The 144179-nt window shown below is 33.6% G+C and overlaps 10 protein-coding genes and 1 pseudogene across 12 annotated transcripts in view; 9 read left to right on the forward strand and 2 right to left on the reverse strand.

Annotated features, from left to right (window-relative positions):
- The window catches only part of LOC140054789 (uncharacterized), a 9715-nt gene extending 1909 nt beyond the window's left edge, over positions 1–7806 (forward strand). Inside the window, exons 4-13 of the mRNA XM_072099881.1 lie at positions 1–81; positions 518–624; positions 879–1074; positions 1815–1916; positions 2253–2360; positions 2784–3027; positions 3444–4003; positions 4271–4415; positions 5266–5915; positions 6702–7806. The exon at positions 1–81 is cut by the window's left edge and continues 13 nt beyond it. Coding sequence (XP_071955982.1) covers positions 1–81; positions 518–624; positions 879–1074; positions 1815–1916; positions 2253–2360; positions 2784–3027; positions 3444–4003; positions 4271–4415; positions 5266–5915; positions 6702–6767 — 2259 coding nt within the window. The 3' untranslated portion in view covers positions 6768–7806. The remainder of the gene's footprint in view (positions 82–517; positions 625–878; positions 1075–1814; positions 1917–2252; positions 2361–2783; positions 3028–3443; positions 4004–4270; positions 4416–5265; positions 5916–6701) is intronic.
- Positions 7807–12537: 4731 nt separating this feature from the next.
- On the reverse strand, positions 12538–14109 carry LOC140054212 (ras-related protein Rab-39B-like). Its single transcript, XM_072099122.1, has 2 exons — positions 13764–14109; positions 12538–13310 (listed from the first exon to the last, which is right to left on the reverse strand). The coding sequence occupies exons 1-2, from the start codon at positions 14015–14017 to the stop codon at positions 12881–12883; spliced, it is 684 nt and encodes a 227-aa protein (XP_071955223.1). The 5' UTR covers positions 14018–14109; the 3' UTR covers positions 12538–12880.
- An 833-nt stretch (positions 14110–14942) lies between these two features.
- Positions 14943–21120, forward strand: LOC140055007 (solute carrier family 35 member F1-like). Its single transcript, XM_072100156.1, has 6 exons — positions 14943–15007; positions 16292–16595; positions 17261–17420; positions 17891–18047; positions 20001–20208; positions 20790–21120. The coding sequence occupies exons 1-6, from the start codon at positions 14943–14945 to the stop codon at positions 21009–21011; spliced, it is 1116 nt and encodes a 371-aa protein (XP_071956257.1). The 3' UTR covers positions 21012–21120.
- Positions 21121–23248: 2128 nt separating this feature from the next.
- On the forward strand, positions 23249–25381 carry LOC140054421 (dynein light chain Tctex-type 1). The gene is made up of 3 exons (XM_072099400.1): positions 23249–23372; positions 23837–24002; positions 24366–25381. Exons 1-3 carry the CDS (start codon positions 23346–23348, stop codon positions 24512–24514), a joined length of 342 nt encoding a protein of 113 aa, XP_071955501.1. The 5' UTR covers positions 23249–23345; the 3' UTR covers positions 24515–25381.
- A 2805-nt stretch (positions 25382–28186) lies between these two features.
- On the forward strand, positions 28187–59883 carry LOC140055300 (uncharacterized). The gene is made up of 8 exons (XM_072100603.1): positions 28187–28482; positions 39720–39909; positions 46132–46308; positions 49377–49589; positions 49874–50347; positions 51227–51271; positions 53678–53751; positions 57732–59883. The coding sequence occupies exons 3-8, from the start codon at positions 46157–46159 to the stop codon at positions 58706–58708; spliced, it is 1935 nt and encodes a 644-aa protein (XP_071956704.1). The 5' UTR covers positions 28187–28482; positions 39720–39909; positions 46132–46156; the 3' UTR covers positions 58709–59883.
- Positions 59884–60126: 243 nt separating this feature from the next.
- Positions 60127–71421, forward strand: LOC140055299 (uncharacterized). Of its 2 annotated transcripts, XM_072100601.1 has the most exons (9): positions 60129–61814; positions 62365–62417; positions 63242–63316; positions 63582–63965; positions 65438–65619; positions 66054–66318; positions 67228–67409; positions 67698–67906; positions 68269–71421. In XM_072100601.1, the coding sequence occupies exons 1-9, from the start codon at positions 60284–60286 to the stop codon at positions 68394–68396; spliced, it is 3009 nt and encodes a 1002-aa protein (XP_071956702.1). In that variant the 5' UTR covers positions 60129–60283; the 3' UTR covers positions 68397–71421. The 2 variants fall into 2 exon arrangements, with proteins under 2 accessions (XP_071956703.1, XP_071956702.1); XM_072100602.1 differs by lacking the exon at positions 63582–63965 and having other exon boundaries at positions 60127–61814.
- Positions 71422–72462: 1041 nt separating this feature from the next.
- Positions 72463–84805, reverse strand: LOC140054772 (dehydrodolichyl diphosphate synthase complex subunit DHDDS-like). Its single transcript, XM_072099857.1, has 8 exons — positions 84605–84805; positions 82809–83020; positions 82231–82373; positions 81677–81793; positions 81230–81331; positions 75458–75572; positions 74870–74977; positions 72463–73997 (listed from the first exon to the last, which is right to left on the reverse strand). The coding sequence occupies exons 2-8, from the start codon at positions 83001–83003 to the stop codon at positions 73746–73748; spliced, it is 1032 nt and encodes a 343-aa protein (XP_071955958.1). The 5' UTR covers positions 83004–83020; positions 84605–84805; the 3' UTR covers positions 72463–73745.
- LOC140054799 (uncharacterized) lies at positions 76225–77325 on the forward strand. The gene has a single exon (XM_072099891.1). It carries the CDS (start codon positions 76225–76227, stop codon positions 77323–77325), a length of 1101 nt encoding a protein of 366 aa, XP_071955992.1.
- Positions 77875–80391, forward strand: LOC140054800 (uncharacterized; annotated as a pseudogene).
- A 310-nt stretch (positions 84806–85115) lies between the features above and the next one.
- LOC140053881 (PH-interacting protein-like) lies at positions 85116–107502 on the forward strand. The gene is made up of 35 exons (XM_072098617.1): positions 85116–85267; positions 85359–85417; positions 85496–85525; positions 85711–85770; positions 86800–86950; positions 87247–87345; positions 87558–87718; positions 88308–88529; positions 89359–89459; positions 89595–89665; positions 89986–90086; positions 90630–90769; positions 90994–91153; positions 91532–91666; positions 92013–92141; positions 92770–92995; positions 93258–93443; positions 93913–94090; positions 94486–94576; positions 95122–95259; positions 95473–95546; positions 96105–96270; positions 96692–96928; positions 97151–97275; positions 97579–97773; positions 98007–98068; positions 98191–98464; positions 98948–99073; positions 99739–99874; positions 100229–100384; positions 100898–101050; positions 101228–101343; positions 102168–102457; positions 103310–103519; positions 104635–107502. The coding sequence occupies exons 1-35, from the start codon at positions 85219–85221 to the stop codon at positions 105132–105134; spliced, it is 5307 nt and encodes a 1768-aa protein (XP_071954718.1). The 5' UTR covers positions 85116–85218; the 3' UTR covers positions 105135–107502.
- Positions 107503–117933: 10431 nt separating this feature from the next.
- LOC140054583 (frizzled-4-like) lies at positions 117934–128146 on the forward strand. Of its 2 annotated transcripts, none has more exons than XM_072099628.1 (2): positions 117934–118211; positions 124521–128146. In XM_072099628.1, exon 2 carries the CDS (start codon positions 124648–124650, stop codon positions 126289–126291), a length of 1644 nt encoding a protein of 547 aa, XP_071955729.1. In that variant the 5' UTR covers positions 117934–118211; positions 124521–124647; the 3' UTR covers positions 126292–128146. The 2 variants fall into 2 exon arrangements, with proteins under 2 accessions (XP_071955729.1, XP_071955728.1); XM_072099627.1 differs by lacking the exon at positions 117934–118211 and adding an exon at positions 124297–124410.
- The last annotated feature ends 16033 nt before the right edge of the window (positions 128147–144179 follow it).

Here is a 144179-nt window from a genome sequence, read left to right on the forward strand (position 1 = left end):
ATTTCAGGATGTACATTCGCAGACCTTGCCAAATCACGTATTACTCTTACTAAGTATGAAATTGGAACTAATTACCATGAGGTATGTACAGTATAACTTTGCACTGTGATGAGGCTTAATCAGCACTACCAATCCTAAATGCAGCAGTGGCTATGAGCATTCATTTGCTAAACCCAGGGGCCTCAGAGGTTAAGGGAACCCAGATAGACAGCCCAAATGCAACTACCCAGCGTTGGAGGGCTCCTAGGAGTGCTAAGCCATACCCTTCTGTATTATGCCACTGGAATGCAGGTCAACCCTCTGTCTTCCAAAAGATGCACTGGGTTCTTTAAAATGCACACAATCTAGATTTGACAACAGCTCGAGTTTTAAGTACTTGTCCAAGAAAATGTGTTCTACCACCAGAACGAGGAGAGCTAATTTTATAAATATAGTGTGCCACTGCCAAACCAGTTGGCCATTTGAATCCACTGTACAGTTTTACACTTACAGTATATTTAGTTTTTTATTTTCTTAGGAAAAAAAGACAGAATTCTATCTCAAAGTGATGGAATTTAGCTTACTTAGCACTGAACAATTCTCTCAAATGAATGTCGATGATGAGAATTACATATTAGACAAAAGGTAAGAGAACTGTCATTCTTCAGTGGAAACAAAACATTTTCTGTGAATCCCTATAAATGTGATGTGCCCAAATATGGTAGTGATATGGCCAAATATGGAATTGGTATGACATCATCATGTCAATATATGTGCACATCACATTTTTTTGATAGTGTAGACAGAGCTTTATGATTTGTTGGGTCCAACGTTAGTTTCATCTTTAATAGCTAAATTGTCTTGCGTCATTTGTAATAAGAAATCTCATTTGTATTTAGACGTGTGAAGTTTGTAGGAAATAATTCTGAAGACAGTATTTACAACTTATCCAACTTATGCAATTTTGCGAATGATTCTCGTATGGAAATGAACTCCGAGTATGAAACGCAGGAATCTAACAATAACATGGAAAACATTGGTACTATAAACGCAGAAGAAACAGGTGGGCTGATTATTTACAAAGACGATTTAGAGGTAAATCATTTTATTCTCTATGTTTGTGTCTCACCACCTCTTCCCAACTTTTTGGGATAGGTTAGCTAGTGGCATCCATAGCATAGTACTTAAATAGTTAAGCTCTGTCAGCACTATCAAACTAGTTTGACAAAAAAGTGTGATGTGCCCAAATATGGTAGTGATATGACGTCATTGTTTCCATATATGGGCACATCATATTTTTTTCACATAAAGTTTGGTAGTATAGATGGAGCTTAATGATGTCACAGTATGTGTTTTGTCTTTTGTGGGGCAGACATAATCTAAACCTTCTACTTGGATTTTCTTCGTATTTTTTTTTTTGCTTTGCAGTGTGTAAAAAGCACATTAATACTGTACTATTTTTTACATTTAATGTTAAACAATGTGTAAAGCTCTGTCTTATCAGATTATGTGACAAAAATGTGATGTGCCCAATATGGTCAGTGGTATGGCCAAATATGGTAGTGGTATGGCCAAATATGGTATTGTTATGACATCTTCATGTCCATATATGGGCACATCACATTTGTTTTGTCACATCAAGTTTGATAGTGTAGACAGAGCTTAAGTTTTTCATTTAAACTCTGAGTTCCCTTCAATGTGATTGTTAATGAACAGTCTAGTACAGTAGTATTAAGGTCTAATGTTAAAATAACGTAAAAACTATGTATTAAATATTTGATGCTTGCAAAGCAAAGCAAACAACTTTCTGACCTTTTCTTTATGTTTTTATCAAGCTTGAGCTTTTGTCTTCCTCGGAGGAAGAATTACTGGAAGAAGAAATTGAAGAATTGGGAATTAGAAAACTAGAAAACCCAGAAATTGTACTACTAAAAAACGTAAATGTTACTATTTTTTGTGCAATCTTCTAAGCATGCTTCATACAAAAGTAAAAATATGTTACATACAGTAACCTATTAAAGGACAACTTGACCGAGGACCATATTTTTACAACGTGTTAGGGATGTACATACTACGATGCACCTGTGACGTCACAGCAATTTACCACGATGGCTGTACAGAGAGCGCGTGCTTAATTTCGCATAGGGGTTGGCCGTAGTGTTAACACATATATTGCTCATCATTTGAGCGAGAGTGAGAGACTTCAGACTAGCCAATCAGAATGGTGTATTCATTATAACACTTTCTTTTATTTATTTTATGTTTTTATCAAGCTTGAACTTCTATCATCTGAGGGAGAACTGGTTGAAGAAGAAATTCAAGAGGAATTAGGAAGTGGAAAACTAGAAAACCCAGAAGTTGTATTACTAAGAAACGTACAGGTAAATTTTAATTTTGTTTACAATTTTATAATGTTTTTATTGTTAAACCTAATAGTAGAATACTATCCAATAGCAAACATGTATTTGATGCATGATGATCTTTGATCCAGAAACCCAAGTGAGGGAGAGTAAATCTAATTTTGGTTCTTTCTGGTCCTAATATTGATATTTTGAGCATGGAGGTCTATTAGTCCATGCTAATGAACAATAGTTTACCCAACTGACCCTTGACCCTTGAAAGCAAAACAATGTAATTACTAAGAAGTTCATTAAAGCACATCTGATTGGCTCTGTCGTAGAACAATGATTACATAATTCAATGAGGCCAATAGCATTGTTTCAAAGGCAAGTTCAGACTTGCCAGTCAGGTTGGTGTATTTGACCTTACCATGACCTTTTATTTATTGTGTTGTTTTTATCAAGCTTGAACTTCTGTCCTCTGAGGGAGAAGTGGTTGAAGAAGAAATTGAAGAAGAATTGGGAAGTAAAGGAATAGACAATAATAATGTTGTACAGAGAAACTTAAATGAAGAAAATACCACAAACAATAGTAAAACAAGAAAAGAACTAAATTCATTTGAAGTAGAAGAACTAAATGGACTGGAGGCTTCCAGTTTGGGAGAACTGGTAGAAAATCGAAATGAAAATGGAACCAAAGAATGGAAAGGTAAAGAAAAAGAAAGAAATAGAGGACATACAAGATTTGTTAGAAAGAAGTTGAATTATTAGATTATTAAGTTGATTAAAATACAGTATATTAATATACAGTATTACAAAGAAAAATTAAAACAAATAGATATGGCAATTCATTCGTCCCTGCTGCAATACGATTTTATAATGAATGACATGCGCTAGTTTTATTTATTAGTATTTTAATCGACATTTTAGGATTTTATATTTATATTTTGTATGGCTTTTTTATTGTAATTTATATATTTTATATACTGTATCCATTTTATATTTGTATGTACTGTATTTTTGAAAAGGCCAACAGAGTTTCCTCATGGGGATAATAAAGTTGTAATTGAATTGAATTACATTAATTTTAATATTTTTTTCCTATTACTTTAATTTTTATTGAAGGTTTAGAAGAAGACTGTGATACAAGTAACCAATCATCGAGTATGGCCTCACAAGCGAGTAAAATATATTTTTCTACAAGAAAATATAGAAACAAACGCAGACTTCTTGAGATAAATGATAAAAAAGCATACAATATTCAACGTTGTTCGGCAGATAACAGACATAAAACATCAGACGATACACAACATGAATTGTCAGATGGTATACAGCATGAATTGGCAGACAATACACCAGAATTGGCAGATGATATTCAGCATGAATTGGCAGATGATATTCAGCATGAATTGGCAGACGATATTCAGCATGAATTGGCAGACGATATACAGCATGAATTGGCAGATGATATACAGCATGGATTGGCAGATGATATACAGCATGAATTGGCAGATGATATACAGCATGAATTGGCAGATGATATTCAGCATGAATTGGCAGACGATACAGCATATGAATTGCCAGACGATACAGCACCTGAATTGGCAGACGATACAGCACATGAATTGGCAGATGATAGTTTAAAACTGGAAAATATTGTAATAATTTACAAGGAAGACTTGCAGGTAATAGTTTGTTAAAAATTTAGCTTTTGGGTAACAAGGATAGAGAGCAGACTGACATTCTCTGAAATAAAATACTGTATATGCAGCTCTCTGATCAATGAATTGTTGCAAGTAATAATAAACTACAATCATTGTATACTGTATGTAGGTGTATTGCATCGTATGCCGAGTATATGATACAATACTGTAGTTTTAGTCCTAGTAGAATAAATATTTTATTTCTGAGACAGATTATTAAAAATCTACATTTTTATATTTTATTCAAAGCTTGAGTTGATTGAGGATGACGAAGAATATGCTGATGAATCTTCTGAATTGATTCGCTCGAACTCCATCATCGAGTGCGACTCTGAGACCGGCGACTCATTCGTTATAAGTGCCAGTGATTCCTCACTTTACCCAAGTCAAAAAGGTATAAAGTTAATCTTTTTCAATTTTCAAGGACTCTTAAGCGAGATGTTTTATATGATGAATTAAAGCTTGGTTTAAAAAAAAAATTGAAATAATTTTCATAAAAAAATGTGGTTGTAATGTTACCTACTACATTTACTTCAGTAAAGCCTGTCTAATCCAGACAATAGGGAGGTTTCGCAACCTTATGAATACGATAACCAAAACAGATACGTCACATATTTGTAAAACTTTTGAACTGATCCCCATTTCATATTCGTAAAGCGTATTCGTGCTGACGAATATCACCATCATATTTGTTACTACAAAACGAGCATAGTTTTTGATATATTTTGCACATTTAGCATTTGAGTCAGGAATTATTCATGATTATAATATAATTATAGATTTATTGAAAGTAATTTACTAAAAGTAATTTACTAAAATGCCAGGTCAATTTTGATAAATAGCAGTTTTGAAAGTCCTCACTTGCTTTGATGTTACGCTAGGCCTAGGCAGCCAAGCAACACGTACCTGGGCTTCGTTCAAATTACAGTAAAAACTACAGGCTTATGGCCAATTAGCCGTTTAAAACACTTAACTAAAATGGCCTAACCAAAATGATTAAGATTCAAATAGTCAAGAACAGTAACACTACTTTAAAAGTGTTATAACAACGTATGTAGTACTCCCTGTCAGGAATAAGTAAACTCTCTACTATTAGATAATAAGCGTGATTAATTCTTGCAGACAATTTTTTAACCAAAAAACAAAACATTCACGCCTCCAATGTCAATGTTCAAAATCCGAAACACCGTCTTCGAAACAAACCAAATTTCAGTGTCAACAAATGGAATTTCTTCTCATTTCAGAATCTAACATCTTTGGTTCAGCATCTTTCACGCTTGACAGCCATTTACCAGATTGTGTGAGAACTTGTTCGACCGTTTCACAGCAAGATGTTTCAAGTACCAACAAAAACCACGAAGAATGTTTAAAGAGCAACCAAGCGAAACATACTTTGTTGGAAGATTGGACGCAGGATAGCATGATATTGATACAAGATACGCCCACAATGAACAAATCAAATTGTAACCAATCTACAAATCTTGAAATGGCTGTGGTAATCACGGAAAAATGTTCAGAGGATCAAAATCAGAAAACTGAAACCCAAAGCGGGTCTCGGAAAACAAATTGTGAACAAAGTTTGGATAGAATAAGTAATGTTACAAATTGCGCTCGATTACAAGATTCACAATCTACCGCAAAAAGAAAAAAAGTTGAACATTTAGAAAAAGCTTCATGCTCACAACCAGCTAAGAAACGGAAGACTAATTTATCCCTTTCAAGCACCAGTAAAGTGAATGATGGAAATGATATACCACATTCGTCCAATCAAATCGCTGCAACTTCAAGTAAAATGTCAGATGTATGTAGAAAACAAACTGAACAGTGTAATCCTAAAAAGCCCAAAACCAATCATGTTGCCAAGGAGCCTAAAACTAACCATGCTTCACAAAAGGTAGGAAAATAATATTTTATCATATTCATAACTACTGTATATAATGTTAATTGTATATACTGTATAAAGCGCATTCCACAAATAATGCCGTCTTAATGTGCTGTGAACTTAAATGTTACGTACTTCAAGTACATGGTTCTTTCCTAAAGCGTGGTTCCCACTAGCGACGCAACGCAAGGACGTAACGCAACGCAAATGAATTGACCAATCACAAGCGATGGCTTATTCGCTTATGATTGCTAACTGTCTATAACTTCGCTTGTCATTGATTAAAACGCTTGCGTTGCGTTTACGTCCTTGCGTTACGTTCTAGTGGGAACCAAGCTTTAGGGCTACCGCATCGGTTCTGCGCTGTTTGGTCTGTCCCCTACAGTGGTTGTGTACGGAGGTATGCTTTGGTAACCCATACTTGTCTCGAAAGATGTACAACAGTAGGTTCTTTAAAGTGCACATCAGCATTATGTGTACACTGGACATATGGTTTATAATCCTTATCTGAGAAGACTCATTCTACCATTAGAATTATGAATCAATTGAGCCTCTTGTCATAATGCTATGGATTATGGTTCCACTGTCTTAACCGCTCGCCCCCCCCCCCCCCCCACTCATAAAGTTGATTACCTTATACCTACAGTACACGAATCAGTTTGGATGACAATGTGCGTTGGAGGCCATTGGGCATTTTTTAAGTATAGTAATTATTATACTGTTTTATCAACAATTATTTACTGTTATTCCTACTATTGTTTACTGTTAATCAAATCAACTGTTTTCTTTATTACTTAGCACAAGCAGCACAACGAATCCTCGGAAGACTTGTTTCTCTGGTGTATTGAGTATCTCAAGATCTGATTAATAACATTTAGAGCGATCTACCATCACTACTATTAGGGAGATTTTGATTTGCAAGACCAAGGATCAACAACCTGGTGGAACAGCATAGGCCTAGCCCTCCTAGCTAGGAGCCTCGCATTCAAACGCCATGCAGAATGTGTTGCTTTTAATACAGCGTTGAACAATTAAATAAGAAGTTCAAATATTATTTAGAGTTTTGAAATTTTCATGTTTAAGTGTAAGTTGAACTGTATATTTAAGGTTATTTCTAGTCGTTCTCCATAAACAGGAAAATGGCAACTTTATCGATAAGCTCCGCCCACATTGTTAAAGCTCTTGCATAAATTATTCATGAGCACTGTCTTGTGGCTTTCCGTCGTGTTTCGTAAAGTCCCTAATATCATCAGTCAACAGCGTATAGCTAAAAGATATTGACAAAATAAAGGCATTTATCATTTCAGAAGACATTTATTCACAAATTCATCGATTCTCATTAAACAATAATAAAATAGAGAGGAGTTATTTATCGTTCCTTTCTAAAATGCTACAAAGACAGTGGTTTATAGTAATATCAAATATAGGACTGGGTACCAGTAAAATATTTGAAACATGAATATTGTATAGTATAGTTTTAACTACTGTATCATAAAATAAACATTTTTTTAACTTAGTGGTATTGAGACAGGCTCATAGACATTGCCAACGTTTTTGTATAAATTCTTGATTTATCATGAAAATGTAGATCATTAAAAAGAACAACCAAAATAATACAACTACTGGTTATGAATTTCAATCAGAGGTTGTTCTATGTTAACTCATTTATGATGCATTTGTTAAAGCTCTGTCTACTCTATCAAACTAGTTTGACAAAAAAGGTGTGATGTGCCCAAATATGGTAGTGATATGCTCAAATATGGAAGTGATATGACATCATCATGTCCATATATGGGCACATTTTTTTTTCACATAAAGATTGATTGTGTAGACAAGGTTTTGAGCATGGATATATTAGTATCACAGACAAGGATTATTCAAATAAAGAATATGAATTATTTAAATGAGGATCGTACATAGACAACACATTTCTGTCTATGGACTAATTGTTACACCTAAAAGCAGTATAGAGGGAATTAACACATACACACTTCACAATACTTGTACTACAACTGGACATAGTCGGTATACCACTACTGTACAAATATTATATACCCAGAGGTAGAGTATTATACAACTAAAGAGTTAAATACTATAGATAGTGAAGTGATGCCAACAGGACAAGGAATTTTCAAAATGACCACCTTATCGGTTCAAAAATATTATGAAAACCACATAAATCAGTAATCATGTTTCTGTTTTAAATACATTACCGTTTTTATAAATTACTAATATCGTTAAAGATGGAAAAAAAAAACACGGGAAAAAAAACATTAATAGAATAAGACTTTGAATAGGCCATTTTGCAGTTTTAATAAAGTTATTCACTTCTGTAGACAAAAAAAGTTATTTCACTTAAAAAAAGACAAAATAAACGGTTCACGGTTAAATTACAGTTACATTTTTTTCAGGAAAATAAGTTTTTTTCGATCCCGTTTTTGGTCAATCAAAGTGAATAACTATTATGTAAACATTAAAATAGCATATTCAACAAAAACTATTTTTTTAGGGCGGACAATAAATCTTTAATGACATTGAAAAGAACAGTTGTTCGGTAAATGTTTAACAATTTCATATACGACTATCATTTATAGGATACACTCAACATGCTGCAATGCAGGTGTAGTGCAGTAGTAACTGCATAGTTGGTGCAGCTTCAAACTGATTGGCGATCAATATTTGGAGTATGTTTTGAGTTAAATCTCTAATTGTATAATACCTCTATGATTATACTGTACCACAAACATGAGTACCATTCAATATTTTATATTGCAATTCTCTATTATTTGTACCCTGAAAAAAGACCAAAACACATAAGTACATAAACAGCCTATGAACAAACATCGATTTATAAGTTGGCAGTGTACAGTTTGTTATCAAAACTAGAACATCGGAAATTATGTCAATGGAAACTAATAAACTGCCAATTCTACTATAAAACGTTATTTTTATGATTTTAAAGATTTAGCTATTTTCAGAGCACAAAAAACATGACATAATTTTTACAGTACATGAAGATAATGAATACAGATTATATAATAAATCCATTGCATAAATTATTTATATTTCACACAGTACAACTCATTCATACAAATAATATGATACAGTAAAACAGAATCAAGTCAGTTTCAATGTAATTGTCATAACAGAGGTGCCAAGTTGTTTTTGTTTGTGAAAGACCAATCATACTGTACCAATGATACATATATAACAGTAAAGCCTCTGTCTACAATATCAGACTTTGTGACAAAAAATATGTGACCATATATGGACAAGATGTTGTCATATCACTACCATATTTGGGCACATCACACTTTCTTTTGTCAACTTGATACTATAGCAGAGCTTAAGACTTCCAGAGAGACTGATAATTTATCATTATTTCTGGAACAGATAGTTAGAATAATAGGAATATATAAAAGTTTTGTTTTTCCTCAGCGAAATTTCTGTCTGTGTGTATGTTATGTTTAACATATGTACACTTCAGGCATACAGTATGCTGCTGTTTTTTTATGTAAATAAATACAGTATACAGTATGTTAGTGGTCATTATTGCAGCTGTTTCTACCCAACTAAAAAGACCTTGGCATCTTTGTTATTATATATTGAATATAATAAATTACAGAGAGACTTACAGAAAACATTTAAAAATACCACACCTTTTATAATTTTACAAAATATGATTTTTTATTTAATATTTGGCAACTTTTAAGGGAAGAAGCTGTAATATAATTAAAATGTACCAACATGGTACTGTTCATAAATGCTACTAATTGTTAATAAATACCCACTATACTATAGTACAACCATTCAATAGTGCGTACTATTGCACGCCATGTGACCCACAATTGTCCAATCAAAATGACAGGAATTTATTTAGGTGTTATATAATACATATATTTCTTAGGTCTGGGCATGGAAATAAAAAGGATAACGGTACATTATAAGAGAAGCACATGGGAAGTGTAGGTATATTTTTTTCATAATATATACAATTTTTTTTTCTATCAGGCCTTCCTTCACAAGAGTTATTTTCACATTTTGCTTTAGATACAGTATCACTATCTACAGCCTCAAAATATTTTTCATATTTGATTGGAACTTTACCATTGAGTAAAATTGTTCTGTTCATTATACTTATTTAACAGAGTATTCTGAGCGTTGAGATTGCACTCAAAGAAAAAGGCTTGCATTGTTTAACATTTTTGTTTTAATGATTTTCTGTTGAGCACAATCTGTTTACAACTTGCCATTCATGTACAAAAAGTACTCAACTACTATTTATGCTGACATCATTTTCAATTTTCACCACCCACCCAAATTCCCCAGCAAAGATCATCATATTTTATATAAATAATAAAGCATCTTTGCTTCGTCTGTTTTTAACCTCTCGCAACAGCCTTGGTTGACTACGAAAGTTCCCAATCGAATACAACAATTGAAGTTTTAAAGACTATTTGCTAATTTTGGGGTGATAGTTGTGTTCGCCTATAAATTCCATATTACAAGCAAATGAATACAAACAAAACAATAAATACTATTTAGTAGTATTAAGCATCTCATATATATTTGATGAACACAGACCAAATCTCCGTCTACACTATTAAACTTTATGTGACAAAAAGATGTGATGTGCTCATATATGGACACGATGATGTTATATCAATACCATATTTGGGCATATCACTACCATACCATATTTGGGAACTGTTCACACTTTTTTCAGTGTGGACAGAGCTTTAAGTAGTTAACCTGGCTATTGGTGGGTGTGGTTTCCTGTTATATATCACAATGTTATCGGCAAACCATTGCACACACTTCAATCTATTATGTAAATTGTTAACATAAATAATAAATATGTATTATGAGTTTGTGCTTCAACAAAATGATTTATTTTTCATGATCATTTAAATTTAAAATGATTTAAAATGTGTTATTTTTTTCCTAATAAAAAAAAAAATAAAACAAATACGCATAAAATTATAATTTCAAATTAACTTTATAATATCATTGTGTAACAAGTTTAGGACTGAAAAATAGTACTTGATAGTATTTTTAAAACAATATTTTATTAAATGTTTTATATTGTTTAGGATAATTTTATGGTCATTTTTATCTATATAAGTAAAAAAAAAATTAAAAATAATATTTCTATCAAACATGCATTTACAAATTATATTTAAAACTAATATATAACTAATTATGTATATCACACAACCAAGCAAACCCATATAATTCATATAAAATAATAGAAATTTTAATCTAAAAATACATGCAAACAACTAAGATAATCAATAGATTTTAATATAGTTAAACAAAATATTGTATATGTATTGAAGTATAATTGTTTTATAAGTTGGCTAAATAAATACAGTGTAAGTCAGTTGAGTTTTAGATATAATATAAAAATTAAAAATACTGTAAATACAAAATATTGCCATAATGTTTTGAAAGGTTTCAATTTTCTAAAATTGATTTTAAATTTTTTTAATTTTAAGGTTCTAATAATTATCAAAATAATTTGAACATTTTTTTTTTATTTCTTATAGCTAGGTAATTCACCAACTACAAGATAAGTAGACTATCCCATTCATTCTTATAGCTAGGTAATTCACCAACTACAAGATGAGTAGACTATCCCATTCATTCTTATAGCTAGGTAATTCACCCTACAAGATGAGTAGACTATCCCATTCATTCTTATAGCTAGGTAATTCACCCTACAAGATGAGTAGACTATCCCATTCATTCTTATAGCTAGGTAATTCACCCTACAAGATGAGTAGACTATCCCATTCATTCTTATAGCTAGGTAATTCACCCTACAAGATGAGTAGACTATCCCATTTATTCTTATAGCTAGGTAATTCACCCTACAAGATGAGTAGACTATCCCATTTATTCTTATAGCTAGGTAATTCACCCTACAAGATGAGTAGACTATCCCATTCATTCTTATAGCTAGGTAATTCACCCTACAAGATGAGTAGACTATCCCATTTATTCTTATAGCTAGGTAATTCACCAACTACAAGATGAGTAGACTATCCCATTCATTCTTATAGCTAGGTAATTCACCCTACAAGATGAGTAGACTATCCCATTCATTCTTTAAAATTAAGATTCATTATGGAACATATTGGACAATCATGTCATATTAGTTAAAATTTAATTAAATTTGATTTATAAAAACATACATGATTTTAATTTCAATAAATATATTTGTGTTTAGGTGGGAGAAATAATACTAAGTATCTACGGATATTAAGTATCATTAGTATTTATAAAATAAAATGTCAAAAACAATGTATCATATTAAAAAAAAATGAGCGATTGACACTTAAAGTGAACAGGGTGCTCTTAGCTAGGCCATGTCAACTACTGTACTACTGTCTAGGGAGATATTTTTTAATACAAAAAAAGCTTTGGTAGGCTTTGATAAAATGTAATCATAGGCCAGCTAAGCGTGTTCCTTTTCTAAAAAGGCCGGTGCTTATCTAGCAATACAGTAAGATAGTACACATGGGACAAATTCTCTACTGAAAATCGGCATGGTTTATTATAATTTGGTTTGTCTGTGGGAAAATTTAATACATTACGATTCAGTGCACAAATTCTTGAGTAATAATATAAAGCAATCTTTTAAAAACATAATTATTATTAATAAATTTACATGATTTTTATATAATTTCGGGAGTTGTCATCATCAGAATAGGTTTTTAAAACATTGAATATTTACAACCTGACCAAATATGGTCTGTTTTTTTAGTTTAAATATAATTTACGCTCACTCATGTGAAGCAATTCAATTTGATTTAGTACTTTATGGGAAATGTCACGAACACAGATTTATCTGTTAACATTAAATAATGTTCTGAAACATCCTTCACAGTGTATACCGTAAATACACTGACAACTTACATGCAAACCAATTAAAAATAATACTTCAAATGTTCTTTAGTATGTTTATATACTCATCAACAACATATCCGTTGTCTTTGTGGTGGCTCTTCTAGTCGCAAAGTTTCTCTCGGAGTTGAGAAACCACCTTTAATGCCATCCCATCCTTCGTGCATCTCCACTTCTCCTTCTTGAAGTTTCACGTAAATTTCTTTAGCCATCACCGAAAACGCAGCCTCTACGTTAATACATGCTTTCGCGGATGTTTCTATATACTTCATTCCGTAAGCTTTCGCAAACTTCTCGCCTTCTTCCGCAGCTACTTGTCGTAATTCTTTTAAATCACTTTTGTGACCGATTATCATGTACACAACGCTTCTTGGGTAAATTACATTTTCTTGAGCCTCTAGGAACCATTCCTGTAGATGCTCGAAACTTTTACGATTTGAAATGTCAAAAACGAGCAATACTCCTACAGAATTGCGATAGTAGGACGTTGTTATAGATCTGAAGTTTAAACAAATTTAACATAGGCCTAGTATTATTTTAATAATTTTCATCACTGACTTCTTTTTATAATATTGTATTACTAATAGTGTTTTTAAATATTGTTTGGTAAAAACACATACTATTATTTACTATTATAATAAAATATTGATCAAATAATTTATATTAAATACACATACGACCAACTACAGTAAACTAATATAAATAATAATATTAATAACATTCTGCCCTGAAAATATTAATTGAATCAAAATTAATCGTGGAAAGTGTAGTGTAGGTCCTACTAGCCTACTATTTTCTTACTGACTCACTCATATAGGTCTATGTATGTAGATATTGTTTATAAAATACTGTACCGTACAATAATATTATTATTAACAAAGAATCAGTAATTTTTAGGCCTAAATAAAAGTGACAGTATTAAAAAATAGAAATATTCTGAAGTTATTTTACCTAAAACGTTCTTGACCTGCTGTATCCCATAGCTGCAGTTTAACTCGTCTACCTGGTGCAACTTCTATAAGTCTTGCATAAAAATCTACACCTACAGTAGGGTCTGAAGTTTCTACAAATTTACCATCACAAAATCGTCGCAACAAACACGATTTTCCTACCGTTGAATCCCCAACCAAAATCATTCGAAATTGGTACTCCCATATAACTTCTGGTGGCAACCCTGCCAATTGATCCCCACTCATATCGTTCATTTTTATATTATTCTTTTAAACGTATAAGTACAAACCGTAATTAGCACACTAATTATTAGTTAATCAGTTATTTGTTTTGGACATTCAATAAAAAGGTGTTTTCCTTCATTTTCTTTCGTTATAAACATGAACTTTGACCCACCACAAGAAGACTTTTAAATTGTAAAATACGTTTTTGACCTGTGCACTGAAACGCTCAATTAACTAGAGATGTTTGTGTATTTGAACTTGTTATTTTTATCACCATAAAGTAACTATAAAATTATCATATAGATAAGTTTAATTGCTATAAATATAACCAAAATTATTCTAAATATGACAAAGTAAAACATAGAAAACCGGCTTATGATAACCATTTTGTGAACCGCATTGACATGACTTTTCCATAAAGTAGCACCCACAGTAACTTATCATTTACGAGTTCGTTGATTGGATGAAATGTGTAACATTCTGGCTGGCTGCCCAATTAAAGGTATTGTTTTATCTTTTTTCTGTTTACACGAGGTCGCCTTATTTAAAGTACTTTTTTAGAATCAGATAGGTAAACATGTGCGTTGTGCGTGGTATATGGATTTTGGAAGGAAAATCGGACACGAAAATTCATGTATATCCTGAAGTTTAAAGTGCAGATAATTTATACATATAATGAACATTTTAACTTATACGTTTTAGACATTGAAAAATAATAAATTGTTTGTTGTAGGCCTAGTTGAAAAATAGAAAACGGTTCTCCTGCTGGGCCAGGCACTCATCATTATTAAAAGGCAAAACACAGGCACGCCGTGATCATTACGTTCGGCTTGCTTAGCACATGCCACACCACCAGCTGTTGTTGTATCTACAGTATAAGGCACAAATCGATTTTAGATGAGAACAATAGAGCCTACAATTTTATTAAGGTGGTGTAGATCATAATTCATTTAAAATGAGTTGCCAACCTGGTCCTGGTTGTGAACAATTTTGTTCAAAATTACGGAAAGTTTTTAACAGGTAGGGCCTAATTTCTTTATAATATTTTTTAATTGAATCCAAATAAGTATTAATTACAAATACAATTTTGAATTTAGATATTAATTATTATTAAGATGTATTATCCCCCTGAAAAAATAATTGTTAAATATGTTTTTATTGTTGAATAATATTAATATGCCATCTTAATGTCACAATTATTTATCCACTTTGTCTTTGACCAAACATTTGATCAATAAAAAATACCTGAAAAAGCAAAATATAGTCAAACTGGCTGCCAGCCAATGGATTTATTTTGTTTGTTTTTTTCCATACAAAGGTGATTAACTTAATTAAGACTGCAAAATACCCATGTATTCAAAGTCTGATTTTATTATTCTTTATGTTTTTGAGGACAATATACATCGTTAATTATTTTAATATTAATAAATACGCTGTGGCTAAAGATACGGTACCGTATTCTAACTTCTGTTTACTAAAGGTACGGTAAAATTGCATTACGTCATAATCAGCCAATGGGATTCTGGTACGTGTGTGACGTCATCATATAAGGATTTTTTTTTCATATCGCGTCTGTTGTATGTAGAGAATTCCTGTCGGCGGCGCCAGGCTGCATGGATGTGTGTGCGCTGATGAGGGTTTTATTTTTATTCCAAATGGCCTTTAGGCCTATATTTTTTATTAAACTTTGTTTACAATGGTGACCATAAACAACAAGCAAATGCGGACAATAAAGGGGCCCTCAAATACTATGATTTTTAGACAGTAGCCCCAGTGCTGAGTCAATCATCAGCGCACACATGCAGCTGACCCCAGCCTGGCATCGCTTTCCCTACACACAAACAAACTGAGGTTATAGTACGTAGTAAGTAGGCCTAGGCCTCTTTTGAAACGGTTTTCTCTGTATTCTAGAATTAAAATCAACATGTTTTCGCTTTTCAATAATAATAACAGACGTAGGCTACATTTAGTTTTTGTCACACACGACGGCGATAATAGCGATACATGAAGCATAAAGAAAATGCGGTTGATACTGTTTTCGCGATATGAAAAAAAATTCCAAAGTCCTTATACGATGACGTCACACACGTACCAGCACCCCATTGGCTGGTTATGACGTAATGCAATTTTACCGTACCTTTAGTAAACAGAAGTTAGAATACGGTACCGTATCTTTAGCCACGGCGTAATAAATATTAATTTATTGAATTCAATTGTTTTAAAATGTCAATGAATAATCACTAACACCTGAAATTGTGTATACAATAAACACAGTAATAATTTAGACTTTCTTTTTAACCACAGAGATTTTATAAAGTTGTTGATAGGAGGTCAAATTTTATCTTTACTGATTTGCGGAACGGGTGTAACGAGCCAACTGTTGAATTCTGAACATGGAATAAATGCTCCAACAACTCAAAGTTTTCTCAACTATTTGCTACTCACTATTGTGTATTGCACCCAGCTTTGTTTTAGATCAGACAATAATAATTTTTATCATATATGTCGTAATCGCGGTTGGAAATATTTGCTTGTGGCGTTAATCGATGTTGAAGCTAATTACATGGTTGTAAAAGCATATCAATACACAACACTGACCAGTGTACAGGTAATTGGTGTTGGCTAGTATTAGTAATAATGTATATAAAAGGTTTGATGATGGGTACTAGTTCATGTTGGTGCAGTATCTACTCCTGAAACATTGGGCTTTAATCAAATGCTACAGTACATAGCCATCAACTTACGAGTTAAGAGATTGTTTACTATTTATAGGCATCAATGAATGTTCACCCCTTATTAAATGAGGTTACTAGGTTCTCCCCCCACCCTATACCCCCAATATCTTAGATGATTTTGTGCTATGGAAAGCCATTTTGCAGTATAAAATTTATTTAAAAATCGTAACTCCTGAAGGGATAAACAAATTAACTGTAAAATGTTCAACAAAAGATTGGCCTGCATCACTGTATGATTAATTTTTTCACCCCCTAAAATCCATCGAAAAAAAAGCACTACAGTGTATAATCATAATCACCATGACAAATGTGGGCCTATATACTGTGGTGATCAAAAGACTTTCAATCATACACTACAGGGAATTAGGCCAATCTTTTATGAACATTTTATGATCTTTAAATTAACATGGTGCCCTGAAATCCACTGAAAACGCTATGTTATTTTTGTTTTTTTTACATTCGGCTGGTGTGCAAGATGGCTTTCATAGCACGAAAATCGTCTATTCTCATGGTTTAACAATATTTATTCTTCATTTAGCTTTTAGATTGCATCTCAATACCTGCTGTTTTATTGCTGTCGTATGTTATTTTAAAGACCAAGTTTTTTGCCAACCACATCATAGGCATAATTGTATGCTTGATTGGAGTTCCGCTTATGGTCTGGGCTGACCTCAAAACTGGACGTTCACATACTAATGGTCAGTTACTTTTTTATCTTGATCAAAATATTTTAAAAATTATTATTTAAAAAGGTTGACAAAAGAGATAACCATTGTAATGAGTCACAAGTATATGTTTTATTATATACATACGGGTAATTACATGACAGTTTTGTTACCTCTGCCTAGGAGAGGTAATATTTTTGTCTGAAATATTTAGCTGTGTGCACGAATACAGTAAGTATGTTCTGTTAAGTTTGCTGGATAATGTAAAAAAATACAGATCTTTAGCATATAACATTAAATTAATTAAATTGATATTGAAACGATTTTTTTTTACTCCTGGCTGAGGTTGCAACTCTCCTGACTTACTCTTGTTTAGATTATAATTTTATTTCCCACTTTCGTGTTTGGCTCTTGGGTCGTACAGTAGTTCCCCCAGTCTATGAGATAAAATAACTCCTGGCATGGGATTATGACATTTACACGTTTCTTAAATTGTTATGTAGGGTCTGATAAGTTACTTGGTGATATGCTATGCATTGTGGGTGCATCGTTGTATGGTGTATCAAACGTGGCCGAAGAGTATGCTGTGCGGTTTTACTCACGGACAGAATTTCTTGGGCTTATTGGTTTATTTGGAAGTTTCATCTGTGGCATTCAACTGTAAGTTAAAAATAGAAATTAAGAAAGGACTCTCTTTCTGAGAGTGTACCTTTTTTTTATATTTTTTATTTAAACCTTATTAAATAGACGGGAACCCTAAACAGCGTATGCTGACCATCAAGGGGCCCTCAAGATGAGTCTGTGCCTATGTATATTTTAGTGCACCAGGGTAACCCCCTATTCGTCTCGCAAGATGTACTAGGTTCTTTAAAGTGCACATAGGCTGGATGTGTACACTGGTCATACGGTTTATAGTCCTTATCCGTGAAGACTTCTTCTACCACCAGAGCCGTAGAGCGAGTGAGGCTCGAACCTTTGCCGATGTTATGGCTATGTAATTACAGTTTCACTGTCTTACCCACTTGCTCTCCCACAGCTCAGAAAATTAACACAAAACAATTAAACCTGTTAATTTTGTTTTTCTGACAAGCCCTCTCTAAGTATTAATAATTAATATGTAATAATGCTGAATCTGAAACAATGATTGGTACTGTAATTGGAGGGACATGTTGAGATAGCTAAACAAAACCTCCTTTCAGGTTACTAAAGCACTGTTATGTTTTATATTCTGTTTTATCACCTGCCTGTAATTTTTTTATAGGTTACTGTAAGCGAGTAAGGCTCCAACCCTTGCCAATGTTATGGCTAGGTATTAGGGTTCCACTATCTTAACCGCTTGGCCACTCACTCGCTCACCAACAGCTCGGAAAACCATTACACCTTAATTGTCTTTTTGTGACAAGCCTTATCTAGTATTAATAATTAATATGTAATAATGCTGAATCTGAAACAATGATTGGTACTCTAATTGGAGGGACATGTTGAGATAGCTAAACATAACCTCCTTTCATGTTACTAAAGCATTGTTATGTTTTATATTCTGTTTATCACCTGACTGTAATTTATTATAGCTTCTAAATATTTACAATCCCATACAGTAGCATGTGATTGTCAATTGACATTAATGTTGCAATAAAGTTAACTGATGATCACATGATGATAAATAAACAACTTTTAATCATTTTTTCACTTCAAAATTGTAATCGCATTTTACAACCATTAAGTTTTATGCAATAATGTTTATTCTATATGTTATATATATTTTTTGTTCATACAGTACTAATAATATTTAAGAAGAATTTCTATTGTTATTTACCTCCGCCAAGGAGGTATGTAATCGATCGCGTGTGTTTGTTTGTCTGTCTGTTTGTTTGTTAGCAGGATTCTTCAAAAAGTAATTAACCTGTACAATATTTCGACTAAAATGAATATACAGATAGATATGTGGTCAAGGACCATTCCATTAAATTTTGGGACCATGGTCCCAATTCTGGACCACTTTTTAATACACTTTTCAGACCTGCTAGTGTTAAAAGATAGGACAGAATTTTTCAAAAGCCGGCGAGCAGTCTTAATTTAAAGTAACAAGTAAACTGAAATTGCATTTTTTCAAGAACTACTTGTCCAAAAAACTTCATTTTTGTACAGGAGGCAAGAGTTATAATTTGTGATTTGTAATTTTAAAACATAAGTTGATTTAATATACAGGTTTTTGGATGCGAATAGTTTAAAAAACCTGATTCTTTTCAAATTCACTCGTTTGATTTTCGCGTTGCTGTTCTATTGTTAGTCAACTAAAGCTATTGTTAATTGAAAGGCTTGTTACATAACCATTACACCAAACTCGCATACACATGCTTGTAGTGAAAATAGCCTAAATCACAAACAGCATTAAGAAACGCACAAATATATATATATATATATATATATTTTCCTGGAGAAATCTTATGTAGGAGAATTTTACAGTAGGCGGAGGTATCCACTCTCGGAGTGGCTTTCTAGTTGTATGATGATAATAGACAAATATAACATTTCAGAGTATTTAGTAAATAAGATATTCTACTGTACTTGCAAAAAATAGCATTAATTGAATTTAACTTTTTATCTTTCCAGAATTATTTTAGAACGTGAAGAGTTAATGACATTTGCATGGAATTGGCAAGCTATTTTACTACTGCTTGGTTTTGCAATATGCCTTTTCAGTTTATATTCCTTGATGCCAACCGTAATCAGACTTAGCAGCGCCATGGCCGTTAACTTGTCATTACTAACGGCAGATATTTATGGTCTTCTGATTGGTCTATTTGTTTTTCATTATCATGTAAGTTGTTGTTTACGATGAGAGGTAAATTTAGGTGAACGAACTCTGTTTGAAAATCTTGTATGTAAAGCCTTATCTACAGTATCAAACTTTATGTGACAACAAAATGTAATGTGACCATATATGGACATAATGATGTCATATCACTACCATGTTTGGGCATATCACTATCACATTTGGGCAAATCACACACAAACTAATTTGATAGTGTAGACAGAGCTTTAGGCAAAAAGTTAACTGATGATTATCAGATAAAAGTTCTTGAAATATGTCCTCCTGACGTCGCATGGCCACCACAAATTATGTGACGCATGTACAATTTCACTGTCTGTGTCGGCAATTGTGAGCAGCAATGGCTAAACACTTAGCTCAGAAATCAAAAGGATAATTAAATTGAAGTTAATTAGAAAAAAAATGAGAAGTTGTTTAGGCAATTGCAGACATTGGTGCCCAAATGGAAACCTAATTTTTGGAAATTTTGCGAGGTCTGCAAGTACATAATAATAAAGTACATAAATAAGTAAGTAAATAAAAATACATAATGAAATACATAATACTAATAACTTTTCTTTCTTCTCCAGTTTTCGTTTTTGTATTTCTTCTCGTTTGTGACAATCGTCTGCGGAATCATCGTGTACAGTATGAGGAAAACTGAAGTTGCTGTGCCGCCAACTAATTATCGCGAGTTCAGTAATGAAGACGACAACGATGCGGATGTTACCGGTGATACTGACGATGTAGACGCTATCCACCAGTCAGCAAGGAAGTGCTTAAACGGCGATCAAACTGTTGAAAATCCATAATTTGGAAAAAAAAAAGTTTAAAATGTGAAGCAGTAGTTTAAATTACAGCTGAAGCCATATTTGAGATACCCCAATTCAGTCGACACCCCTGTGGAACATATAAGGGGCAATGCTTTTTGAGGACACACTCTGTTTGGTCCAGAAGGTGTCCCCTTAATAGAGATTCTACTATACAATGTAATCCACACTCATAGAGGACTTGTCTGGAATAGACGATATGATAATTACTCATTAGTTGGTTTGGATGCTACCTCCGTTTCTTGTTTTTAATGAGAACACCTTCTTTCAAGGAGAAACTTTGCTGGGTCTTCTTAAGGTGTCCTCTTAGTGGAAGTTCTACTATACAATGTAATCTAAAATCATAGAATACTTGTCTAAAACAGACGAAAGGATAATAACTCATTACCTGTGGGTTGGATCCTATCTCCTGTTTCTTGTTTTTAATGAGAACACCTTCTTTTAAGGAGAAACTTTGCTGGGTCTCGAAGGTGTCCCCTTAATAGAGTCTCTAATATAGAATGTAATCTAAAAGCATAGAGGACTTGTCTCGAATAGATATGATAATAACTTATTACCTGTGGGTTGGATCCTATCTCCTGTTTCTTGAGTTAATGAGAACACCCTCTTTTAATGAGAACTTTGCTGGGTCTTAAAGGTGTCCCCTTAATAGAGGTTCTACTGTGCCATGGTTTAGTTTGCATAGAGATTCGCCATAAAATGAACAAAGTTTAGATTAAATTACTGTATATATATTTTATTTTCTGTTAAAGATGTATTGTCCCACAAAAACATGAAAAATGAAGAATCATAAAAAAGACAAAACAAACAGTAAATTCATCCAAAAACCCATTGACTTTTGAATAAATGAATTTGACTATTTGTTGATTTAAATTACAGTTTTTTAAATAATTGAATAGTTAAATAATTTTTTTTGGATCCAGTTTTTGGTCAAAATGAACTATTATGTGACTTTAAAATGACATTATTTAACAAAAGCATTAAAAAAAGTTGTTTTTGTCAGGGAGACAATAATATCTTTAATAAAAAATAATACAGGAATGTATTTGTTACATAAAGTATGCATACATACATTTTCTCATTTAGTCTAGGTTTTTAGATACCAAATCATTGTGGTTATCATGATCTGAATTTAGTCCTAGAAAAGGATATTCTCAAAGAATTTTTTTTTTAATCAAAATTTAATTTTACAATACACACTCACAGAAACAAATTAAAGCTATTTTTGTATTGTTAAATTGACAATTAAATGTATACAGCTAGCTAAGTACTTAATACAGTGAGATGTCTTTACCAAGAAGGACGTTTTGTGAGCTTTTTCTACATTTTGCATTGCAAACATGTTGGCAAAGGTGCAAGTCATGTTCACCCGATTTTGTCATTGTGTGTTTTTAGGATAAAAAAGAAAAAACAAATGTGTAAAAAAAAAGATATTGCCTTTTACGACGCATTCAGTTTATTTTAAAATTAGCACCAACTTGAAAAGTATTTATTTTCACATTGTTTAATGTATAAAATAGATGTTATAAATTTTGAATAGTTAGTAGTCTTATTAGATAAGAAAAACTGCAATACAGTTGCCTTGCTCGGGAAAAGTAATGTTGCTAAAAGTAACTTTACATTTCTATTTAAGACAAATTATTTTAATGGTTGTTGATCTTAAATTATTATGGGTAGTTTTGGAGGAAGAAATCAAAATTTTAAAACTAAAATTGAGCAGTGGAATTATCAGAACAATCTATCAACTATTTCTGGGGAAGCTGTACCGTACTCAACTATGTCCATCTCTTGCTCCCCACCCACCTTTTTTTTTGTTGGAGAAAAGAACAAATTTGTTTATTTATTTATGATGAGTGTGGTCATCCAGCTAAACTGATCATTTATGGACCCTCAGAACAATACTGTTATTTATGATTAAGCCTGTCAAAAGAAGACAATGGGTTTTATATATGAACTTTTTTTTCTTGACTGCTACAAATAATGTATCTTTAAAATTGATTTTTTGAAATTGGAAATAAAGAGAAGATTATTGGTGTAAAATAAATGTGTTGGAAATATATTAAACATAATTATGTTGATCGGTCACTTATGTTTGATTCATCCAGCACAAGTTAAGTACAGTATTGACTTCGAGTCGCGTCTGTTGGCATGGCAAAATGAGTTAACCAATCGGATCTCTTATATCCGAGTAACTATACCCACAATTCATTGCTGTAGGTGGAAACGTCGAAAAAAACATTCGTCTTCGCCCCGAAAACTAAATCGAAAAGATTTTAGTATTTATTATCCATAAAAAACTATTCATTCAATTTAGTAATGGATGATTTTCAGTCCCCAGAAGAGGTAGGTTTGTTTGGTTCGTTTGCCGATTCTGAACAAACGTAGTTAAGCAAGATAGGCTGACCTAAAAGGCTAGGCCAACCAGCAGCAGGCAGGCAATTTTCTGAATGTTGATGCACTGGCGCTTGTTGGTGATATCGGTAACCAAGTACGGTCGCCATAGCCTAGGCCTAGTTATTTATGTCAAATGCTGCTCGGCATTTGGATGTTCATTTAATGGCAATTGTACTTTAAATACATAAGGCACAATTAAGCTAGGGTGTAGCCTAGTTAAGTTAGGCCTAATATAATTGTAATAATGGTAATTTTAAAATTAATACAGTATCTACTAGCCTCTATCTATAGGCCCCTAGGCCTATTATATATAAATTTACGTAAGGGCATTAAATACAATTTGTTTTTCAATAAATTGCCAGCATTTTATTTTTATTATTTTTAAATTGTAACATTTTGTTGTTGTTTAAAAGACTGCTTTTGTGGTGGATGAAGTGAGCAACATCATCAAAGAAGCTGTTGAAGGTACAATTGGAGGAAATGCCTATCAACATAACAAAATTAACCAATGGACGTCGAACGTAGTGGAACAATGTCTCAACCAATTGACTAAATTAGGGAAACCCTTTAAATATATAGGTAATTCAAATGTATCAAACATTTATTTCATCAAATGTCATACAAATAATACAGAGCATAAAATGAGGACCAACCTAAAAGTAAACTTGTCTCAGTTGACCCTTTAACATGGTTACAGAAAAAGTTGAATTGGTCAATATGGCGCTGTAGATGATGACTATTTAAAAATATGTAAATATTAATGAACTTTAACTTAACTGAAAACAATAATTATTATGTAATGTATTGCAGCTTAAACATTGTAAATTGATGTTTTTAAATTTGATGTGCTTTCTTTTACATTGTAATTTTTGAATTGGATAAATAAACCTAGGCCCATGCTTTTTTTTAATTAATACTGTATAAACATTGGTTTTTTTTCAGTGTCTGCTGTCATAATGCAAAAGAATGGAGCTGGTCTACACACAGCAAGTTCATGTTTTTGGGATAACACAACAGATGGTAGTTGTACTGTGAGATGGGAAAATAAAACAATGTACTGTATTGTTAGTATCTTTGGATTAGCGATATAAAAAAATAATGCGATTTGATGTACATAATATGAGTTCAGTTTATAAAATGGATGTATCAATAAAACGAATTCATTGTTTATAATGTATATTGTATTATCCTTCCAATTTAAATGTGCATATACACTGGAATATTTTATTAATTTAAGCTCAACCTTGTTTAATATATACTTTACATTTAAACAATAGATATCTTATAATCCGTTAATAATATAATATTAATGCCCATATGCCAATCTTCCCTATGGTTGAACTGTATTGATGATGTCAATTATTTTTTCAATATATTATTTGAACGGTTACTAAACTTATCCAAAGTTAGTTACAGTAGAGAACGTCTTTGGGAGGGAACAACCCCTTTATAGGCGTGGCTCCTGAACAGTGATTAGCCATTGGTGTTAAAACAATATATAGATTCTTGTTCATTTCACGCCCTTCAGGGTGTATTATATGATAAGAGTACTACTGTATTAAAATCTCTCTAAATGCAACAAAAATGATTTCAGATAATAAATAATATAATAGAAAGGGTGATTAGTTTTAAGTATTTTTTATTTATGATTTAAATATAAATTTCAATCATTCAATCAATTTATAAACATTTATGAGAAATGCCAATGTGATGTTATTAAAAAAAAAAAGATTTTTTATAATTAATTTAATCCGTTTTTGATGTACAATTTGCCAGATACTTTTATCTACATTTAGTCAGTTCCCCACCAACATGAATAACTATGTAAAATTCATGGCTTAAATTAAATGAAAGTTAGGGACAAGCGCATGCCTTCAGAATCAAAATGAAGTGTGTATTTAGCATGTTGTGTGAATTGTGTACATTAAAAATTACTATTTAGTAAGTATAATTAATAATACTCAAGTGTGTTTTATTGTAGTTCTACAGTACAGCCATGGAGCTATAAAATTAGATAGCTCCATCGGGTACAACCCCTATAACACTCTGTCCACACTATCACACTTAATGTGACAACAAATGTGATGTGCCCATATATATGGACATAATGTCATACCAATACCATTTGGGCATATCACTATCATATTTAAGCACATCACATTTAGTTTGGTAGTGCAGACAGAGCTTAAGTTAAGAGAACACCTTTGGTACCTGACACAATGTCCTCTTAAAGGCAAATTTACACATCACAGACGTCCGAGTGGTAATGGTATAGAAATATAGAATCTATGTTATTTCTTATGACGGGCGGTTTTTTTTTCCACTCAGGATTAATACAGATTGTACGTGGGACAAGTTTTCCGTTACCGGCATTACCGCTCGTGTCTGTGTAAATTGGCCTTTAACAGGTGTTGGCCATGTGTTTAAACATATTGCTCCATCATGTTGGTTTCTGGGGAAACTTTATAAATACGTACGTCCGGTCCCCTGAATAGGCATATCCCGGTCCAAAGGAGGGATTCTGTCTAAACATTATTAGTGAATTTGACATCTAGGTGGTCGTGCCCACAGATGGTTCTCGAATACACAGTAATTTCAGTCTAAAAAATAGCTATTTCAAATGTACTTACTGCAGGACTATAATACATTTGTCGTTTACAGAAACAAATAAATAGACAATGATTTATGTAGGCCTACTCAACTTAAATTAGCACCCTGGGAATTACTTCCGAAAAAGAAACTTGTCACAAAATAAGTCACAATTTTGTTTAAACCCAATTTGTGTTTTTTATGTAACATTAGGGGTGAGGGATGGGGAAGAGGATAGGTACAAAGAAAATATATTTGTATCCACTCAGTAACCAAATATATGTTTTTTCCTAAATAATACACCAACCACTAAAAATACAGTAAAACATTTTCGATTTAAAACTGTCACTGTCACGATACACCACTCTACGAGTTTATATTTTTTATAATTATTAATTAATACAAACGTTGAGAAGCAAATGTCAGTAATAAAGTTATTTTGTATTTGTTTTTATAATCCAACAGTAGGGCCTACCCACACTCACAGTATTAAAGTTTATTTGTATGTGTTTATATATCCCACACTCACAGTAAGAAATTTGCGATTCAAATGGCGACCAAAAGTGGTTAATACAATCTAAATGTTTTAAGTTTATCTTTCAAGGGCCTATAAATGGACCTACTTGTGTAGGTATAGGGAGACTGAGAGGTTGAAATGTTCCATTCATCGCAAATCAATACATTTGTATAAACGTATATTAAACCTATCAAAATAGTATTTTTTCTAAGAAAATCAGCCTGTCTTCAATATTATGATGCTGTACTTTAGCTGTTCAACCGGTTTTCAGCTATTAAAACAATTATCGTAGACGGAGATATATAAATGCGAAGCATCCTCGTATTATTGTGTGCGGGTATTTTTCAAGATGGACATCCATTAGACAGTGTATACCACGACCCCTTATTTGGGGCAAATCGTTGAACCTAAATTCGTTTTAAGTATCAAAACTAATTATCTAACTCAATTTAATTAGTAAACCAGGTTACATCAGGTGGTTAAAATCAGTACTGAAGGTACGAACCAACTTTATATACCATATGAGTAAACATTATAGAATCAACGCGCGAATTTTGCCGGCCCTTTCGTGAGTTTATATGTAGATAATATTGTTGCTGTTCATAAAACCCCCTCCTTTGGAAAATCCCTATTCAATGTGAACACTCCTACATTATTTATTAGGTGATGTATACCAAAGTCAAAGGCCAACCCTATTCAGTGGATATTTTTTTAGGAGAGGGGTACGGGATGTGTTGAAGGTGTCTGTTAAATTAAATATGGGTTCTATTATAATTTATTATCACAGCCAATAAATACACTTCTGTCACGTCCCGTTTCTATTCCTTCCGCCGCTAACAACCTCTTGACTTGAAACTCCATCCTATCCTTCTAACATCAATATCCTTCCTATATCTCGATTCAATCCATCTCAGTCTGACCCTCTCCTCACATTGTACCCCATCCCCGGCCCGCCAACTGTTTTTGTATGCAAAATTTCACTAAAATTGACGCCAACCCCGTCGCGAACGTTCTGTATTTGTCGCACCATCTGCTACTCTCACAACTGAAACGATTTCGTGGAAAGAAGTACATTTTGTAAAAAAAGAAATTGTCTGGCAAATGGACGGTGGTTTCAATTTTAAACATAAACTCTAGAAAGTTTTTGAAACCAGAATTAAATAAAAACCACCTTTTAGTATAGATTCTCAACAACTCCTTCGATCAGCTAAAGAAGTAGAAAAACTTGTTGAAAATGCAATGGTGTACGTATTGTGGGATTTTTTCCCCAATTTTCAATTGTTTTAAAGTCATCCACCAGTGGATAAATTCGTTGAACCAAAAAATTGCTCGATGTAAAATAATATGCCGACGCCATAAACAATAAGGTGATAATTCATCACAAAAGAGATCGTAAATGGACACGTTTTTTTTCAACATTTTTAATTTAAATATGTGGAAAGTAGGCATACTAATGTGAAGTTGTACTGCACCTAGCAATTATGTCTGTCTCCATTAAATTGATTATTTTTTAATAATTTCGTATTGTTTAATTGATATAATTAATTTATTTTAATATCACTTTATCGTATGAATCACAAAAATATTTCAGAAATTTTGATTTTGCCGCCCTCTATAGCTGATATCTAAGAACAAACATTACGCAGGTGTTTCAAAAGTCACGTCTGCCGAAATGAAAGGAAGAGTTTTCAAAACATAAAGTGAAGAAAACAGGAAAGTAAGCTTTGTTTTTTTATATCTGAATAAACTACAAAAGAACATTAGTTTAATCTACATACTCAACGAGTCTGACCTAGTACTTCAAATAGCGTGGTAACGACACACCTTTTAAGTACCGCGCTTGAAGGATTGTCAAGTTGTCTCGGCATTCATTCAACAGGCCAGAGGAGAGAGCGGCATGCCTACTTAATTTAAAGTACAGTGTAGCCTACAAATACTTCACTGCTGGCCAAGGTAAGGTTGAACTTTGTATCCGGGTAGGGTTTTGAGCTATCTATTTTGTGTCTATTCAGTTTTATAAATTATGTATTTTATTATAGTGCATTAAAAAAGTGTAACTTTCAGGTAATAATAACAATAATGTTTTTTTTTTCTTCGCTGTACCATGCACTGCACAAGATTTCATTTTCAGCAGTACTGAAAACCGAGATACCTGTATGTAGTGTTCCGATTATCAACCCTGCCCTCAGTCTAAATAATCTACCATGCAAACCCCTATCCATCTAACCCTATGATAATTTTTTCCTTCTAAAACTGAACCCACCTTATCCTCGAAATAATCTGTTCACTCGAACCGAAACAAACTTTTTACCTCCTTGTTTTAAAGTTTCGATCCAGAAAGGTTGGTTTCCATTTGGATGGAACGCAATAATGAAAGCACAATGCAAGTTGACAATCATAAGCAATAGTTTAGTTCATCCATCATGTTTTGATTGTTCAAATTACTGCCATTTTTGCAACATAAAACTTAAGCGAATTTTAAAAATAAAGTACAAGTAAATATAGTATTAACAAGATCGCGTATGCGTGACCTTGTGTTATAAAGATTCTAATACATGCTATTTTATACTAATGTAGAGTACATTCTGAAAATTATTTGTGGAATGAAACTTTCACAAAGTTCAATCACTCCCGAAAGTTTAATGCACATGAAAGTTTCTGGTTTTACAGTACTTGCAGCTCTAGCTTTTTCGCCCTCGCATCCAAGTGGAATCCAATCTTTAGAATCTGGTACTGGATCTCTTGGCTAAAATGTTTTTTTTTACAAGTACTGTACAAAAAAAAAGAGAAAAATTTGCAAATACGACTTTATAATTTACTTTTATTAAACATAATGTAAGGTTAATGACATTAAGTTTATTTTTAAAATAGGTATTTCTAATAAACACGTCGCATATTCACTATCTGAATAACCCAATACAAATAAAAATATTGAGAGACCACGTAAAATTGCACAACGTATTATTAAAGCTGATCTAACGCCTTGTTCATTTATCTATGAAAAGAGTATTTAAAAAACCCCACTCATCCATTACATTACTGTTATAACTTAAATAGATCAGGTATTAGGCTACGACCTCCAAGAGCAAATCTTTGTAGAACTAGAAAATCCTTCGTTGTAAATAGCATCCATATTTTTAATTCTAATGTAAGACGTTAATGCAATTTTTAAATAGTTTTACATTTTTAACAGTATTTTTAACTTTTTATCATGTATTTTTAATCTGTTATAATTCTGCACGTTTTAAATTGTTGCTATATGGTTGTTTTAATCTACCAAGCAAAGTGAATTTCCATTTTTATGGACAAATTAAATTTCTTGAATCTTGAATCTGATACTGATAGTCTGGTTTCAAGAGAATTAAATAATGTCAATCTTTACTGAATGATTGTATCAATCTATATCCTGTTTTATTCAGGACCTTTATTGTGTGTACTGGTTAGTGACAAGATATCACAATGTCTTTTAAATTTAGGCACATGATAGAGATATCAATTATCATACTCTATGCTCGGTATCATAATTATCCTAAAACAAATTGACTTAGTCTTTGAAAGGAATTTATCTTTATCTAATCAAATAATGACACATCCCACGATTATTTATTGTAATATTATATTGTCTGTACAAAATACTATATTTTGACCATTTGTAAAATATTGTTGAAATAAAAATAAAAACAGATATTCTTAAATTACAGTAATTTTAGTAAATTTATTCTTTTTTAAAGTATTGGTTATGATTATCTTGGCTATGGGTGGGGTGGGGGAGGGGGTGAGGTTGAATTAGGGGAGGGGATCCAGGGGTAGCTTACTGTTCATTCGCTTACTTACAGTCTCGTAAAACTGTATTTTGTAATAAAAGTTAAAATTGGTATCTTCGGACTATTGTTTGTACAGTACTTTATTTTTATGTTGTATTAATTTTATACTCTTGCACTAGTTATTGCCATAATAACACATTTCTACAGTAGTTACAGTACCTTTTCAAAAATACTTAATAAAGCTACGAAATGTTATATTTTGTGCTGGTATTATTAAGTGATGGTTGAACATAGTCATATGATATGGTCCTCAATACCTTTTCTTAATACTGCCAGTCTTGTATTTAGACTCATTGGCTAGCTGTAAGTGAGCTGATTATAATGTTTGTTGTAAGAATATCATTTTTATTTAATTACTTGTTTTTGTATTTAGCCTTCGAACATTTTTTTTTTTAGGGTACAATAGTCCATTGTAAAAAAAATGACTCGTAGATTGTAGATTTACATTCTGTGAAATATCAAATTTCTAAAGCGCTGTTTTGATGTTCCTTGATGCTTTCTGCATGAATTCAAAATATTAAAATCTTAAAATTATAGTAAACATAAGTAAAAATTATAACAACTAATTAAAAATGCTTTTCTATTTCATATTTATTTTCTTATTGGGTGTCATTTAAGGTATGAAATGATATTTTTTCAACTTACAACATATACAGTAAATGTCAACTTTGTATTTTAAGTGACACTGACTTGTACTTGCAACAAGATTAAACACCTAATACTATTGATTTAAATTGAAAACATTTCCATCAATTGATGCCGTAATTGTACCGGAACAAAATAATGACACTATAATTCTCTTTTAAGTAAATATTAGTTATTACCTGTCTAATAATAAACTCTTAATATTCCATGGTTTGTTATCCTTTCTGTTATTTTCTATTGTGAATTTTATAACCCAAGCCATTATATCTACTGTAGGACAAAGAATTGCAGAATTGTTACAGCTAGAGTGTACAAATTTACCAAGGTCACTGAAATAGTTTACTATTGTTCATTTTTATGAAATATAAAGTGTAATACTCAAATTAAGAATTGAACTTTTCCTGAGTACAGTACTGTATAACAATTAATGTATACAGTAAATACAGTATGTACTGTATAGAGTTGAACTACTTTGGTGGGTGACCATGTCTTTTCATTTCTCTAAAAAAAGAGAATTCTAGAAATAGCACTACAGTACTGTAAGTTTGTTTTTAACTTGGTAAGGTAGGGGTATGGTATACAGTGCTATTGTAGGTTGAATATATCCATACATGACAAGTCACATGCATCAGGCATACGTGCTGAGGCCCAACCTCAAACTCTCGCACTGTATGTACATCTCACACTTTCTCACCAATCTCAATGATACATGTCACATAAAGTTTGATAGTGTAGACAAGGCTTTAGGCCAAAACAGCATAAAAATGAAATTTTTTTTGGGAGTACAGTATACAAGTAGTAATGAATATTGATGATTCAGGCCGGGAACATTGCGGCCATGGACGTTTCGCCCCAAACCGGTGGGGAAGTTCCGTCCCTATTTTGGCTAAAAAAAATGGTTGGAGAATTGGGAATCTCAACCCAACAGCAACCTAAAACTTGACATGCATGTTGTGTATCCTCTGTTTATACTGGTTGATATACAGTATCTATAACTAACTAAATAACTATCTAACTATAGCTTAGACCTAATAAATTCAACTATGAAATGAATACAATGGATTATGAATTGATACAGTACATGGCTCTCTAATTCTAATGATGTGATTACGTACTATGTTTTCCTTTAATCTCTTGCGAATTATCGTCTTTTATGACTGCTGAAGTGCTAGTTGTTTGTACTAGTTTAATAGGAGAGGTTAAGGTGTGAAATGTTCACAGACCCCTAAATTGGAACTTTAAAAACCTACTAATCTACTACTACTAATAATAATACTATATTTTCTGCATCTGAAGCTAAATTTCAGACCAGTGGTCATTGTCCAGCCATAAAGGATAAGACACAAGAGGATTTTACAATCTTCACCAAAGTATATTTTTTATGTACCAAAAGTATAATACCTGCTCCATGCCCTGATTCAATATTTTTACATTAATTATGTCAATAGGAATGATATAGAAAATGACAGGCAGCTTGTTAAAATGTGTCATGGGAATTTAAATTAAGTTATCCCAATTATAGTCCATTTTTATCCATTGTAATAAAGGTGGTCAGAAAACTGAATATATCGGTATAGACAATAATAGAGTTAAAACCACTCTATGCTATTATACTGTAGGATTCAATATTTTGACATTAATTTAAATGTCAATAGGAATGATATTGAAAATGACAGCTTGTTAAAATGTATCATGGGAATAATTTAAGTTATTCCAATAGTCCATTTTATCAATTGTAATAAAGTCTTAGGTGTTCAGCCAACAGAGTACTGTATATAAAGACAATGTGCTATTTTAATCTAAAAACAAGTGTTATTGTATGTTTGTTTTCTTGATCAGCAGTTGCTTTGATATTAAGTAATATATACACAATTGTGTAAGCGTATACAATAGTGTCTGTGTCAGGTAGTCGCTTCGGGTAAAGATCAATAATACGCGAATATCATAACTTATTATGAGCTGTATGAAGGTTCAATCCATATTTGGCTCCTGGTTGAGTTATGGTACGTTGAATCTTGGATCGTTTCTTAGGCTGTAAGCCATTCCACACTATTGATCTTTTTTTTGTTCTCTGTAATCTTGACTATTCATATTCAAATTGAGGGATGAATGTAGTCTTGTCATCGTGCTAAGACCTTTAATTCTGGATACTTTCACTGCTTTTAAATTACTTTCTAACTAACAGTGCTTCTTCTTTAAATTGTAGAAAAGGTAAGGTTTACTTATTTTTAGCGTTAATAAATGCTCTGTATGATATTTTTCTAGCCAAACAAAACAGTAAAAAACTTGTATAAAAATAGTATTGTAAAGGTAGTAAAACGTTGTGTAACAGTGTCGTTTTCTGTCAGCTTAATTGGCAGAAGATTGTTTTGTAGAGTAACACTTTTATTCCAAGATTCTAATTCTGTCATTAGGTATCCCAATGAAAGCGCACAGAGGGGTATCACTTTTGAAATATTGACGAAATTCGAAAAAGTAGTATGACTTTGATGTTAAATAAATCGTATTCAATCTTAATTAATACTTACAAAATTTATATTGTTTGAAAGTACTTGTTTTAATCTATGTATAAGTGTGTTTATAATTAAAATTAATGAATTAGTTGCCGAGAAAATGCGATTTTAAAACGGTTCTAAAATCCCGTCGAGCCGATTTCCGCGCGTTGAAAACCTCATCGGAAAATCCCCATCAGTTTTCAAAACACGATCGCACGATTACCATTGGAGCTAGCGGATTAATTTTTGTTGTATGTTATCAGGCTTTAAATAAGCTTTAATTTGATACGAAAATCGTCTTCTATAAATAGGTTTTTCGTAACGAAAAGTCAATTTTTGTGACAAAAATCCAATTTTGATTCACCGTTTATGGAAAAATATTATGGATTTTGGTATTAAATTATAGCTAAATCTACATTGAAATCGATAAAACATAGTTTACAAACGTATTGTGCATGGTAATTGTGCGAACTACATTTTAAAATGGTGCATGAGGCGTAAATCCCATTCAAAATTTTAAAGATCCAACCATTATAATCCGGTGAATATTGTAGTGAGTAAAATATTGTACTCTAAAATACGCGCGTGTTTGTTGTGGCGTTTTCCGTTAAATACATTAATGCACCCTATCAGCGAATGGTACGTTCCATATTTTGAACACGTTGTTTAGTTTTCCTCGCTCGAGTTCGACCGGCTCGACGCGAGATGTGTGACAGCAGCGATGTCGGAGATTGACATGTCCTTTTCCGTCGTAGAATATCTGGTTTTACACATTAATTTAACAACTTAAAATTGATGTAATGTGCGGAAGATTTATTATGCAAGTATACAATGCAAATGCGTTAGGTTAAAATGTACCGAGGAAATTTATTAAGCTAATTTACCAACGTTACATTTGACTCTGTATACGGCGGCCGAAAGTCATTAACTGCGACCGAAATACTTTAACGGGAGCGACTACTGATCGCGAGTAAGCCGTGACTTGGCCTAAACTTTAGCTCCGTATTTCAATTTAATAACGTAATAATACGAAAAGAAAACAATTTTTATAATGCTATATATACTATTCAGGTAAACAATTAATTGTTTTAATTAACATTGATTATTTTAAATGAGTTTATTTTGACCCATATTGTGCGTTTGCCAAGAGCATATCTTACTTAGCAGCCCGGCTTAGATTTGGTGTCATAATCATATGGGCCTAAAATCTTGTTTTACGTATTCAAAAGTTATATATAATAGTATTTATGATTGAAATTATAAATATAAAGTATATTAAAATATTCTAATAATTATACTTACCGAAAATTAGTGTAAAAGAAAGGAAACAGTACACACCGTTTTTAACATACTTTTTCATTTTTTTTTTAATGATTTTAAATTTCACCATTAAAAAAATTTTTTTTTTTCATATACACATCTAAAATATATTTATTAATGAAATATACACTACATTCTAACAAGTACAAAACAAATTAAATGAATTAGTACAGTAGTTCAAAAGTTACAGATCATTGAAAAATTGCAGTTTTTTCATTTTTTAGGGAATTCCAGCAAAAATGGGCGTTAAATGCTTTCCTACCACTTTGCGGACCAATAATTTAAAAAATAGGTTTCGTTGAGGCTCCAAAAAAAATAGAGTTGTACAACTCTGTGATATCTATAGGTTTAACAAAATTCAAAACTTTTAACTAATTATTGTAAAAGTTATAACCTTTTAAAAATGCTTCCAATTTCAACTGCAAAAAAACACCATTTTTAGGCAAAAAATCGTATATTTTTTTACCACTTTAAATAACCATAACTTTAGAACGGGTAATCGGATTTCAATCATTTAAATTGCAAAATGCTAATTACATTAAGTTCTTTATGGTTAACTGAAAGAAAATGTAAAAAAATTAATCTGAATTTTTTCATTGGGATACCTACTGTCATAGGATGTTTCTCACAGCCGTACAGTCAAACTACTAAACAGTACAGTAAAGCCCGAGTTTAATATCCTTTTCACACCTGAAAAAAGTAACAACTTGTATTAAACAAGTTGTAACCAGGTTTGCATAGTGTGTAGACAATTTTTCTCAAGATTTCACAAGGAAACCTGAGAAAAACACACTGATAAGAGGCATGTTTTTTTGTTACTGCGAGTGCCTGTGTGTATTACCCATTAAACTGACCAATCGTAGTAATCAAACAGCGCGCAACTATGTTTTCTCCCAATATTTCCTACGTATCGCGTCGTTATGCAGCTGTGGAAAGGGTATTATTATACTAACTGTAGTTTGGAAAGCAAGGGTTGGTGGTAGTTTTCACCGCTGTTGGTTGTCAACTGAATAAAATAAATTCTAATTGGTGAGTTGTGTTACCTGTTGGGTATGGTGTGAAAATAAATAGAAAATACAAAAAATATTATAACCTAGAAAGTTTGTTATTTTTTGCTAATTACGATATACTAAATATTTATTATTGATGCTGCTAACGGATGACCTCACTCATAAACAATTATCATCATCAATCGACGTTTACTGTCGTGATGATACAGTTACCATCATTATTATTTTAAACATAATATAATAAATTCAAACTTGGCAAGTACAGATGAAAAAAGGATAAAAAATATGACACAACATAATTTGTTTGTGTGTTCTTGCATTTGTTTATTTTTTTTTTTTCTGGCTGTTTCAAATGTCTCTTCGGTGTTTACCAAGAACATAGTAATATACCAATTGCTCTAAAATAGACCAGTTTGAGCAAAAATTTCATTGTCCAGACTTCTAGGATGATTAAAGCATTTAACACGTAATATAAACAAAACGTTTATTTCATAAGCTAATTAGCCTTGACTTGTAATTCACAATAATTAGTAATTATTGTAAATTGTGCTATTAAGAGTAGATTGTTTTACATAATTAACTTGATAAACTGGCCGTAGTACATGATTAAAATAATTCAGTAAATCAAATAATGTTGTGAGTTTGTTTATAGAGCAGTATAGATGTCTCATAGCATAAGTTGGTTTTCCATCGTCCATGCGGTTACTGTGTCACACTCATTTCTCAAAAACTGAGAATGCAATAGTAACCTATCATTAAAATATGAGAAATATTGCATGGCATGTCATGAAATCAACCAATCAAAATGGCGAGGACTATTTCAGTGTGTTCTATTATAAAATATTTATATTTATTATACAATATTTATAGAAATTTACTTTTTATACCTTGTAAAAAATTGTTAGCAATGCAATTTTTGACAATTCTTATATTGACAATAATGAAAAAAAAGTTTTGATAAAGCCTACGTCATTAAATATGAAATCAACCAATCAAAATGGTGAGGACTATTTCAGGGTTTTCTATAATAAATTCTGTGTAGAATATTTATAGAAATTTACTTTTTATACCTTGTAAAAAATTGTTAGCAATGCAATTTTGACGATGCTATATTAACAATAATGAAAAAATGTTGATAAAGCCTATGTCATATAATATGAAATCAACCAAATAAAATGGTGAGTTCTATTTCAGGGTGTTCTATAATAAATTCTATATATTATAGAATATTTATAGAAATTTACTTTTTATACTGTAAACAATTGTTAGCTATAATGAAAAAAGTTTTGATAAAGCCTATGCCATATACCAATCAAAATTGCGAGGACTATTTACAGTGTGTTCTATAATATATTCTATACACAATTATATAGAAATTTACTTTTTATACTGTAAACAATTGTTAGCTATAATGAAAACAGTTTTGATAAAGCCTATGCCATACCAATCAAAATTGCGAGGACTATTTCAGTGTGTTCTATAATATATTCTATGCAGAATTATATAAAAATTTACTTTTTATACTGTAAAAATTGTTAGCAATGCAATTTTGACAATGCTATTGACAATGACAAAAGTTTTGATAAAGCCTCTTTGATCACAGTAATAACACCAGTGCTAAATGCTTTCAAGCCATGTTTTTATTATTCTGTTAAACTATTGAGATGTTATGTGGAACTTAGTAACTAAACACAATGCTTGAAAAATATTATAATCTTTTCATGGTTTGCAGCGTCCTTGCTTTTGGTTACATTGCACAAAATCTATTAGTTTTTATTTGTAATAATTATGTTGCAACCTGACCTGGGTTTAGTCTATTGAACTTTCTAGAAAGAAAGAAAGAAAGAAATGCAATCTTTTACGGACGGATGAATTCCTTATGTAACAAACAGACATGGTCAACTCTCTTAAAATTAAAAACAAGTTATTGGCGGTTTTATATATCCCTACAAATATTGTTTTAAAGCAAAAACATGATATAAATTGTATGGTGCGATATAAAAGTGGATGGAACAGCAGTTTTTACTTGTAAGCGAGTAAACAGAATAGAAAATTACAATCTGTTTTAATAGTACTAAAGTATATTCCACATACTGTAGAACTTAATTGATTGGTTCTTTCATTAAATACCTTTTTCTATAATGTTTTTTTAAAGCAAAAATATGGTAAACAGTACTAGTTTCATGTACTGTAGTATTTCTGTAGTAGTTTTTACAGTTCATTAGACATTTAACAATTAGGCTACAACACTGCCAAGATCCTCTGGGATGCTGTAGTCAAAACATACTAATTCACTTATCTTAACACACATCACACTCTTCAGTAAATCACAAAGTAGTGACATATATTTCTAGCCTGACTAAATAAAATACAAAATCTAAAAAGGAAACAAAATGTTGAGATTGTCTCATTGTATTTCCTGAAATTTTAAGAGCAAATACAGTTTAGTCTATTTGTGCCTAGCTTAACCTGGATAAACCGACAATAGCCTATGCTCTCTAGATGGAGCACTTAGATATGAAAAGTCAACAGTTCTTAGAACACCCCCGGTACCATAATGGACTAGTCCACTTACCTGGATAAATACTACCACTGTCCCTGCAGTCAAGTAAGCGTGTAGTTGTGGACTAAAGTATGTTCTATTGTAGGAACTTTTAACTTTTCATATCTAAACCCTCCCTTTGCACAGCACAGGCTATTGTCAGTTTATCCATGTAAAGTGGCACTTATAGACTACTAACACCACTATTGGTTTGTGTACTGCCTCATTGATGGTCTCTTCAAGTATTTTGTATTCCTTGGATGTCAATTTGGAGCCTCTTTTTTAAATACCAGTATATTTTATGTCAATGTTGAACGAAAGTTAACATTGCATTAAATAATATTGAACTCTTTTACGATCCAATTTGATATTTTATTTATGTACAGTATGCATGCATGCATCTAATTTATTAGATAAAGTACAATCCCTCCTATTCCTATTCAGTGAAAACTATTCTGTGAAAAAAGTATCAAATGTAATATAATGTAAAGCCAACCCCTATTGGACAACCGTAAAGGGGCTCTTTATGTCGACATGGAACTCAATCCAACTCAATTCAACTGAACTGCAAGGAACTAGTTGCGCGATATTACTTGGTCGACATTTTGAGCTGAACGGAACTGAAAGGAACCAGTGTGCGAGCACTTATGTCAACACTGGAACTGATTGTAACTATAGTCGTGGTTACCTTATGGTGCGCATGATGTAGTTGTATAGGAACCAGTATGCACAATTAGCGCTTTTACGGTATTAATCGAACAGATACCTACTGGTCGCGGTTATGCATACTGCACGCGGAACTCAATTCAAAGTTTTCTGTTCCGAAAAAAAAATAGAACATGGGGAACTGAATGGAAATAAGCTTACTGTATGTCAACATTTTGTTTGTGCCGGTCAGTTGCGTTCAGTTGCTTAGAGTGCTTATGTCCCCCTATGTATGTCAGTCGAATTTTTTTGTTTTGTGCTTGCCAGTTGCGTTCAGTTTGGAGGTCGACACATTTAAGTTTAGGTCGACATAAGGGCACTTTTAGCGGACACATTGTGGGGTCCTGAAGGTGTTACCCTAATAGAAGCTTACTGTATGTCAGTCAACATTTGTTTGCGCCTTTCAGTTGCTTGGAGGTCGACACATTTAAGTTTAGGTCGATATACTGTACAGTAAGGGCACCTTAATGGGACACTTTTTCGGAATGTTTCCCCTTAATGGGAGTCTACTGTATTTAAAAATAATTCCAGTCACCATTGAATTAAAACTGGAGCCATCTATTGCTTCATGCATGAATGACTGCATTTAGTGTAAAGTTTATTCTTATCACTGTACTTAAATGCATTCCTTTCTTTCATTGTATTTCAGCATCCAGCCGCGGTCACAGAGACTAAACTGTCATCAGTGTTCATCTTCGTCATGCTCATGTGAAAGGTATAAAACTTGATGAGTTTATCACCATGTAAACTAGGCTGTTCTTTTTCGCCAAGTTTTTATGATAGTTTATTGTGTTGCTGGTTGGCTTAGCAGGCAGCAGGCGCTGTCTTCTCTTTTAACAGTAAGTATCTTTATAAAAATTATATATTGTTAGGCTTTTTGGGTTATTTCTTCATGGAAGAACTAACTCTTTTGTACATTTTAATAAGTACAGTATCTTTAAAAGAAATGTAGTCTGTTTTTTAATTGTTAAACCCAGATCCATTTTTCTTGAAAAAGTATGAAAATATGAATTTTGTTTTTTTTATATCATTTTAAAATCGTTAGGCAGGCCTACAATTGAAGAATTATGACTCCTCCATGGGCCTACAGTACAGCATTAGCAAATTTAACTAAATTTGTAAATTTTAAAAAGTAGCTTGCTAAAGCTAAATGTAGTACCTCTATTATACAAAATCAGAGAGCTTTTTAGTACTGTCCAGTGGTAGAAATGAATTGCTAGGTGCAGATTTAAGCCCCTTAAAATTTAACAGCCATGTCTTTTGAAAATAAAATAATTGACATTTTTTTCTGCGACCCGACGCATCGTTTTCATCATTATGAGATTGTTAAGTACAGGGTATAATGCTGGATCCGCCCAAGTGCTATTTGTAGAATATTTTTTGATATATTTTCCATACTGTACCACCATTGAATAAACTATCTGGAACAATTTCATTCACAACACACCTTTTAAATGTAACTTAATATCATTGAAAGTAGCTATTATTTCTTAATATGGTTGGTAAAGTTCACTGCCGGCATAATGCGAACACTCCCCGATTTTGAGGCAGGATCATTATATCCAATCAACTGTTCTGAAGATCTATAGAAAGAACTGTTATTTGTAACAAGTGTTTGGTATTCAAACAATATATGGTTCAATAGATATTCTGTGAAGGTAGTCATAGAACTTATCTATCTGACATTAAGTTTACAATGAGCCTTTATTAAACTGATCTATTGCTAACAAAAAACCTAAAAATCTATTAGAAAATTATGGCTTTAATTTGGTAAGTGCTTTATTATACAATAAAGTTCCACTTCTATTTCTGTCATAAACCCTGATTTATAGAATGCAATATTTCTTTTTAAAATTTTGTTTAGAGCTATCCTGAAACCTCATAATTATAAAAGTTAAAAACCATACTTCATTTAAATGTCATTTATTAAAGACACCTTCCCTACGTTTTTTAGATCTATTTTAAGATCACAAACTATATTTAATGTAAAAATAATACTATATGGTCCTATTGCGATAACTTTTTTCGTCTTTAAATGGTTAAAAATGTGAAAAATAAGTCGATTCTAATAATTATAGCGGCCCGCTATAAATCCCAAAATGCATTGCGCGCGGATTGATATTTCTGCTTTTCTTCTGTAATTAAACCCACTTTTCGATTGATCACAAGGCCAAAACAAATGGAAGACTCCTAACTTTTCAGCGAAAATACCAGGTTTTCCCCAATTTGTATCAACAGAGTCTGGCAAAAATAGAAAGACAATTAATGCAGCAACTATACAACGTACTCAGGCTAGGTATATAGCTAGCGTACGATGTTCGTACATTACCGATGTTTACCAGCTAGGCCTACAAAACTAAGCCTAGCTAGCTAGGCCTAAAGACCGTCCACGAGAGGTCAGTTGCCGTGAGCTAAGGTAGTGCATTGTTTCTCACTTTTTATCATAATTTACCATAAAACGTACATTTAAGACCAGGAATGACCTGGTTTAATGTTTTTAAAGTAATATGTATTATTTCTACAAAACGTCACAAATTGTAGGAAAGGTGTCTTTAAACTGCGTATTATATTCTGTACATATTACATAGAACATACGATCATCATCATAATCAATAAAAATATAAATCTATAAAATGACCAATAGTTTAAACTTTTATATTTGTTTTGATTCAGGTGATACTTAATAGGAGTGTGGAATTTAGGAGGTACCGGTAGAAATAGATTGAGTTTTTGTAATGTCAGGACCACACCCATAAATGCCTTATATCAGCCATCGAGTGGGACCAATGCCAAAAATACTTGACACAATAATATACAAATAAATGTAATAGATGGGTGTGTCACTATACTGTTATTATAGAGGTTGGCACTAGTATAAAAACAGCCTATTTCCCTTTGTTTATCAACTAAATTAGGGTGTCTCTTAAATAGGGTGTCCCCCAAATAGAGGTGTTCCTCCTAAATAGAGGTGTCAGGATTGTACTATATGATTTATAGAACACACTATTTCTTAAATTTACAGTAGTTTGGAGTTGTCATGAAGTCTCATAAATATATATAGATAATCTATAAGTTAAATAACATATGTACTGTACTCTATCTAAATGTCATTTATTAGACAGGGTTATTAAGTATTTAAAATACATTATAACTCTAAGATTTAAGAACATACAGTAGATCTATAGAATGACTTGTTTCTCTACTTGATCAGTTAATAAAAATGCTTAGATAGATTATTCTAACTACTTTCATAAATACTGTATCTACGGAACTATATTGTTTGGTTACCAATCCCACAATTAACTTCCAACACATCTCCACAAACCTCCCTTTTCCCCATCATAACTCCTCTCCATAAACACCCCCAACCCACCTCGTCTCCCCTCCTTTTGTGATAACTTTATGATTAGACCATTTTAGACACAAGTCCATTTGCCATTTCTCCTTGGTTAATACTATATTCTAGCAGTTTTTCAATTCTAAATCAAATACAATGGGTATTGCATACTTAGAGTATTTGACTGGATTTAACCTTTCAATATCTCAGTTCAATTGTAGGTTTATCCCACTTTGTAAAGAAAGAATTGTTGTTTGCGTTTTTTTCTATTGTGTCTAGGTCTAGTTTTTGCCATGGACTTTAAAGTACTCAGTAGTTATTCATTCTAAAGATTTATCCAAAGATGTAAAGCCGCGCACCCTTCGTTTTTTTATTCAGCCAAACTATTAACTATTGTCGTAAAGTACAAATTAAAATCTATCATTGGTTTTTTAAGGCTTTTAAAGGTTTTTTTTCTCATTGCGCCTCCCTGATAACATGGTATTATGTCATAATTCTGTATATAGCATCACATGTGACGCATATCATGGGAGGTTAAGTTAGGAGTTACAGGTAGATAGAGCCTGATACAGCTATCACATGTAACACCTGTATCATGGAAGGTTAAGTTAAGGGTTTAGGTTAGTGCCTGATACAGGCATTACATGTGAAAGAGTTAACTGGCGTACTTGTTTTCATAAAAGAAGGTTATTGTGAGGCTCCTAATAGGACGACTTCTATTCTCAATCTTGATTCATTGTCAATGAAAATTGCCATTAAAATTATATTTCTTATGTTTGCTGCACGCACTGAACAAAACTGTCAGGTTTAATGCCAGCCAACCAGTGCATTGGCTAAACCTACCAGCAGAATATCCATTCAACCTTTTAAACAAACTACACTCTGGTAATGCAATAGCATGGATCTTTTATATTTTCTGTTTGATTTCATGTGGTTTGCCCACTCACAAGGGACTACTGTACTTTATACAAACAATGCATACTACAGGGTAGGGTTACTCATGTACTGTACTCTGCCCACTGTATAAATATACAACTAAAGCCTACTCTATTTGTGGCATGGCCTCAGCCTTTACAAAAATGTAATTGTAACGTTATTGATGCATTAATAAGGTTATGTTTAATGTTATTTTAAGCTACTTGAGATTATATTTCAGTAAATAAGACAGTTGGGTGTCATACTGTACTACACCACTCGCATCATCCATAAGAGACATAACGCTGTACGCACCAAAAGCCTAGTATTCCGCTTCTAATGAGAGCTTTTCTCCTTCCTACAGTAAATAAATGCAATCTGAACATACAGTAACCCACTATAGAAAATTTGCGGCCTAATCTAGGGGTGTTGTGGTGAAATGTATGTTGTTTAGTATTAAACATCATACCATAAATTAGATCTGCATTGTCACAGTATGTGATGTGGCCATATTGGAAAGTGATGAACACTGCCATATTTGGCCATATCACTACCATATTTGGCCATATCACTACCACTACCATATTTGGCCATATCACTACCATATTTTGCCATATCACTACCATATTTGGCCATATCATCACTACCATATTTGGCCATATCATCACTACCATATTTGGCCATATCATCACTACCATATTTGGCCATATCACTACCATATTTGGGCACATCACACTTTTTTTGTCAAACTAGTTTGATAGTATAGACAGAGCTTTATACATTGGTTGAATTTAGATTTTTAAATTATTTTGTCACTATTTTTTATTTAATAAAGTACAGTACAGTATAATCTATTCAATAGTCAAAATTGCCAAAATATGATTATAAAAAGTAATAATTGATTTCTAAAGAAAATCTGGGGCACATGCTAGTAATCTAAAGTGCTTAAATTAAATTATATTAAAACTAAACCACACATTGACATTTTAAGTACACAGTATACTACCCTAATAAGGAAAAGATTGAATAGATATTAAATTTGTATACCATTAAAGTATTAGTGTGCTGATTGATAGCCATTGACATGGATTTACACTTTAAAGTATTTGCCACTCCTGTTTACTATTGTCTGTTAATCATACTATTGTATCATTTTAATACTTACAATTTACATAAGGTGAAATTTCCATATTTAATATGCTTTATTTCTATTGCACTGATATAAAATATTTCACATCAATTAATTTTTTACAATAGTAATTTAGTTAACTTATAAAGAAAATAATAAGAAGTGTTATCATACTTTTGCATCACATCATTGGAAGAAAAGGACTACAGATACATATTTAACAATTTTGTTATGCAATACTTTACTACAGTAATTGATATACGGTAATGGACAAAAATGCACCATTAGTAATTGTAACGTATAGCTTCAAAAATTTTTTTTTTAATTAAAAAAAAGTTTGTTTTTTTTTTCATTTTTTTTTTCAGTTACACTACAGTTGGACAGTAATTTGTTTTTTATTGATGAATGACTATTTTTATTTAGGAATATTAGGTCTACTCTTCACTGATGCAAAAGTTCTGTTTTTTCTCTCAGTGCTTTGGGACAATCTTTTAATTGTACTGTATACATAGCGCTATCATATAAACATTACATTAGCGCCATAATATTACTATCTAGTCTATCATTGAAATTGTATCTTCGATAGTGAGATGATGTCATATTATTAGGTCACGTTTAATTTTGATGATAAGTACTGTAGGTATTTATTACTGATGTAATGTAAATATTAATTGGTATTAATTACAATGATAATTGGAAATTGAAGGCCGTGTATTGTATGATAACTATGTATTATTAACTAACCCTATATATAGGTATTTGTGTGTGTTAATAGGCATTTGTGTGTGTTATATAGGCCAAAATTGCCGGAAAAAAATTTCCCCAAGATAGGGATTTTTTTTCTGACATTCTATATGGTATACTCTATCAGAAAAAAAAAGAAAATAATTTTCCTATACTTTTTTCCCGCAAAATTTGTACTGCACCCAGGCTATTATTATAGTATGAACTTTAATATCAAATTGTATTTTTTTTTTTAATTCCTTCTCGTTATCGTAATCATTGGTATCACATTCTTAGAAAATATTAATATTTAATTATTGTTTTATTATATTTGTACTGTACAGTTTGTTATTTACTATTTAATTCATAAGTATAACGTGATAATTTTGTTCTGTGTCTACAATACCAGTATTAGTTTCAAAATTCTAAGTATTGGTGAAACGCACTTTAGCATTAGACTTTCAAATTGAATAAATAATTGGAATAATATTGATAAAGGAAAAACTAGCGAGTCAAATGGCCAAGTGGTTAAGGCAGAAGCGCTGTTTACCATACATAAAGAGCCAACAATATCAGCAAGGGTTCAATGCCGACTCGCTCCTAGTTGTGGTGGTGGAACGAGTCTTCTTCTTGTCCAGTGTATACAGTTATAACGTGTGTTCACTTTAAAGAACGCAGTTTATCATTCGAGATAAATAGGAGGTTACCCTGGTGAACTGATTCACAAAATAGCCCCTATGTCAGGGGTATACAGTACAGTGATTATAACTGGTAATCCTTGGCCATATGTGCCTAAAGACATAAAAAATAAATGAAATAAGTGATATTTCTGTACTGGTTTGATTCAGCTCAGAATTGAACCAGGCTTAATAGCTTTTGATCTAGTAGTAGGAACATTTTTAATTTAAATAGACAAAGCAATAAAGTTATCTAAAATGAAAACTTTTCTTTTTAAAGGAGTACTAAATACTAAACAAAAATAATGCCGGGTGAGAACGACATAACGAAGGTCGAGCCAAAACGACAATTGAAGATGATAGAGTTAGATCACCTGACGGAACAGGAGCAACAAGTGATTATTGACGTACTGCAACGAGATGAGATTCTACGAAAGAACGAAGAATCTAGAATCAGGTTAGAATTTAGTCCATCTTTAGTTTTTGAGTCAGAGAAAGTATTATTTTTAAAAGTAAGTAAGAAGTTCAATGGTTTAAAAGTTATTTTTACTTTATTTTATTATAGAAAATTTTAATTTCAATTGTAAAAGCCTGATTATTTTAAATGTTATTCGCCTGACCTTTACATAAAAAATGTGTGTATTTAATTTGTCTATGCTACACAAAAACTGCTGCGTGTGGCTAGTGTCTTAGACGCTGGATTACCGATCGTGAGTTCGGGGTTCAATTCCAATTCTCGCCACATTGCTTGTATCCTTTAGGCAAGGCACTTTACTTACATTTGCCTCTCCACACCCAGGTGTATTAAATGGGTACCGGTTAGATCAAGTCACAAGTTTACGCTGATTACAGTACTAGCTGCATTATGGGAGTTGCCATACGTGTTTGATCTAAAAATGACTGGAGTGAATGCTTATAAAGTGCCTTTGAGCTTGATTAATCATGAAAATGGCGCTATATAAAAATATGGTATTCAATATTATTATGACCTTAATAATCAACGCATTAAACATTTATAAAATGAAAAAAAAAAATATTTTCTATTTCAAAAATAAAAATCAGATTGATCAGCTGTTATTGCTGATATTGATAATCAACATTTTTATTAATGAAAATATCACCTGCCTTAATAATTAATATTGTTTAAATTAGTGTTTATTTTTATTAGATAATGTGTGAATCTTTTCAGCTGCTTTACTGATAATGATAGTTTCATCCGATTTCTGCAAGTTTTCATGGGTAATAATAGCAGCATCCTAGATTAGAAATGCATGCTACCCAAAAAATATTTACAGTAACTGCATTGAGAACTTAATCCCTATAATCCCGTTTACATCCTACAATCAAGCTATCCTGCTAAAACAGAAAGCAGAAACTGTTTTTACATGATGATAGAAGACATTGTAAAGGAAATATAAAACATGATATTCATTTTCCCAAACTTCAATATCCTCGTCCTTTGCATGTGCAGATAGTTTTTTTAAATTTTTGACTTGAATAAACTAAGCATTGCCTTCTCCTGTACATTCTGCATCTCCTCCACCCACTGCAACCTCCCTTCCCCAACCTCCTCTTTCCATTCCTATCTCACACCCTTTAAATATACCACTGTGCTTTTGATAAAAAAAAAAAGGAAATTTAAAATGCAAGCTGTTTGCATACATAATTTTCAATTGTTTGATTTATTGAACTCTTATGAAAATAGAAGCAGGAATACAGCTTACATTATGTGTGATTTTAAATTATATTGACAATAGCAGAAATGTATAAATAATAATAAATAATAATAAAATAAAACATAAATATTAATATCATAATCATCAAGTGTTGAGTTATTATTGTGCTCTATTCAATAATCTATTTTTAGAATCAGCAAGATGTAATTTCTTGAAAATTTGAATACATTTTCAGAACACAAAGTATCTATGACTGAATGAAATGGTACTCATACAAGACTATTGAAAAAAATGTATAAAAATGTATATGCAAGTTCAGCTATTGAAACATCCATTAAATTGTTAATTGTGTGATTGTCTAAACTTTTCAATTTGTTTCCAAAACTGTTAGTACAGTTATTGAATGCTCTCCTTTATAGTTGCATGTATAAACCATTTTAGAAAGCATTCTATAAATGACTTTCATTGTTTTTAATATTCATTTTTCATTTCGTTTTAAAACCAGATAAACTATGGAGAAAATATGTATATATTTCCTCCATGAATAAACCAACATTGGCCTATTTGTCACGTTTCGAATGGGACATAAAGCCGTTGGTCCCATGTATATATTGCATGTCAAAGAACTATTTGAAAAGAGTACAGTTGGGATAAGCTCTCGGTGTGCTAATCTGGTAGGCGCTACACTGCTGGCTGCTATGGTGATCATAGAGGGGCCTAATGCAAATTTCCTCAGTTTCCAGTTAAGTTTGAAGACCAGTATAAAATACCTAAAGCTCTGTCTACACTATCAAACTACAGTAGTTTGACAAGAAAAAGTGTGATGTGCCCAAATATGGTAGTGATATGACATTATCATGTCCATACATGTTTTTGTCACATAAAGTTTGATATTTGTATCTTTAGGCTTTATACCTTTCTCTCAGGGAAGAGCATTACAGTACAATACAACCTGAATATCTGAAGTATTTACTACTTAGACTTTTTGAACAAGAGTGTAGTGAAAAAAACATCTTATTAGCAACTTGTACAATATCTTTAAGTGTAGAATGTTACTGCTAGGAAAATGAGCTATAAAATGTACAGATAAAGCTATGTAAGGTCTACTTACCATTAAAATATTTTAACATTCACGCATACATTTTTTCAAATTAGGAATCATAAAAGGTAATTTCTCTAGATATCTTGGCAATTGACTTGTTTCATTGTGTTCACGTACAATATTTAAATATCGCTTTTTCAATTTTTGGAATTGTTATTGTTCAAATATTAGTACAGTATATATTGGTTTTACTATCATAACTATAATGTCAATTTGTGTTTTATAAAGTAAAATGATTTGATTCAACTTTTTTCTATGCATGTTTTATTCCAGTCTATTTGGTAAAGTTTTTTAACTTTATAATACTGTATGATATTATGTATTAAAAGTTTAAAACATGCTATTGAATGTCTGTTAATTTGTTATGCTTTGTTGTACTTGATATGTACAGTATTTAACACATATTTTACTTCGTCAATAACTGGCTTTTTTTTCATTAAAAAAAATGTTCTATATGACCAGGTACGGTATTGTCATGCTAAATTTATGTAATGTAGTTTTAAAAAAACGACAACTTTTTGTTTTTAAAATGCTCACATTCTAGTGTCTTGAATGTTATTGTTGATAACAAATTATTAAAATCGAATCAAATGAATTCTACCAAACTATTATGAATTGATAAACATGATTGCGTGTGTTATGGTTAAGTAACGTCTTCATTATTACTGCTTCATGAAAACAGAACCTTGCTATGAAGATCAATCAGAATTGAATTAACAATGAAACACCTTTTGTTCCTAATTACAGGAAACTCAGACTCGAACTCCAAGATCTCCGACGTCAGGGAACCATTCGGGAAGGAGACGACAGCAAGAATCTCTGCGCCAGATGTCGTGAGCCCCTGGGAATGTTCGCGTCAGCGGAGGTCTGTCCAAAATGCAAACACAAAGTCTGCAAGACGTGTCAGGTATATACACCTAGTGGAAAACGATGGGTGTGCAAAGTATGCCACAAATCTATGTAAGTACTACAGTAATTAAAGTAATACACTGCAGTAATTGTTGTAGTATTGAACTATTGAAATTACTAATTAAATACAGTGTACTCTAATTCTGTCTTCAATAATTTAGACCAGATTCTAGATTCCAAACCATTGTTAAACCAATCCGAGTACAATATCAATCACCAATTTTGACTAGATTTCAGACTCCAGATTATTGTTAATCCAGTCCCAGTATAATCTCGACTACTAATTTAGACTAGATTTCAGGCAACGTTTGTTGACGATTTCTGTTTTCCTGCAGGCAAATCAAAATAGAGTCAGGAGAATGGTTTTATGAAAAGCTTGAAGTGGACAATGTCCGACTCTTCGGATCTGACCTTGTTAAGGCTTCTCTTGACCGTGTCCACACTCGAAGCAAAGGCAACATGAGTTCCCCAAACAGCTTTGAAGAACAGGACGAATCAAGCCGACAGCATTACCAAGGCAGACACAACCACCATTCTGGAACCCCACGCAGTACCCCACGTGGGACACCAAGAGGAACTCCTAGCGGAACACCAAGAGGCATGTCTCCTCACAACAGTCCTCACCGACGAAGAGCAAACCGAAACCAAGATAGCGTGAGTGTAACCAGTTCCGAAAGCCACCGCTCTCACAGCCAGCAGAGTCAAATAGCGCATAGTGAATCGGGTTCTTCGAGAGATGGTATGAATGAAAAACGAACAAATGGTGTTCCGGTTGAGGTCGATAACACACCATCAAAAAGAAGATCAAGGTAAAACAATCAATAAACACTGAATCAATGCAATTTTATTTACATAACTTTATGTATTCAAATTTAAATTGCACTTTATAGATTTCAAACACAATCGTCAGAATTATTACCATACAAGTTTATGCACATTTTTTTAAATTTAATATTTTGATATTGCATCACATTTGAATAGTATTAGTTTAATCAATTAATATAATTTAATATTTTGGGTGTGTCGGCTGGCAAAATCACTATTTTTTTACAACCAGTACTTATTATAAAGGAACGCCTCAAACAAATTAAACTTCAATTTATTTTCCAAATTGCATGAAATGATAAGTAAATATTTAAAATGAAGCAAAACAGAGGGAAAACCAAAAGAGCAATTATTATTATTATTATTATTATTATTATTTCATACTCATCCAACAGCGAGTAACCCGCCAATTACAGGATGGATAAACTATTTAAAATTTCACAAGATGCTCTACATAAACAAAGACTTATTATTAAGTCTTTGGGAGTGGAGTTGTAAATTGTCATGAGAAAAAAACCCTGACATATGACAGGACTTGAACCCAGGACCCTTAGATTAGTAGCCAAGCATCATAACCACCAAGCCACAGCTCCACTCTGTTATGCTCGTTTGTGTGGTTATACCCTTATACATATAACAAGGACAATAACAATAAAAAAACATGACAATGACAGGACAATACATAAACAAATTACCTACACAAACCAAACTATAGGCTAACATTTTATTAAAAATAAAGTATTAAAAGCACTATACAGATTTTTGCATATATAAATGCATGAAAAAGTCATTATAGTACTGTAAAGTGGTGCTCTATTTTTTATTTTATGTTGTTTCAAAATGTTTTCTTTTATGCAAACAAGGATTAAGAAGATGTTTCCAAGTTTCAAATCTAGCAAAAAGTCAAGGTATATGACAAAGTGCATAGTGGGATATGTCATATTACATATATTATTTAATAATCTCACTGTATATGCAACTAACATTCAACAGATTTAAGAAATTATATAGTATGTATATGTTTCTGGGATGCAAATGTAGTTGTTGTAAGATAGTGCTTATCTGAAACTGATTGACACACTGGTGGGTCCAAAAGGTGTTCCCTTAATATGAGTTTGAATGGTACATTTTATTAGGGAATTTTAAGGGGAAAATAATATACAAGGTATACGATTTATAGAAAAAGACAAATTTTTGAAAATGATGGAATTTTTTAAATTTTTTATTTATGTATTTTTTTGGTCCTTTTTTTGCTGTTATACATTTGAGATATCAATTTATCAATAGAATATCAATTAGAATAAATAAAATAAAACTAATTGGGATACAAGAAATCATTCTTATATATTCTGAGATGATATTTATTTTGTATTCAAATAAATGTTTTGCTGACAATTTCTACAACTGAAGAAAATAGAATACATTCAAAAATATGCTGGCAGTGGTTATACATAATTTAGAAGAAAAATAATAAAAACATTCTTTTTGACAGGTGTCATATTTTATTCATTTCATTACCAATAAATGTCATATCAGTTGGAATTTATGGATAGTTTATAACAATTTATATAATAACTATAGTGACACACCCATCTATTACATTTTAATGTCAGTGAGTTCAAGTATTTTTGGCATTGGTCCCACTCAGTGGCGGATATAAGGCATTTGTGGGTGTGGTCATGACATTACCAAAACCCAATCTATTCCAACCCTCCTATTCACCATACATGATCAATCCAAAAAAAATGTAGTTGATTATAAGTAAATACTTTACAATATAAGGCCTGCTTTTTAAAGAAATTAGTATAATCAGTGGTTTATGTGATGTTAATTACGTCACAAACAGATGTTTATACTACGCTATGGCCGATTTCTCTGGCTATTTGACAAACTATTATATCTATTGTCTATTTGTCTATTGATTTTGTTAAGTCTTTTGTGTTTAGTTCAAGCCAATTAATAGTACAGTCTAGCTTATCAGGGCAGTAGCATGGAATTTTACGAATATATATATAAATCTAAAGCGTTATTAAATATCCTGTGAATGTAAGTCAGTATTTTTGTTTTGTATGGTTTTAAGTTTTAATATGCCTTTTGTTCCTTTGAACCTTGTTGTTGTGTGTCAGTATTAAAACCTATTGTGTTTATTGTTATCAATATTTTGCGACTGTGTTTTCAATCTTGCCTGCGTAATTGCTGCTCCTGGTGGTTGTCATGTACTCTGTACTGCTTTATTAGGTCAGTTTGATAAGCTCTAATCATCTTTTTCTAGGTCGTAAATTTTCACTGATAGCTATAAAATAGGGCTGTATAAGGGGTTTATCATTTTTGGTATATGATAGCTTCTTTTCTCCTGGTTGGTACTAAAGCTGTTAACATGCTTACTGATAAAATCCTAGTCCTACCAAATTGGTGTGTGATGGTCAAAATAGTACCCAGCGTGGGTTGCATCTCATTTGGTAGGGATTTCTGTAATTGGGGACATAAAACAAGGCTTGGGAGTATTCCATTATATGCAAAATAGTTAATTGTAGTATAGCTCTTGTTTAAAAGGAGCAGATATTTTTTATCATTCATTCATCTTTTTATTTCGGAATACCATGATGACATAATATATCCATAGCCAAAAAGAAACATAATCTAAGAAATTATTGTACAGGTGACAAACAAAAAAGAATTGAGATTGTAGGAATAACAGACAAAATATATATGTTTATTGTCATTTATTATTTAAAATTAAAAATGACAATGCTGTGGGTATCAGTGGCTGGATCTCAATGGAGATACAAAAATAAAAAGCGAAAAGCTAAATCAAAACGATAAAGTAAACAGCCAGAAAAGTTAGCAGAGCTTTCGGGCAACACTTGCCCTTCATCAGTGCAAGTGAAGGAATTTGGATAACGTCATTTATAGTCATTTATTGTCATTTATTTATATAATTTTATATTTTCCTTTTCTTGTATATTTTTTAACTATGGTTTGTGAAGTACGGTATTTATAGCATGTGGCCATTTATACTAAATATACAGTACTCAAATGCTGTGTTATGTATGAATATACAGTACTGTCTTAAAACTTTATTTTTTGGTTTTTTATATTTTTATTTTATGTAGTATTGGTTATAACAAGAAATTATGGTGATTTTTTACTTCTTGTATGTTTATGATGATCAATTTTACAATTCAGAATTTTCATATACATAATAAATAACGAAAAATAAGTAGGTATCGCTAATTTACGTACATATTTGAGAACCTTAGTTAACATTTACATGTATGTATTGAAAATTTAATTACTTAATGTTTGTTTACTAGTTTTGAAAAAGTATCAACTACCTCCAGTACAGATGATAAAGACGTACTAACAGAAGTACCAACTTTGACTAAAGGTAAGTTTATTTAACATAGTGTTTTAATACTGTATAAACATGTGTGTGTGAGAGTTTGTAATGCTGACAGGATATCATCATTATCTCTATGGTGGTAAAAGCAACTAAATTTTCAACTAATTATTTTCTAAATCAATGCATTTTTAATCTTACAACTTCAGTAAAGAAAATGTGTGATTTCATGAGAGATACTCTACTAAATTGTTGTGAAGCAAATGTACAGTATAACAATGGGTATATAGCCCGCAGAACATTTGGTAGACTGCAGATGTCATGGTCCAAAACGCGTAAACCCTGGCAAAGCGAGATGCAAACAATTCCTACTACAGTATCTTGTTGAAGTGTCATACGCACTGCTCACGTAACGGCTTTTCCACTTCACGCCCAGATCAAAACCATGCGACACCCTTCCACAAAATCACTCTCTATCTCTCTAAATAAAAAATAAGCTTTTAGTTTTAAATGTTATTTTTTTTTGCAATCTGTGTACTCCTATTTGTGCCATTAACAATCCAAAATTCTGATTACCAATACAAAAGTACAGTGAAGCAGGACATCCCTATCAAAATTGTGTTTTTTTTTTGGGGGGGGTTTTTTTCTCACATTGTATTGTATAATTATATTATCAAAATCGTTTGCACTGAACAGTATTATATTTGTTAATCAGGTGTAAACCATTGACTAGCGAAAGCTATTTGTTTATACCGTTTGGCCTTTGGTGAATAAATAAAGAATTAAATTAAAATATAACACTACTATTTCATTAGGGGACACATTCCTGTGAAAACGAACATAGGGGAAGTATATTTTATAACACTGTAAAGCCAACCCTATTCAAGAGAGCCTGGAAGCAGAATAGACTGTATTAATTCTAAATGTTGGTATCCAATATGTAATTTGATATATTTTGATCTGTAAACTTAAATTTCACTTTACAGATCAAAATATATCAAATTACATATTGGATACCAATATTTAGAATTAATAATGCATTAATTATTATGCAATACTGTATGAAAGTTGTATGTAAATGTGTGCAGGATATGTCCGCATGTGTGTGTGTATCGCACGTGTGTGTGTATCGCACGTGTGTGTGTATCGCACGTGTGTGTGTATTGCACGTGTGAGTGTATCGCACGTGTACAAATAAACACAGAGAAACTAACAATGTGCACTTTAGCGAATGTATTTATATGAACTTAATGTTTGAAAGTACTGTTATATTGGTTGTAATGATTGTGTAGCATGGTATATAAACATCTGGTATTCAATGTTGTATTAACATTCACACCTCGCTTTTGCATGCTTGCTAATACATGTACCAACTCAATCCATTCATGATTTTAATCATAAATTACAAAAAAAAAAGTTACAAATAAATTGTATTTCCTGTTTTATCTACTTGATAATTGTAGTATGTATGATATATGATTATGAATTCTTAATGTATTGTTATTTTGGTATCAATTTTTGTTTGTTTATAAGTATGTGATTATTTTATTGTATAGTCTGTCTTTGTGTAGTTTATATTAGTAGCCATTAAAATGAATTAATAATTTAAAAATTCAATATAACATAGACTTCTGCAGAATTATGTTTTACACAGTGGACACAAACTAAAGCTTTGTAACGTTGCAGAAATGCTCTTTTATTTTTCTGTGTTTTAAAATGTTACAGTTCCGTTATTGGTAGGTTTATTTAGGCCTTCAATCAGGAAGTATTATGCATTTTGTTAACACCTATCCTTGATAAATGTTATCTTTACCAGCATCTAAGCCCCTCCCTTTTATGCCTAAGCTCTTCTATGAGTGTACATTTTAACACTGTATTTTAAATTTTTTTTTAATAGGCCTACTTGGAGTATTACTGTATATATAGTTCATATCATTTTTTAGGCAACCTTGAAAATACAATAATAGGCAGGCCTAGTTTTTTTATACCGTCGTTATTATTTTCATTAAATTGTTAGTATTTTTTAAAATAGTATTTCAGGTTTGTTTCCTTATCTGTTTTTGTGTACAGGCCTGTTACTGTATGTTTTTTCGTAGTTCCTAGTAGTAGCCAAAAATTGGTATTTATTTGATTCTTACTGTCATTATGAATCAATATTAGTTGCATAATAAAATTATATTTTAGGTTTCAAACCCCTTTTTATTTGTGTAGTTTCCAAAAAATATGTATTTTATATCAAAAGTATTTTTTTATTGGTTTAGTACAGCATTGATATTAATAGAAGCATGGAGATAATATCTACATAAATAGCAGGTTATTGATAATAGGATGTATATTGGACAATAAAATTCAATGCAATTAATAAAAGAATAAAAATACAGTATTATAAATTAAACTATAAAATAATAAGTAATTTTAATAATCGTAAGAAAATACAATTTTTATTTTATGGTTCATTCTTGTGACCTATATTATTTTGTAATGGAAATTTACTGAAAATAGATGAATTTGTTTGTTTTTGCATGAAATGATGTTGCAGCAATTAATTATTGGCATAAAGCTATAGAAGAATTATGAACTAAAATTATTATTTAACCTCCGACCTCAATGTCCCTAAAACCACACCTTTCAAATTTGAATATATTACACAGTATGATGGCCATATAAAATTATTGTCTAGGAAGCGGACATATAATATCTGAAATAAATATTTATTACTTACGCTATAAAACGCTTTATATTCGGTCTGCTTGATAGATTTAATATACACTAACTGTAAAATGGTCATCTTCGGCAATTTGGTTTTTGAATTTGCAGTATTATATTTTGATTAGTGTCATAGTAATAAACACAAGAAATGAAAAGCAGTTTGTATAATTATCAATTCTAGGATAATTTCTCTTGCATAATCAATTGCCTATGAATAATATTATGAATATATTATGTTATTTTTTTTTCTCCTGTTCAATTCTCAGATGACGAGTTTCATAATTATCAAAGTACCCATTTGAAATCATTCAGCCATCAGAAGATTTGTACACCAGGACACGAAACTCCACCAAAAATGTCCTTAAGTTCTCCAAAATCAGTTAACCCTTCTTCAAAATCTGTTAATCCCTCCTCTAACTTAGTTAATCCCTCCTCCTCAAACTTAGTTAATCCCTCCTCAAAATTACGTAGCCCATCTTCCAAATTAAGTGTTCGTTCTAATACTTCCACGTTGTCATCTAACCATTCATACGCATCTTCCTTTAGATCACAACCCATTAAATCATCTTGCATAAATCCACCACTAACTTCATTAACTAATGTAGTCTGCAGTGACACAGCATCACCTCTTTTGTCTAACAAATCTAAGCATAGAAATCATGGTGAAAGGGATAATAATCATTTGGGAAAGCATGTTGCATCATTACCACGCTATAAAACCAGTTTGGAGTTCACTCCTTTTGTTCCTCTTGAGGAAGACGTGTATGTAAGCGCCATCCACATATTCCCAGAGGAAAAAGCGTTTGAGAGGACCGAAAGTATGGATGAAAGTTTGGGATATGTAAGTGATGTTGAATCACTGTCAGGACATTCTGGAAAAGAATTGCCAGTTGTTAGTAAAGATTTAGCAGTATATTCTTCTATTGATTCTGACAGTTCAGTTAGATATAAAAGAAATTCAAAGATTGATAGATTGGAACTAATTCCAGAACAAATGCAAAGACATGATAAAGGTAGTTCTGGTTCTAGTATCATGTACAGCTCTCAAAGCAAAAATAGTAAGAGTAAAAATCTTGGAAAAGTATCCAATGAGTGTACTGTTTCTGAAATAGACAATAATACTGTTGATTATCAACAATTTGGCTTAACCGCAAGACAAAGCGGCGGCTTGCGTTTGTCAAAGGGAAGTGCTTTTAATTATGTAGTCAAAAACAAGTATCGGCATGTTAATTCAAGATTTGCTAGCGAACATTTAAGAAGAAATGATTTGATGAATAGAAATATGGATAACAGCAGTGAAAAATTCATTCCTATTTCAGCCACATCAAGAAGTGGTGAAGAGGATCCAAATGTTGACTCGTCATACAGTGATACTGAGGTTGAACAGCTCTGTTGTGAATCTCCATCTTCAAGTAAGAAGTTACCAACTTTTAAAACCAATCAAGGAGATTCAAGAAGTAGATTAACTCTTGATATTGAACGTGCAAATCAACGAAGATCTGGTTTTGATCGTAAAGAAATTATTGATGAAAACAGTAAAACAGCTGGTGGTAGCAATAGAAAGAAATTTTCATTGAAGGGTAAAGCAAAACAGAAGTTTGATAGTTTAAAAAAGAAGTTCACTTTCAAACAAGAGAACTCTCCAGAAGATTGCCATACTACAAGTGATACTGAAGATCTCAATTTAAGTGCCGTCTCTTCAGATGAAGAGGAATATCTGCTAGATTTGACATTGGACCCTGACATCCGTTCTGCTTCACCGACATACAAGGAAACAATGTTTGATGCGAAATTGAAAACCAACCAGGCTTTAGTCACAAGCCTCATAGAACAATATTCAAACCCTTCTCTCAGCAGACCGTCAAGCATTTGCTTTACTAACTCATCTTCCGATAGCGAGGACTCGCGTGCTGAGGATGTTAGAGAGTTTGAAGAAATTGAAGCGCGTTTTAACTCAACCACATATTATAATGAGAGTTCTTCTGATGAAGATGTTCCTGATATGCGGAATAAAAGAAACCGAAAATCAGAAGAGTCGAAGGTCAAATATTTGCCTGTGGTTGAATCAGGCAATTCAGATGTTTGTCCCGAGTCATTGTTGTTAAAAATGACAACACAACGCTTTCAAGAGATTGCGAAAGATTCTTCTGAATCGGACATGGATCTTGATGACGATAAGCAACCAGTTATTTTGCATTATTCGTTAAGGGCTGAAGCGATGGATTCTGAAAGTGAACTATCAGTTATTTTGGAACAAACAGAGGACAGTGATAGCGATGAAAGCGTACATATATGATATTACTATAAACTGTACAAAACCATGCCCCACATTACTGATCACTATGATTAGATTCATATAAATGGAGTAAGCCCACCATCTTGTCACAAAAATAATTTAATTAAACAAAAAAGTTAGAATAGTTTCCAAAGAACAAATTTCCCCAAATCACAGTGCTTCATTTAATATTAGCAATACCATGGCCTTCCATGTCCAAGCCTATACTCTACTGTATGTTCAAGTGAGTGATCTTGCCGTATGTAATATTTCTGCTCGGATATCACTAATGAGGGAACATGGTGTGCAGACAATCCTTTTTTTGGCGCTTACTGAAATAGCAGAATAATTAAGTAGCAACTACTTTGTATAATATTTGGCCGAAATACATGGACAGAAAGGCATACTGAGGGCTTCCTACCTACTGTCAGAAGGCCTAGTGATCCTACCCACTGTCAGAAGGCTTAGGGACCATACCCACTTTCAGAAGGCCTAGGAACTATACCCATTGTCAAAAGGCCTAGGGACCATACCCACTGTCAGAAGGCCTAGGGACCATACACACTGTCAGAAGGCCTAGGGACCATACCCACTGTCAGAAGGCCTAGCGACCATACCCACTGTCAGAAGGCCTAGGGACCATACCCACTGTCAGAAGGCCTAGGGACCATACCCACTGTCAGAAGGCCTAGGGACCATACACACTGTCAGAAGGCCTAGTGACCCTACCCACTGTCAGAAGGCCTAGGGACCATACCCACTGTCAGAAGGCCTAGGGACCATACCCACTCAGTGCACTGTCAGAAGGCCTAGTCACCCTACCCACTGTCAGAAGGCCTATTGACCCTACCCACTGTCAGAAGGCCTATGGACCATACCCACTGTCAGAAGGCCTAGGGACTGATAACTAACAGTAACTAAAGTAGATGTTTGGACTCGCATATTTTCAGGTGCTCTGTTTATAAGGAATGTTTTCCAGCAGAATATATTTTGATATTAAAATGAAATTTCTTATATTTCCAATCATGAAAACATAGTTTTTAAAATATTTTAATTGAAAAATTGAATTGAAGCAAAAACAATTTTAAATGTTATTGAAGCAAAAACAATTTTAAATGTTATTGGTGACTTCCTTCCTTTCTTGTTAAAAACACATTAGAAGTAGTCATTGGTGTGGTTCACACAGTCTACACAAATTGTCCATAAACATGTCTGCCAGTAATTAAAATACAAACTAATAATATGACACCTTTATTTCTAGTATAGAGTATTTATTTGTACATAGATCTAGTTATATTAAAAGGTTTTCCATTAATTAATATTGGTATCTATCTGTTGTGTTCTTGTTTTGCCCATTATAAGCCTTTGATATTTATATGTATTCTATATTTATATATTTCTATTGTGTTCAAATGTTTTGTTTTAATTAAATGTCTATCAAGGTTAATTTGTTTGTGGTTTTTGTGTATGGTAATGGTATGGTACAATTGTTTCACATTCCATGTCAATCGTTTGTGGAAATGTCTGTCTTGTGCACGTCTTCGTATCCAGAGTCTGCCAATATCCTTTATTAAACACTTAATATTCCTGATATAGATGGCCAACGACTCCCATGATATTCTTGCTGAAGAAGAATTTGATGAACCGTTTGCAGACCAAGATCATTATGAAGATATTCTAGAAGATCCTGATGATCTTCCTTCTCTTCCTCCACCAATGCCTCCTCCAGTTTCTTCATCTCCAGACTTAAAAGAACCAATTGTTGTTGATTTAAATGATAATGAAACGTCTAACTTCTTTCCTAAAACTCCACTAATATCGGAATCACCCTTGAAATCTATAACTAAAACCTTAAGTTTCTTGCCAAGCTTTTTGCGCCCTGGATCAGACTCACCACCACCACCTAATGAATCTCCACAAGATGTGGAACTTCAATTGGAATCAAATGGTTTCGAAAATGAAAATCCCTCTGAACTAACTGACGATAATGATTTAAATTATTATGAAGATAAAATTGAACCGTATCCAGAGGATAATGGTTATGAACCAGAATACCTCCCTGATACTCCAGAACCAGAAGTTGATCATCTAGAAGTGAATCCGGAAGCATTTACTCGTTCTAAATCTGTCACATTTGCAGATGATGTTGAAAATCTAGAAGAGAAAAATTCAACTCCATTATTCTCAATTTTTGGCTCAATACATCGTAGATTATCTGACACACTAAAACCTCTTCTGTCACCAAAAGAAGAAACAATTTCAGAACCTTTTGAAAGGGATGAAAGTGATGCACCGGAAGATGATCAATGGCAAAATCAACAATATATTTTAAATGAAGAAGAAATTGAGATTCACGAAACCGATATCGATTCCAATGAAGTTCCAATATCTTTAACTCCAGAGCTTGAGGAAATTCCTCCAGAGCCTGATGCTCCTCATGTAGAGATAGAGGATCATCTTTCAGAGAAGGAAGAACTTCCTCATGAACTGGAAGAATTTCCTCTTGAACTTGAAGAACAATTAGATTTTGAAACTAACAATCTGGTAGAATTGGAAAATAACCAGGAAGCTTTAGATATAGATTCTTCTTATGTAGAAACTCTTGGTGAACCATTGGAAAATGTAGATAATTTTAACACTGATGACATTGGGGTAATAGAACAGCCCGAGGCTGATGAACAGCCAGCATCTCTTAAAGATAGTATTCCCTTCTCATTGGGTGCGTTCTCTAGTTTTCGTATGCCTGGGTCAAATGATGCTAATAAAAATAATGTTGATGAGGTCATTGAAGGTCAAGAGCCTAATGAAAATTCTTCCTTTTCTTTTGGTGGGTTCTCTAAATTAAAAATGCCTGTCCTGAGTTCTTCTACGGAAGCCAATGGCAACCAAGAATCACCTGCTTCTGCAAATTCGTCCTTTTCCTTCGGTGGCTTTTCTAATTTTCGAATGCCAGGGTCAAATGATATTTCTACATCTGACCCCAATGATGGGCAAGAACCTCCTGTAGAGAATTCATCATTTTCCTTCGGAATCTCAGGATTTCGTGACCTTGTACCCATCATTCCTTTACCGGCATTTCCCAATTCTGAATTCGTGGAAGAGGATGTAGAGGTGGAGACAGAAAGAGGTACATTTTACACCCATTTCCATGCATGTTTTTAATAGTTTTAGATTCACTTTTTAATATTTCAGTTTATCAGATGTGATTTTAATCCAATCTTGATATACACCCTTCCTTTACTTGCTTGTAAATGTTAATTTAAGAAAAGCTTTTTGTGGCTGCATGCAGTATTTAACTGGGTTTGTTGTTAAAGTTGTATATGTATTTTATTTTTATACTTTGTATTTGGTTATATAAGGTATAGTAACTGTATTATTTTAAAGTTTCATATGTAAATAAAATTACATGCTAATTCAGATAGCAATGTTATAATTTTGTTTGCATGGTTTTTTTATTCCAATCCTTCCATTGAAGTAATGAAAGGTAAAGAGAATATATAAACACATTTCTATTCGCTTGGCTGACTTCAAATCTCAACACTGTCTACTTGTTCTCTCAAAAATTAAATTTTTTTATATTTTAATTCATCACGAAAAGTGATGGTAAATTAATTTCATAACAAATTTGAGTAAATATCTTAATTAATTAATTTCTAATCTTATCGTCGTTATTGTAGTTACTGATGGAAGTGAAGAACCAATATCAATACCAGAAGTTTCTATACAAGAGGTTGGTGATCTATTTGGTAGTTGTGACATTGAAGCCGTTGCTAATGTTTAGTAAAAATATCTGCAAAAATGTTAGACCTCTGCAACTTTGCTAATATTTAATTAAGACCTCTGTATATTCTCTTATTTATCAAGACCTCTGCAACTATGCTATTTATTTAATCAAGAGCTCTGCAACTATGCTATTTATTTAATCAAGAGCTCTGCAACTATGCTATTTATTTAATCAAGAGCTCTGCAACTATGCTATTTATTTAATCAAGAGCTCTGCAACTATGCTGCTAGACCTTTGCAAATATGTTAGACCTCTGCAACTACGCTAATTTTATTTAATTAAGACCTCTGAACTTTTCTCTTATTTATCAAGACCTCTGAAACTATGTTATTATTTATCAAGACCTCTGAAACTATGTTATTATTTATCAAGACCTCTGAAACTATGTTATTATTTATCAAGACCTCTGCATCTATGCCAGACCTTTGCAAATATGTTAGATCTCTGCAACTTTGCTAATATTTAATTAAGACCCTGTTAAAAGGGGTTTGCGCAAAAGGGTTCGCCGGAAGCCTAAAAAAATCCCCTGGCCACGGCTCCTGCTGCAACTACGCTATTATTTAATTTAGACCTCTAAAACTATGCTATAATTTTATCAAGCCCACATAATGTTCTCATGTGGGAGGTTCAAATTGCTGGTTGTAAATTGTTCCTCTGCTTGTTCATCATATTTTGGTTATTTTAGGATATTTAATGGATCATTTTTGCTTAGCAACATTGTATTAGGGCGCAATATAAGACTATCATATTAATTTTTTTTTTTCTTATAGGTCCAAAACTTGGATATAGACACCAATGGTTCCCTCCTAGCTACCAGTGGTCTCCTGTCATCTGACAGATTTGGGGTATGTTTTCAATTGTGAATTTCAGTATTTTTTTCCCACTGTTTTAGCGAGATTGTTTTTCATCATTTATTGATTATATTATTATTTATTAATTGATGATAATGTTTAGATAGATATAAAAGATATCGGATATCAATATTTTGTTAACTTGACTAAAATATGTAGATTTGATAACATTCTTTTGTGAGTTTATGGTTTTTTGTTTGTATTTGTTTATTTTTCTTTGAAAATATTTTTTGTTAATTGTCATGGTTTAAATGAATAGCAAGATGAAGAGAATGAAGCAGAAAATAAAGAGATTCTTGACAAAGAGGACGGAGAAGCGGTTGAAGCTCGTGAAGAAGATACGCTTGAACATCAAAGAATTGATCTTGTGGGAAGCGAAGAAGTACAAGTTGATCCTCTTAATCAATCGCTCGAAAATGATAATCTCAACAAAACGGATATTAACATTTCTGTAACCGCCCCAGAGGACGTACCAGAAATCCCACCACCGTTAGAAACCGAAATACCTGCAGAAATCACTGCCGAAACCCCACCGCCATTTAACACCGCCGTCGAATCACCAAAAACCGAGGAAAAGGGCTTTAAAAAACAGACGTCATCTGGTGACGTGCCAAAGCGTTATGTGAAGAGTGATTTGTCGAAGGTATACATGGTGAATTATGGGTTGGATATGCTAAACAGTAGATCTGCTTGCGTTAACAATATATTATCAGTTTCTTCTGGGTTCTCAATAGCTACATTGCACTATTATATAATACTGTATGTTGGTTTGTGGCGGATTCTGAACTCTAGATCTTTTCATCACTTTCTTTTTTCAATTTCCTACAGTAATCTTGTATACACTGTACTATAATATGTACTTTTCTTATTTAATAATAATATCCTGATATCTTTAATAACATGTTGTTTCTTTATGGTTTTCTAAATTACTGGTAGATCATAGATTGACAAGTAAAATAGCTTTATTTTGAATAAAAATAGTCAAACATGAGTGTGTGTCTTAAACTGTGTAACTTTTACATTAATAATCTTTCAATATCATTATTATCAATATCATTATTATCAATATCATCATTATCAATATCATCTTAATCATTGTTAATTACATAATTAGAGTAATCATAGTATATTGATCTTCTCTTGCTTTCATTCACTTTGTCTACAGATTAGATTTTAATTACATAGTAATAATTAAATAATAATGTAAATGTAATACAGAACAATGTTTGCAGTGTTTATTTTAGCAAAAACTTTTATCATGATATGGCCATATATGGACATGATGATGTCATATCACTACCATATTTTCCATATCACACTTGTTTGTAAAACTAGTTTAATAGTGTAGACAGAGCCTAATTATTTACCAAGTTGGAGTAGTTATTTGTTGATGTTTGCACTTCCCCGCATCATAAACAAATACCTTTGAACTTGTAGGCCTACATGCTGCTCATTTAAAATGAGAATAAAATTATTTTTTTTAATTGATTTGTTGACCATTTTAAGATAAACTTTCAATTTTGTTCAAATGCATAGGAAGGTGATATTGCAGTTTGATTAAGCAATGATTAAAAAACTGTATAGTTTTAATTACATTATAATATTTTTATTAATATATTGGTAGAGGTATATTGATCACAACTAGCATGTAATACACTCAATATTATATATAAATACCACAGGCATATAGACACTTTGAGATGAGTGTATATATTTGGTGTTGGGGAATGTTTAACTAAGATCGTATCTGGTGATACCTTATTAATATGTGTCATTTTCTTTTACAAATTTACATAATAAATAATATTCATACAAAGGTTACCAATTATATAATTTTTTATTTGAATTTCACGCTTCAATTTTGTTGTTGCAAAAGAAATTATTGTTTTTTTTTTTTACTAATTTTGGTTGTAAAATGTATGCATAGTATTTTTAAATGGATGGATCTAATCTAAACATTTTTTCTAGTTTTATGATATTTGTGTATAATAATAGATAGACATAAAATTGTATTATTGTGAAGGATTATAAAAGTGGGCAGTGTTTTATGGAGTTAAGCAAATTGTAATTTGAGTTATAAATCTGTACTAATTTATACTATATGGGATTTTACAGGGGAGCTCATCCAGCTTGACAAGTTTATACAGTGCTAGTGGAGAGGCCTATGGCAAAATACCTATCACAGGAGACGTACAGTTTGGCCTTTCATACAACCACAAGCTCACCCAGTTCTCCATCAATGTTGTTGCGTGCCGAGACCTTGCCCCAGTGGATACAAAAAAGAACAAATCTGATCCGTAAGTGTTGTTAGGTTGCACAATATATACAGTAGTAGACCTATTAAGGGACCTTTGGGATCAAAATTAAATGCCCAAAAAACAGAGTCCCTTCTTTAATAGAAGTGTCCCGATGTACGGGATGTATCATATATATTATATAATATATACCTATCTAAAGCTCTGTCTATAATCAAACTAGTTGTATGTTTAGATGATGTGGGGACGTGCAAAAATCAATAAAGTAAATACTCCAACTTTCTATTAAGCTCTGTACACTATCAGACTAGTTTGACCAAAAAAGTGTGAAGTGTTGTGATATTGCCAAATATGATAATGATATGACATCACATTTTTTTGTCACATAAAGTTTGATAGTGTAGACAAGGCTTTAAAGTGAATGGATGTGTTGCTAATTTTCATTATTATTAAAAAGAGAAATTTTATCATTGCAGGTATGTAAAAGTTTACCTCCTTCCTGACAAAGGTCGGAACGGAAAGAGAAAGAGCAAAATCAAGAAAGGAACCATCAACCCACAATTCAACGAACTCCTTCGATACAAGATCAAGGAGACCGAGCTTCGTACGCGTACTCTTAGCGTAGCAGTCTGGAACAATGATAAACTTGGACGCAATTTCTTCCTTGGAGAGGTTTTGTTACCGCTTGATGATATCCACTTTGATAACTATAATCCTAAATGGCACCAGTTGCTACCTAAAGTAAGCTGTGAAAATATTATTTATTATTTCTTGACTGCCAAAAACATCACAAATAACAACCACAAAGTACACTTAGTGGTAGGTAACGCATACGAGAACTAAATCGCTATGGGTTAGAGTCAGTGTTCCCCTCTTACCAAGTAGCACATTAAGATAAAATATAGCATTTCATAAATTAAAATATATCTTCAACAATAAAAATTATAGAAACACTAATAAGATCAGGTAAAATATTGTCATTGAGGAGAAAGAGAGAGAAATACTTTTCAAGCTTAAAGGGTCTTTCACAGGCACGGTTCCGGTCCGGTGCCGGCAAATCAAATCGAATGTCAATGTTTTGTTTTCATGTGTCTATGCGCATATCGATTGGTGCATAGATGCGTAGAGCGTCGTGAAAACAAAACATTGTTTGATTTGATTTGCCACCACCGGACCGAAACTGGTATGAAAGACCTTAAGCATGGCTTGGCTAATACAGTAGTATTAAGCTCTGTCTACACTATCAAACTTTATGTGGCACAAGAATGTGATGTGCTCATATTTGGACAAGATGATGTCATAGCACTACCATATTTGGGAACATCACTACCATGGGCACATCACACTTTTGTTGTCAAACTAGTTTGATCATAATAACAATAATTATAATAATTAAAAATAATAATTACTACTACAATAGTAATGACGATAATTTTTATGTGTTTAAATTTTAAATGTAAATATGTATAATTTGGTTTGTATGATGTAGTATGTTTAAGCGGATATTAGCCCTTGATGGCATTTGCAGAAATAAAGAAATTGAATTGAATAGTATAGACAGAGCTTTACAGGAGCTCAACAATCTAGGTGTGAATACTACAGTTTACCTTGGTGGATTTTTCTTTAAATTTTCTTCCATTTTCAATCCAGGTACTTGATGATGGTGGTATTATTTACAAAGGTGATATTACACTAGCCCTCAAGTTTGAAGGAGAGGGTGTGGAAGCGGACCAAAAGGCACCAAAATCAACTGGAGCTTTGTTGATACACTTTAAAAGTGCTAAGAACCTGACTGCTGTCAGGCCCAATGGATCAGACCCATATGCTAAATGGTAGGCCTGGAAAATAGAGAAACTTTATTGGTCTTGTATAAAACATACAAGAAATGTCTATGTTGTTGGCAGCTCATATAAAATCATACACACTTTAGAATATATAAAAATGTGAGAAATATATATATTTTGTCCAGTGCCCACCTTAACCAGAGGAGAGTCATAAGCCAATACGTCTGAGGCAGATACTAGATGCAGGGGCTGCCATAAGAGTCAGCAGTGCTGTTCTATTAAACAAGTATTCTTTCGTGTACACTCAAATATATAATTGTGTTTTTTTTTTTATAGCTACCTAGAGCCAGATCGTTCAAAAGCGGGTAAGAGGAAAACAAAACATGTCCGCAGTAGTTGCAATCCAAATTGGGACCAGCAAGTTCAGTATGACAATGTGACGATTGATCAACTGAAAGAACGAGCGTTATACGTAACAGTGTGGGACAAAGACACACTCTCTGCTAATGATTTCCTTGGCGTTATCAGTTTAAGTCTGGGCACAGGTAATATTCCATTTAAAATTGAATTACAAAACTGTTATTATTATTTATTATAGAAGTGCTGTTTCAACACATGAGTTGTAAGTGATAATTTGTGGTTGTGTACAAATGTATGTAGGTTATGAAATCATAAGTTCAAATTTTATCCATTGAGGCCCAGATCAATACAAGTTTTTCTTGTCTAGCATCGTTCAAACACAAAATACATTTACTGCATACAATACGTAAATTTATAACAATGTTTAGAATCTGAAAAAATGAAAAGGAAAGAGATTTTTTACATAATTATTATTTAATTTATTAATTGGCAATTTTGATCTGGGATCGCTTAAAAAACGTTACAACCATTGTTAATTTCTTTTCAGGACGTGTTGGTGGTAAAGACGTGACCTACATGAAGTCTAAAGGGGAGGCGATTCGAATCTGGGAAGAAATGTTAACTAAACCAAACAGCTGGGTGGAGGCTACCATTCCACTGCAAGCAAAACTATAGATGGCGATATGCAAAAATAATTAAAATTCACAATAATTAACAATAAACTTGAATTGTTCAACTAGCTATATTGTTTTAATAAGAAAATTGTCAACTTTATCCAATGTCTACCACGATAGCGTTGGAATTCATCATGCTTTGCAACTTATATTATAATAATAATTATAGCATGTTGTTTTGGTATACATAATAAACAATAATATTAATACAGTATTTATAATGTATTGTGTACCTTATAAAATATAGCTTTTATTAAATTGACAGTTATAGAAAAAATTCGCAAACATATTAACCTACTTATTACGTTAGATATTTTAAAGCAATCCTTTCATAAATGCTTTATTTTACGTTCATTCATATCATTCCATAAACGTCAATACTTCCAATCTTGATCTCTTCGGCCATTTTATAAATTATTAATAATACAAGTAATATTTAAAATAATAATTAAATAATTAGTTAAATAGAATATTATTATTACAAAAGAATGTAGAGCAGTTATAGTATAAAAAGTATATATAATAGTTCAATCAGTCCATGCCGGGAATGAACAATTCACAATATAATCTCTTTTTTTTTATATATAATTATAATTTATGTATATATGGTAAAATAAGGTTTGGTTTATTAATAATTTATTTATATGTTTATCCTATATTAGTATTTAATTATTGTAATGTCTTAAACTTATTTAATATATTAACAAATCCGAATTTTGATAATATGATTAAATGGTAAACGGTTTGTTTATTCATACAATATGTATACCCTCGGATATATATACCGTGTGGAAATTATCAGGTGTATGTATTTATCCAGCTTTGTTGATGTCCATATTTTGGCAAAATTTGAACAAGCATTTGTTTGCATTTTTCAGTTTTACTGTAAGAAACTGAATATACCATATTGCATTTTCAGAAAAATATTTTCAAAATTGTTAAAATATGTTAATAAATACCTACATTAGATCGGTATCGATCTGCTGTGCTAGACTGCCCTCGGATATAAACTGCCGGAAAATGATCAGTTATATTTGAGATTGGTTTTCAATTTTGCGCATTACAGGAAAAAATAGGTCACCATTTCAGCAGGAATTTTTGTTAATATACTGGTTTCATCCTTATGGAAATCGCTGTTAATGTATTTTCAGTTAGTCTTTTCCAACATTGATAGGACATAGCATTATAGAAATATAGATAATATAAAATAGATAGAAATGGTTCAAATATGTAAACATACTATAATATTTGCAATATTTAGAAGTTAAATGTATTCTTTATTGTGTCTACTGGTTGTATTTTTATCATTTATACATTTCATATTACTACATAATATATTATTACTAATACATATTTATTGCTTTTGTTGAAATATACATATGACTTGTCTTATAGATTGTTATAGTTGATCAGTCCAACCATGGAGGAAATTATGGTCAAACTTATGCAAACACTGTGCCTATTATGTAGTGTCTGTACAGTTTGTTACACATTAATACTATATATACAAACAATTTTGGTTTATATGCAACACTGTACAGCCCTTTTTAGTGGTTCAAGACCCATCTTACAGTATATTCAATTCACATATACAACACAAATGTAGCAAATTGTTACATGGACATCTCCAGAGATCTTACCGATAATCTTTCACACACTAGTTTGTCATGGTGTACATATTGTATCATTTATGTGTTTATATCAATGTAACGAGAGGCATGTAAAGATTACCGACTTTACAGGGTGTGTTTCAAACTAACAATATTTTTACACATGTGAAACCGGTATTATTTTATTTGGTACACTCTGTCTTTACCAGAGGAAAAAAAAAGCTTTTAATTTTGACTCGTGTTATCTGAACTTTGTTATATTACAACTCGTGGCACAGTGCGTGGCCAACATGTATTTTATGTCAAGGAATGCATGCAGTCAATATACCATTCAGCATCATACATAACTCATATTACAGTTTTAATATCAGTTTTTTAATATAATATTAAGGTACTACCGTAGGCCTACTTTAGATTTGCAGTAAGAGCAGTAATGTATAGCAGTAACCCATGCTGCCATAATATGTGATTATATACTAATTCGAATGGGATGAGTTAGTATAATAAAATCGCACTCTTCCCTGACAAAAATACTCTTGACAAATATTTTGTTTAAATAAATTGTCAAGAATATAATTTGGAACTATTTACGGCCATTGATGTATTCCTTTACTTTAAAATCTATTGTAATCAAAAAATTGAAAGCAAAACTGAATATGGAACTTTATTGACTTTAATAATATATAATGGCAATGGTAAAAATTCATTATGAATTTAAAAAAAATACAGTATGTAGATTAGACTATAACTTTGATGATATACAACCGTATTAAAAATATAAAGTACAATATAGTAGGTATATAGTTCCAATACTCTTTCTAATAGACTAATATACCAAATATTAAAAGACCATTACAGTACTCAATGTGATATGTACCAAGATATTATGATAGGGTGTATATAGAAAAAAAATATAGCCATCACTCAAATGTGTTTTGAAACGACTCTGGTACTTGGCTTGTATTTGGACATCCTATGTTCATGTAAAATGGTTTATTTGGATATAGGTAAAGCCATACTTCTTGTACCTCACTAATTTGACCTAATTGATCATTAATTGTGTTGGATGAAATTATCCCCAAAAATACTCAATCTGTTATTGGCGTTAGGTACCCCAGTAATTTTAAACGTCCAAACTTTCACGAAATGATAGCATTTGCTTTCTCCCGAATTTTTTGGGAGGTTTAACCAAAGTATAATGTTAATCTACGCACAAATAATTTATTCTAGTTTGCATTCATTTACAAAATAAATTCAATATAATATTGAGATGACCTTGAAAGGTTTGCAAGTAAAAATATGCAAGCTTTCCTAAAAAAATGATTACATGTTTTTGGTTCATAGTGTAGTGTATAAATTATATATTATACATTTATATTGTTTCTTCTGATTTTCAATGAAAGTATACTTATTAAATGGTGGAAACTTATATATTTATTGTTTTTCTATTTTCTTTTAAATTGTCCAATATTGTTATAATACCATCTCTCTTTTCATTTAAAAAACATCTAGTATCGTAGATAAGGATGCTGGGATATCCTTGGTTATGAATTTATTTATTTTGCAATGTTTACAAATTTTACCAAACTTTTATTTGTGACTGTTTGGAGAAGTTTGTATTACTTATCTACACTAGTTACTGGCTCTTAAGCTCTGTCCACACTTATCACACTGTATGTTAAAAAATAAGTGCCCATATCGACATGTCATATCACCAGTGATCACTGGCTTAAGGGTCTTTCAACACCTCTTCTGGCACGGCGAATCGAATATCAATGGTACGTGTTCACAACGCTCCATGAGGCTATGCGCCCAATCGATATGCACGTAGTCACGTGAAAACGAAGCATTGACGTTTGTTCGATTGGATTTTCCGGAGTGGGACAGGAACCGTCCCGGAATGGGACAGGAACCCGGGGGCCTCTGAGCAGTGCCCAGAGGGAAAAAACAGGCATTAAAATATGTATGAAAAATGCTAAAAACGGCTGAGGCCTCCAATGATGGAGGGCCACTTAGGATAGGGGCCTCAGGTCTCCACTGCATATCACTACTACAACTTGGGCAAATCACACTTTTTTCAAACTAGTTTGATAGTGTATACAGAGCTTTAGGCATTTTTTTTCCTGCAAGATCACATGACTTCAAAGACTAATTTGATTTGCTGCATTGCGTCTGTCAAGAAGGGGAAAACTTGTTTTCTGCAGAAAATTTCTCAACTGTTCCTTAGCAAACTTTGGACAACTTTTCTTGCTTAACTTCTGTTTGACAAGTTTGCCACTGTTAGGCTTTAGATTATCTATTTTATATCAATTCCCATTTTTCTTTTTTACAGTATAATATTTACAATAACAGAACACAGACACTTGACTTATTTGTTTAAATTTTATTAGATATATACAATGACTATTTTACCATAAATATTTTCTTGTTTTTTAATAATTGGAATTATATAAACCTAACTAAACATTAATAATTGGTTTCATTGTTATTTCTGTAGCTGTGTGAACAAGAAAATATGCAGATTTTTTAGGTAAATTTACTGTTTACTAGTAACTTTTCATAAGATTCTATATATTTATAGTAAATTTTAATATTTTCTACCACATAAAGATATTGAGGAACACTACACAGTAATCTAGGTGGGAAACATGAGTATTATACCAAATATGGAAGCATAGAAAAATACAATATAATATATGAAAGGAAAATAATGGAAAAAAAAAGTATGAATGTATTATATTTCCATAATATATAACTCTATTTTATGCTGCATTTTACATTACACAATGTCAATATTGATTCAGGTGTGGTCAATATTGATTCAGGTGTGGCCAACATACAGATAGTTGTGTATTTTGTTAACAACATATGGAAAATTTACTTTGGAGGAACCAAATGCATATGGGTAACATCAATTCACTACAGGCATTACATTATAGGTGGAGCCCATCTGGCCAGGGCACGAAAATATTTTCCCCAAAGACTTTCTCTGAAAATTTGGAGGGCGTCCCATTTTAGGGAGAATTATTATGAATATGCATCATGTTTTATCTGCTCTGCGCTCGCCCTCTGAATGAACTTTTTAATATGCTTTCCGTCAAACCGTCTGTGTAGTCGAATGAATTAGACTATTGACTATGGGGTTCGAACCAACTTCTTTTTAATTTATAGTGAGAGAGATTATTTAGAGGGTATATCTAGGAAGTAGTTTGGCTATATTTCAGAAAAAGTCTTTAGGAAAAAATTTTACACAGCCAGGGTCCCTCCCTAAATTTGATAAATGACAATAGATAAGATATTAGATTAAGTTTAGCACTCTATTTCACACTGTTTAGGCTCTGTGGGTCCCTTTCCAAAAATCATAGATCCAGTATCTGTATTTTGCTCTTCACAATTCATTAATGTCCAATTATTTTTTCAGCCTTAATACTTTTACAGAAAGACAACCTGGTCTATAGACAACCTGGTCTATAGATTTTTAATAACATTAAAGCAAATTGCTTTCTCATAACAACCTTTCATTACAAAGAATTACTTTACTCATCGATTTTCAGTTGATTCTTAGATAAAATTTCAATAATTTCCTGCTTGTTTGTAATGTGGTTAACACTTGTTTCTTCCGGGCGTAAATTGCGATAATGCATACATGAACACCTCCGTCTATTAATTATCGTGATCTGTGTAATAATTACATAGGTTCACCACATTTGGAATGCACATTGTTCCGCTTGAATAATCACTCATGTTCGATCTGTCTCTAGTATATTTCTTATGTGTAGTTCTCTTTTATTTTCTACAAATTTTAAGAATGTCTTTATTCTCTCTTCTCTGTCCATAGTAAATTGAGTAAGCTTTTCTTCTATACTGTTTTCCAAGGCTTTATCTTCTAAAGTGCAATTTGTTCCATCGGTTTTGAGTTGCTGTATAACACATTGTTTATCGGATTCTAAAACTGCCTTTCTTCGCTCCGATGCGTTAAATTCTTTGGCACTCTGAAAGAAAATTAACATAACATTTGTGGCTAATGGTTTTAGTTTGAAAGATGATCCTCGACCATAGCTCTGACAGTAGAACCTGTGGCGTAACGCAGAAGCCGGAGGTCCCTGGAGGCCTCGGGCGTATTAACCTTTTTCAACATATTTTAATGCCTGTTTTTTCCTCTGGGCACTGCTCAGGGACCCCCATAATGCCCCTGGGTTTAGCCAGTGAGTGCTCATAGCTGTTACGCCACTGAGTAGAAGTCTTCTTAGCTAAGGACTTAAAACTCTAGGTTCAGTGTACGCATCTGGCTTGTTTGCACCTAATGTATTTTTTGTTTGTTTGTTTGTTTGTTTTATCTTTATACTCGGTGACCTCTTCAGTCAAAGACTGATCTCCCAGAGGGCCCAGTTGGTGATCAGTGGCAGTGATGTACTAATACACCGGGGTAACCCCCTACTCGTCTCGAAAGATGTACTAGGTTCTTTAAAGTGCACACGAGCAAGTTGTGTACACTGGACCTACGGTTTATAGTCCTTATCCGAGAAGACTCGTTCTACGACCAGAACCATGGAGTGAGTGAGCCTCGAACCCCTGCCGATGTTATGGCTACGTAATTACGGTTCCACTGTCTTAACCGCTCGGCCACTTAAGACAGTGGAACCGTAATTACGTAGCCATAACTTTGGAAGATAAGTGGGTCTCCCTGGTGCACTGGTCCATATCAACCCCTCGACACAAAGGTAGTCTTAGGGAGATGGAAATTGATTTATGTGTTGTACGCACATGAGCGCAATTCAACCCCTGGAGATACTAGACTGCAAGACAAACGTTATTCCCCCATATTTATATTTTGTTTTATTTATGGAATGGAAATGGTGCATACTTTTACTGATATATAGCTTCTTTGATAATGTAACACAGCTCCAAATAGATGCCAAATGGTGAACTCTGGCCATAATACCTCAGTGAAAGACAAAACTGTGTAGCTACTCTGAAAAACCAAACAATAAAGAATACTTTAAAATAAATAACAGCAAACAAGAAAAACAATGGTTTAATCAACATTTCCTTAGGTTAACTTTCACCATTCAATATAAAAGGATACTTGAGCATGGAGGTTTCCCAATTGAATACACCATTGTGTTAAGCTCTGTCTACACTATCAAACTAGTTTGACAAAAATTGTGATGTGCCCAAATATGGTAGTGATATGACATCATCATGTCCATATATGGGCACATCACATTTTTTTGTCACAAAGTTTGATAGTGTAGACAGAGCTTTACTCTGCACTACCAAAACATTATTTTGATATCAATGTTTATCCTGTTTGCAAAAATGTTATACAATACAATATTATTTATTGTCAATTTAACAAGGTATAAATGAAATTTGGTTGTTTATTTTACATTTTGATTTACATATGTTGTTAATTTGTTGTCACATGACCCTTAAAAACTCTATAGCTTACCTGCCATAATAGGAAGTCTGATAGTCTTGTTTCACCAGACGTTCTAATCAACAAATCTGGGTCTTTGGAATGGTTTGTGTATAAACACTTCTCTAACAGTTCTTCTGATGAGTCACTTAAATCAATACAAATAGTTTAAATAGTTTTTATGTGTTGTTGTTAAAGTTGTATTATCCCCCAAAAACATGAAAAATAAAGATTAATAAAATCAGAATAGATGAATAGATTGTTTTCTAGTTTTAATAAAGTTAATCAATAATGCAGAAAAAACTCTGAAAAAATAAATAAACGGTTAAATTCAACCAAAAGCCCATAGCTGCCAGCCAATTTGAGTATTTATTGCTTTAAATTACAGTTTTTTAGGTAAATACATTTTCTTGTCGATCCAAATTTTGGTCAAAGTGGAAAACTATTAGGTGACATTAAAATGGTATTTTATTTCGCTACGGTGATCGTTCGAGATCACACGAGATCCCGTTGCGCACGCGCACGTCAGTTCGTTGCATACGCACAAAATCAGAAGTCTTCGACATTGGATATCTAAAGAAAAATTGATTATTTTGTAAGAAATACACGTCATATTATCTATCAAGCATTGTTTCGTTATGGACAACTTATCACTTGGTAAGAGGGATAACGAAAAATCAAGAAAAATAGTAGAAGTAGGGCGTGAGAGCTCAGAAACTTCGACAGGTTTCGCCGACCCTGCGGGGCCAGGCGTGCTAATTAATAGCGGGAATAATACCGCGCCCGCTGGGCCGGTAACTATGAAGCATAGTAGTGGAAAGCGTAGGAAGGTCGCCCCGTCCGGGCCGGCTGCTCCCGCTGATGTATCAGTAGCTTCCCAGCAGGGGAAACTGATACATGATTCTAAACATAAATCCACTAAATCAAAACAAAAACCTGTCTCAGAAACACCTACGGTTGATAACCGTCTTGACAAAATGGAACATTTTATGAGAGAGTCTCGTCAGGAAAACAGTGAACTACGGGAGATGTTAGAAACAGTATTGCTAGAACGTACTAGGCCTACTAGGCCTAGTGATGAATATGATGATGATCAAGGTCAGTACATAGAATCAGAATATAAAACTCACCAACAGAATGATGTTGAAAGTGGGTACATCAATAACGATATATCTGACTCTGAAGTGGTTGACCTAGAGAGTTTGGGCCAGTGCCAAGAAAAGGATAAACAAACCAAAAAGTTAGGGTTTGCTAAACGTTTTGCCACTCTTATTGAGGAGGGAAAACCTCTGCAAGAAGTTCAAGCAGATAGTGTAAACTATATGATCACAACTCCGCTCGAAGAGAAATACATGACAGAAAATTGTCAAAAGTATCCCAAACCAATAAACTGTCAGAATCTTCTTGTACCAAGGGTAAATCCATTGATATGGGAAAACTTGACACCAAATGTACAAAATCTGGATTTGAAGATCCAGAAATGCCAGAAACCCCTTGTCAAAGGACTTGTGGCCTTTTTGAGATCAGCTGATGAATTGCCAACTCTAACTAAGACACAGGAAGATAGCGTGGCTTTATTAGCGAGCGCACACTTTGAACTAAATCAGTTGCGAAAGGAGCTGATCAAACCTGATCTTAATGCTCGATACACTCATCTCTGTAAAACACGAGTAAAGACAACTGAATGGTTGTTTGGCAATAACCTTCACAAGGCAGTAAAAGAATTAGAGGAAGAACAGAAAACCGTAGGCGTTATGAAAAACCGGCAGGGGCAATATAGGTCACATCGGTTCACACCATATCAAAATTCAGGCTCTATTGCTAATAGGAGGTCTTATCAAAACCGTTCGATAAACACAGCCTTTCAGCAAGCCGTAGTAGATCACACCTGTCTTTTTTAGGGCAAGGTTACAAAAATCAGTATCCCCAACACCAGAAACCTGCACTGTCGATGAGAAATCCCAGGTACAAACGGGGAAGATATGCTGCCTCCACTCAGCCGTTGGGAAAGCGGCAGTTCAATCAGAACTAAAACAATCTTCTCCAGTATCAAACCTAAACCAAGTAAGTAACGGTTCCTCCTCTCGATTAAATGTTACTGAAACTAAACATACAGGAGGTCAATTGGTACACAATAAAGCAGTTTGGCTCCATATTACCAGAGATATTAATATCCTGAGTATTGTAAATGGTTATGAATTAGAATTTGAATCATCAGAACCACCAATCCAAGCCTATATACCAAGGCCTTACAAACTCATCATGAGGAAACAAAGGCAGTAACCAATGAAATCAATCGCCTTTTGCAAATTGGTGTGATTGAACACTCAAATCCTGAGAATGGTGAATTTTTATCAAATATTTTTACCAGACGAAAGAAAGATGGCGGATATCGTATGATCCTCGACCTATCTCAATTAAACAAATTCATAAAATATTACCATTTCAAGATGGACTGTTTTGATACAGCCATGAAATTCATAACAAAAGACTGCTTTATGGCATCAATTGATCTCCGAGATGCATATTATTCAATTTCTATTGCAAAACACCATAGAAGATATTTAAAATTTAGATGGAATGATGATCTATGGCAATTCTGTTGTTTGCCCAATGGACTCTCTTCAGGTCCACGCATATTCACTAAACTCCTAAAACCACCATTAGCAACTATGAGAAGTTGTGGACATACTGTTATTGCCTACATTGATGATACAATTATAATTGCTAAGAATAAAAAAGCTGCCCACGAAGCAGTTAAACAAACAGCAGAACTATTTTCTAACTTGAGGTTTGCCATACATCCATCTAAATCTGTAATTGAGTCAGTGAGGGAAATAAAATTTCTTGGATTTGTAATAAACTCTCGCACCATGAAAATAAGCCTCACAAAAGAAAAGGCCCAAGAAATATGTAATCAATGTATATCGCTAAATACAAAAATTAGGCCCACTATTCGTTTTGTCTCATCGGTTATAGGTAAGCTCGTTGCAGCTTTTCCGGGTGTTCAATATGGACCATTACATTACCGTGGGCTTGAAAAAGACAAAATCTATGCACTGAGACTAAACACGGGCCACTTTGATAGAAAAATGGCCATCACACAAACCGCTAAAAGGGAACTAAAATGGTGGATTGAAAATGCTAAATCAGCAACAAAGAAAATAGATCATGGGGTACCCTCTGTGAACCTAACTAGTGATGCTTCGGGCCTCGGATGGGGTGCGTCAAACGGTTCTATTCACATAGGAGGGAGATGGAATTCCAAGGAAATAGAAAAAATCAAGTCAAATGAAATAAACTATCTAGAAATGAAGGCTGCCTTGTTTGCACTAAAAGCCTTTTGTGTAAATAGTTCAAATAGCCATGTTTTGATAAAAATTGACAATACCACTGCAGTGGTGTATATAAATAACATGGGAGGAATAAAATCACAGGCTTGCAATGCTATGGCAAAAGAGATTTGGGAATGGTGCATACCCAGAGACATATTTGTCACTGCTCAATACATACCTGGAATTCTAAATGTTATTGCTGATACAAAATCTAGGAAGTTTAATGACCAAATAGAATGGGAACTTGATAGGGCAGTTTTCCAAAAACTGTGTATACAGTATGGAAAACCTGACATAGATTTGTTTGCATCGCGCCTCAATGCTCAAGTGAGAAAATTTGTATCATGAAAACCAGACCCAAACGCAATTGCTATTGATGCGTTTACACTTCATTGGGGAAAAACGTTTTTCTATGCATTTCCTCCATTTTGCCTCATTGCAAGGTGCCTTCGAAAAATAGAGGTGGAAGAATCGGATGGGTTTATGATAGTCCCACGATGGCCTTCACAACCCTGGTTTGCTAAGCTACTCTCATTATTAATTGAAGAGCCAATAATACTTCCATCCGGGAAAAATATAATTACTCAACCGGTTTCCGGTCGAGAACACCCACTTTACAAACGATTATATCTTATGTGTTGCAGGTTGTCGGGAAACCTTCAAAGACAATGGCTTTTCAGCAGAGACTACCAACATCTTATTATCATCATGGCGAGAATCAACCAGAAAACAATACTCCATATATGTTAACAAATGGCTGGAATTTTCGCATCAACGACAGATTAATTCTATGCAGACCACTGTCGTAAACATTCTGGATTTTTTGACTGCACTATATCCTACGTTAGGATATAGTGCTCTCAACACCGCAAAAGCTGCGTTGTCATCGTTTGTGACCCTCAAAGATGGCACTCCGTTAGGCACGCATCCTTTAATTTGCAAATTTATGAAAGGCGTCTTTAACCTGAAACCGCCTGCACCTCGCTATAACACTACATGGGATGTAAAACCAGTACTTAACCTTATAAGGAAACAGTCTCCAGTTGAATCTCTCAACCTTCGAGATTTGACCCTAAAAACATGCATGCTGGTAGCTCTAGTCACTGCACAACGTCAACAAACACTACATTTGCTAAACATAGACACTATGCAAGTGACGACGTCGTCGGTAAATTTCAAAATAAATGAATTATTGAAACAGAACAGACCAGGGAAGCCGACAGGTTGCTATCTCAATATCAAGAAATATCTACCAGACCCTAATATTTGTGTTTACACTGCATTGGTAGAATACATTGACCGCACGAAAGACCTGCGCAATGGTGAAGAGTATTTATTTATAAGCTATAAAAAACCTTATGAGAGTTTCAACGGACACTATAGCACGATGGATTAAATGCGAGATGCAAATTGCAGGAATTGATGTTACACAATTTAAACCTCACTCAACTAGGTCGGCAGCAGTTTCAAAAGTAAAACGATCTATGCTTCCGGTCTCTGATATTTTGAAACATGTGGGTTGGAACAGTGAAAAAACATTTCGATCATATTACGATAAACCCATTCGAGAAGATGGTTGTAACTTTGCTCTCGCACTAATGAAAGAATAAATGTTAATTACCATAACTAACAAGCGAGCACACTTTATTGAGTTAGTTTATAAAATGTTATAACTGTAGTACAGTTACATGTTGTGTTGAGTTTAATATCCCATGATGGGAATGTTATACACAGAGAAATTGAAGTTGCTACAAAACGTTATATTTAAAATGGCTAAAATGTTCCTCTAAATGCTAAGGTACTTCATAGCAAGTTGGAGTAGGCCTATAGGTTGTTAAAAGTGTTTATTGCAATATACAAGTTGTGTTTGGGATTAAGTTTGAAATCCCACGTTGGGAAGTTATACCCAGCAATCAAAATGTTCTTTAAATAATAAATACCAATGTTATTTAATTACATGCGTCGTTATTATTTACCCAAACAAACTGGTCGTTGAGGCCAGAGTTTCTTTAAACTCTCATGTGATCTCGAACAATCACCGTAGCAAAATAAAATAAGAAGATTAAACGAGAACTTACCTGTTCGAAGTTTGATCTTTATTTTATGAGGTAGGTGTAAGTGAGAGATAACATGCCCTCCACTCCCTACCCTAAAATTAACTGAGCTTTAATAATGGAAGACAGCTCCAATATGTTATAAACTTGATTATTGAATTTCGCTCCACTTGGTCAGAAATTCCATACGGATGCAACTCTGGCCTCATGTTGAAGACTGACGTGCGCGTGCGCAACGGGATCTCATGTTATCTCTCACTTACACCTACCTCATAAAATAAAGATCAAACTTCGAACAGGTAAGTTCTTGTTTAATCTTCTTATTATTAAACAAAAATGTTTTAAGAATTATTTTTTCAGGGGACAATACATCTTTAAGATTTTGCATAATTAATAACAATTTAAAAAAGACTTACCTTGGGTACAACAAACCACTTTCGACTCCACTTGCTACGTCTTTCACAGCATTTGTTATCTCATTTCTTGATGTATATGCTAAACAAACATTCAATATTGCCCTAAAAAATAAACAATTTAAAGCTGTTAACAATTCTAATTTGTAGAATGAGTTTTCCCCAGACACCACACATGAATAAAATGATTGTGAGATCTTGGTTCAAACTCAACTCTAGCAGTATTTTAGACACTTTACTTACACTACCTCTCTCCACCTAGGTGTATAAAATGGATCAAGACACAACTTTGCGCTGCATTATTATTATGGGAGTATGTTTCCATGCATATTTGATACAAAAAAAATGACTGGGGTAATAATGTACAGTGCATTGAGGGCTTACTTATATGCGCTATATAAGAACGAAAATATAGAAACTATTATTATATTATCTATATAATGGGAATACCTTGTATTATTTCTTGAGAAGTATACTATATCGGCAGCTAGCTTTTGTAGGTCAGGCGGTAATAAGTTAATATCTCCTATTATTCTTATACATACACCATGCTTTCGAATCTGTTCCCTAAAAACCAAAAAAATAGTATATATACACTGTATGTTGAATACTACTAAATAAATTAACTACCGTATATAAAAGGCACCAAAGCCGTATTTAGTTTTGCTTTCCATGAAAAAGAACCACCAACTGTGTCAAAACAAGGCAATGCTGAACTCCAGAGATCAAAGAGTTTATCTGTGGCTGCGACCAATTCCATGCCCCTTAACAGAAACTGCCACAGAGAATATATACATAGTACAGTACTGTTGCTATTGGTCGCAGCCAAACATAAGATCAAAGGAATGTTACAAGTTCCTATCTTGGCAAGGCGAGCTCAGTGTCCTGTTGTTGGATTACCTTGGTGGAGGTGGGGAGTGAGGAAGCTTGTTTAAATTCCCTGCATCTGCAAAATGAATTAACATGACATTTTATAGAAATTTCTTTAGTATAAAGTTGCATACTTTTTGGCTTGAAGACGATGGAATTTTTCTCTAGCCAGATCCATTATGTTGTCCACTTCATCCTTTGACCTCTTAAAATTCTCGATACTAAATGCGTAAATTGTGACTTCATTGATTCCTAATTCTGAACACCATGATAAAGTCTGACAAGGGATAAATATTCATAAATCATTAATTACTAAGTAACTATGACATATTTTAATACTTTCCAGTGAATTAGACTAGACTAAAGCTCTGTCTACACTATCAAACAGGTTTGACAAATAAAATATGTGATGGTAGTGCTATACCCAAATATAGAAGTGATATGACATGTCCATATGGGCACATCACTTTTTTTTTTTGTCACAAACAAGTTTAATAACTGTGTAGACAGAGCTTTAGATTCTAAAATAGTATAAATGTGTCTTGCAAAAAAACAAATGTGAAAACCGACTTATTTCTACTTTCATATCATACTGTAAATTTAGTGTAATGTAATTGCGACAAAAATTGCAAAAAATTACTAATTATCCCAAAAAGGCTTTAGCTAGGGGCTACCTGTAATTGTATACAATAAAATACTGACAAAAACTAACCTCTGCTAATTTATCAAATCCTTTCAAATGCCCGAGTCTATTGTCGTATTTATGCTTTCTAGCATAGCGTCTGTTACCATCCATAATAATCGCAATGTGTCGTGGTATCGCCCCCGCTTTCAAAATCCGACAACAAAACTTTTGAAGCCATGTCATGGCAGGGAGGTCCTTCTCATCTTTAAACAAAGACTCCATCCTGCTTAAACCAACTACTGGAAAAAAAATATTAAAAATCATTAATAAAAAATATTGTTTTTTCTATTCAAGTGTAAATGTCACAGAGGTGTTAAACTATTCAGGGAGTTGTTATTTAGAATAAAATTAAAAATAAATTAAACAACAACTTTATGAACTATCATCAGTAAACTGTAAATTCAGCTTAAAATTGTAGATTTGTTTTGAAGAGTTAATATCCATTAACCATTAGAGCAACACACAAAAAATCTCTTACTTAAAATTCAAGTAGGCACCTACTATAAATAAACCAATACACACCTCCTGTACAGTAAGCTTCAGGATAAAAAATGTCAACTTAATTAGAAAACCTAATCAAATAAGTTATACTCATTTTGTACTTGTTAGCCAATAACCTACAGCAGACTACATCACAAATGCACAAGGCAGAATGAGTATTATTAGTGTTGCGCAATAACATTTCCTATTAATATTTTGTAATATTTGACTTTTAGAAATTAGACTCTTGACTTTTACAATGTCACTTTCAAATCAGATCACACCATAAATGAACATTATAAACAATTATGATAGTCATTTAACATTGTAATACATATTTAAGTGAAGAATCATTTTTTCCTTCCATTCACCAACTTTTTCACAACCCAAATGCATTCATTTGCAATACATTATGTAAAATGTTTACATTGTTATTGTTTAGAGCATTTAGCAATCTTTTGGTCACCTCACACTTGATATGTTGCTATTAAAATGTTAACTACACGTAACCATGTAACCAGAAACACAAATAAACCAAACTTTTCGATAACAATTTATCAAATATTGTATGCATGACAGGTCTAAAGTTTAAAGTTCATGTTTCTCAACCATTGTTTTATACACTGATATCATGTTCAATATTTAAATACTCTGGGTTACAGCAGTACAATACTACTCAACTCAAGCCATGTGGAAATCATTTATGATGACACGTTTGGAATTATTACATCAGTTGTCCAAGCAATTGAAAAATAAAATCATTTAGCAAAAAATAAATTTAAAAAGTGTTAATTTGTTATGTTGCTTAACTACTTTAATTCCATAAAATTATTATTTAAACAACTTTATTTAACACTTTGTAATTTCCTATAATAAAATAATCGTATTCAAAACAAATTCAATAAACTACGGCCTACGGGTCTCATCTGAAGGATGTGTACTGCTGGTACTGCTGCTGGTAGGGCCCTACTAGGGGCCCACACACGAAGCCTGTGCTGTATATATTTGACATTTAATACTAGAATGGAACAGAAATTTAGCTTGTGAAGAATCCTGGCTGGGGTTAATATGCATACCCCCTGGCCTAGCCTAAGGGTGTATTGACATGCATGGCAACATCGACTGATATATCCTTCTCACATCCCATCCTCCTCGCCTAGACCCTTCTCTGCCTAGCTAGCCGGCCATTTATTTAGTTTTAGTAGAGGACTCTTAGTCTTACATCATATAAACATATTGTTTTGCAAAATGTTTTAGCTAACTAAACCCTATCTAGCCAAGTGCATTACGTTTCTGTTGACAAAATAACACATCATCAATTATCGTCATATATTGCAAGTTACCTTAAACACAAAAGTTGATTACACGTCTGTTTTCTGGCCTAGGCCCCAGTGTTTCAGGCGAATAAGGTGCCGGTAAAAAGTCGTAGCGGTGCCCAGAGCTTGTAGTCCGCGAAGAGTAGCGTGGTTCTGCTGCTACCCGTGGCTTAGCTGCACAACGGCGTTTGCCACATACTCAGCTCTCAGTTTTAGGGGATTCCCTTTTACTGGGCATGCTCAGACTGACGCAATAGCTGTAAACTATATTTTTAATGGTAGTTCCCCGCACAAAATATGGCTGTATATCACTCCGATAAAAAAAGTATAACCGATTTTGACTAAAGTCACATACATAAATAAAAAAATCAATGCACATGGATGTCTATTATATATATTTATGTGTTTAATTAGATATTTTAAACCGGGCAATAGCTAATTATTTTTAACATAGAAGAACTAATTTCAATTGCGTGTATGAACAATTTCAGACGCCCCACTCGGCTTTGATGACCTCCACCGTACGGTTCTAGGCTTATTTTCGCCGCCAGTTTGTGACTTCTATGTAATACTAAATTCATTAATCAGAGCATTATTTTAAATAAAAACATCTATGTTGACAAACAGTGTGTTCTTAGACAATGTCTAAACAAGATGACCCCGGTAAAAACCCCACAGACATTGAGAGAGGTTTGTTTTTACAATTAGTTTACACTTCGAATTTTGACCAGTTTTTGAGAACGTCGAAACTGACTCCATTTTCATTTTTCTTTCTCCTCAGAGTTGCACTTCCTAATCGTTAAATTTCTTGAAAATGGGCCTTGCAAAAAATCAGCAGAGGTAAGTAAAATTATCAATTACGATTATATTTAGGTTTTTTTTTGGTTCTGTTTTAAAATATTTACTCTTTCTTTACAGAATGTTCGACGCGAATTGGAAGAGTATGGGGTGAGTGAACTAAAAATTGTACGGTTCTCACATGTGAATGTCTATTTTCTCTATAGTGCATGTTAGTTTTTAATTAATTTTCTGCGAATTGAAAATATTAAATAATATTGAAATATACCAATCGCTAGATTTATGATTGTTTTACAACTTTCAATAAAAATAAAATTGATTTATGTTATTTTCAGTTACTTCCACAACGATTTGATTGGGAAGGCAACGTGCGTTCGAATACCTTTGCAAACTTAGTAAGTAAAATCTGAAAACTTTTTTATTTGGATCGTACAATCGTAAATTTTGAAATATTTGGCTTAGACACCAGATTACATTAAATTTTGCAATTTGATAGAAAAGGGCAATATAATTTTATTCCAATAAATTTTTCAGGTAAAAAATGTTTTTTTATGAGCGAAAAATGCATTAAATTACCAAAATATTTATCAGAAAACCATTTCTAAATACACATCCAGAGAAATCCAGTGAGGCTAATTTACATAATCACAAATGGTTGACATTATTTCCTATGACGTCGTATTACAACCCATTCTGGCCAATAGGAATGCAGAATTTTATCTACACTTTGACCTATAAGTCCATGTATAAGATAAGCTCAATTGTGATTGGCTGAATTCCATAATCACATTTTCAGTAATCTTTCCACAGAGGGCTCTCTTTCAGATGTTTTTGCAATTAATAAACAAAATAAGATTACATTTCAGATAAATTTTAGTGCAAGAAGAGTTTTTAATTAAATTATTCAGTATAAGCTTCTAAATATTTGATTAAAAGCTTGATTTTTTTAAAAATAAATATTACCAATTTTCTAATTAAATCAACCAGTGATGTGTAATATAAATTGCACTTTTCACTTAATTAGTAATTCATTTATTAATATTAATTTGAAAAAATAAAAATTTAAATAAACATTACCAATTTTCTAATTAAATCAACTAGTGATCGTATAAAAATAAATTGCACTTTCCACTTAATTAGCAATTCATTTATTAATTTGAAAAAAAAATTAGAAAAAAAATGAAACAAATAATTAGGGTTTCTTGCAAGAAAGAAAACATTTGAAAAATTATACTAGATCAGTGACTAAAAGAAAATAATATTAGTGAGTTAAATAAATGAATTATCAATGATCATATTTTTCTTTCTCACAGTAGTCTTCACAGTAGGTTCCTTTTACAGTAAGTTTACTTCATGAATATGTGTTTAAGTAGTTTTTATTCATTGTTTTTGGTGAATATCAATGTATCATCTACCTTTTTTAGGCCAATACTTATAATCATATAGGAGCAGACCATCTATTAAAAGTATGTGAACGCATTGGCCCACTACTTGACTCTGAAATAAAACCTCGTGTCAAAGGTGTAAAATCATTGCTTGGTGTAGGAGGACACTCTCTACTAAGAACTGCTGAAGGTAAGTTCCTATGCTAGCTATAGGCCTACAGCAATACCTGTTTCTGCAAACTAGTATGATGTTCCTAAATTTGGTAGTGATATGACATCATGTCCAAGGACACGTCACATTTTTTTGTCACATAAAGTTTGGTAGTTGTAGACAGAGCTTTAGACAATAACCCACATTTGTTGTGCTTATTTGCATAACAATGTGCAATTTCTGTTGTCATACTATTATTTAAAGTTAAATTATATGTTTATATTTCTTCATCTTCAATTTATTTAGTACTTACTTTATAATGTTTTTTTGTTTAGATGTAAAACCAAGAGCATGGCGACCATACATGCACAGTTGTACAATAAACCACCATCCACTACTCCCTCCTAAAAAACTTGGTAGAGTTCCAAATATTTGTAAGTACCATTATTTCCAAAAAGGAAATGTTATTTAATTAGATCAAAAATGAATATCAGACTTAAAACTTTCAGAAAATTAAAACTAAACATTTTGCAACTGAACCATTAAAAAACATTTAACAGGTCTACATTATTTATCTTGTTTCTTTTCACTGGTTATTTTCCTCCTCTGATTTTAACCCCCTTTACATTTTTCTCACAATATTCAGGTCATGTAATTAGCGGTCGTAGCAATGTTGGTCAAGCACGACATTGCCAACTTTTGCCATTAGAGAAGTACAAATCAGTGACGCAGCATCTGCGAACCCTAGGTCATCTTTCGTCCGTCTATTGTATCGTGTTTGATAGAAGTGGAAACAAAATTTTTACGGTAATTGTCATGTAGTTGGGACATTTTAAGTGTTTAATTCTAGCATAGGGTCATCATTAGCAAAGACCCTATCATTGTTTGAATGAAAACAAAGCTCATGATCGATATAGTGCCTCCAGGAGACAAACAGGGTTCATCCTGTTTTATGTTCATTCATACCTCACCTTTGGTGGTCACTTTGATTGTTGATCGCACTTATGTGCGTCACTATTAAGGAATTTTCTACTTTTCCCAACACGGGAGTGGCCCACCGGAGGTGCTGACTGGTCGTGGGTGACCCATGTTGTTGTTTTTTAATTTTTTTTAATGTATGTATATATGTACCGTACATTTAAATGCATTTAAATGGTTACCAAACTGACAATCACTTACTTCTTTTGGTATACTATTAAATATTGTAAATGTAATTGTAAATTTTTGAAAAAAAAAAATAAACAAATGTTTATTTAGAATTAGTGTCATCACTTTTAAGGCCCTATCATGGTTAACTATCAATCAGTATAAATGGAAAATTGTGTTTTTCAAATTCTATAATTTCCACTGTATACCAAGTTTTATAGTAGTTCTCTAAAATTCTAACAATTTACAGGGAGCTGACGACCATCTTGTAAAGATCTGGTGTAGCCATACCGGTCGGCTTCTGGGCACGCTTCGAGGACACGCTTCAGAAATCGTTGATATGCATATTAATTACGAGAACACATTAATTGCTGCAGCCAGTGTCGATAAATTAATCCGAGTCTGGTGTTTACGGACAATGGCACCGATAGCTGTTCTTCAGGGTCATACGGGTACGATCACATCCCTTGAGGTAGGTACTGTAATGGCATAAATCATATTCATATAACTTTACAAGGACACTCCTAGATCCAATTTGACCGTTAGGATATAAGCCTAAATTGATCAAGGTGTTTTTGGGTTGTTCTTGATATTTTAACAGCAATCAATACACATGTTTAACCTGTTGACTTTTAGCTACAGTCCTATGGATTTCCGAAGTATTGATTTGTTTATATTTGTTTTGAGTTTTAGAGAAAAATTTAGGAGGATATTATTATGCTAGGTAATTGGCTTTTTAATAACTTGAAACTAGGTATATCCATTCAATTTTACTAAAAAATTGTTTAAAAAAAGTAATTATTTTTAACATGTTAACAGTGAATAATGTTATTCAAACAGGTGTTTTACAAAAAAAAAATATTATGTATATACAGAAGTATTGGAATCATTTTAAGGATTTTTGAATCGAAAAATTAAAATACTCCATGCTACTAAAACATTCATAATTCAACCTTTAACATTGAATACTATGCAGCCTACACATTGAATTAATTACGTTATTAAATTATAAATTTATTACTAAACATTAATAACATTATTAGTTACATTAGGTGCAGTTAATATAACCCAGAGGGATAAGCAAATACCCCACGTTGTCCGAAAATAGTTTTAGTTTCAACGTTTTTGTGGTAAAAGTTATTTATTTACAATAAGTAGAACTGCTACGTACAAATACAGAAATGTAGAAGTCTTTTTTTTATAAAAGTTAATTTTTTGCATTCATTCATTAGCATAGTGTAACTGTAAAAAAATAGTTTTCTTGCTTTTCTCTACTTAATAATTTAATCTTTTCTTTCTAGTTTTCACCTTTAAATAGTGGTCCAGTGCGTTACTTGGCCAGTACCGGGACAGATGGGTGCGTCTGTTTTTGGCAGTGGAACCCAGCCACTAACACATTTAAGTAAGCAAATACAATTTGATTTAATAGGCATTAATCTTTTATCTATTAGCTGATCTTTTATATATATTTTTTTCACTGATTATGTTAAAACATTTGATATCACATTGATGTATTTTATGCTGTGAACTTTTCTAGTAACCGACCAGTTCGATTCCTGGAAAGATCGAGATCAGGGGCGCAAATGCTGTGTTTGTCTTTCAGCCCAGGTATGTTGACAGTGGTGTAATGCAGGAAGAAAAGGCCCTAGTTTAGCACTCCTAAAGGGCCCTCAAACCCTGGGTAGTAGTTGCATTGGACTGCTCATGCTCTGGGGCCCTTAAGCTCTATGGCCCTGGATTTAGCCAGTGAATGCTCATAGCCACTCACCATGTTTAAGGTTTCTTTAGTCTTCTAAAATACGTTTTTAACTGCTAAAGATACAATTTATTTTCTTATTGTATTATTATAAAAGCTAATTTAAACATTAATTTTAATATAATCATTGTATAACATTACTATAACAAGTATAACATATTTATGTTTGTAGGTGGTACATTCCTTGTAACTGGTAGCTCAGATCAGTTAGTTCGTGTTTACATGTTTGCCGGGTCCGGTCCAGAGAAAGTAGCTGAGATTGAAGATCATGCTGTGAGTTTAATTGTTCAAGTATCTTTGCGTCAGGGAGCTATGTAATTGGTCAAATGTATGCCCTACTCTGACGTTATTGTACTTATGTTAAGTACATATTGAGAACACTTGCAAAACAAATATGCAAGTAATTCTCGTGTGGGACTCGAACCTAGAACCTCCAGATCACTAGCCTGGCGTTTATACCTGTAGACCTTGCACTGATGGCTAGGGTTAGATTCGAGCCAAGAGAGCAGTGGGTACTACACCAACAAAGATTATATTTTAAGTACTGCAAAGTACCTTTGCATCAGGGAGCTATTTAATTGGTCAGATTTATTCTACTCTGACTCTGAGAATTACTTGTGAATTTTTACTCAGCATGTACTTAACATAAAGTATGAGTACATCAGGGTAGGGCAAAATCTAACCAATGCTGTGAGTTTACATTAAATAATATTTTTTCTATAGTTTAATGTTTTCCAATATTAGACATTCAAGAAAACGATTTCGTAACCATGATTGATACTAAATTTTTTTTTTTCTTTTTACTTTTAAATTTAGGATCGCGTTGATAGCATTGACTTTTGCCATGCAGGCGATAGATTTGTTAGTGGGAGTAAGGATGGGACAGCACGAGTGTGGCGCTATGAACGACAAGAATGGAAAAGTATGCTTCTCAACATGAGTACAAGGCTGCAAAGGTATATTAATATTTTTGGAATTGAATTACAGTAGAACACCTCTATTAAGGGACACTTTTTCTTGAAACAACGAGGAACAGTATGTTTTAACACTACAGCCAACCCCTATTAAGGGAACACTTTGTTGGGTCCTGAAGGTGTCCTCTTAATAGAGGTTATATTGTAATCGCATGGATGAAAACTTGTAATTGTATAGAAAGTAACACTTAATTACTTTAAAATAGTTCAAGAACAGCCACAACTGAAGAAAGCAACAAAATAATGAAGAATCGTGTAACTATGGTCGGATGGTCTCTGTACGACAACTTTGTTATGACCGCGGTTAACGACCTATCGGTTCGAGTTTGGAATTCGTACACAGGGAAACTGCAAAATGAATTAAAGGTAAAGTAACAATTGTACAACAACTAAAATTGAAAACTGTATAAAATAACATTAAACAAATTAACTGTAGTATATTAACAATGATCACCATTGAACATTAGAAGGTTAGTATATGATAATGTTTTATTATTATTATTTGTTTTTTATCAATCAATCAATCGTTCCATTTATAAACCACCATTCCAACGATCATTGCTTATAGCGTTGTCAAAAGGAAAAATCAGAAAAAGTGAGTTTGTAGAAGTGACTTAAAATTGTCCAAAGATGTCGATTTCCTAATATGTAAAGGCAGATTCTTCCTGTTCCTAGGTCCAGCAGTACTGAATGTCTGATCTCCCCAGCTATGTTTTCTCCTTATGTATATATTTTTTATCACAGGGTCATACAGATGAAATCTTTGTGCTTGAAGCTTGTCCTTCTGATCCGCGTGTGTTTCTAAGTGGCGGCCATGATGGTATGATTAATCTTTGGGATCTTGAGACTGGTCAGAGAATAACAAGCTTTTGCAACACAGTAAGTCCTCACATACTCACCTCTTTTCCATCTCCCTCACAACAAAAGTCTGAATCTATCCAAGTACACTAGTGTTCATTTCACAGTCAACATTTACTCACTCAAAACCCACTCATCAATACAGAAAACGCTATGTTCACAACAATATAAACTTCTTACAAATAGGAACCTTGATCTCCGCTGGAATCTGGTTATACTTGTGATGACCCAAACTGAGGAATTAATTAGTAATCAATCAAGTTGTTTATTTATTATTTGAACTTCAACTTCATTTGAGTCACCATAACTTCTAAATTGATCTAATTATCACCCTGTTGTAATTAAAAACTCAACTTACTTTCTGTAGATAGAGGGTCAAGGCCATGGTGCTGTCTTCGACTGTAAGTGGTCACCAAATGGTTGGTACTATGCATTTACCGATTCACACGGGCACTTGAGTATTCATGGAATGGGTTCTGGTGAAAACTACAAAAAGGTATGCGATTAATTTTAATTATGATTTAATATGTTTGTGATTATTTATATCAAACTAGTTTGACAAAAAAAGTGTGACGTGCCTAAATATTGTAGTGATATGGCCAAATATGGTAGTGATAAGACATCATCATGTCCATATAATAATAATAATAATAGTTCATTCTTATATAGCGCAAATAAGCAAGCTCTCAATGCGCTGAACATAATTACCCCAGTCATCTCCTGATCAAACACCTATGGAAACATACTCCCATATATGCAGCTAGTAATCAGCGCAAAGTTGTGTCTTGATCTAACCGGGTTCCCAATTATACACCTGGGTGGAGAGAGGCAACCGTAAGTAAAGTATCTTGCCTAAGGATACAAGCAATGCGGCGAGAGTTGGATTCGAACCTCGGTCTAACGATCAGTAGTCCAACGTCCAACACACAGCGCCACACGCCCTCACATATATATGGGCACATCACATTTGTTTGTCACATTAGGTTTGATAGTGTGTATAGTGTTTAATTAATGAAAGTACTGTAGAACCAAAACTCCAAACACATTTTAAAATAATAGATTATTTATAAACAACATAAAGAATAAAGACTACATTTTTTTATTCCTTCTTGAATGTCATTAAGGTACCATATGAACAATTCTTCCACACGGATTATCGACCGTTGATGCGTGACGCAAACAATTATGTTCTGGATGAACAAACACAGCAAGCACCTCATCTCATGCCGCCTCCATTCTTAGTCGATATGGACGGAAACCCCCACCCTCCCAGCTATCAAAGATTAGTGCCTGGTCGTGAAAACTGTAACGATACATCATTGGTGCCGCAAATAGGGGTAGCCCCTAATGGTGAGTTTGATTGTGAATATCTACATTTTGATTTCACAGAGCGCTATAACACTAAGCAGCTATTGAGTCGAAAAGTCACTCTGCCCATGCCCATAATGTTTGTGAGCGTGAAAGCTACATAGTCTGGTGGCGTGAAAAGGTCAAAAGGTAGCAACATGATATTTTTATCAATTAGTTATCAATTTATGAATGCTAATTATTGTCAGTGTTTTATTACATCAATATGTTATCATCTAAACAAATCGTGTGTTTTTTTTTTCAGGAGAGCCTGGTGTTATCGGAGACGCTCCGCGCAATGCAGAAGACAATGAGGCTGCCAGTATACTAGACACCTTAATTATGAGGATGCAACAAAACCAAGACCAAAGAAATGATGCAGACGACAATGAAAATAATCGGCCTGGGCCGTCACATCATCAACCTAGTACCCCATCAAGAGAGAGAAACAGTGAGTATACTTTGATGTTTCTTTTTTTTTTAAAGTTGAATTTAAATGGAATAATATAATATATAATAATATCGTGGATTTATAAAGCGCCTAATGTTGTGAAACCTTAAACGCTGTATGTTATTACATGTTGTTATCCCGGACATTTTTGGATGAATATGTATGGAAGTATTGCATAAATAATGCAGTTATAGTAATCACAGCGTAGAGTTGTGTCTTGGCCTTACCCATTTGTACACCTGGATGTAGAGAGGCAAACGTAAGTAATGTGTCTTGCCTAAAGCTCTGTTTACACTATCAAACTTTATGTGACAACAAAATGTGATGTATATATGGACATGATGATGTCATATTACTACCATATTTGGGAATATAACTACCATATTTGGGCACCTCACACCTTTTTGTCAAACTAGTTTGATAATGTACACAGACCAATTTATACGTGTAATATTATCTTTCGTTGTAGATCAAGGACCTCTTAGTCCAGGTATTGCATCCCCCCGAGGATTACGTCGCAGTGGACATATAGAGGGCGTGCGTCAATCGACGGGGAATGTTCTTGTCAGTCAGCAAGCCTCTCAAGCCGATCTACTGGCTTGGAGTAGAAGGGTGGTTGTAAGAGAATTGCCGCTATATGTAGCTAAGTAAGACATTTTTTCTCATGTTTGATCAACATACACAGTATAAGTCTTGTCTGTACTATCAAAATTTATGTCACAACAAAATGTGATGTGCCCTTATATAGACATGGTGATGTCATATCACTACCATATTTGGGAATATCACTACCATATTTGAGTACATCACACTTTTTTTGTTTGATAGTGTAGACAGAGCTTTAAGAATTGTATTGTACATAACACTGAATTCCTATACAACTAAGAAATAGTCTTGTCTTAGACAACACTATCAAATTACACATTGAAACTAGTTTCAGTAACAATAAAAGATAAACAAGTTTTTTTTTTAAATAATATACAAATGTAAATTGTATGTTTTTACATGTAAAAAAAATTTATAATATAATATTATGTTACAGGAGACTAGAAGAAAATCGTCTAGCATATCGGGAAAATGAACTAAGTAAATTTAAAGCAGAGAAAAAGAAAAGACCAAATATCCTACAAAGAGTAAGTTTTTTTTAATTATTCAACTTCTCATTAAGATGTACATCCACAGAAAAAGACATAACAAACATTTAGTGAAGGATGAGACCAACAAGTGGTAAAACACCTCTAAAACAGTCCAGTCCCAATTCCACAATGAGCCCAGTTATGATCAGTGGTTGTGTGTGACAGTGGCTGTGTGTGTAATTGTATACTGGGGTAACCCCTTAATTATCTCGAAAAATGTACTAGGTACCAACAGAATTGCACATGCGATAGTTGTGTACACTGGACCTACAGTTTATAGTCCTTATATCCAAGAAGACTCAACCAGAACCATGGAGTGAATTAGCCTCGAACCCTTGCCAATTTTATAGCTACGTACTTACAATTCTTAATTTAACTGCTCTGCCACTCACTCAGTGAGTAATAACAGCACTAAAAAAAGCTGATACAATCTACTGTAGACCTTAAATAGCAAAACGAAAATTATCTTTTTTGGGACGACCATATAATATGATAATTGTACTATTTTGAAGTAATTCAGTATGGATTTTGAATTTCAACAGACTGATTCAATGGATTCTATAGAAAGACATCTTAGAAACAGAAAGAAGAAATGCAATAGCCATAACTACCAAACAAGATCAGCTCCTGGTGACTCCTTGCAAGCATCTGGTAATGAGACTTCTGGACCAGAAGATGAGGTAACAAAAATAATATTTAACAATTGAGTATTGTTCTGACACAATTGAAAGTCCAACTAAAAATGTGCCAGAGAAGTCTAAATCAATCTATTTAAATGTATCTTAAGACTGGTCCCCACCAGATGGGATAGAGAATCATTCACTGCTTCATGTCTGGTGGGAACCAGAATTTACTCAGGACTACATATAAACACTCTGTTTTTGTTATTTTAGGCTGGTGCTGCCAACTCGAGTCTGGATAGTTCAGACGATGAATTACAATGGGAAAGCAGTAATGCCAGTAACAGGTAAACTACCTATATTGTAACCTCTGTCTGAACAGAGGTTTATATGGCCAACACCATGATACTACTCCATTTGCATACTCCTCTGTCTGAACAGAGGTTTATAGGGCCAACACCAGGATCAACCTCACTTGCGTACACCTCTGTCAGAACAGAAGTTTACTGTATGGCCAACACATTGACACTACTTGTGTACATCTCTGTCTGGACAGAGGTTTATATGGCCAACACCATGGAACAACCTCATTTGCATACATCTCTGTCTGAACAGAGGTTTATATGGCCATTATCACGACATTACTTCACTAGCATACACCTCTGTCTGAACAGAGGTTTTCATTGTTAACACCATGGAATAAACTCACTTGCATACATCTCTGTCTGAACAGAGGTTTTATGGCCAACACCATGGAACAACCTCAATTGCATACATCTTTGTCTGAACAGAGGTTTTCATGGCCAACACCATGACACTACCCTCTACTCATAACAAGACTTGCTTCAGAAATTATTTGTTTTATTAATTACAAATTTTATGCACTCATTGTTTTTTTTTTTCAGTGATACCAGTAGTGTGTATTCAGACTGGATTGCTGATGCTGGCATAAACTTAAAACCCCCAAAACGTCCGCCAGTTAAAGTGAAGTTTATGGAAACAGACTCTGAAGCAGAAAAAGAAGAAGAAGCAAAGAAAAAAGAACGTAGGAAAAAACAAAAAAGGAAAAAGGTATTTAATTGTGTTTTAGTGCAACAAACTTTTGTTTTGTGCTAGAAAGAAGAATGAATGTTTATGAGTGCAATGGTACAAATAATGGCACGAGGTGAATGATGAAAGGTTATATCAACGAGGCAAAGCCGAGTTGATATAACCTTTCATCATTCACCAAGTGCCATTATTTGTACCATTACACGAATACAAAACATTCATTATTTGTTTTATATAACATCTAGACGTTTTTTTTTCGTACACAAAAATGTTTCAAAAAGTACTATTTAACGATCGTTGAATAGTGCGTACTATTGCACGCCATGTGACTCACATTCGTCCAATCAAATGACAGGAATTTATATAGGTGTTATATAAAGTAAAATGAACCACCTTGTTGTTAGAAAAACATTCTCTGATTTGGTCTGTTTGTTTTTTTTAGAAAGCGCCTCCTCGGCGAGATTTAGAAGGTCCCTTAGAACACAGTCTGCCAGATGAATTTAAACCCTCGCCATGGATTACAGACTCTACTCCAAGACGATGTCCATACATTCCACAGATGGGTGATGAGGTCATGTACTTCCGTCAGGGTCATGAGGGATACGTGGATGCTGTGAAGAGGTTAAAAGTCTATCACGTTGAGCCCAAAAAACAACCTTGGCATAAAAGAGATATTAGGGTAAGTGAATGACCTAAGCACTGTTAGCTCATATGCTTGCTAGCCTAAATGAATGTTACATATACTAGTTTATCATAGATGTTATGACAGGTATTCGTGCTGTGAACTGGAGCTCATTTTCCACTACGTCAACAAAGTATTAAGGAATATTTGAGGGTTTAATTTATTAACAATAGTACCTGAATATGACACATTAATTTTGTATTTATTTGACTTTCTCAGGAACAAGAACTAGTAAAAGTAGTAGGTATCAAGTACACGGTAGGCCCTCCTACATTAGTTGGTCTTAAATTAGCCTTCATAGATCCAGACACAAGAAAACCAACTGGAGAACATTTTCTTATTAAGTAAGTAACATTATTTTTTTATCGTACATTTACATTAGTTTTCAGGTATTAACATAGAGCTACTAAAACTGCTATAGTATACAAATAATGAATGTTTATGAGTGTAATGGTACAAATAATGGCATGATGTGAATGATGAAAGGTTATATATCAACGAGGCAAAGCTGTTGTATTTCCGAACGTGCAAAAGATTTTTTTTTTCGGACACTAAAAAAAGTACTATTAAACGATTGTTTAATAGTGCATACTATTGCACACCATGCAAATGCATACATTTTAAAAGTGCGATTTATTTATACTCAGATACCACGATATGGCAGACGTTATCGACTTTCTCGTGTTACGTCAGCATTACAACATATCAATGGAGCAAGACTGGAAGGCTGGGGATAGGTTTCGTGCAATGATAGATGACGCTTGGTGGCTTGGAACGATCGCATCGCAAGAACCGTTTCAAGAAGATTTCCCAGACAGCATGTTTCAGTGTTTTAATGTCAAGTACGTTATTGTTTATCAGCATCTGTATATATTTTTTGTTTTATTTTCTTTGCATTATTGAATTTCTAAATCTTTTTACTAACAATTTTACAAAAAAAAAATATTTCTCAAGTATCTTTTTTTTTATTTTTGTTGCATCAGTGACCAAAATTATTTAACTTCTAAATCTGTTTGCTATCAATTTTACAAGAAATTAAAACTTATTCTGTCTTTTCAATATTTGTTTTCTTCAGTTGGGATAATGGAGAGAAGGAAAAGATGAGTCCATGGGATTTGGAGCCATTGGACGAAGACAGTAAGTTCGCATATGCAAATACTAGATCTGATAATTATTATCAAAATAATGTTACAGTAGTAAATGAAACCTCTACCATAAATATAAAGTGATATAAAATTTCAAGATCTTCTTTATCACAGACATGCCTGAAGAAGTTGGGGGCAGTGTTCCATTGAATGATGAAGAACTCCGACAAATGTTGTACACACCTGAGGATGGAGAGTGGGGCGATCTAGACCAGGACACAGAGTGTGATAGAATCTTAACAGGAATAGAAGAAGTGTTACGACTTAGTGAAGCGGAACCTTTCACAACACCTGTGGACTTGGATCAGTATCCAGCTTATGCTTATGTCATTCCATATCCCACAGACCTCAATAGCATAAGACGTAGATTAGAAAAGAGATTTTATAGGTAAACATTTGACCATTTTATTTACATTCTATAACAGTTTGAACTTTTAAAAACTATGAAACGAACACGGGGAAATATATTATCATATATCACCCTATTAAGGAGACGATTTCTTGTGAAATGAAAGAACAAGGCAATGTATGTTTTACATCAGGGAACACACCTATTTAGTGGTAACTGCTGTTGGGTTCCAAAGCTGTCCGCTTTATATGAGTTCCTACTGTAGTTCAAAATTCAATTTTCTAGCTTATTATGTAATGTAATGTAAATGGGGGAACAACCTGCGACTAGCAGCCTACTGGGCTGAATTGCGCACAGGTGTGGACAACACATACCACAACTTCGTGTTGAGTGGTGCCACCAAATGGCGCCAATTTGTCTGTCCTCAACGACAGGGGCACGTAAACACAACTCAAAGTATCATTCGTTGCACAAGTTATTGTTTATTTGATTCAAACGTACTGCTTACATTATTTTCTCCAGGAGAATATCTGCACTAATGTGGGAGATACGACTAATAGAACAGAACGCAATTACATTCAATGAAAAGAGTAGTATGATTGTGAAACAGGCAGAAATTGTTACTAAAGTACTTTTGGAGTTCATAAGGTAAGATACTAAAGGTGGTTCATGTGACTGTGAGCGTTCGATAGTTCTAAATGAGGTCTGACGATACCATCCATACTTGATAGAGTTGTGCAAACAAGTGCTACAAGCCTGCTTCTTTCAAAGTCTATAAGATCCAACTTATCTTGCAGTGGTGGATCCAGAATAAGGGGCGGCCCAGAACCTAAAAATGATGAAATGAAGGTCTGAGCTTAATTGGATGTCCTATATTTTGCAACACAATTTGCAAAATTTAGTTGGGTGCCCGGGCTGGCTTCCCCATCTTGGATCCGCCCCTATTTTTAGGGATTACTTTGTGTAAATTATTGTCAGTATGTGGTATGTCACTCTAAAAAAAAAATGTATGTACACTTATTAATCATTTATCGAAATGCCAACTTAATACTAACAGCTACCAGGTCTCTATGTAGATGGTTACCTGAACCAACCAGTACCAGTTAAAACTAGAGATCAACAGCGAAATAGACCTCATGTTTTTTGTTCCTTTTGTAGAAAAAAAAACCCCGCTGTAAAATAAAAAACATCTATTTAAAGCCATTGTAGAATCACAAACCACATCTTGAAAATAATTTGTTTTTCTTTAATGGTCTCGCTCGGTACCTGTACTGTATACAATCAACCTATCTACCATTTTTTTTTTATTGTAGTGGAGATGAGAGTGAAGATATCATGGTGCTATACAATCGCTTTTCAATATGTCAAGATGAGGATGAAATGGTTGATGTCGATGATGACACAGATGAAGATGACACAGAGCCATCTACTAGCAATAAAAGAAAGCGAGTAAGTTTATTCGAATAAACGCCTCGGGCCATTTAGTATTCAGAAGGGTTTTTAGGGGGGAGGCTTTTTCGAGGGAGGCATTTATTTAGAGGAGCTGTTTTTTTTTGGTGCAATATGGTAACATTATAATGAAATAAATACCCGCTAGATATGAACAAATACTACAACTACAACACAATATCAAAAAATGATAAATTACAGTAAAAATTGTGTCAAAATGTGTGGTAAATTTTAGAACATGTCAATCAATGAATTGTACTACAAATAGAAATGTATTGTAATGTACAATATTGTGTATATATGTGTGTTTGGGAACTTATATTTTATATTATTATTATTTTTATTGTTTTTAAGGGTAATGACAGTAGGTCTCACAAACGTGCCAAGACGGATAATCCATGTTATAACAGCAAGGCTTGGATTCAACAATGTCAGGAACTGTTGCAGTTGATCTGGGAAAGCCAAGATGCGGAACCGTTCCGCTATCCGGTAGATGAATCTATATATGTGGTAAGATCCAGTAATGGTGTCAATGTTTTATTATTATTATTATTTATTCACTGGGTAGTCTCTTCAGTCAAAGAATGTTCTCTCAGAGGGTCCAGTGTATAGTACTATGATGGGTTTGTGACAGTGCGTGTGTGTGTACTAGCACACCAGGGTAAACCCCTACTCGTCTCGAAAGATGTACTAGGTTCTCTAAAATGCACATGAACCAGATGTGTACACTGGACCTACGGTTTATAATCCTTATCCGAGAAGACTCGTTCTACCACCAGAACCATGGAGCGAATGAGCCTCGAAATCTTACTGATGTTATGGCTACATATTACGTTTCCACTGACTTAACCGCTTGGCCACTCATTTAAATGTTTTACAAATATCCAATCAAATGACTTGGTATTTAATTTTTCTGTGTTGGACCCCCGATAACTGATGGTCTGCATTTTCTCTTTCACATATTAGTATTTCTCCCTTGGTATTTATTTTTCTATTTTATTGAAATTACGATCTCTGTTGCAGGATTATCGTGATATCATTGATGTACCAATGGACTTGAACACCGCCCGTGAACAGTTAGCAGCTGGCACTTACCGAGATCCGTCAGAATTGTGTAAAGATGTGCGTCTAATTTTTGCAAATGCTAAAAATTATACACCAAGCAAAAAGTCTAGAGTAAGTATAATAATTCAAAATAGATATTTATTCACATAGTTACTATCGCCCAACATGACGGATATTGATTTTTTTTAAATAATAGAGTCTGAGTTCAGTAAATAGGTTATTTCTTTTAAAAAGCTGGTGAATATTGATTTGCTTTTATTAAAAACATATTTATGTATTTTGCTATAGATATCTGGTATGACATTAAGATTATCTGCTTTATGGGAGGAGAGAATCCGGTCAATTCAAGGCGATTACAAATCGGCCTTACGCTACGAAAGGCAAGTCGGAAGAGGCTTTCGCAGGTAAGTGTATTAAACTGTATGGTATATTATAGGTGTCTAGAAAACTCAGATCTACTTCGCAAGTTTGCTTAGCTAAGGCTAGGCCTAACATGTACTGTATTTTCTTTGTGACTTAAGTTGTAGGCTGCTACTACATTTTTATTTTTATTTTCTATTACTAATATTGTAATTTTACAATATTAGTAAGAAAACATAATAATACTCTAGTATTGCAAATATACTACCCTCTGATTAATAATGGAACGATCCAGTTGATGATCTGAGTTTTCTAGTTGAAGAATCGAACTAGAAAACTCAGATCTTTATATCTGAGTTTTTTAGATCTAAGTTTTCTAGAATCCCGGTATATTATACATATAATGAATGTTTATGAAATGGTGAGAATATTTCATGAGTTAAAAAATTGACTGCTCAAGGCAGAGCCGAGTTGAAAATAGAGCAATCAATTTTTCATCGAATTAAATATTCTCTCCATTCAACAAATACAAAACATTCATTATTTGTTTTATTTATCAAAAATATCCATCGTAAATCATGCTAGGCCAGGAGCTAGGCCATTAAAATAAGCAGTGCTCCTCCAACTTTATAGTTATAGACAGCAGGCACAACAAGTTGAAAAGTTCTTAAAATGTTTACTGAAAGCTGAGCGCACATTAGCGCAAGTTAATTATCACTGTTAGATTTTCCGTTAGGTAGGGCTAATTCCAAATGACACGTGATGTGTAATTAAACCAATCAAATTGCAAGAATATAATCAGGTGTGTTATATTAGACAAGCGTAAATACCAAAGATCCATAAATATTTAAATAATCTTTTTTTATAGGAAAGTGAACCGAAAGCAAACCAATTACAACGATGGTTCAACTAGCACAGCATCATCAATTTACAGTAACATGTCAAGACGTCCATCTTTGAGATTCAAAAATAAAAATAAAGTTAGTTCCACGAGTTCACAATCAAGAGAAAGACGGAGTAATACTGAAGAACAAAAGAAACAGGCCCTGGTAAAAGAGGAGGAAGGTGACGAGGATGATGATGAAGAAGAAGATGATGAAGAAGAGGAGGATGATGACGCCCCCACAGTGCGTGTTAGGGTCACTAGAAGTAGTACAAGTATGTAAAATCATATTTATATTTTATATTCTAATACTCATAATACTTGTTCTTATATAGAGCATATTATCTAAGCACTTTACATTATTACCCCGTTCATTTTATTTTATTTTATGGGAACAGACTCCCATAATGCACATAGTATCAGCCAAGGTACCTATTTGTACACCTGGGTGCAGAGAAGCAACAGAAGTTAAGTGTCTTGCCTAAGGATACAAGCAGTAGTTCAACGTTCAACATACTTCATTACATGCCTATTCTACACTATTGACTTATTTGCACAGGATTTGTAAAATAGTAAATTTAAACAAGATAAACCAACACCATTTTTACCATGGTGTTACCAAAATTCAACCATGATATTAAAAATTATGATTGAAGTGCATGGTGAAGGTGGTGAACTCCTGGGGTTTACTTAATTTGCATGTTTAAATTGGACTTATTTTTGTTTTTAACTGAGACCATGATAAGGGCAGGAGTGGTCAGTAAAATTAAGCGCTGGTCTTGGTAAATTTAACCATGAGAGAATTGTAGCCATCATTCAGATTGGACTTTTTAGCCAACATGGTTAGTTTTACTGAGACCATGTTAAGTTTCACTGCGCATAGCAGTGGTCGGTAAAACTAACCACGAGTTATGATTAATGTAACTCTTAAAGAGTTGTAGCCATCGTCCGGACTTTTAGCAAGCATGGTTAGTTTTACTGAGACCTAGAAAGTTCTACTGGATATGGCAGTGGTCAGTAAAAGTAACCATTGGTCTTGGTTTATTTAAATCTGAGGGAAGTGTAAGCAGCATTTGTGTTTCTTGGTGTATTCAATGTTCCAATATTTGTTCTATTTATGTTCTCAGTGGTTGTTCAAAATGACGAAGTTGAAGAGGATGATGATGATGATGACGATGAGGATGAAGCAAATGATGACGATGATGAAGAAGAAGAGGAAGACGAAGAAGAAACAGAGGTGGAAGAGGAGAGTGAAGAAGAGCAAGGGACCAGAACAAGGAAGATGAACACACGGTCAAGTGGTGAACCATCCAAGCGTATGACAAGGAATAGATCTTGTAAGTAAAAACAATATTTACATATATTTATTCAAATATAGTAGACCCTCTATTAAGGAGACACCTGCGGGACCCCAACAAGTATGCCCCCCTTTGTATGGAGTTGTGGTTTGGTGGTTATGATGCTTGGCTACCAATCTAAGGGTCCTGGGTTCAAGTCCTGTCATATGTCAGGATTTTCCCAAAGACTTGCTTGCGTATATTTGTCTTTAAACAGGATTGCCACCTTTAAGAAGGATAGTGAATAATTTGCTTATGGTTATCTCTGGCAATATTCCCAAATATAAAGGGAAAAAAAATAAAAAAGAAAATATAGATTAGTTTTCACAGGATAGTGTCCCCTTAATAGAGTTGGCCTTAGTGTTAAAACATATATTGCATCTTGTTTGTTTAACAGGATAGGGTCCCCTTAATGGAGTTGGCCTTAGTGTTAAAACATATATTGCCTCTTGTTTGTTTAACAGGATAGGGTCCCCTTAATGGAGTTGGCCTTAGTGTTAAAACATATATTGCATCTTGTTTGTTTAACAGGATAGGGTCCCCTTAATGGAGTTGGCCTTAGTGTTAAAACATATATTGCCTCTTGTTTGTTTAACAGGATAGGGTCCCCTTAATGGAGTTGGCCTTAGTGTTAAAACATATATTGCCTCTTGTTTGTTTAACAGGATAGGGTCCCTTTAATGGAGTTGGCCTTAGTGTTAAAACATATATTGCATCTTGTTTGTTTAACAGGATAGGGTCCCCTTAATGGAGTTGGCCTTAGTGTTAAAACATATATTGCCTCTTGTTTGTTTAACAGGATAGGGTCCCCTTAATGGAGTTGGCCTTAGTGTTAAAACATATATTGCCTCTTGTTTGTTTAACAGGATAGGTGTTCCTTCAATAAAAGATCTCCCAAAGGAAAGGTATTATTGTGTTGTTTTAATAATGGGTAAATTGTACTATAACCATTTTAGGTTTATTTAGTATACTGTACAATTCTGAATCTTTCGTACGTTTGTTCTTTTGCCAACCTATGCTGGGACAGTAATTGACTGTTAAAAATTATTTACTAATAGCGCCTATAATAAATAATTTAGATAAAGATTACTAATTCGTACTTCATTTTGATACAGTTAATAGTGCTTCGTTGAATGGCTCTAAAAATACAGGAAAGAAAGAAAATTCAAATCCAGTAGGAGAAAGTGAAGAGGAAAGAGAATCAAATAAAAAGAGTTCATCTGATGAAGAAAGTGAAGGACACGACAGTGATACTGAAAGCTACAATTCAGAAGAAATTACCAAAACTGTTAAAAAGAAAACAAAGATTGTTCGTAAAACTCGAAAAACAGCTGCAAAAAATGTCGGACGACGTTCAACGAGATTACGTAAACGAATAACATCAACAGATTTTGAATACCAGTTTCCGGGAAGTAATAAAAATGGTCCAACACTGAGAACCACCAGAAATGCTGCAAAAAGGACTCGGGTTCAGGTAGAAAGCTCTGAGGAAGGAGAGTCATCGTTAGGAAGTGACACTGACTCAGAACCAGAAGTAATACCTCAAAGTGTGTCAAGTAGGGGCAGAGTTCGAAGGTTAACCCCTCGTGCAAGAGCAAGTCTGACAGGAGACTAGCTCTAACTTACAAGGTTGAAAAGAAAACTATCTACCTCATCACTTTTCGCCAGTGTGAAAGTTGATGTTTATACTTTTTTTTTGGAAAACAATTTTTGGAAATATTTTGTAGTTTTGTATAAGATAGTATAATTTTTTTTATATACTTTTGTTTACTTACTTTAATTTTGTTTTCTACACTATACTGTATTCATATTTGTAAAATCAACCAATATGGTTTAAAATTAAAGAGAAACTTTCCTTTTTATAATCAAACAAGTTGATACTGGCTCTTAATGATTTACAGTTTTTGATTTGAACATTTGAATGATATTAATACTATTATTATGTCGTTTTTTTCGAGGTGGTTACTTCGTAATATTATCTGTATTTCTTTACTAAATTTTAGCATAAACACATTCAATTTTGTTTTTGTATGAGAATGCAATGTCTTTGCTTATGCAGGTGCCATATTCTGTGCAGTTATGCTGTGCTATGTTAGAGTTTATATGTTCGAAATCAAATAATGTACACAAAAATACTTCATTGGACAACATTGGGGTTGTAGTTGATGGTTGGATGGTTGGCTACCATTCCCAGTGCCATGGGTCCAAATCAAATGATTTTGATTATGTACTGTCCTTTTAACTGATAACCACCGTGATTTAATGTTGCTATACAATTCTCCTTTAAAGGTCTTGGTTAATATTTGCAATTTTGTATTATATTATATCCCATTATTTTGAATGTTCCTTCATAATTACGGTGTAGAATTCAATTTGTTGTTCATTACAAGCAGATGGCAGGTACGATTGTCATGTCATTCATCGCATTGTGCTTGTATTTACCTCTCATCTCCCTTCTCTCTACATGGCTTCAGTATCCAGGCTTTATTTATTGATTTTTACATTTGCATAACGATATATTATTTTCTCATCTTCAGGAAAATGACTAAATAATCAGAAAACCAATATAAATGAACTTGAAACATGTAATGTGAACGCAAGCATGAATGAAAAATTTCATTATAATTACATTATAATCTAAAAATTGTATTGCCATGTAAAGCTCTGTCTACACTATCAAACTTTATATGGCAACAAAATGTGATGTGCCCAAATGTGGTAGTGGTATGCCCAAATATGGTAGTGCTATGACATCATCATGTCCATATATAGGCACATCCCATTGTTTTGTCACATAAAGTGATAGATAAAGATAGTGTATACAAAGGCTTCAAGCTCTGTCTACACTATTAAACTTTATATGGCAAAAAATACGATGCCCATATATGAACATGATGATGTGATATGATATCACTACCATACTTGAGCATATTACTACCATAATTGGGCACATCGCACTTTTTTTGTCAAACTATTTTAGGTTGAACGAGTTAAAAAAAAACTCAAAAAAATAAATACCGAAAACCGCAATGACCTTTTGATTTGGTTTTTCATACTTTTTAGGGCCTCTGGTCAAATTTATTTCAAACTAAACGTTCCCTCCAATTAAACACCTAATTAAACAATCCTATTGCAGACTTCTCCGCCATTTTAAAGATTTTCTCCAATTAGAGACAACTGCAGACCTGATAAACATGATGTGGTCGTATTCGCCATTCACACAATGTTTTCCTGCTGTATGCCTATATTTGTATTTCACTTAAGTCGATACATAAGTTTATTCCTTTAAATTGTATTCGCTTAGTAGATAGCAGATATCTCCGTTTTGTCAAGGGTGTGTCCCAAGTACTAAGTGGTACTGGTGAATACGGCCACTAGTCCTTGATTAGGTGTCAGAGAGTCGTTACACTTTTATTGGAGACCCGACTTTATTCGATAACAGATTGTGTTTTTCTTTGGTTTAACTGTTTTAGAAATTTAAGTAGTGTATGTTTACATATCTTTACACAGCATTATGCCTATGCTATCATACGTTTTTTTTTTATTACGCATTCATTAAGTTATTTTGTTATTTAAAAATTAGTGTTTTCAGAAAGCACCGTTGTGTATTGTATAACATTTCGATTTGATCCTATTTTTTTTTCTCGCGTTGTAGAAAATAATGTGTCGTTTTGAAATTTCCAAACGGGTCTTATATAAATGGTATTATGCACGTTGTATAAAGTATACACATTTAGTAAATTTCATACATTCCTTTGCGCGAAAAAAGTGCAAAATAAACAAGAAACAATTTGAAACAAGAATTTTGTAAACAAGTGTATCTTTTGTTTTACGTTTATTTTTAAGATCACCACAGAAAGAAAACAAAATTACTGTTCTGTTTTCAGACTCTTGTCTCGGTTCTAGGCGGCTATCGAATTAATATTGGTAAAAAGATAAACATTTTGGCACACATGGCGTTTCATACTGATTTACCAGTCTCATTGAATACTAAAACATAAAAAAAGACAATACAACTCTGTATACACTATCAAAATAGTGATATGACATCGTCATGTCCATAATTGGCACATTTTTGTCACATAAAGTTTGATAATGTCGACAGAGCTTAACAGAGACTAGCGGCTAGTCTAGATTGAATCACCAGATAATTTCTTTCGAAAAGTGGTAACGTGCATTAATACGTCATCACAATCGTCTGCAAACCATCGGACATAAAGAAGATCAAGTAAAAACATCCTCCATGTACAAATAAAATCGATGTAGTTTAGGCCTACAATATCTTGCTTCATATGCGCACCTAATGTCTCTTTAAATTAATGATGCCTTATTCTGTGGTATGATTTATACAAATCGACAAATGCATTAGCCGTCTTATCTTTGTTCATGCATCGATGACGATCTGGAACATTAACCAGATAATTAGTTGCGACGTTTAGTAAAAATAATTGTTTGTATCTGTCAAAGTGTTTACACTCGAAATCCCACTTGACTCATGTTTGGCATTAGTGCGGTAGCACCTAAAGCTCTGTCTACACTATCGAACTAGTTCGACAACGAAAAAGTGTGATGTGCTGAAATATAGTAGTGATATTCCAAAATATGGTAATGATATGACATCATCATGTCCATATATGGGCACTTTTTTGTCACATAAAGTTTGATAGTTTAAACAAAAATTTAAATCGTTGTACCCAGTGATGGGGATGCCTTTGTTGTGTTTAACAATGCTGTTCTTCCGCGAAGATAATAATATACGATATAGGTTAAAGTTAGTAATTGAGGTTTTTGTCATTAAACATTTGTTGGGTCCCCCCTGCTACTCTCCTGGGTCTCATATCATTGACAACTATTCCCCAGAGGCCTCCGGTTCACGGTCTAGTTAATGGCCACCGATCGTTCAGATCATGATAAATGATTTGGCAGACATCGAGGTAGTGAGGTGTTCATACGAAAAAACGGATACAGTAATTCAATGACTTTGCAGGGGACAACAATATGACCGAAAGGATACATTTTCTTCAAAAGCCTCTCCTAGTGTGCAGGAAGGGTGAGTTCCAGTGATGTAATTTATTGTGTTCACTTCCATGGTCTATTTAACCTACGAACAACTATTCAAACTAGTTTGGTAGTGATATGCCCAACAATGGTAGTGATATGACATCATCATCTTCATATATGGACCATGGAACTATAGTTTCATGTATGTACACATCATATTTCTTTTATCAAATAAAGCTTGATAGCATTAGACAGAGCTTTAGAGAGTCTGGGGAGTCATAGAAAATGATTCTTTTAGCATTTTCATCAGTTAAAAGAACATGCCGGTACTCCGCAATGGAAGATTGCTATCACGTTCTCCTTTTTATTATATAATAACATCTTTACCAACTGCCATGTTTTATTCGTAATGGATAACCATTAATGTCTACTGGAGTCATTGATGCTTTGACCCATGGGACATTTTTGCAATTGCAGTCAATTTGTCTTTTTGAAATAAACGCCGACAACGAAACTAAAAACAAAGAACTTGTTTGACGATGATTCGTTAGGTGTTGACCTGTTGGTCCCACGACTCTCTAGAGTATATTACCATTGCTAATAACTATTTAGATAAATGATCTGAAAACTGTATAAACGCCAGATTGGGTATCTAGTAGCTTATCGTGCTGGGGTTTGAAAGAATTGTTTAGATCGTATTACCTGTATTCAGCCAGGTTTTAGTGCCAAAAATAACTATACCGTATAAACCTAGTTTACTCATAGTGAAAAATAATATTTTACAGTATCTGTAACTTTTTAAGCGTATTTTATTTGTAGACTGGTGGAAATAACTCTAATAGCTTTTGAGTCAAACAAATTGCCAAACAAATTTGTTTTATATTGTTGAAATAATATGTTCAAAATCTGCTCTGCCCAGTATAAGTTGCCATATTTGCATAAAATCAAAATGGCTGCCATTGACAACTTTCATCCCAATTATCTCTTAATAAACTATAAAGAATTTTGTATAATATATACAGTATATTGAATGAATGAATATAGTGTATATTGATGGAATTAAAAGATTTTGAAGTCCGGCTGATAATATCCGCACTCCTTCCAAATTATTGCACAATCTAGTTAGATAAAAAATGATTTATTTAATATTTTGTATTTTTTAGGATAATACGTTATTTTCAATGCAAGAGATAGGTGAATAATGTTGAAAGTTAAATTTCGCCTCATTTGAATGAACGGAATCTCAAATTGTTCAGGATTAATTTGCTATAATCATGTGTGTTACGGTACTTTGTTATCACTTTTCATAGGAAAATTATGTATCTTTCGACAATTAGGAACCGAAACTCGAGGGATAGATAAGAGAGTACGGAGCCTAAATCGGTCGTTTCACTTCTTAATTAGGCCTAGGCCTACTTCGCTACAAAATTGAGTTATCGCATCAGCCTGTTTTGATCTAATATTTCATTCGCTATGAAAGCAATGTCGTACCTGAACAGGCTTAATCAAGTCCAATTAATATCGAATTTGTTGCAAGATATCAATTACTACTTGAAATAATTGTCACTCTTTGTCCCGTTTCATTTTCAAGGGCATCTATTGGAATGGGTGATTATAAATTGTAAATGAGAAAGGAATTTCTGGTGTGGGGATTTGCGAAGAAATGTAATAATGTTAATCGTTGAGTTCAATGACAGGGGCTCTGTCGAATTAAATTTCAGTACAATAACAATTATAGGTATTAGGTTTCTGTAGTATCCACACAATTTAAATAAGAGCAAGAAAACACAGTCTTATGAATCAACACTTTATTGTCTACTTTCTTTCTCAACCTCGTGTTTCAACCACCTGCCCTCAACGCCCACTCTAGTTCCCGTTACCACAATCTCCCCCTTGTAACAAATTACATTCTTCAACGTACCTACTAGGATTCCTTACTACTCTACCTGACCTAGTTCTATACGGAACTTGGTCTACATCTCTTTGTATGAATCTATCTACATTTACATGTTCTGGTTGTTCATTTTCAAAATCATCTATCAATACCTTATTCAATGGCGTCGCCCATTTCTTACAATCAGGGCTTACAATAGCCAGCCTTTCAATATTATATGTTTTTCTATTACTCAACACAAAAGTCGCATTTCCCACCTTCTTAACTACTCGAAATGGCCCCATAAATGAACTACTACCCTTATGTACATATCCAGTTTTCTTTACCTTTACATGCATTCCTTCCTGTACAACAGGTAATTTTACACTGTTATGATTATCAAAATATTTCTTTTGTTTCTCTTGTTTAACCCTTACTAGTTCTTTAAGTTTAGTTTTATCAACCACCACATCTGATGGCGGTGTCAATCCTTTTATATCTAACTGGTTTCTTAATTTTCGTCCATGTAACAGCAGTGCTGGTTCCACCTCTGTTGTTGAGTGTGGAGTGTTTCTATATACAAATAAAAATGACTGTACATATTGTTTAACTTCTTTCCCTTCTAATGATGCAGTTTGTATTGTTTGTTTTAACACTTTGTTAAATCTTTCTACTGCCCCATTACTCTGTGGGTGATAAATAGCAGAATGCAAATGCCTAATATCCCTTTGTTTCAGAAATTGTTTCATTTCGTAACTGACAAACTGAACTCCATGATCAGTTATCAATTCTAATGGGTAGCCCTCCCGAGCAAATACCCTCGACAGAAAATCTATTACGACTTGTGTGGTAACTTTTGGTACAAAACATACCTCTGGCCACTTAGAATGGTAATCAATTAAAGTAATGGCAAATCTGCACTGGCTTGGTAGTAAGTCGCAGGGACCCACTATATCTAGTCCCAACTTTTCCCAGGGCATTGATGGGTATTCTATGGGTGTCATTGGAGCTTTTGAAATCTTTATCGTTTTATCATGTTCTATACACACAATGCAATGTTTAATTATATTTTCTACCTGGGTATCCATTCTTGGCCACCAATACAATTGCCTTAATCTTTTCTTAGTTCTCATTATCCCTTGGTGAGCCTCATGTGCCTTGTAAATTAAATGAACTGTTAGGGAGTCTGGTACCACCACCCTATCACCTCTGTAAACTCTATTTTCTAATACTATTAATTCCTCCCGTACTTTATAATATGGCAGTATGTTGCTATCCAACATATCTTTACTTTCTGGCCAACCAGACTCTATGTATTTAATCACTTTCTGTTGGGTTTCATCTTTATCTACCTCAGCCTTAAATTGTCCTAGGGTTATACAACACTCTTCTTCTATCTCTACTAAACATACCGCAGCAATGTCATTGTTCTGTTCCGAGGACCCCCCTTCATATTCCAATGGCAGACGAGATAATCCATCTGCCACAACATTATCAGAGCCTGGTTTGTATTCAACGGTGTAGTTATAATTTAGCAGCCTTGCACCCCATCTAGCTATACGCATAGGTCTGTGGCCATTCCCACTGGATGCTAACAGTGTTGTCAGTGCTTTGTGATCGGTTCGTAGTATAAAATGTCTACCCCATAGGTACGTATGAAATTTCTCAATTGAGTACACACATGCCAAGGCTTCACGTTCGCCTGTGGAATATTTTCTTTCTGCACATGTTAACTTTCTTGATGTGAAAGCTATGGTTACTTCCTTCCCTTCGATTAGCTGGGTGAGAACCGCCCCTATTCCATACCCCGACCCATCTGTCGTCACAATTACTTCCCTTTCTGGGTCAAACAAGGCAAGGGCTGGACATGTCACAATGCTCTGCTTAATCAATGCAAATGCCCCACTGGCCCTTTCACTCCAGTCAAATTCCTCCCCTAATTGAATATCCCTTAGTGGCTGTACAAGGGTTGCATAATTCTTGATAAATTTGGAATAGTATCCGGCTAAGCCCAGAAAGGATTTCACCTGCTCTTTATTTTCTGGAACCGGAGCGCATTTTATTGCTTTAACTAATTCTGGGTTTGGGTGAAGCCCCTCTGAATCTAATACATGGCCCAAAATTTTAACGCTAGTCACTCCAAACTCACACTTGTCATTGAGGCGCATTCCATACTCTTGAAGCCTATTGAGTACTGCCCTTAGAGCTGTATCATGGTCTGATTTAGTCCTGCCAAAAACAAAAATATCATCAATAAAGTACCCAATATTGGGAATTCCTTGCAGTATTATTGACATTAATTTTTGAAATGCGGTAGGAGCAGAAGCCAACCCAAAGCACACCTTTTTAAATCTGTACAAACCCTTGTGGGATACAAACGTTGTAAGGTCCCTACTATTTTCATGTAAATTTAACTGGTGATATGCAGACTTCAAATCTAATTTGCTAAACAATTTAGCACCTGACATGGTATCTAATAATTCATCAATTTTTGGTAAAGGGTGTTTTTCAATTACTATGGATTCATTTACTTTTCTCAAATCCACACAAAGTCGTATTCCACCATTTTTCTTCCAAACAACTACTAATGGAGACACCCAATCGGTTGCCCCCTTAACCCTTTCAATAACTCCTTCCTTCTCCAACCTATTCAACTCATTAGTAACTTTGTCCCGAACTGCCAGAGGCAGTCTTCTCAGTGCTTGCTGCACAGGTGGCACTTGGGAATTAACCTTAACTGTATGCTCAAAACCTTTAATGTGTCCCAGATCAGAACCAAATAGATGGGGAAACTTATTTTTTACCCAACCCATATTGGTATCCTCACCCTCACAGTTCTCAACTTTCATTGTCAAACATGACATAGTTGACCCATCAATTGTTAACGCTAGCCTTTGAATTAAATCTTTTCCCAAAATAGAACACCCTTGGTCTACTACTAAAAACTTTGCTGTAGCCATTTTTGACTTGTACTTAACCAATGCATTAAATTCCCCAACAATTTTAATTGTTTGTCTAGTATAAGTTAACAAATTAACTCCACTTGGGTACAGTGCTTCCTGCACAAAATGTCTTTGAAACAGTTTCATACTTAATAGGGATACATCTGACGCTGTATCAACAACAAAAGGTAGGTTCACATTATTCACACGAATAGTCACTGAAACATTTGTCTTCCTCATGCACTCACCATTAGCTTCTCCATCGAAACACTGCATAACATTTGCATTACCAACTTCCCGACACATGCGCTGAAAGTGGCCTACTCTTGAACACTGACGGCATACTCGACTCCTTGCTGGACATTCATCAGAATTTGCCAGGTGGCGTTGTGACCCGCATCGAAAACATCGTCTTTTTCCTTCCCCATTAGGACCATTGTTACGGTAGCTCCTTTTGTTCACCTGTGTTTGTGCACACACTGGCATTGGTACTGCATTGAGTTCATCAGGAATCTTTACCGCTATCCCCTCTATCGCTTTCCGTTCCTTCTCAGCTGCTTCGACCCTCTCTGCAATCTGAATAGCTTTGGTCAAGGTCAAGTCTTTCTCCATTAATAATCTTTCACGTACTCTTGTAGAGTTTGTTTTTTCTACAATCTGATCACGGATCATGTCGTCATGCAACCCAGCAAACTGGCACGTACTTGCTAAGTGTTTAAGAGCTAAAACAAACGTTTGAACGTTCTCACCTGGTTCATGAGATCGGCTACGAAACTTGTACCTCTCCGCTACCACGTTAATTTTAGGTTCAAAATAGTCACCAAGTAATTGTAATGCTCTTGTAAATTCATCATTATCATCATCTGCTGCCTGCTGTGCACCTGGTATGGCAGCCGAAGTAGCCCTACTGTTCAAAACAGTGTAATAAATCCGTTGAGCTTCAGTACCTAACGACGCTATCAGGATAGCTTTGCGGCGGCCCGCCGACGCTCCCTCCAAGTCAGCAGCCGACAAGTAATTTTGAAATATTATTTTCCATGTTTTCCACTGAACAACGGGCGTGCCTGGAGATTCCAGAAATGGGTGTGGTTTACTCACTATGTTATAGTTCATCCTCGTCGCCAATTGTAGTATCCACACAATTTAAATAAGAGCAAGAAAACACAGTCTTATGAATCAACACTTTATTGTCTACTTTCTTTCTCAACCTCGTGTTTCAACCACCTGCCCTCAACGCCCACTCTAGTTCCCGTTACCACAGTTTCTATTATTTTAAAATGGGTCTAAGCTCTGATACACTATCACACTTTATGTGACCAAAAATAAAGTGTGATATGCCCATATATGGACACGATGACGTCATATCACTACCATATTTGGGCGTGTCAAACTTTTGTTATCAAACTAGTTTGATAGTGTAGAGAGAGCTTAAAGCTCTAATAAACTATCACATTTTATGTGAAAGAAAAAGTGATGTGCCCATAATGGACGCGATGACGTCATATCCATACCATGTTTGGGCGCGTCACACTTTTTTTGTCAAACTAGTTTTATAGTGTAGCTTGACTATACCGCTACTATCTTCACAATGGGAAGTGTACTAATATTATAATACTGTGCGTCATTTTTAAAGTGCGTTGATAAAATTCAAAGGTTAGAGTTGAATTGCTTGATTAACAAGAAATAAACATGCCTTTTCATTTATTGTCGCCCGCGGGTTCATTCTGATACCAGTCATTGTGTGTGTGTGTGAGTCGGATTTCAACAAATTGAGATATGTTTATCTCGTGCAACTAGTACTAAACGTTGGAAATTCGCGTAACCTTTATTTCTCTTGCTAGGAGCAATATTACGATCGAATCCAATAGCATCTCGCGTTTCTTTCCACATTTAAAGCGAAGTAAAAGGGTACTAAGGTCGAATGGGCCCGCAGGATCGCTCCTTCACATCCGTTAATAAAAGTTAACAAGATAATATTATAAGAAATGATAATGAAACGCGAACATTTCGAGTGAGTTTTAAAAAAGAGGTTATATGGATTAAAATATAAATAATGAATATATGAATAACATATTATTACATTATACATTGCTCCCACAACGTCATCGATCAAAGAGAGTGGCTGCGACACAGATGTACACGGGGGTACAGAGTACGGTTGGTATTATTTCTCGCATCCAGACATAAGATCAAAGGAGTGTTATGAGTTTCTCTCTTTGCAAGGTGAGCTCAATATCCTGTTGATTGCCTTGTTTAAACTAAATCACACCAATTAGGCTATAATACTGTAGCCATGTGTCTAATACTAGCACATGTGGCCAAAAACCTTTAAGAAATTCCAATTTGGGGCGACTTTTATTGGACAGCATAGTTTTGGTATCGGTTCACCTGGTATTACGTCACGTCGCATAGTTGTGAATGTCATCGTTGACGCGCGAACGTCAAGTCGTGGAGAAGAAGTGTGAAAATAAAATCTTCTTTTGTCGTCAATCATCCTGAAATATGATTCAATATCATATTAATCTTGGAAAATATTTGTTTATGTTTATATGGCAGTTTAAACGGATGAAAAGTATCCGGTATTTTGATTTTACAAAGTGATTTACGTTTGTGTCCGCTAATTAGAACAGCCATTTTTAAAAAGATGCTAATGTGAGGCATAACTCTCTACAACCTAAATGGAATATATCTATATTGTGTTGCACTGGAAAGTCATTGTTTGTTGTCTGAATTTGCTCATGAAAACGAGTAAGGTGGATTTTCTCTACAATAAGGTGGTAGGCCTACAGTACGCAAGAAGACCTAAAGCTTGGTTTCCACTAGAACGTAACGCAAGGACGTAAACGCAACGCAAGCGTTTTAACCAATGACAAGCGAAGTTATAGACAGTTAGCAATCACAAGCGAATAAGCCATCGCTTGTGATTGGTCAATTCACTTGCGTTGCGTTACGTCCTTGCGTTGCGTCGCTAGTGGAAACCACGCTTAACAGGAATGTTACAGACATGGTGAATTGTAAGTATTCAATGTAAATTACTGTTATTTCTTGTTCACTGTATATTTTTGTTGGTATTTTTTTTTATTTACCGAGTTCTCATACAATCTCTCTTTAAGTACGTATATATAGAATTTGATGACATTATTGTTTTACCCACACGCCAAATAACGTGTCCCCCGAGGGGTTTTCTCTAATGTTGTTTGGTTGTAGTGTTCTCTTCGTCCGTCTAGTTTCATTACAGTATATACCTATACCGAGCCATATTATTTTTGAATAGGATTGTGTAGTATGGATGATTCTTCCAGCGGGCCTACAACCGACTAGACCCTAATACAATTTATCAGTGGGCTCACCAACACTATTAAGTACCGAACAAAGTGTCCATTTTATTGGGGTCCCCTGGGATAGGTTCGTCGTAGTATAAAACCATACCTGCATTCATTTCACGAACATTTGTCCCCTTAATACTGATACGGGAGTACCCATATGAATGAGGTTCTGTTCGTTTGTCGAAAGTTTACTTTCACGAGCCTAGGAACATACACAGTAGGCATACGTCGTCACATTGGAACGTATCCAATTGGCTGTCAAATTTACGATCTGAACCCATGGATTATACATATCAAGTTACCTACTTAAATTGTCTGAACAAAATCATTACCTCAAAAAATCCAATCGTAATATACAGTCTATTATTCTACTTGTCGCTAGGTACAACCGTTTTATATTTTGTTTCGTTTATTGTAAAATTTAAAGAGCTCATTGCCGTGAAAAATGGTCGTTTTTAACTCGTCAAGTACAGTTTTGGTGGGAAAGTTATTGCAGTCTTTCTATTTATAATGTTGTTATGTAGTCTGCTGGTTTGCGGCGACAACAATGTGGAATGTTTTATTTTTGTCGTGTTGGTTTAAACCGTGTTCACAAATTATTCCAAACCTATTTATCAGTTGCATTTGCTTTTTACGATCATAAGAATGTAAGAAGATTTAGTAATATGTTACGTATTCGCTACTGTATATAGATTAGGGAAGTAATCTACCAACTGAAATTAAATGTTCCCCAACAATTGCTACTTCATTCAAAGCTATAAGATATCAATGTTTTTTTTTCACAAAACCAAAATTATTTTTTTCCCGATTTATTGTGTATTTATTAAGACAGGACCACAATGGTTTTCTTTTATCTGATTGTGTTATCCTGCATTTAGATGTTGTTTTTTCATAAATGAAATAAGATATTTTCTATGGAGTTCTGTTTGTTGATGAAAATGTATTTTGTCTCGCTAATTCTATGGCTAAAGTTTCTTACATTTACATAAATATACAGTAGGCCTACATAAGACCTATATATTTTGTAATCGTCTTGTGTAGGGTATATTTATGGTTTAACAACTCACTAAATGTATATATTTTGAACCGTAAACAATTCAAATATAATGAATAGTGTATTTCTTCTATAATGTCAGTTGAAGATACGGGCCATAAATTCAGTTCAACTTTATAGACTTTTATGATTACGTCTAGACCTCATGAAGCCCGTATCTACTCTTAATGTCTAGATATGTAATTCAAAAGTAAGCATGCCGATTTGCTTGATGGGTTAGAAATATGCTGAATTGTTTGTTCAACTGTTGAAAGTGACAGTCCCACGGGTGCTGGCGCATTCAGTTTTTCTTGCCTGCTAGCATAGTATGCTTGAAAGTTCGGCAGGTCACAGGAGTAAGTGGAGTCGAGGAGTTTAACAACACTCGACGTATTGAACAACCGAAAGAAAAGGCCTAGAATTCTGACTGGATTTTCTAACCGAAATCACCATTCATGCTATTTTAAACGTTGGGACATTGTTTGGAGTTATATTATTTTGTATTGGAAAACTTTAGGTGAGTTACGAATTGATAGTGCCTGCAGTAGATGATGATTTGAGACGGATCTTGTTATTTCATGAAATCTGGTCGCCAACTAGTTTTAACTCCACATAGGTGGAGGTACTTATTTTTCTAAGTGTGTTAAAATTGTTCTTATTTTCGTTAATGCTTTCTATAATTTAAATTATCTTTCATAAAAAAGACGTATATAGACCTATTAGTGTTCATGTGTTTTCGTCATTTGTATTTTTCCTTAATTGTAAATCAATTTATTTTTGTTTGGGCATGTTCATTTATCCCCAAGTACATTGTAATCGTACCCTAAAGTTGCATATCCTCAGTTATGGGGGAAATGGCAGAATGATGAGCATTGTGGTCATGTTACAAGAGTTGTCAAACGGCCTATATAGATTATCTGATAAAACAGTAAACTCCTACTAGAAAGTAGGAAGCATTTTGCCATTTTCCCCTGACTGTTCTGGGCTAGGCAGCCAGAGGAAAATGGCAAAAGCCTAGCTAGTCTAGGTCTACATCTATCCATCCGTTTTATGGTGGAATTTCTCCATGCTTTTGATTGCTTTGGTTTAGAAACTATCTCCATCATTTGTTTGCTCCCTTTGCGATTTTGATCATACCATGCTGCTTTCAAATCTAATCTGTACTATTCAAATACCCGCCTTTTGCCAGAATAATAAGCAGCATATTGGTAATTAAGTATAAGCAAATATATATACTTTTATAAGATAAGATAGTTTGCTTACGGACAACAGAAATTGATTGATCAAGTTCACTGTTGTCGCCTGTTCTTTTGCGTCATCTAATGTCATCACATTCTTTACCGCGTTTACTTTTTTTCACTCTTAATTACACCACAGACCTTTCCGGTGGATTGGAAATAAACATTTTGTAACCATTACCGTACAATAGTCTCATTATAGAGGATTGTATACATAAACATGTCAAATACAGAGAATAAATTTGTTTGTGATTTTTGCATGGGACGGGTTTGGAAAGCGCTTAGGGGTCGAATTAGTTCGCTTGCTCGAGCTAGCCATATCCGTCATTTTCCTAATGCTAGAAAAACAAGGTAATTTGTCAACTCAGCAAGATCCCTTTGAGTTGCAACCGAAAGCAATTTAACATTGACAGGCCAAGACAGATTAAACTTCGTGGGAGTATGACCCCTGACCTCATACATAGGAGGTTCCTCATTATAATATAAATTTATTAATCCTAATCGCAAATTAATGAAATCCCATTAATTATTCTCGATTCTATTGTTGAAAATGTTGACCATTTGTCAGGCTAAAGCCATGGTCGAAAGATGTTTGTAATGTAGAAGCCTCGGGGGTCTAGCAGATTGAAGTTTCGATAATTTTACCAAAGGGCCTGACTAAGCAATTAGTAACCTAATTAGAAACAATAGAGTGTAATTAATAACATAATGTATTTTGAATAAATATGTATAATATTTTTTTAGGATTTTGTTTCCTATTTTCAGTAGGCTATAAATTACCATATCAAATTTTAGACGAAGAAGGATTTCGGTTCTTTTTTTCCTTTTTTTTATTCTATTGAACAAACCATTCCACCATGTGACTATTATATAAGGCTTTTATTTTCAGTTTGTCTTGTATGAGGATTGCAGGCATTTTAGAATATACAAATCAAATTGATTTAGTTTTTACTATTAGATATTTTTTCCCCTTTTTGTTAGGTATCACCCACCTGGTTGTATTTGCCTGTTTTCAAAAAGTATACGTAGGCCTACAGACACTAGAAAATAGATATCACCACGAATTTAAATACCTAATTGAACAATTGTTTATACATGTAGCCTATGCCTACATCGAGCGAATGAACTTGTAATTACAAAAAAAGAAAGGTTTATATAATATAAATAAATTTTGACCCGATTATTCCTCATGTTTGTAATGACGTAAGCAATACCGATTCAGCACATTTAGGTTAATTCTCAGATATGTGTTTATCACGCCTAATAAAACGTAATCCCCGTTTAAACACACACCTACAATAATATTAGGTCCTTCTTTACTGCTTTAAGCCCCGAGATCTGGATATCGTCAGTAGTCTCGTAAAACTGGTAAACAGTGTTTAAACAACACTTTGATTATGATGGTGTAAGAATAATTAATAGCGCTGGAACTGTAATAGCACATTAGTGACAGTTTTTATAGGGTTTCGAACGATTCATGATCGCTGTAAATTTAGCTTTCGTTCACACGGGTTTTATGTGAGATTTTACAACGACGCCCTCATTACTGTACATCTTCTCTCCTGTTCATAGAATCCAATTTGACTATTTTTTGCTTTAAATTACAGTTCTTTCAGGTAAATAATTTTTTTAAATCTACTTTTTGGTCAATGTGGAAAACTATTATGATTAAATAAAAAAAGTTGTTTCGATTTTTGTTTATTCCATTCGACCAGGAGCGAGGGGTAAGCCTAGCTGAAAAGTTAACATTTCTATTCCTATGGCAATCTACGTATATCAATGTATGGAAATGACAGGCTGGCGCGTTTATTTTGTATTTGTATATATTTCGTATGAAACGTCACGTGTGCCAAAGATTTAGAGCGATTACAATCTCGTCGTCGCTCGCTACCGTATACCTGTTATTTCCAATGTATTAATACGTAAAGGGTTTTATCTGTCAATCATTTTGTGATATAAACGGGTTGGACAGAAACTAGCTAGTATCCTGTGGACTTTATACTTCTCTACTACACTTGACACAGACCTATTAGCTTCATCGCCTTCTATATCAACAACCATCACAACGCTTGCCGCCGGTTGTCTCTACGCTATTTTACACAGAGAGTAATTGATTCAGGCCTAAATATCTATATTTTACCGAACAAGAATGTTATATTTTGACGGTATGTTGAATAGTAGTAGAGGTAAGCTTAGATTATATTAGGCCTATTTTATTAATAACCAAACCAGTGCCTAGGATGTACTGTCAGTGTTGGTCACGTAAACAAGAACCACGACACATGGATCTATAGGTCCATGGTTTGGGTGGACTATGGGAATCGCATTACGTGGACCTGGTCCATGTTGGTATTCGGGATATTGCATTTAGTTACGGGCTATGCACTTTAGTAATTTTTTTAAAATATCGTATACCAAAAATATAAACTTTTGAAATAAAATTATATCAAAATTCGGTTAAACAGCTTTTATATCAACGACTTTATTTTAATTAGAAAAAGATTAAGAAAAGAATGATCAAATTATTCATTATAATTTTTAATGCACCATATTATTCCTATTTTCTACATATCCGGATTATTTCTTAAAACCACGCAAACAAGAGCTTATTCTTACCGATGAACATTTAAAACATTTCCCAGATAGTACTAGTAAATTCAATCTGAAATTTTTTTGAGTGATTACATTTTCTTTGGGTTTGCATCTCAAATTGAGATTCAGTCATTTACTAAACCGACAACACTGTCTGTAGGCCGTAACATAGTTCGATATACATATTAATATAAACACGTCTGGTATTATTCCGATATTGAAATAGATTAAAACATAAATGAATGAATGAATTAACCTATTTTTGTTAACTCTAAACCAAAATGATTCGTGACAATTTTAGTTGATTATTTTTATCATCTCAATCGGTTATTCATGAGACATTAAACATTTATATCTTCGTTGGCCTCAATCTGCAAATATTACCATAACGCCTCGACCTTTGTATTTCGTATGAAAACTCTATTAAATATTACCGTATATCATAATCGTCATTGTTAAATTCTATTACGGTACATGCCGTTTTAATTTGTATTTTAGTGTATTAAAAAAATATAGATTTTGGTTTCACACTAGGACAAGTACGTACACGTACGTATAACCGCACAAATTTGTCCAATTATACACACGATCATCAGAACTGTCGGATCGCGCGCGCTTGTTGTGAAATTACTTTCGTTACGCGTGCTTCCTTGCGTTACGTCGTAAAATGCGAACACACCTTTAATTTGGACATTACTCATTTGACCCGAGTTTTTAAAGAAAATTACATTTTTAATGATACAATAATGCCTTTCAACCCGAAGGTCCAGGGTTCACTAATTATTATATTATTATTAAAATAAAATTATTATATTGTAACTCGCGTATGTTTTACTTAACTTAAAAACGGTGTGAATATATTAACTCCAATTTCCTGGGCGCACAGAAACAGGACAATTTTGTGGTAATATTATAACCGGTTAAAAGGCAGCGCAAAATAACCGGTTAAAAACACCCATTCAATTCGGTGTTACGCCCTTTAACCGCTTATTGCTGGGCAACTTTTTGCTGCAACACAACATAAGGGTTATTTTAACAGAAAATTATAAGGGGCTTTGTGAATGAAATGAAAGTTCATACAAAACAAGTGGTCATTGAATCCATGATATCTTTACTTTTATTAAAAGAATTGAGACCGAGTGTCGTGCTTCAGTAATCCGAAACATCGACAGAGCAATGACATATCATTGTGTACAATGCCTGCCATGTTAAAACGCGGACGATGTTGCATGCGAATAGAATAAACAGTACTGAATAATAACGCAATGTTGCATCGAGTCGCGATTAATTTCCAAGTGAAAACAGACCGGTATAGAATGATTAATGAGTTTATGAAGACGATTTAAATACATTACTCTTCAGTACGCTATAAACATGTCGCATTCTGTGTATACTCAATCATCTTATAAATCACAGTCGCCCTAATTTACGATTTGTACACTGACAACATTGTCAGATACAAGTGTATAATAATTATATTAATTATGAAGTATTTTGATTAACGGGTTCTAAGCAATTCGTGATTCAATTATTGAATTATTCAAGTGTTTCTTTACACATTCTGGTTTGTCGGTCGGTCGCCATCTACTTTTTTGTCAATTTCTGGTAACATCATATAGGCCTAAAGATATAAATCTCAATAGTTTGTGACAAGTAGGCCGAAGTAAAGCTTTGTCGTACACAATTTAATTCCATTCTTCATTATCCGACTCATTAGCCGTATCTAAATATGTAGAGTTTCACAGGCAAATTCCTTGATACAATATCACATGTGAAATTCATGTAACTCCCGTATCATGTACCCTAACCTTCCTAAACCATAGAAATATTATAGTGAATATACACTATATACTATCTGTATGATCTAACCTTTCATGATATAGGCATCATGTGAAAAGCACATGGAATGCTGAATTACGGATTTGCCTTTAATTGTTGTAATATTATGAATATGATACATATCAAACAACACGTTAAGTTACAACAATTAAGTTACACCACAACAATATTCAATTTAATGAAACCCACATCCAGCATGTATCCACAATAATAATTATGTGGTGAGATACAATACTATTATCTTGATTGTTTTATTAATTGTAATAATTATGTGCAATTAATCCCTTCCACACTTCAATTAATTGGATAATAAATACCAATGCTGTTTTCAACGTCGTTGTACATCATTCTGAGCAGCACGTACCGAGACCTTGGCCTTCAATTTGACATCGACAATGTGTAACTCATTTTATACACGACGACATGTCTTTAAAAAATAAAACAATCATATGGAATTGCTTTAATCGTTTGTCCGCCTCCTTAATTCTGGAGTCGATTTACTTTATTAGGTTACGATGGGGTCGAACAACTCCCCGATGAAACATGTTATTAATACAAGTATAGGCCTACGTTAGAATATCGTTCTTTTAGCTAGGCGCCAATAGACTTATTTGTCAGGGTGTTGCACTAATCTAGGTTTAAATGGTGTTTAAAGAGATATTAATTAAATAATGAGAGTGCTTGTTAAATTGTTTATAAATTAAACCCGTTTTAATAGTGCACACAAAAGGTCTTTAAATTGCGGTGGTTCCTTTTCAAAGACGTTATTCTTTGTGTTAAATCGATTCTTACTTATTGGCGGTGTGTTTGCTTCGCTAAATCCATGAAATGCGAACCGACCAATCACGAGCTTGTATTTGAGAAAATTGTGTCGTGAATTAGATTCGGGGTGGAGCGACGTGTGGAAAAACAAAGTTTGCATTTGTGACGGAATCACTCTATGCGAACAAGGCGAGCTGGTAAACAGTAGTTTTTATAACCGCTCAAAAGAAATCGGTTAAAACATGGGAGAATAGTGATTATAGGCTGCAGGTTTAGAATACACAGGTGATTAATAAGAGTGGATATATTTTGAATGTGTTTTAGCGTCGTCTCAGTTTACTGGAGTCAGAGCTTTAATCGATATTTTATTGTGGACTTTCATTTGTGTTTTTTAGGTCTTTGATTACTCGCCGTGACACAATTACATTCAGTCGATCAAATAGGATATAGTAAGGCTGTTGGAACTTAACTATTGGTGTCCATATACTGTACGGATTGACAGTGATGCATTGAACAGAATTAATGGAAATCATGGCTAATACGTACAGCACTACACTGTGTTTTACGTTATTTCTCTTCATAAATGGAGTTCGTGCTCAGCAGAATCATGCCGAGGATCCATTTTACGAACAGAAACCCACTCGATGTATGCCGATCGAGGTGGAAATGTGCAAGGGCCTCGGCTACAATGAAACAAGCATGCCAAATCTCGTAGGCCATGAACTGCAGCAGGATGCAGGGTTAACGCTACAAACATTTACACCTCTCATCCAGTATGGTTGCTCGTCTTTGTTGAAATTCTTTCTCTGCTCTGTGCATGTACCCATGTGTACAGAACAACTTGATAAACCCATCGGAGCCTGTGCTCCTATGTGTGAACGAGTAAAACGCAAATGTGAACCAGTTTTGAACGAGTTTGGATTCCCATGGCCAGCTAGTCTGAATTGCTCGAGATTCCCTCAGAAAAATATCGAAGGGAATCTGTGTATGCCTGGACCTGAAGAAACAGAGGAGGACAAAGAAGTAGGCCTACCACCACATCCGAACAGACCAGGATTGGATAATAATGGACACCTAATTACTTTGCCAGGAGGTGAAATATCTCTGGAAACGTGTAGGCATAAACCCAGCCAAGAAAAGTGGATATACGTGAAAAGATACGGTGATTGTTCTCTGAAATGTGATCAAGATTTTTTATTTACTGAATCACAAAAGGACTTTGCAAGATTGTGGATGGCAATTTGGTCATGCTTATGTTTCATTTCAACTTTAGTGACCGTTTTAACTTTCATGATAGAACCATCACGCTTTCGATATCCAGAAAGACCTATTATATTTCTGGCCATTTGTTATTTTATGTGCAGCATTGCTTACATCGTGCGTCTTGTAGCAGGAAGAGAAGCAATCGCATGCGACGAGGAAAATGGTGTTAAATTCCTTATTTTGAAAGAACTTGAAAACACTGGGTGTGCTATTACATTTTTACTTCTGTACTTTTTCGGTATGGCAAGTTCGTTATGGTGGGTGATTTTGACATTAACTTGGTTCCTAGCCGCTGGACTAAAATGGGGACACGAGGCGATAGAAATGCATAGTAGTTACTTTCATTTTGGAGCCTGGGGAATCCCGGCAATAAAGACAATTGTTATTTTAGTCATGAGGGTCGTGGACGCTGATGAACTAACGGGGATGTGTTACGTAGGAAATCACAACTCAGAGGCCCTCACTGGGTTTGTCATAGCCCCATTATTTACATATTTAGCAGCCGGAACACTGTTTCTTCTAACCGGTTTTGTATCACTTTTTAAAATTCGTTCCGTGATGAAAAACGACGGAACGAAAACGGATAAACTTGAACGATTAATGGTAAAAATCGGTGTATTTTCTTTGCTGTATACTGTTCCAGCAACGATCGTCATTGCGTGTTGTTTCTATGAGCGTTCAAATTACGATACGTGGATGATGGGACTTCCGAACCCAAATATTGAACTATTTATGTTAAAAATATTCATGTGCGTTGTGGTAGGAATAACCAGCGGAATGTGGATCTGGTCAACAAAGACTTTGGTCTCATGGACACGTTTTTCAAAAAAGCTTTCGGTAAAGCAGAGTAATGTGAAGTATGAGATGCCGAACGCCGCAGCTGCTAATGCTACGCCGGTATGAAATCTATTCTATAGTGCTTAATAATTGAATCACAATGGATGCCATATATAGGACACAGTTGCTTCACACTATTTAAAATTATTGTAATTTATCTGACTGTATTGATATCTGCAAGGAATCGTATCGCCAACGCTTAAACATGGTTCGCCGACAATGATGAATCATATCATTGAGTTAGGAAAGCGAACACATTTATCATTACATTTTCTAGGCGTTCATTGATCTATACGTACTTATTAAACATTTATATAGTATAATTATGTGTTATGCATTGTATAATGTGTTTCTATATACAGGTCTTCTTCCGATTTACCGTGTCGATTCTTCAGAGTATCGTATTTTAACAGAATCACTATAACACAACATTCCTCGTTCGTAAACGGTACATCGATCTTTTTATAGGGTAAATGCCGTGTTACTGTTAACTATATATGGAAAACAACATCGTTTTATTCGATCTAACAAGGCTTAATTTGTTCACAAAATCTCCCATGAATCTTAGTATGTTACGTCAAAATAAGAGAAAAAATCATTTCGACAATTATACGCAATAATTGCAAGTTTAGTAAAAACTATATATTCGTGTAATTTTGAATTTGTAAATCGCATATAAACATGTTTGTGAGTACAATTATCAGTGGACATAATGGTAAAGTGTGAAAACGTTTTATAACTTGGTGTAATATCAAATTATATAATCAAAATTGGTCTTAATCTATCCTGATTTGTCAGGTCTTCCAATCTCGTCTTAACTGACTGCATTTGACATAATGTAAAACACATTAGGCCTATTTGACAATTTATAGTTATAATTCAACGATAGAAGAATGGGCAGAAAGAGTAGACTCAACTTCTAAAATATGGCGTATGTATTATCAAATCAATATTATTGGGCTCTCATGTCTAAAATCAGTGAAATACCTTTGATTTTAAAGGGGGTTTTCTCGTCAAAGAACCGACTCTTTGAGGTCAGTGTTGTGGACTTGGTATTCAGGCTCCCATAGTCGTCAAACACAGGCTTACAATTGTTTAGCCTGCATGCATTGAAGTACGCTTCAATAGCGTTAAAGGATATGTTACCTGATTTTGTCGAGCCGCTTTCACAAAACGTAATTAAGCATTCACGCAATGGTAATAAGCGAGAACTAGAAAAACACGATGAACACACCTTTCAGAAAAGGAGGAGCCGCGTAGCCGCCATGTTTTTAAATTCATGCATTCAAATTGGTGTGCGTGTCTCCGAAAATGGAGCCAAATTAACGATTCTTCACACTACAGTAGTATGTGTTAAATAAAGCAGTGTTTTATTTAGCATCTACAAACAGGGACATTTTTCATTAATTCATTTTGTTTAGCAACAACGTCTGAATTTTGGTAGGAAGCATAGTTTTGCCACACACCATTTTATGAATATAGCAGGTTACTGTTGACTATACTCGTGGCGAAAATGTTCAGAAAGTGTATCTCCCGATAACACATGTACCGTTATGCCCTCCATACGATATCTTGTATTCTCGATCATGCTATTACCTTTATAAATACTATTTTTAGACCCTACTCTCACACCATGCTAAATTAATTCATCCACACACATAGGATACCTATGAAAAAAATGTGTTAAACTTTGTATACAACTCTATATATAAGTTATTATATTTATAAATGAAATAATTATATCGTAGGGCATAGGCCTACAGGTCAGTTTAATGTATAACCCTGTATCCCCGTAATTGTGATAGCCCTATTTAAATGCCAAGAAGTGTTACAAAAAAGCTATTGTATATAGAGTTTGATATATATACTGTACGTGCATTCAGTTGTATAATTTCATAGAATAAAAGCATAAAAAATACGAGATTGTGCTTGTTTTTATCAATTGAGAATGTGATTAAATGTATTTTTATTTCAAATGTATCTATTCTTGAAATTGAAAAACGTTTACGGCATACTTTTAAGATGTATGAAGTCATAGAAAGCAGGTTGTCTAACATTTTTTTCTTCGAAAACAAGCTAACAGAAAGGAGGTTGATATTGAAATTTTTGACAAATGTATAATTATTCACGTTCGAACTAATAATATTATTTGTTCTCATTAGTCATCGTCAATGAATTGTAGCAATTATGAAGAGAATTATCTTCCATAATAAACAACATCGTACTCGACCATTGACTGTACGTCATCGTCACCATTACATCTATCTACTTCTATCCCTTATAAACTGATATTCACATATTGAGCAACATTTTATACAAAAACAATTCTGTAGAAAACATCGAGAAATGTATTTACTTGAATGTTTTGTACAAATTTAGTTCAAATATATTTTTTATTGACGTATATTTTGCATGGAATGCCACGTTCGGTATATTAAAAGGTCACCGAGAGTATAATGATGTTAAAAATGTACATAGAAGTCTATACGATGTAAAGCTGTATCAATCGATATCTCTAATCTTCTTAAGAAATATTATCAGCTTATATTATTATCGACTGTGTGGTTGAAAGAAGAAAACAGCATTTAATGTCTCTGATTCCGTTTCAAGAGACACGACCTATAGACCTATTATATCACTTGATGTCGACTTCAATTCGTGTATGTGATTTGAGTTTAGGCTTCGATTCGTGAGTATGTGATTCAATTCACCATTAGCTTTCATTTGTGAATAAAAGAATTTGAGATGGAAGAACGATCAATTTTAATGAATAGAATGACTGAATACACTGATTTTTGAAAGCCACGTAATGGGTTTACATAATAATGCCTAGTCCTATCTGTCTCTCATGGGGGGGGGGGGGGTGGTAAATACTGTACAATACCACACAGGCAGTGTCGTAACGTACAGACATGATCCCCCTTTTTTAGCACCCCCAAATGGCCCTTTTTGACATGTTTTAATGCCTGTTTTTTTTTGCGCTGGGCACTGCTCAGGGGTCCTTGGGTTTCGCCAGTGAGCGCTCATAGCCGTTACGCCACTGCACCCAGGCCTATTGGATTTAGCCTGTCATTGGAATATTCCTTCCTCAAATACAATAATACTGTTCGAAAGAATATTCTGTACTGATATTCATACAATTCAGTTTACAGTAGTACAGTATATTTGTGAAATTGCCATAAAACACAGTAACTCGATATCATCATTTACTGGATAAAAGTAAATACAGCACGGTAGCTTATGTATCTGATTACATACACATTCGTCACTTTACTCCCGTGATACTGAATATAACATGTAAATACGTATGAGGGTGGATGCCCCCATGTTGAAAAATACTCAATACATTTAAATAAATCATGCATGATTCCACCAAACGTTTGTGTTTAAGTGAGGCATTTAATAAATATGCAAACTGCCTTAAAATATCTAGGCGTTGTTTTCTGTTTTGATGATGAGAATAGTTTCTCGAAACATGTCAAGACATTTTAAGGCAGTTTGCCTATTTGTTAAATGCCTCACAATTGTGATTTTAACTCAATATAGTTAATTTGAAAAATGTTTGTTGAATAGGCCTAGATGTATTCAGACTTATATACACTTTTTTGATGAATCTTTCGCTGTACATAATTTTAGCTTGTAAATTTAGAGTATAAAGCTACACTAAATTATGAATGTGTAAATTCTCATTAAAAAAAACATTAACATTATACAGTATTATTTCGTATAGTTCTAATATAAAAGACTTTTATTTTAGGCTTCAATTATTTTTAAAAATATATGATGCATTAAAAAGTAGGTCATCTCATGAACCTAAAACCGTTCCATCCTTGATTAAAACATGATATTTCCTAAAAACATTATTGGTAAAAAAAGACCCGGGAGATTCATGAGATAAATTTTTATATGCATCATATAGTCGAGCTTAATGAGTCGTCGAAAGACATTCAGTTTCCGTCTCAAATTGAATAAGAAACCAAATTTATCTTTCTCGGAGGAAATAAATCAGACTTAAATATTTGTTTTCATTTCTGGTCAGTGATAATTAATACGGTAGCCATTCAACTTTAGTCCAGTTTTCATTTCTGAATATGAACATAATAATACATTCTTAAATTTATAACGAAATAAGAACAACACATTGGTGTTTGTGGAAAGTAGGTGGTCTTTTAAAAGTTTTGGATTTCAATTAGGCCTAATATAAATGATAATTCATTGTGAGATAAATCCTTACACGTGTTCTTTTTGGATTTGAATTTTGTGTATTATACCTTTTCTACCACCTGTCAGCTAATTTAGTCAGGTGGAAATAATAGGAGGAACAGTTACAATTTAATGGAAAAGTTTATCGGATTTCAACTTAATTTAAACATTTAATGATAATTCATTTTGAGGTAAATCCATTTTTGTACTCGAATTTATTGTCCTCGAAATTATTGTCATAAGGAAGTCACATGACAGGTATAATACGAACATTTCGAATACAAAAAAAAAAACAAGTTAGGATACGGTATGTCTCAAAATTAATTTATCATTATATAAAGCCGTGTCTGCACTATCAAAATTTATGTACGTGACAAAAACATATTTAGTGCCCATATATGGACATGATGATGTTATATCACTACCATATTTGGACATATCACTACCATATTTGGACATATCACTACCATATTTGGACATATCACTACCATATTTGGACATATCACTACCATATTTGGACATATCACTACATATTTGGACATATCACTACCATAGTTGGACATATCACTACCATATTTGGACATATCACTACCATATTTGGACATATCACTACCATATTTGGACATATCACTACCATATTTGGACATATCACTACCATATTTGGACATATCACTACATATTTGGACATATCACTACCATATTTGGACATATCACTACCATATTTGGACATATCACTACCATATTTGGACATATCACTACCATATTTGGACATATCACTACCATATTTGGACATATCACTACCATATTTGGGAATATTACTACAGTACTATATTTGAGCACATCACACCTTTTTTGTCAGACAGAGCTTTAAAGAAATAAAAACATTTCTAGACTGAGAAACTTACAAGAATATGTATAAACAATGAGTACGCGATTTGTTGCAGCTAGTTAAGCCTTTGAATAATAATTTCATCTTGAGTATTAATACAACACTTATATAATGCCAATTATGAAAATGGCAACCTACCCTTTGTTTAATGGGATTTGCATGGATGAACATAATGTTTTAATGCATATCTAGAGGCTGAATTTTAATGCAATTCCAAAGCATTCTCTTCTCCTCTAAGCTCAAAATTGTCAGCGACCCAGGCACACCTTTGAATGTTTTAAATCTATTATTTGCGACATTGGTACGGTACATTACGCCTAAGGTTTATAGTCCCTATACGCAAATTGGTCTCGTATAACACATCCCACCTTTTCTAATTAGTGTCAACTTTCCTGGTATTTATTTAGTATAACCTGTCCTGGCCTTATGCTTCACATGATATTAAAATTTAAATTACAAATAAAGACATCTTAACGGCCTTATTAGATAAACTCCAACACGTCCCCATTGTGATGTGAGTGAGTATGAGTCAATCACTACCGCGACAGACGAGTGGTATTAGATTAAGTTGACAAAAATATTTTGTGTCCCACGTAGGAGTATAATTGCATGTATCCACCCGTTGAGAACGTGTAAGCAATTTGATGTTTAGGTAATTGTATGGAACGCCGAAGTGTTTCATACAGTAGACTATATGTGCGAAGCCAATCTTAAAGATGTATTGTCTCCAAACAACATGAAAAATACAGATTAATAAAATCAGACTTTGAATAGATATGGAATTAGTTTTATTTAAGTTAATCACTTTCGTAAAAAAACGGAAAAATCAATGTTTTTACTTATAAAATGATAAAATGGTTAAAATACAAAATATTATTGAATTCAACCAAAAACCCATTGGCTGGCAGCCAATTTGACTATTTTTGGTTAAAATTACAATGTTTCAGGTAATTACATTTTTTTTTGATCCAATTTTTTTTCAAAGTGGATAACTATTAGGTGACATTAAAATGGAATATTCAACAACAAAAATTTTAAGAATTATTTTTTCAGAGGCACAATAGGCTACATCTTTAAGAACCAATTACTTGTTCAGTCGCGTCCTATATTTACTAAGGCCCGCCTATATATTCTATCCGAAAACATCTTTATATTGTTGTTCAGACATACAGACCACAACATTTATTTTCTAGCACGTACGTGTCATTGGAATTGTCATCTCGATTTATAAATGCAGTAATACTATACGTGATGCTGCCCCGTTGGCGTTCCATACACTGAACCTCTCGACCCTGCGTGTACAATCATTTAGCATATCTTTTGCCGGAAAATTAAACGGTGACTTATTAATGATTTATCGCCTTCAGGATAAACAATTGAAGACCCTCATAAGTAGATGATGAACCGGTGACAGGTGCCAATCATAAATGAAGCCATTTATTGAAAGCCCTATTGTTTGCTTAGATATTAATGGATTTGATATATTGGGTTTTCAACTTTATGACATTATTAAAAGCTGTAATGCGTAATTATTTTTACAAGTATGTTGTTTTTTAATGATATAGTTAATGCTATCCTGCTTTAAACAACTGTTTAGTTCTCATACGTTTGGCTGAGAAGAATGGGAAAATGTAGGCCTACACATAAATGTTGAGTTGTTGACTAAAATGAAGTCGTTAAGTTGTGACGACGTAAAGACATGTACCGTGCTACAGTATTTTAAACAATATGTGTTCACATGAGAATAAATAGTGTCTACCCTAGAATGTAATTAATGTTTGTGTTCAAATGAGAATATAGCAATGTAATATAAGATTTTTCTGCTTTACTTTCTTTGCAATACGAATATGCTTGACAGTGATTTAAAATATCAATATTTGTTGCTTTAGGCCTATTCGCTTTAAACAGCTTTTGACCATAGGCCTATGTTATTATGAGTCATGGCTTGTGAATATTATTTCTGTTTTTAAGATTTTCGTAGGTATTTTGTAACAATAGTGTACAGTGTAGGTCTACATAGCTGATCATCCTAGTAGGCCTCTGTTCTATACCGGTATTTTGATAAACATCTAATAAATATGATTTACTTATAAGCCAAGTTCGTCACACTTGGGCCTAAAGCGTTAAGATTTAATTTTATAGGCCCATAACGCTAGCTGTCTAGCTATCTGTGTCTGTGTATACTCGGAGACATCAACCACGAGTAAATTTACTATTGTAATTTACAACTACACTACACTTTAACGATTGTTATTATAGATCTCTTATGAGTACAGATAAGTGGCCATAAACGTACTGTCAACACACTCGCATATCATCCTTTTTGCGCGACTGACCAGTCGAAATGCCCGTTGCATACAAAAGAGAAATAACGTACACTGTTTTAAGCGGTAGGCGCAACGCAGTATTGACCATCGCGTCGTTTAGTAAAATTAACGTACTGCTTGGTTCCCACTCTAGGACGTAACGTAAGCGCAACGCAAGTAATTTAACCAATCAAAAGCGATGGATTATTCAAACTATTTCATTAGTCAACTCGCTTGCGTTGCGCTTACGTCGTTTTGTTGGGTCCTAGCGGGTCCTAGCGGGAACCATCTTTAAGCTTGGTTCCCAATAGGACGTAACGCAAGGACGTAAGCGCAAGCAAGTTTACCAATGACAAGCGGAAGTTTGAGTAATCCATTGCTTGTGATTGGTCAATTCACTTACGTTGCGCTTACGTATTTTTGTTGCGTCATAGTGGTAACCAAGCATTCTGTTGGCTTACGTCATTGCGTTGCGTCCAAAGTGAGAATACTATATCAAGCAACTTTTTGCGCAAAAAAAAACATGCATTATTTTTAGAGGCAAAACCTTCAATTCAGCTTCTGCATGATTTTTTTTAGGCAGACTTTGTCGTAGCAAACAATGACGTTATCGTTTAGCGCATACAGATTGCAAAGTATACCAAAAGTACGTCACGTCTTAAAATTTTACTGTGAATAACAATTTTATTATAGAAATAGAATAATAATTATCAGCATATGGAAAATATATTACCACCATGTCATATTTCCTTATGGGTCACAACACTTTTATGTAGGGGTCATTAAACCATGTTTTTAAAATTATGTATCTCAGCATACATTGACCCTCGATAGGTAAACCAGTGCATGTAACCGATGTAAAGAAATCATGGTTCACTCTCATGTATCTGATTAATGTTATGTATAGTCTATAATCATGTATGAAACGATTTCTCATTCACGGCAACAATGACATACCAGCATCTTAGTACTTGTTAGCAATTATATTTGTGTCCTTCACAATCAACGATGAAAATTCTACCGCGGTTTATTTATTGGTGTTTATAAATTATTATCAGTTATAGTTTATTTTAATACTTTTAAAGATGTATTGTCCCCAAAAACATGAACAATGAAGAATAATTATATCAGATTTTGAATAGGTTATTTTGTAGTTTTAATAAAGTAAATCTCTTCCATAGGGAAAATATGTTTTCACTTTAACAAATAACAAAATAAATGGTTAAATCCAACCAAAAACCCCGATTCAGTGGCTGACAGCCAATTTGATCATTTTTTTACTTTAAATTTAAATTACAGTTTTTCTGGTAAATAAATGTTTTGCCCATCCAATTTGTGGTCAAAGTGGATAACTATTATGTGTCATTATAATGGCATACTTAATAAAAACAATAACATTGTAATAATTATTTTTTTCAGTGAGGCAATACATCTTTATATGATTTAGGCAAAGTGATGTTTCGGAGCTTAAGGAATTGTTTATAGCATTGAAGAATTAGCTTATTTATAGAAACACATCGACCATGGAAGTATATACACACCCTTCACTGTAAGCTAAAATAATGTGTGTATTACTTATAGGCCCTACCACGGTACATGTTTTGTGCTTCTCTGGTTCTGTACAATTTAGTATACCTGAACATTATCTTAACCACACTTGTCGTAATGTATAAATGAAGATAATGATAAACGAAGAGGATCACAACTCATTGTTAATAAAAGCATGTCCTAATTCCTTGTTTTGTTTATTAATCCCCGTGGTGCAGATTTTCTATAGCGGCGCTGTTAACGTTAATAACCTTTTTCATTTAAGTATAATAGGCCCATTTTCACACTTAAGAAGTTTAAGTTTTAAAATAATTGAAACTCATCAGGCTGTTTAGAAGTTCGTTCGAGGGACCGTGGAGGAATTAGGGTGACCATTTGTTGGCCCAAGGTGCTGTTATGTAACCTCTGACTGACCTCACTTATTGTCGTCTGCCAAATGAATCGGAAAAGGCAAAGAAAGAGCAAAATAAAGGGCCAAATAAAAGCTCTTTAGCAATCGATTTTTGGCAGTCAGTTGAACTGGTTATTATTCTAAAACATTTATAAATACTTGGCTAATTACTCAAATAAAGGCGTGTAAATAGCGGAACAATGGATACTTTATCCCCCTTTATCCAACCTTACTAAGCACGATTGTAACAAATTCAACGTCTAAGCCCTTCGATCCGAGTAATTGAAGTCCTGTTTTTAACTCCATGATGTAAAACACGTGATACAGAACCAAGCCCGAGCAATTTTGTAGGAAGGTTCCTCTTTTCCCAAACGGCACTTTTTTCTGTAAAAAGGGTAAGAATCGTCTGCTGGTCTCCATTTTTTTAATTCATTAAATTAAAATGAGGGCTCGTTTATCTTTCGAACCCACCCTGACTACGGAGTTTAGGACAATATAAAACAATCATCGTGCAATTATAAAAAAAACTGGATCTTTCGAACCCACCCTGACAACGAGCTTGAGGACAATATAAAACAAATCGTGCAATATAGAAAATAACAGGTATCGAACGAGCTTAAAGACAATATCGGAAACTCAAAAAATAATACGAATTTACACTTCATCTTTTCCGTAATTTGATCATGTTGGGTGTATCTTTTATTCATAAACACACATTTATGAGGAAAACAATACATTTCAACTAAACACGGCGTGAAGTACCGATCATAATATATAGGTCTCAATTTGATGATATCTCGACCATAATTACACAATAATTCGGATCTCGTGCAATATAACAATATGAATTTACATTTTCATTTTTGACATAACGTAATGACGTAATTTAATCATGGTATTGTATTATTTATAAACATGTAGTTATGATTGAATGTATGGAAAAACACTAGGCCTATATTTCAGCACAGTACAGGCGTGGCAGATACTTATCCAGGTCTCGATCGTTGATACACATTACGTTGACAACAGAGTAAGGCAGTAATGTATTTACTTTGATGCATATCATATTCATAACAATACATTTTCGATCGATAAAAAAAACGAGTACAATATTAATTCATAGTCAAATTATATCATGTTAAGTAGGTCATGATATTACGCGACAGGCGCACGATGAATCGGGAATTAAATTATGGAAAATGCAGTGATCCAAGACGGTTTAAATGTGCTATGGAATACACACAGGACAATCTTCTCGATACTAATTATCTTAACGACTTTAACTAATTTAACAATTATCAATACAATACGTTTAATTATTTTTTACTTGTGAATTTATTTGTGGGGGACAAATCCCGGAAGACCATAGAACCATTTTGCGGCTTTTGTGAGAATAATCCCGGGCTGATTATGCATTATCCTATTGAGAATCATATTGATGAATATGTTGTGTTTATTACCGTGATGATGTATGTATACAGTGTAGTTATTATAATGGCGCCGTTGTGTTCTACAGAAGCTGCTTTCATATCGTTTGATTGGTTATATTTGCATGCGCATCCGTTATTGCTTGCAATATGTATTACAGGTCTTCATATCGAGTATATAGCGGATGAAATCATCCAATGTCGAATATAGATTACAACGAATATTTCCGTTATGATTTTAAGCCTGTTTTATTGCTCAATTTGGCTCCCGGGGTAAAAATGATTTAAACATTCAGTGCCTTGTTGAGAGACACTCCCATAACAATAATACCACACATTAACATTAATGCGCACTGGTTGTCCGCTCTTTAAATGGTTGATGTAATTTGTTAAACGAATACATAAATAAATAATATTTAAATATTAGATTATTTAATAGATATTATAAGAACATTTAGCATCCAGAAATGAAAAAAATGTCAGTAAAGTGGGAATCAAAAATTCTAATTTATAGGGTTGGACAAAAATGGTTATGTTCTTCCCCTCCTCCTCCACTTGCTCATCCTCTCGCTCCTTCTCCCTTCTCTTTCCCTAATCGTCCCGCTTCTGCCTCCTCTTCTTATCCGACCGCCTCCTCCTCCATTCTCTTTCCCTCATCGTCTTGCTCCTCCCGCTCCTGCCTCCTTTTCTCCTCAGCCGACCTTCTGCTTCTCATTCTTCTCCTCTTCCTTCTCCTCCTTATCATTGGTGACTCTGAAGATACAAACTATGATGAAGATGTACGTACGTGTGTGTCAATTTCACTTCAAGCAATATTTAGCTATAGCCAACATGGTCACATATTACAGTGTAAAGGTCAAATTAATAACATTATCAACACTGACAATGCCCAGTTGAACTATTAAATATCTTTTAAAGGTAAATTTCATTAATATCATTATGCTTTTGTGAAAATTGGATTTTCAGCATAATTATTTTGACTTTGTCAAAACACTTTCTTTATTAGATGAGTTCATTAAACCGATATGGTAATGTTATTATAATACGTTCATTAATTTGTTAAACCATACTAGATACTTGATTACCTTGCTTGAAGGTTGATATACGTCTGTCAGTCTCAGAAAGACAACGTGGAAGATACATTTAATTGTAGGCCTAGAGAAATATAGGCCTACAATTAGTTAAGCCGTATAATTTGTATGAAAACAGTACCTTGAACCAATGGAAGGATGTCACTTTGTATCAGTTTGATATTTCAGTTTAAAAAATAATAATTCTAGTTTGTACAGGGCTAGGCTAGGCGTAAATCATGGAAAAATTGCCCTTTATTAAAACAATCAAGAAGTCTGTTCAATATATTTTAAACATCAAACTTTATTCGAAAGAAAGAAACTGCATAAAAAAACAAAATGTTTATCTCTGCTGTAGAACAACGTATCGTCAAACAAAATAAAGTAGTTTTGGCTCAAATTGACAAACCATCCGTAGAATTAACTGTCACATTATAGGTACCATACTTTCTCACTTTTTCATAGAACTAGTGTGTTGAAATTAAAACATATTTTGTGTCACCTGATATTAATTGATTGATTGATTGATTGATACCTACCTTGAAACTATTGGCATGCAGGTACCTTCTGATAGTTTATAATTAGATAACAACGGTATAAATAGAAGGATTATTATTGGTTTTATGAAATGAGACTGAGACCTCGAAACACTTGTCAGCACCAAGGAAAACATCATCTTTGGAGTATAGATAAGATTGAACGCCAAGGGTTTTTTTTTTAGGAAATCATACATTTCATACACGTTAATTAAGAGAATACTACCCTAGTATGGAATTCCAATATATATGTAAACATTTTTCCAAGGAAAACGTCAAATTTGGAGCATATATAAGTATGGAACGCCAAGTTTTTTTTTAGAAACTTGACATTTCATACACGTTAATTAAAGACATCCTACTGTCGTGTGGAATTCCAATATACATAATGTTTATCAATCAATCTTATTTGATAGCGTGTATTTGTTGTTTATGTCTATTCGTATAGATCATTAGTCTAGTTTATTCCAACCTAGCTATTTTAGTTTTTATTAATTACCGTACAGCTCGTTTACATTATGTCTTCATTTCAACCATAACATAATAACTATTATTTACGTCAATGCTCGTATGTAGGCTATATTGTGTATTTTGCCCTAAGAGACAGATATTTTCCCTCGTTTGTTTCATGGGGCGTCCCCTTATTGATTCTTCCCTCATGAAAAATGTTCTGTAATTTGCTCATATTATACGCCCAAAACAACCGTTTTTGGTCACTGTATTCGGGCTATGGACGTGATTGATAAAATGTATTTGTAACAGGTCTAGCTATTAGGCTATATATTTTAATGAATGGGGGTAATAATTGACTGGGTTGTTTGTGAGAGTTCATCATAGTTTTAGAATATATTTGAATAACGTAGGCCTACACTTGAACTTTGTTCTCGTTCGTGTCGTGCCGTTCCATCCATCAATCATATTACCACATATTCACGAGTACGCTCCGTACACAATGTGGGATCTATTGCAAAGATGCGAAGAAGAGATAAAGTCAATCAAAAAACAATAAGCACTATTTAATATTCCAAATGCTTTCTATAACCTTTTTGACCGCTCGCAACACCTCGTTTGTTCAGTGACTACATAAATAAACACAATTATATTATATCAAATCAATTTGTAACTTGAGAGACTCTTTGTTAATCGATTTGAAAAAAATAAAATGGTTAAAAAAAAATAGGAGTTTAATAATACCACATTTATATAGCGTTCTTTTCATGAGTAATCATGCTCAAAGGCGCTTCAAACACGTATGGAAACATTCCCATAATGCAGTTATTACCCCGGTCATTTTTTTGGATCAAACACGTACTGAAAAATACTCTAATAATGCAGCTAGCAATCAGCAAAAGTTGTGTTTTGATCTAACCGGGTACCCATTTATACACCTGGGTGGAGAGAGGCAAACGTAAGTAAAGTGCCTTGCCTAAGGATACAAGCAATGCTGCGAGAGATTCGAACCACAGATTAAACCATTTTACAATACAAAAAGTTAGGCCTATAATAATTCCATTCAATGTTCCCCTACATTAGGCGGGAAACAAAGTACTGTCTGGTGCCCCTTTTATTGCATAGGTGTGTAAACTCACCAAGGCTAGATGAGTTTTATTTGATTTTAAAAACGAAACCAATTGGACCAGGATAACCCGAAAAAGTTTTAAATATAAAATTTATTCAATGCAGCTTATTCTTAATTGGTGTATTTCATTATAACTTTATTTTGTTTTTAATTAATTTTGTACTACTTAGTTTTGTTTTTTGTTTGTTTTTTTGTATTGTATAATAATATAATAATGATGGAGTAAGAGCAGTTTTCTGTTTGGGCGCATGCCTATTACTTGCTCCTGGCAAGATGAAATGTAAAACGTACTTTTAAGAACTTTTGTCGAATAAATATTATAATTATTATTATCATTAGGCCTTATATGTATTTGTGAAAAGGGTATAAAGGCCATACAATTTTTCGCTGTTTGAAAATTAATATGGGACGTATAGGCATATGCCTTTGTTTTATGCAATAAAAAATGTATGCCTAAAGGATGCGCTTCGTTCAATATTACTATCATATACAGTAACAGACACAGGTATTATCTTTTCTACTTTGTATCGAAAAAAAAAAAGTATGAATTTAAGAAAGAAAAAATCATTACTCCATCAAAGGAAGCCGTAATTCTCAATAACTATGCGTCTCAATTGAGATTCAAGAATTACTTACAAAATATTTCTATGAATAAATAAATTGCCTGCATTTATATTAAAATATGTTTTTTAATAGCATCGAATAATAATGGCCCGCACTGAGAGTTCCTTCGTATGTGAATATTAAAGTACGGTAAGCTCTGCTTGAAAAGAGAGAATACTGCAGACGATATAGGCCTATATTGTTGATACTCTCGTGAGCTGTAGGCCTAGGCCTACTTTCTAAGGTCTATCAATTTGCAGATGACATCAATGGATAGATGGCAGTGAAGAGAAACCGTCTGCCTGATGAAGGAAAGAATGAAACGATGTAAACATGTCATCCCATGCAACGACTTAGCAGCCATTTTGAATTGTATTGCCATTTTAAATTTGGTGTCACGAGTGACTTTCTCATTTATATGCCGAGAATGACTTGCTAGTCTAAACACTTTGGAAAGGGACATTTAAGATCAATTTTCAGCCTTTTTGGATTTTGGCGCCATTTTTTATTTGAGACAAAAATGAGGGTGGACCACTGAAAAAAAAAACCAATCTTGACAGTGTTTCCCGGTTTACCGTATTTTGTGAAATCACCAATTAGGCATATTAATTATAACATATTCTCCACCCCACCCCTCGTCGTGTCCCGACTCATCTACACTTTAGGTTAAACTTAATACTATAGGTTGTATGCAAGGTATGTTGTGAATGAGTTTGTGAACGTATATTGATTTTAATGATTATTATCATGACAAATTGGTGTATTACGTATTGATAATCAACCGAACGGTGTTAATCCAATTTCTAACAGCTATCAATCTATTAACTTTGTCGGTTTAAATTTTATTTGACTTGTTTGTAATTGAAATATACACCTTTTCAAGGCCTCGATGAACTAAAGCACTATGTGCTTCGTACAATATCGGCATATATCATTCGTAATGTATAAATGTTATAAAATCTCGTTCGATTTCAATTTGATTCGGATGATTAAATAATTTTACCTATTAGTTTAATTATTGCAAATGCGACCCTAGACGGTTTACGTAACACGTCATCGAGGATACTCATAAATGTTTTCCTAGTGTGCAAAATACGTTATGCTTATTTACTGTAGCAAAACCCCTACCTCTGCACCTCATCGCCAACGTCGTCGTCATCATCATCGTCATCATCATCGTTATCATTATCATTATCATCATCGTCGTCGTCATTATCATCATCATTATTATCAGCATCATCGTTATCATCATTATCATCAGCATCATTATCATCATCGTCAATCATCGTTATCGTCATCACCTTCGTCATCATCATTATCCTCATCATCGTCGTCGTCGCGTCATCCTTTTCATCATCGTCGTCGTCGTCGTCGTCGTCATCATCATCATCGTCATCGTCATCGCGTCGTCGTCATCGGATTGAGCAAATCTAGATCAATTTCATGGCTTTTTCTATCCAAGTTTGCCAACACGAGCATGTACAGTAGGTGGGAAACCAGTCGAATGCAACATGTTAGAGATTTATTTTATTTTTTATTTATACAATACGTGCCTCTTTTATAAGTCGTTTTATAATTCTCTGCCTGAAAAAAAACATTATATATTAGTTTAGTTTTTGCAATACCATCTCAATGCAAATGTAATAACTTTAGTATATGAATAGGATTATGAATGAAGACTATAGCGTTTGATAACTCACATTCGAGTCGGTTTGCATTCTCAGTGAAGATGAAATTACAAATACAATACATGTGATGTTATTTCATCAAATAACAGGGTAGTAACTCTATCAATAAACCCAACGAAATTAATGCCTTTAGTTGATTACATTGTTACCCGTAATATCAACAACTGTGTCAAATTAATAGATGGAAAGAAAATACTGTACACTCCGGGTTCTTTCGACGAGGGCCTTGGTGGGTATATCTTAAACAAACACATTTAGGCCGAAAACAGAGGGTTTAAGTTTCAGTGCTCCTGTTCTCGACTACTGAACGGGCTGGAGTGCGTAAGGTTGAATGATTTTAATCTAATTTGCGGGACTTTTCATCACAGTAATTTGTTAAATTTTGAGGTCTAATGATCAATACTAATGAATGTAATTATATTCGAGGTATTTGTTTATTGCGAGCGTATTGAATCTCACGGTGGTTAAGTGAAAATAGGCACACCTGATTATCCTATGATCTGAAGACAGGTTGAATTGCACACAAGAATGTACCTGCACATTGAGCTCTGTTCACACTATCATACTATTTTGACAACAAAAGTGTGCCCAAATATGGTAGTGATATTCCCAAATATGGTACTGATATGCCCAAATATGGTAGTGATATAACGTCATCATGTCCATATATGGGCATATCACTTTTTTTTTTGTAACATAAAGTTTGATAGTGAAGACAGAGCTTTATTATACAGCACATTAAGGTTGGTTCCCACCTAGGACGCAACGCAATGACGTAAATGCAACGCAAACAAGTTGACCAATGACGAGCGACAGTTCAAATATCCATCGTTTGCGATTGGTCAAATTACTTGCGTTGCGCTTACGCCATTGCGTTGTATCCTGTAGTGAGAACTAAGCTTGTGGAGTAATAAACTGTAACTCCACGATTTGACCAATGACCTATGACCTCCCCGACCCTCAGCTCTCACACCTTTTAAAGAATGTTACGAGATGTTGGTGGAAGTTTCATTTTTCTGCTTCATTGCAATTACTTAAGCGTGGTTCCCACTAGCGACGCAACGCAAGGACGTAACGCAACGCAAGTGAATTGACCAATCACAAGCGATGGCTTATTCGCTTGTGATTGCTAACTGTCTATAACTTCGCTTGTCATTGGTTAAAACGCTTGCGTTGCGTTTACGTCCTTGTGTTACGTTCTAGTGGGAACCAAGCTTTACTCTTGTATACCATTTTCAAAAATACATAACAAATTATAATAACATTGCGGAGTCTCAGTTTTCTAACACACAAAACACTTTCCCTGTAAAAAAGTATACCCACATTTTTACACAACAATTTCCTCAAACCATTCATAGGCTAAACATTCTAGTTTACCCTGAGGAATTTTAGATAGAATTGAAGCGTTGACTGTAGTTCCTCGTGCGTAGCCTAGGCCTTTCATTACTTTATAAAAGAACCCCAAAAATACGATAACCTGGGGAGTTCAACAAATAATTGTCTTCATTGTGTTTTTCCATGACCTGTGTGTGCTAACTTGTCATTTTATTTTGGTTACGTAAATATAAAAGAAGACAAATTGTTAAAGGTGAACGAACCCCGAGTTTGGCGTTCCATACCGTATTGTAGACTCGACAATGGTTAACCGTACTTTTGTGGCTCTACTATGTATTTATAATTCAAAAATAGTCAGCATTTTACCACAGAAAGTCAA

Source organism: Antedon mediterranea, chromosome 7 (genome assembly GCF_964355755.1).
Source record: "Antedon mediterranea chromosome 7, ecAntMedi1.1, whole genome shotgun sequence".
Lineage (NCBI taxonomy): Eukaryota > Metazoa > Echinodermata > Crinoidea > Comatulida > Antedonidae > Antedon > Antedon mediterranea.

Bases quoted from the DNA above. Each gene is read 5' to 3' on its own strand.
- LOC140054583 (XM_072099628.1), top strand. From the start codon at position 124,648: ATGGAAATCATGGCTAATACGTACAGCACTACACTGTGTTTTACGTTA.
- LOC140055299 (XM_072100601.1), top strand. From the start codon at position 60,284: ATGGCCAACGACTCCCATGATATTCTTGCTGAAGAAGAATTTGATGAA. The intron at 67,410-67,697 runs GTAGGCCTGGAA...TTTTTTTTATAG, and splicing joins TCAGACCCATATGCTAAATG to CTACCTAGAGCCAGATCGTT. The intron at 67,907-68,268 runs GTAATATTCCAT...ATTTCTTTTCAG, and splicing joins CAGTTTAAGTCTGGGCACAG to GACGTGTTGGTGGTAAAGAC.
- LOC140054421 (XM_072099400.1), top strand. From the start codon at position 23,346: ATGGATGATTTTCAGTCCCCAGAAGAG. The intron at 23,373-23,836 runs GTAGGTTTGTTT...GTTGTTTAAAAG, and splicing joins ATTTTCAGTCCCCAGAAGAG to ACTGCTTTTGTGGTGGATGA. The intron at 24,003-24,365 runs GTAATTCAAATG...GTTTTTTTTCAG, and splicing joins GAAACCCTTTAAATATATAG to TGTCTGCTGTCATAATGCAA.
- LOC140055007 (XM_072100156.1), top strand. From the start codon at position 14,943: ATGAGTTGCCAACCTGGTCCTGGTTGTGAACAATTTTGTTCAAAATTA. The intron at 15,008-16,291 runs GTAGGGCCTAAT...TTTTAACCACAG, and splicing joins TTACGGAAAGTTTTTAACAG to AGATTTTATAAAGTTGTTGA. The intron at 16,596-17,260 runs GTAATTGGTGTT...TTCTTCATTTAG, and splicing joins CAACACTGACCAGTGTACAG to CTTTTAGATTGCATCTCAAT.
- LOC140054212 (XM_072099122.1), bottom strand. From the start codon at position 14,017: ATGAACGATATGAGTGGGGATCAATTGGCAGGGTTGCCACCAGAAGTT. The intron at 13,311-13,763 runs GTAAAATAACTT...TTTAAACTTCAG, and splicing joins GCAGGTCAAGAACGTTTTAG to ATCTATAACAACGTCCTACT.
- LOC140054799 (XM_072099891.1), top strand. From the start codon at position 76,225: ATGAAGCATAGTAGTGGAAAGCGTAGGAAGGTCGCCCCGTCCGGGCCG.
- LOC140054772 (XM_072099857.1), bottom strand. From the start codon at position 83,003: ATGGAGTCTTTGTTTAAAGATGAGAAGGACCTCCCTGCCATGACATGG. The intron at 75,573-81,229 runs GTAAGTCTTTTT...TATTGATTTAAG, and splicing joins AGTGGTTTGTTGTACCCAAG to TGACTCATCAGAAGAACTGT. The intron at 74,978-75,457 runs GTAAGCTATAGA...TTGGTTTTTCAG, and splicing joins CAGACTTCCTATTATGGCAG to AGTAGCTACACAGTTTTGTC.
- LOC140055300 (XM_072100603.1), top strand. From the start codon at position 46,157: ATGCCGGGTGAGAACGACATAACGAAGGTCGAGCCAAAACGACAATTG. The intron at 46,309-49,376 runs GTTAGAATTTAG...TCCTAATTACAG, and splicing joins AACGAAGAATCTAGAATCAG to GAAACTCAGACTCGAACTCC. The intron at 50,348-51,226 runs GTAAAACAATCA...TATGCAAACAAG, and splicing joins CCATCAAAAAGAAGATCAAG to GATTAAGAAGATGTTTCCAA.
- LOC140053881 (XM_072098617.1), top strand. From the start codon at position 85,219: ATGTCTAAACAAGATGACCCCGGTAAAAACCCCACAGACATTGAGAGA. The intron at 94,577-95,121 runs GTAAGTTTTTTT...GAATTTCAACAG, and splicing joins GACCAAATATCCTACAAAGA to ACTGATTCAATGGATTCTAT. The intron at 99,875-100,228 runs GTAAGTTTATTC...ATTGTTTTTAAG, and splicing joins CTAGCAATAAAAGAAAGCGA to GGTAATGACAGTAGGTCTCA.